The 142,771-nt window shown below is 40.3% G+C and overlaps 12 protein-coding genes across 13 annotated transcripts in view; 9 read left to right on the top strand and 3 right to left on the bottom strand.

The window, feature by feature from the left end:
- LOC108605329 (AF4/FMR2 family member 4) overlaps positions 1-46,076 on the top strand; it is a 77,589-nt gene extending 31,513 nt beyond the window's left edge. Inside the window, exons 3-17 of the mRNA XM_033294404.1 lie at positions 23,290-23,336; positions 36,729-36,882; positions 36,973-38,455; positions 39,430-39,630; positions 39,692-39,993; positions 40,247-40,549; positions 40,619-40,822; positions 40,889-41,429; positions 41,490-42,041; positions 42,103-43,323; positions 44,283-44,413; positions 44,634-44,639; positions 44,801-45,568; positions 45,632-45,772; positions 45,837-46,076. Coding sequence (XP_033150295.1) covers positions 36,745-36,882; positions 36,973-38,455; positions 39,430-39,630; positions 39,692-39,993; positions 40,247-40,549; positions 40,619-40,822; positions 40,889-41,429; positions 41,490-42,041; positions 42,103-43,323; positions 44,283-44,413; positions 44,634-44,639; positions 44,801-45,568; positions 45,632-45,772; positions 45,837-45,908 — 6,063 coding nt within the window. The 5' untranslated portion in view covers positions 23,290-23,336; positions 36,729-36,744 and the 3' untranslated portion in view covers positions 45,909-46,076. The remainder of the gene's footprint in view (positions 1-23,289; positions 23,337-36,728; positions 36,883-36,972; positions 38,456-39,429; positions 39,631-39,691; positions 39,994-40,246; positions 40,550-40,618; positions 40,823-40,888; positions 41,430-41,489; positions 42,042-42,102; positions 43,324-44,282; positions 44,414-44,633; positions 44,640-44,800; positions 45,569-45,631; positions 45,773-45,836) is intronic.
- LOC108606855 lies at positions 17,358-18,323 on the bottom strand. Its single transcript, XM_017997352.2, has one exon. The coding sequence runs from the start codon at positions 18,246-18,248 to the stop codon at positions 17,445-17,447; it is 804 nt and encodes a 267-aa protein (XP_017852841.1). The 5' UTR covers positions 18,249-18,323; the 3' UTR covers positions 17,358-17,444.
- Positions 46,077-56,517: 10,441 nt separating the features above from the next.
- LOC108606476 (midnolin homolog) lies at positions 56,518-83,862 on the bottom strand. Its single transcript, XM_017996603.2, has 4 exons — positions 82,152-83,862; positions 68,870-68,957; positions 57,525-59,399; positions 56,518-57,464 (listed from the first exon to the last, which is right to left on the bottom strand). The coding sequence occupies exons 1-4, from the start codon at positions 82,796-82,798 to the stop codon at positions 56,727-56,729; spliced, it is 3,348 nt and encodes a 1,115-aa protein (XP_017852092.1). The 5' UTR covers positions 82,799-83,862; the 3' UTR covers positions 56,518-56,726.
- A 1,032-nt stretch (positions 83,863-84,894) lies between these two features.
- On the bottom strand, positions 84,895-89,105 carry LOC108606477 (SH3 domain-binding protein 5). 2 transcript variants are annotated; one of them, XM_017996604.1, is made up of 6 exons: positions 88,890-89,105; positions 88,739-88,801; positions 88,220-88,638; positions 87,666-87,740; positions 86,353-87,543; positions 84,895-85,566 (listed from the first exon to the last, which is right to left on the bottom strand). In XM_017996604.1, the coding sequence occupies exons 1-6, from the start codon at positions 88,929-88,931 to the stop codon at positions 85,326-85,328; spliced, it is 2,031 nt and encodes a 676-aa protein (XP_017852093.1). In that variant the 5' UTR covers positions 88,932-89,105; the 3' UTR covers positions 84,895-85,325. The 2 variants fall into 2 exon arrangements, with proteins under 2 accessions (XP_017852093.1, XP_017852094.1); XM_017996605.1 differs by lacking the exon at positions 87,666-87,740.
- Positions 89,106-89,588: 483 nt separating this feature from the next.
- LOC108606377 (Ca(2+)/calmodulin-responsive adenylate cyclase) lies at positions 89,589-111,840 on the top strand. Its single transcript, XM_033294403.1, has 5 exons — positions 89,589-89,899; positions 90,580-90,689; positions 100,023-100,060; positions 111,164-111,477; positions 111,544-111,840. The coding sequence occupies exons 4-5, from the start codon at positions 111,277-111,279 to the stop codon at positions 111,838-111,840; spliced, it is 498 nt and encodes a 165-aa protein (XP_033150294.1). The 5' UTR covers positions 89,589-89,899; positions 90,580-90,689; positions 100,023-100,060; positions 111,164-111,276.
- Positions 111,841-111,906: 66 nt separating this feature from the next.
- LOC117134920 (Ca(2+)/calmodulin-responsive adenylate cyclase) lies at positions 111,907-114,935 on the top strand (the record flags this gene model as incomplete). The annotated part of the gene is made up of 3 exons (XM_033294422.1): positions 111,907-113,174; positions 113,343-114,013; positions 114,068-114,935. Coding segments are annotated over 3 exons (2,322 nt in total), but the record flags the coding sequence as incomplete, so codon positions are not given.
- Positions 114,936-117,230: 2,295 nt separating this feature from the next.
- LOC108605330 (antigen 5 like allergen Cul n 1-like) lies at positions 117,231-118,118 on the top strand. Its single transcript, XM_017995000.2, has 3 exons — positions 117,231-117,350; positions 117,415-117,824; positions 117,884-118,118. The coding sequence occupies exons 1-3, from the start codon at positions 117,231-117,233 to the stop codon at positions 118,116-118,118; spliced, it is 765 nt and encodes a 254-aa protein (XP_017850489.2).
- Positions 118,119-118,962: 844 nt separating this feature from the next.
- On the top strand, positions 118,963-119,948 carry LOC108606087 (antigen 5 like allergen Cul n 1). The gene is made up of 3 exons (XM_017995933.2): positions 118,963-119,086; positions 119,166-119,583; positions 119,646-119,948. Exons 2-3 carry the CDS (start codon positions 119,255-119,257, stop codon positions 119,887-119,889), a joined length of 573 nt encoding a protein of 190 aa, XP_017851422.2. The 5' UTR covers positions 118,963-119,086; positions 119,166-119,254; the 3' UTR covers positions 119,890-119,948.
- A 2,350-nt stretch (positions 119,949-122,298) lies between these two features.
- LOC108606083 (antigen 5 like allergen Cul n 1) lies at positions 122,299-123,211 on the top strand. The gene is made up of 2 exons (XM_017995930.1): positions 122,299-122,860; positions 122,919-123,211. Exons 1-2 carry the CDS (start codon positions 122,328-122,330, stop codon positions 123,151-123,153), a joined length of 768 nt encoding a protein of 255 aa, XP_017851419.1. The 5' UTR covers positions 122,299-122,327; the 3' UTR covers positions 123,154-123,211.
- Positions 123,212-123,545: 334 nt separating this feature from the next.
- LOC108605331 (antigen 5 like allergen Cul n 1-like) lies at positions 123,546-124,394 on the top strand. The gene is made up of 2 exons (XM_017995001.1): positions 123,546-123,683; positions 123,747-124,394. Exons 1-2 carry the CDS (start codon positions 123,546-123,548, stop codon positions 124,392-124,394), a joined length of 786 nt encoding a protein of 261 aa, XP_017850490.1.
- A 901-nt stretch (positions 124,395-125,295) lies between these two features.
- Positions 125,296-126,202, top strand: LOC108605767 (antigen 5 like allergen Cul n 1). Its single transcript, XM_017995570.1, has 2 exons — positions 125,296-125,436; positions 125,509-126,202. The coding sequence occupies exons 1-2, from the start codon at positions 125,314-125,316 to the stop codon at positions 126,160-126,162; spliced, it is 777 nt and encodes a 258-aa protein (XP_017851059.1). The 5' UTR covers positions 125,296-125,313; the 3' UTR covers positions 126,163-126,202.
- A 9,253-nt stretch (positions 126,203-135,455) lies between these two features.
- Positions 135,456-141,837, top strand: LOC108605618 (solute carrier family 46 member 3). The gene is made up of 5 exons (XM_017995399.2): positions 135,456-135,677; positions 139,532-139,910; positions 139,972-140,373; positions 140,439-141,179; positions 141,246-141,837. The coding sequence occupies exons 2-5, from the start codon at positions 139,546-139,548 to the stop codon at positions 141,556-141,558; spliced, it is 1,821 nt and encodes a 606-aa protein (XP_017850888.1). The 5' UTR covers positions 135,456-135,677; positions 139,532-139,545; the 3' UTR covers positions 141,559-141,837.
- Positions 141,838-142,771: the final 934 nt, after the last annotated feature.

Below are 142,771 nucleotides of genomic sequence, written 5' to 3'. Positions count from 1 at the left end.
ACAATAGTTTGGGCATTAATGGCGATGCCTAGTGATCTGATACGTCTCACTCGAGCGTAGCGAGTTGTGAACAACTAGTCAGTAAGTGCAGAAGATCGTAGGTTAGCAGCACTGCTGAGTGCTCCAAGACGACTTTTCCAATGTGTTTTTAGCTCTCAGAAGATCATTGCCTGCGTTTGCTGCCAGTAAGCATAATATTCTTTAGCTGACAGTGTGTTTATGGCACAGCAGTTAAGGGTCAGCAGCACGGCGTGACGAGCATAGCCGACCGGCGAGACCGTATATATATATATAGACGGTGTGGCGATGTTAGCTGCCTGTCTGTAGCTAATTTTTGTTGTGATTTGATCACTCATATGACACACATCACCACAGAAATATCTAGCCATGGTACCACAAATCAAAACAGCAGTCCTCAATTATTTCCGTTGTTCGTCTCTGTTGAATCAGCTCGTCGATTTACCTATATATCCTATCTGTGTGACTTGCGCTATAATTGCTTGTACCATCTTTCGCACTAGCATGTGCTTCTCTTAGTTCTTAGCCATAGCAGATGCTGGACAGCCGTCATATGGACCTAATGACGTTTCCAGAACTTTTCTGATATGCGATTGCCTTGTCTGTCTTATAGCTGAGTCCATTAGTGTCAATTTTGTCGCGTTGTAATTTCATTCTGTGTAGGAATAGTATTCTCTTGGCTCTGATATCGCCATTTTCCACTTGCACGCTCTGTTGAAAATGACGCTGTATATCCACTGTCTATACGCAGCGCATATAGCCTGTGTTAGAGAGAGGATACACACACACAACACACGCACAACGCACCATGCAATGCGAAAATTAATCAAACAGCAGTGCACTTGGCTTAAATATTTTGTGTCAGCTGCTCAAAAGCTGAGCGCGCCACACACTTTGCCTTTAAGACTACAACGAGCTTGCCCCCAAATTGTTGCAAGCAGCAGCAGCAGCAGCAGCTGAGCGTGTGTTCTAAGAACTTTCACCATACACATTAGCAACTGGGCTAGCTGCCAGGCAACCAGTAAATCCAAAGTACACTTGATACGCTCGTATTAAAAGAAATGTTGTAGGGCAAATCAGTTTGCAGCCAGCGCTGAAATTTGTTAATTGCGCCATTTTGGCAAGACACATATACACATATGCAAATGTAGCAAGCATAAAGCTTTATGCAACACGCGTTGTTGGTGTTGCTGCTGCTGCTGCTGCTGTTGCTTGAGCTGTTTCATTAGATCATTTGAAATTCTATGCCAAGCAGCGACGCTTTTTGCTTATTTGCATACTGAGTCATAGACGCTGAGTCAGAGAGAGAGAGAGCAGCACATGCATGGCATGCATAAGCGAGTAGTTGTCATATGTGTGTGTGTTTGTGTGTGTGTGTGTGTGCAGTCCACAACAATACAGAACAGAATAGAACAGAACAGTTGAGTTGAGTTGAGTTGCTGGCGCCCCAAATAGTAGGCAATGAAAATTTTGCTACACAGTCACTTGGCCACATAAACGTCGCCCCTCCCGCCCCCCTCTCCTACCACAAAATGCAACATCAAGTGCGGCATTTTAAAAGCCGCTCCAAGCAGCAGCAGCAGCAGCAGCATCGCAACGGCATTCGCCATAAACTTTCAGACTTCCCTGGCAGCCTTTTTATGATGCGGTCCGCTCGGCACGTTTAAACAATTGCCAACTTTTATGACTTGCTTGCTACACACACATGCCACGCCGCCGCCACCACCGCCGCTCTATAGTTTATTATAAATTCTGCTTAAAATTTAGTACTAGTTGCTAAAAATAAATATAAATTGCTTGCTGCACAGCTGCAACTTAATTGAAGAAATCAATTATAGTCGCAACCGCAAATTGAGTTTTCTGTCGATGTCGATTTCGATTTCGATTTGTGTTGCTTTTTTGTATATTTTTAGCTTGGCTTGGGTTTCATTTCATAAATTATAAATCATTACAATTGCAATTAAGTGCGGGCCGCGGGCTCAGCCCCGACGACTGCCTAAATTTTATGGCGTGCGCATTTACCGCAATTGTAGCAATTATTTGTTAGTTGATATTAATTATGTACATTTGCTGTTTACGCCTAATGAAATTTGCGGGCAACGTAACGTGAAAATCATTTGATTCGCAATATGAAACTTGATAAGCGACACACACACACACACACACACACAAAGCAGACAAAGACAATGCCCCAAGGCGCAGCATTTAAGTGTCCAAAGAGTGCCGAGAGAGTGAGACAGCATGAGAGATAAGGTACATGCACATTTACATTTACAACTGTTGCCTGTTATCGCCCAGCGGGAGCAAATATTAATTTTTATGACAGCCCAAGCATAAAAACTAACTAACGACGGTCACAGGCACAAACTAAAGTCACTGCGCCAACTCGCTCTGACTTTTGATATACCCTAGCAACAGATTCAGAAATGTGATGAGTTATGTGTGATTTATAAACAAACTTTTGGCTTCGCTATATCTTTAGCTAATATATTTACGCGTTTTAGCAATTTAGAGTAGAGTTGTTAATCGTTATGCTTGATATATTTTGATGAGCAAAATTCACATCTGAATAAATTGGAATTTTGTAATTTTATAACATAAAAAAAATTGATATATTTTCAAAAGTAATATGTATTTTAAAATTTAACAAATAACTGAGCACAATTGCAGAGTCTGAAGCTTAAAATAAACTAATTAATTAATGATTACGAATTGATTGTAATATTATTTGCTGTGAGCTGTGCTGACAATTTGCATTTCGCTAGTTTATTTGTTAAGTTTTTAGAGCTGAACATTGAAAGCATCTGCGCATGGAGTCTAGAAACTAAGTTTAGTTTAGTTTATTTGCGTATGCTATTGAACATTTGATTGCATTATTTACAGATCATAAATATATATAAGGATATCTGGCAAGTCGCTATCGCATAGTTCGCAATTGTCGTAGCAACTGCCCATTTATTATTGACAGCATTAAGCCATGCAATGAAATACAAATAATAAAGACAGACAGAGACAGAGAGCGAAAAATAAAATACGCAAAGAGGTGGTGGCAGCAAAGAAAAAGAAAAACTTTGCGTTTTTTCTGCTCCTTTTTGCGTTTGGCATCTGTCAAAATGGCAGCCAAGCGTTTGGATGTGGCATTTTATTGTTGCCCAGAGGGGGGTGCCCAAAGGGGTGGCAAGGGGTAGGGGGATTGTCACACGCAAATGCTTGAGAGCGAAGCAAATGACATTGTCGTTGGCATTGTGTATAAACGAGTTTTGCATTAAAATTTACAACATCAACAACAATAAGCGAAGCACAGCAACAACAACAACAACAACAAAATGTTGACATTTATGTCACCTGCGTGTGTCTGCGTCTGTCTGTGTGTGCCTGTGTGTGTGTGTGTGTGTTTCAGGTGAATGTACTTTGGCAAGCTAACACTGACAGCTTAACCAACTGGCTCGCTCACACACACACACACGCGTAGCTGAACCGCAGTCGAGTCAATTGTGCGCAGATTTGTCAACGCTAAACTCACTGTTGCATACTTTTTGGGGCAAGCAACAGCAGCAGCCCAATTAATTGCGCTACATGACAGCCAAACCGATTGGGGCATGACGCATGTAATGTGGGCGTATGGGCGTGTACACCAATTGGTCATATGAAACGCATTGGCAAATAACAGTTACCGTAACCGTAACCGTAACCACAACTCAAACAATCTCAATCTCCAATGCACGCGTGAGTGCCTCGCTGCGTGCCTTGGTACTTGGCTTTAGCTTTGGCCATAGCTTTGGCATCGGCTTTCGAGCTGGGCCAAGTGCGTGCCAGCACAGCCACAAGTGCGACTAACGAACTCAATAATACTTACTAAGTTCACGGCCATAGCGCGCAGCATTAAATGAATGATGTATGTGTGAGCTCAAACTATAAAGTTTGCATATAGCGTCGATACATAAGCTAGCTACATATATATTAAATTTGCTTTTAACTAAGCTCGATTACAACAATTCTCTATATATTTATTTTTAGTTATTAAACAACAAACAAGGGCGCAATGCAGCGTTAATTGGCATTGAGTTCTTGTTGCTGCTGAGCAAACTTAATTAATACACTTTTTAATTATTGTAATTTATTATGCTATTTATATTAAGCACAAAATTTATTTATACTACTTATTTGCTGCAAAGTTACACAATATACTAAATATATAAGTTGCTTGCATTCAATTTGTAACGTAACTGACTCCTGAGCTATGTACAAATTCACACAGCTCAGAGTACATTTTGTTGTTCCTAGAATACATAGCAATGCAAGATTTCTCTACTGACGCCTTTGCTCTCAATTTCTTAGCTGGCAAATTTCCATTGCTGCACTTACCAATTTCAGTTGGCTGTTAATTCATGGAATTTGAAAACCGCAAATTGGAAGCTGATTTTCAATTACGTTGAAATTTATCAATCAGTTCGACAGAAAGCTGCTGCATATGCTTATTTAGGATTATAGGCAACTAATTGTGCTGCAAGTTTGCTCAAATGTAAAATTATATACCACAAATCGGGGCAAATTGCTCAGCCAGTTGCTCTTGGTAAATTGCAATTAATTGAACATTTATATTTCATTAAGCGCTAAACAATAGCAGCTGCCAATTTAGAATTATATAAGCAACTAATTGGGCTATTGTTACTATTTTAGCTAAGCAAGCAGCTAAATTTCAATGCTGATTTGCCTTTGCCAAATTGTTCATATCTTTTCAATTTATATTGTTAGTTGTGCGTTGCTGCTTTAAAATTCTTTGGAAATTGTAAATTACGTGTTCAGCTCATAATTGGGCAATCGATATAGCAGTTAGTTTGATAGCTTTAGGTTTCATTTATAATTATTTTTGTCTCGCAAATGCGCAGTTGATTTTTATGAGATATCAATTTCCAATGAGCGACAGTCGCTCGCTCGCTCACTCGCTCATACGCTGCTGCACTTAAGTAAAGTGTTGCATTAATTGGCTTATGAACTTTGCGCTCTAATAAGCCCTAAACCATCATGCTCAATCATCATTTATGCCACAGGCGCTGCCGCTTGCGCTTGTTTCGCTCTCTTACGTAAAACTGCAATAAATTTCCAATTTTCGCACAATTTTCGCGCAGCGCCCATTGGGGCTTGGGCTAAAGTCTGCGCTCATAAATACATTGACCAATAACATAATTTTGTTTACCAGTGTGACCTCGTTACACATATGGGGGAATAAAATCAGAGGACAGCAGCAGAAAAAAAAAAACATAAGCGACAAGAGCGTGCAGCATATGCTAAGCGGCGGGGCTGAAATTGCATGAAGCAAATGAGGCATGCCGCATGCCAAAATAAAAAAGAGACAAAACGGGCAGTTAGGCTAAGCGAGTGAGCGGGACAGAGCGAATGCTGCTGCTGCTGCTGCGGCAGTATAATTAATGGGCATGCTGGGGCATGTGGCAGATGCGGCAGCCAGCAGCCGAAAAGTCCAAAAACCAAACTCGAAGCCATTGCATTGCGATTTGTGCGGATATTAAATGTAACAATGCAAAAGGCCGAAGCGACCAAAGCGACCAAAGCGGCCAAAGCGACGAGCGCCCAGAGAAGTTCGCTCCCAACTTCCGTTGCGCCCATGAATATGTCATGAGCAATGTGACGAATCAACCAAAATAGCGTTACGTATACGTTATAAACGACCCATAGTGCATTGCTATTATACCGCAATACAATAGCAATTTTCAAATAAATGATTTATGACTTTGGGGCCATGCACTGCTGTTGGCTGCCAACAACTGCTGCAGACAGCCAGAGAGCGCCATAAAATATAGGCATAGCTAGAAAGAGAGAGAGAGATAGAAAGAGAGAGAGAGCGGAAAGTGAGGGAGAGAGCAGTTAAAATATATGTGCAGTCAGTTCAAATGTTGCTGGTCAACAGGTTCATTTTTATATTTCTTTTTAGTACGCACACAATTGTTTAATATTAAAGTAAGCTGAGCAAACAGACTTGAGATTAGCAAAAATTACTTGCGCATCAGATATATATCAAACTGAATGGTAGCCACAATTAGACAAATGTAGAAAATTCGCTTGTTTATAGTTTTAAGTTTTCATGTTTCATATTTTCAAGTTTTCATATATTTAAATATAAGACAGGCTGCGACTTGCTGAGCAATATGAGTATAAAAAATAATATTGTTATTAATAAAAAAAAAGATTTTATTGCTTGTATAAGTAAAATGAGCAAAAAGTCAATGCAAGCTATAAAATAATGTTAAGCTTACTTAACTAGTGTAATTGGAAATTCTTTTTGGTGATAGTTTGAAAGCTTAAAACAGTTATCAACTTACTTCGAGAACTTAGTTATCATATAAAACTATTTTCAAGCATTAGCAACAATTCTTTATATGCAAACTTTGCTTCAAACTTATAGAGAAAGAAGAAGAATATCAATATCAATAATAACTAAATAGTAAGCGCAGTTTAATATTTTAAAGCTTGAGCTTGGTCTAAAATATTTTATTTATTTATATAACTGTAAGCCCAACTCTAGGGAATGTGTGAATGGGAGCAATGCGCTTAAATAGTTGAAGGCTTTAGTTGGAAATTGATTAAATAATAAAAAGAAATTATTGCATTAGTTTGAAATATGCAAAACATGCAACGCAGCATGATAAACAAAATTGAATTAAACTAATTGGAGCTAGAAAACTTGCAGCTTTTGTGTGTTGCTTCGAATGTTGCATGCACATGAAATTAAATTAAAGCTCAACAAGCAGTTGCAGTTTGCAAGGCAAACTTGACAGTTCAGATATCTTAATATGCAGCTTGACAATTAAATATTTAGCAAGCATTGGCTGCTGCTGCTGCTGCTGCTGTTGACACTGATATCTTGGGCAACCAAAAAAGGCAACGCTTGACTGCTGAAGCGGGTGCTGAGGCGGGTGCGGGTGGTCGCAGTTTAAAGCAATTAGCAGGCGGCTATCTGGCAGTTGCCAGTTTGACAGTTGGCAGCTGCACACAACTTGCATCATTCAAATGCGCATCAGTGCAAATGAACATTAGCAGGCCACACACACACACACAGAGACACACACACACACACAGTTACAACAAAGCTGCTGCTGCTGCTGCTGCTGCTGCTGCTGCCAAGTTGACAACAGACAATTGACAACTGACAGCTGACGAGTGAGTGAAAGCCTTGCAAACATAGTTAGAGATAGTAGAGCCGCTGTGGGCGCGCAATCAGCTGCTGAGCTTGCCACACACACACGCACACTAACACACTGGGGCACACACACACACACACTTAAGGCGCTTATTAGAGCAAACGAATATTTTGAAGCTGCGGGCGTCGCTTATCAAAATGTTGCACAATTTCCAAAGCATTTCTAACGTTTCCTTTGCACTCTAACCTGCTCGCTCTCTCTCTCTCACTCTCTGTGCGTGTGTGTGTGTGTGTGCTTTTGCATAATACATTGCTTGCATAACACGATAAGGTTTGAGCATTGCTACAGCTAAAGCCTTTGAGCTCACAATTTTCGAGCATCAATCACATTTGTGACTGCAACCACACACACATTTGCATAGCCATGTGTGTGTGTGTGTTGGTGTGTGTGTATCTTGTGGGCATGGTCAAAGCGCCCACTTAGCTGTTTATTGTTGTTGTTTACAGCGCGTGTTGCGGTTAAAACGTTTTTCAACGCACCGCAACGAGCATGAAAATCATCAACACAAATATACAAACAACAAGCTGTCGCATCTGTATTGCATGTGTGTGTGTGTGTGTGTGTGTGTGTGTGTGTGTGTGTGTACTTATTGTTTAATCAAATAAAACAAATACGACGCCACTTGCTCGCCTCGCATTGTTTGTGTTACGTTTGCATGGCTTGATTGACTGCATGATTGACTTGCTTTGCTGATTGACTCACACACATTTAGCCAAAGCAGCCCCAGCCACTGCCAATGAATACATTATTTGCATTATTTATGTGTAGCCCAGCAAACTTGACTGAATTTAGCGTATGGCTTGCCCTTTTTTTTGTTTTTGATTTTCTGCCCCGTCATTTTTATTAATGGCCCCAATGGCAGCTTGGCGCAAATTCTTAGTCAATTTTTTGTTTAAGTAATTGAATCATTTATAAACGAATGCGCGACATGTATAAAGCAATTTCAGCATAAAATTTAAAGCGAAATCAGAAATCAGAGAATACATTTGTTATTCGTAAACTTACTCTAACTAATACCAACACTAATATAAAGCATACAATTTAATGTGTACACTATTTAAATCCTGAGCACTCCTCTTGAGTGGGAGCTAAGCTATTTATTCTTTTAATTTGTCATGATTGTTAAACTTTGCTTCAGCTTAATTCTTTTCCAAACTTTGTATATCAAAGTCAGACTACAGACTACAGTCTACACAACTGCTATGAACTCAATAGATTGCTATATACAATACTATGAACAATCAAGTTATTGAAATCCAAAACATAATTGTGCAGTTTAACTCGAACTTTATGCATTGCACACTCAAGTCTGGCCACACAAACTGTCTGCATTGTGCTAATTATAGTTGAGTATTTAATTTATAACTATAGCCAATGATGCATAATATAATTGCAATGGAAGTGAAATTGACGAAACAGCCCAATTAAAGTTTTTGCATTTGATTCAACGTAAGTTGCCAATTGTTTTGTTTGCATTTATAGTAAAATTGCAATTATTCAATTTGTCACAGCAATTTCCAGTGCAATAAAGTTTGTTAATTGAAACTGAAGCTGAAGCTGCTGCTTACGTCACTTTGCTTGGTGGCGAGCTTAAGCATAAGCTACAATTTTATAAATACATTTGAGACGAGGGAGCGAGAGCATGAAAGCGAAGCTCTATAATTTCAAAAGCATTATTTGCTGAGCTGAGCGACAAGCTTTAATCAAAATGTCACAGAGACTAGCTTATGTGTATTCCAGGAATTGCCTGGACCTGCTGCCTGCGTCTGTGTGTGCCCTGAGTCTGTCATGCAATAGTAGCAAAGGCAGCTGAATCTTTTCAAAGCGAGCGCTTGAGCCTTGCACGTCGTGTCTCTAATTAGCTCAACTTTGATTACAGTTAATATGGGCAAAGGCAAAGCTCTGTTTATGTTGTTATAAGAAATTGTCCTAGGCAATGCATTTATTCATGAGAATGCAGCAGCAGCAGGATGATGACAATGGAAGAATCTTGGGGCAAATTCAATGCCTCGCTCTGACCGCAATGACAAACAATGAGGATTTTGTTGTAGGGATGTTGCCTTGATATTTACATGTTGTTGATTTTAAGTAACTTCCTTCCTTGCGGACTGCGGACTGCTTGACTTTGCTTCCGTCGCTGGCTATTTATGTTTTGCTTTTTGTTTACTGTACTTTTGTTTAAGCATTTTCATTATTTAAATGCAATTTGTACACACAGTGCCCAAAGTTCAACTTGTGGCTTCTCATTTACACACATATATGTGTGTGTGTGTGTGTGTGTGTATTCAACTCTTGTCTAGCTGCTTATCCTTAAGCCTGCAGTCTGTTCTTTTTTAGTTGCTGCAGTCGATGTTATACGATATGTGGGCCTAAGCCCAAACGCCTACGAACGAAGCCAGCAAAAGTACAACTGCCCACTTGCCACTCGCTCTCGCTACCGCTCTGTAGCACGTTTTGGCCAAAAGTGTTATTTACATTCCAGCCCGTAGCCAGCCAGAGTGCAATTGCTGCTGCAGTAGAGTTTGCTAACTGGCCTGGGCTGGCCTGCAAAATTGCATAAATGAATTGTTGGGGCTGCATAATTTAACAGCCCAGTGTAACTCAATTGAATTCCTATCAAACCGCAACATAAAATTCTTGATTGCATTGAAATGTTGCGCAGAAGCAAGCCAAAAGGCCATCAATTAAAGCCAGAGCTGCTGCCAGGCTCCTGCCCATATGCATGTTAACTTGTTTGCCTCTCAATCACACAATCAATCTAAGCTGCATTCAAATTGCTTTATTGAAGTTTGCAGCAGCAGCAGCAGCAGCTCCTGCCAAGCCTGTAAATTCCCAAGCAGCTTTCAGACAGAAATCAGCAGCTGATGCTGCTATTGATTATTTATTTATATAGCTAAAGCTGCAGTTATTGTGTTTACTTTCATTATTACATTTATCTTTTGCTTGAAGAGCTAAACAAAATACACAACAGGCTCATAATATTACAATTTACGCTTATGGCCAACAAAACGCTTTCGCTCTTACTACGTTTAGTATTTGATTAATTTTTGCTTTTCAATTAAAAGTTAAACAGCTGCGTAGCAAAGACTGGCTCAATTTAGAATCGGGCCTGGACATAGCAATTAATTGAACTTATCTATTTCATTCAAAGTTAAGCAATTGCTGTTTAAGTATGCCCAATGGTCAATATGCTAAAACTGTTTATATAGCTAACTTATAATAGTTGCAGTCAACAAAGATCAGTTGCTCATATAAGGAATATAGAATATATAACTTATTTATAGCTTAGTTAGTCTCGCTCTCTGTTTGTCTCTCGTAAGTCTCAGCCATAGCCTCATAGCTGTTGAATTTGAATTATGTTTACTAATTAATTAATTATATAGCAAAGAAACTACAGCGAGTTTTTAAGGCTTAAATCTCTCCAAATATTAAGTTACAGACATGAGCGCATGCTTTCGAATTTACTTTCAATTTGATAGTCTCAAATATTGTTGAAAACAAAGTAACTAAGCCATGCCCCCAATTCAATCGAAGCGTAAATTGAAACGAAATAGTAATGATAACAATTATTACTAATCATTTGATAGCTCTGCTAATTTTAGGCTTAAGCTATAATACTCTCACCTCTGTCTGTGTGTGTGTGTGATGCTCTCTAAGAGCTCTCAACCTCAACCTCAGCGCATTTTAAGGTTGCGCAACATATTTGACTGCATTCTGCAGATGCCACGCGAAATCGTTTGCAATTACAAAAGACAATTGAGTTTAGCTTAAGCAGCAGCCAGCTGATGTGTTGTGTGTGCGTGTGTGTGTTGAGTTTTTTCTTAATACACTTGGGCTGCTTAATTGATTGCGACAACAAGTATACGCAGTGTGGCGCAATTAGAAACTAATTGTCTGCAATCAGAAATTAAAAATCATTGTCAACTTATGGCAACAAAAACTGCAACTCCGAAACTCAAACTAAAACTAAATTGCACACAGACACAAAAAAAAATAGAAGGAATTTAAAACAAACACACATATCGCCGAGTTGATTGCGAACTTCATAAGCAGCCAAAACAAGTTGGCAATTAATTCATTACAGTACAACTGGCGACTGGCGACTGGCAAAAGGCAAAAGTTTATTTTCGCCCCGTTTGTCCAGCAAATTCAGTCGTTTCACCCCTTATCGCTTGCTCTCTATGTCTGTGTGTGTGTGTGTGGCGACAATAACTCGTTGCCAGGCTGCTGCCCCCAGTGTATGGGGCGCATCCTTTTCCTGTTTGCTTTGCTGATTATCACTGCATATTTTGTATATTGTCGGTTTTTGCTTTTTTTTTTTTTTGCATTGTTTTCTGCACAGGTTTGTTAGCCCATGTTTGGCTCTTGTGGTTGGCATTTTTATGAACTCGATTTGTTTTTTAATTTTTGCTGTAAAATATTTGCAAAAATATTATTTTTATTTTGTTGTTAATATTGTCTGTCTGGCTGGCTGGCTGGCTTTTTGCAAACTAAGGCGCTTAACTTATGTGTGTGTGTGTGTGTGTGTGTGTGCTGCATGCAATTGCCTTTTAATATTTATTAATTTACTTTTTTGGGTTGCACTCAAGCGTGCGGCAATTGCGTTCATTGATTTGTGGCCTGGCCAATGACAACAAAAGAGACTTGCATATATATATAGAAATAAATGCAAAATTGTCATAAAAAACGCACAGAAAATCCATTAAAATGTTTATGTATTTTATGTTCGACGTGTGTGTGTGTGTGTGTGGCCAAACGGAAATTGCTGGTTAGTCTTGTAAACACTTTTGTTTAACATTTATTATGCAGTTTTCAATTAAAATAGCAAACTTTTTATTCGCCAGCAGCTGCTGCTTCACTCGTTTTGCCAGTTTGTGTTGTTGGCTGTGCTACCAAATAAAAATATTTGTGGGCTTAATGTTTGCATTTATCAAATAGCCAGCAAAACACCGAGTAATAGTATTTTAAATATTTAGAATGCCAAAAACTATTGAAGCAAGAAAATGTTTGTTAGTAATCCAAAAGCTTTGACTGTCTGTCTGTCTGTTCGTTCGTCCAGCTAAGCCTAAAGTAATTTAATTATGACAAATTGGATTAATGCATGCGGCCAACAGTAAAATATAAAAAGTGCTGGCTGGCTGGCTCGCTCGTGTTTGTTTGTTGCTAACACTATTATTATAGTTATTGTTATTTATTTTATGTATGCACTTAAATGCATTTGATTAAAAGTTCTCTGTCTCGCTGTGTTCCGTGTCGCTGGCATTAAAAACAATTTTTAATGCATTTTAATGGACAGTGTCCTGTCATCGTCACACTGTGGCCTCAGCTCAGCTTTTAACAGCACTATTGTCTTTTAATTTATGGCATTTTAAATGCAATTTACTGCCTCCTGCAGTTCCCCTCTTCGCCCAGCTCAGAGCACAATGCTCGAAAGAAAATAAGCTTTTGCCTCAGCGCAATCAAAATGAAATGAAAATATATATTTTATATATTTGTGTGATGTGTTCGCTGCTGCAGCAAGTAAAAGGCAGAATAATAATAAATAAGCTGCAAGCCGCTCAACTTGAAGTTGAAGTTAAAGTTAAAGTTGATGAGGTTTTCGGTCAGGTCAATGTTAAACAGCCAGCAGTAGTCCCTAGTTAGAAACGGTGAGTGCCTGGTCATGTTCTCGGCTGGCTGGCAGCTTTGACAGCTTCCTTTGTGTGTTTTTGTTTGCTCAGCCACTTGAAATGTACGCATTGCCTTTTGTTTAACTTCTCCGCCCTCTTCACACCGCCCCGCTTAGCTGGGCGTGCAACAGCAACAACAATAGCAATAACAACAGCAAAGTTTGTTTGTTTACTTGACTTGCCTTACTGCTCGCTTGGGTTTGCCTTTGCCTTTGCCTTTGCCTGGGCTCAATGCCGACGAAAACCTCAGCTCAGCTCCAGCTCAGCCTCTCACCTCGGCGAGCTCTGAGCTCTCTCTCTCTCTATTGGCTTGAGCCAACTTTAATTGTTAATTTGGCTTATGGCTTCTCTTCATTGTCGCCTCTGTTGCTTTTAGCCACAAATCATATTTGCTGCTGGCTCCCACAGCCAACAGTTTCCCGAGGCTGCTGTGGCTTCCAGTCGCATCTAATGAAATCAAATTGCTCGAAATTATTATTTAATTAATATTGACGCTATACTCGCCGCTCTCTCTTTCTCTCGATGTGTGTGTATGTGTGTGTTGTTAATATGGCTTGCATTCCCCAGTGGCATTAGTCCTACTCTGCCTGCTGTGTATAAAAGCCAATATTCGACTGCGGTTATTTTAATTGCCCGCTGCTAATTACAATATTTTCAAAATTCCATTGTTGCTGCTGCTGCTGCTTCTGTTCCTGTGTGTGTGTGTGTGTGTAATTGCGGCAGAGTTCTCTGATTGCTGCTGTCAGATTAGTGGCCTGTGGACTATTGCTTGGCTGCTCAAACAGTTGTATAATTGTTCATTAGTTAATTAAATGCATTAAGTGTTGCATAATCGGCTTTAAATTAAAGTATAACAGTTGTATATTGGTCTGAAACTCATAGTTATGTGTGTAGCAAACGTGTAGAGCAGCTATATGACAGATTGTTCATGTATAACAGTTTTATCACAGTTGTATAACACTTTAACAGCAATTGTATTACCCAAGCAACGTTTAGCTGCACATATATAACAGTTTGTTAATGTATAACAGTTGTATGATCGTTGTATAACACTTTCGCAGCAATTGTTTAACCTAAACAATGTTTACCTGCACATATATAACAGTTTGTTAATGTATAACAGTTTTATGACAGTCTGTTCTACCATTGCGCGCAGCATTAAGCTTTTTAATCAGCCGCTTACTGAATTGTATAACAGTTTCGATTGTTTGCGCTCACAGCAATTACTTAATGTTAAAGCTATCAAAATATATATATATATATTTATATAGAGTGTGTATTTGCACACAAAATTAACGACAAGCATCGTTCAACTGCTGAAGCTCTTGGCTGCAGGCTAAGTTGCCATGTAAATTACTTTAGTTTATTGAGTGTCCTTTGCAATACGCCCAAGGGGCGGCGGCGGCGGAGTGGGAGGCTAACAGATCGCTCTTGTGAAGCGTTAAATAAAAAATTGCAGCAGGCGGACTAGAAGCGCGGCAAGTCTGGTAATAACTCAATGACTAAATCAATTGACGCTCGAGCGAGCGAACGGTGAACGAGATGGGCGTCGACGCTTGGGGGCGACTGCTCCGACACTTGATGCCCAAAAGTTGGCCAGGCAACAGAATTAAACTTGTGCAGCAGCAGCAGCAGCAACTATTGTTGTTGTTGTTGCTGTTGTTGTGCTCCCTCAACGGCAGCGAAAACAAAAAGTCAAATTGAATTAGTTTTGCAACATGGGCGATGGCAACGTCAGTGGCGGCTGTGACAGACAACCAGCCAGGCAGCCAGCCAGTAAGCGCATTGTTGCCGCTATTAAACATTGCTGCAGTGTTGCTGCCCATCATGCAACAGTGGCAGCAACAACACCTGCCTCGCCTCTGTCGCTGCCGCTGCCAAGAGCTTGCGCTTGTTACACATCCTTGTTGCCGCTGGCTTGGCCAACTGAAAAGCTATTGAAACACACACAGACAGACTGACACACACAAGTGGCGAATGAGCATCAAGTGCGGCATGCGCGTTGTGGCAAGCGACATATAACCAGAGTACACTGGACTTGTCGAGCAGTTTGAGCCAGCAACCTGCTGCTGCTGCTGCCGATGCTGTTGCTATCTTCAATGTGCATTCAGCGCATTTTTAAAAATCATCATTTTTTATTTTCTGTATTTTTTTTTTTTTTTTGTATTTGCTGTGCCGCTATTCTACGCTTTGTAGCCGCTAAGTGCAGTGCAGTGCAGTGAAAGCCAAGCCCAGTCGACAGCAGCCAACAAAACTCAACGCAGCGCAGCAAAATTTTGTTGCATAAGTACAGGCGCCGACTCAAACTCAGCCTCAGCCGCTGTCGGCGTCGCCGCCTTTGTCTGCCACAGCAAACATAATTTTCAAAGCCAAGCAGCAAACAGCTGGCCACCAAAGGACTCTAGCTCTAGCTGTTGTTGTTGTTGCTGTTTCCTGTCAATCAGCAGCAACAGCCCCAACACCTAACCAAGTGCTCAGCAGCCTGGTAAACTGAGACTCGCTTTGTTTACCCGCCGACAATAAGCACAATCTGCATTTTTTTTACTCGCATCCGCTTCTACTTTAATTCTTTCTGTGTGCTTTTTCTCTTTTTTTTTTCTGTGTATGCCGTTGTAATTGTCATAGTTGGTTGCCTGTGGGGCTTTTCAGCGGTTAAGCGCACAATTGACTGCAAACTATATAAAAAAAAAAGAAAAATAAAACTATGAGTAGCGTATAGAAAACTGCAAAGTTGCTTAACAAGTTAAGCTGAAGCTATAAAGTTGCCAGATAAGTTTATAACACGGATTTCAAATACGAATTATGAGCTTAGCATAAATGAAAGAATTAAATAAATGCAAATTTACAACTAAATGTTTCGATAAAAAACTGTTTTCAGTTTTATATAACTATGCACAGTAAGAATAACAGTTTTGCATTGAAGATTCAATTGATAAATATCAATCAATGATTACATAATGTTTATATCAAAGCTTTGACAGCAGCTCGAGCATAATATCAATAGCAGCATAATATAATATATACAGTATTGACGTCATTATAGCATGTGCGCTGCCTACCGCATGACCTTAAACTCTTGTTAATTCTCTACGTTGCAGCAGGCACGCAATTTACATCAAAACAATTTATTTATCATATATGAAAAGCAGCTGTGCCAAGCCACCCAGACACCCACCCAGCCAGCCTGCCAGCAAGTGCAACTTATACATGCAGATTGTTATATTGTAAGCCAGATTTAATCTTGATTGTTTGCAACTGGGCGTATACTTGATGGTGGCCCACAACGATTGGCATTTCTCTCTCTCGCTCAAGGCACAAGCGCCAAAGATGGCGTAAGATGCAACAAAAAGAAACTGAAATCGGGTCATTGCATGGACGATGTATCAACTAGGTCAACTGGCTGAGCTGAGCAGCGGCGCAACAGCCTCTAAATAAATAATAAATATTGTTGCCAGAGCGCGCGTCAGCTCTCGAGGCAAGCGGCTGCATTAAAAGGCCACTTGGTGTGGCGCCTACAAAGCGTCATTGGAGTGTGGGCGCTGTAGTGGGTGGCTGGCCAAAAAACAAAAGCTGCCACACACACACACGCGCGCACAAATCAAAATGCAAAAACTTTTTGGCGCACATAGGCGGCAGTGGGGGAGGCAGCGGCGTCTAAAGTTGCAACAAATGATGAAATGCTAAAAAGCATGAAAGCGCGGTACACACACACACTGGCACACATGCACACACGCATATGAAACAAGAGCGCCTGCTGCTGGCTCTGGGCTGATGAAGTGGGCGCTTGATTACAGCAAAATGCACTCAAAAGTGGCGAGAAAAAAAACTAATACAAGAGAAATGTTGACTAGTGGCGCCGCCGCCATCGCAATGCAATCGAACAAGCAGCAAACACACACACACATACATACATACATACATAATACATACATACACACACACAAGGCTACGCCAAAAAGTTCACAAATTACATTTAAGTGTTGCCAAAGTTAAGTGAAACTCATTGCGAAAATCACAGCTCGTCGTTTGCATGTGTGTGTGTGTGTGACGCTTTGGCAGTTTTAGTTATTTGCTAAGCACACTGCGAGAAATGAAATTAGACGAAGCTATACATTTAACAATTTTCTTTTAATGAATGTTTAATTTTATCTTTCTAAATTAATTATTTATTAAACTTTTATGCATATTTTTATATTATTTAATATTAATTAATAATTCTAAGCCTAACATTATTTATTTATTTTTTTAGATAACATTTTATCTATGCAATTTATTTATTTAGCATTTTTATTGCAACTTTGTTGCCACACTTAACAAATTTTTCACAGTGTGCGTGGGCGTGGGCGTGTGTGTGTGCAGCAGAAATCAGAAAACATGATAAATAGGCTAAGTGCTTTTGACAGCCAGAATTAGAGGCGCTTGAGCCATATATTTTGTTTTCTAGCCATTGTTGCAGCTATAATTTGAGCCAAGCCATAAACAATTTTCAAGCCGGCACTTCATATGTGTGTGTGTGTGTGTGTGTGTGTGTGTGTTGAACTCATTCTTGTTGCTCTGTTGCAGTTTTCTTCAGCGAGACAGTCGAAGTTTTGGGCGGCGTTGGCGGCGCTGGCAGCAAAAGCAGCGCAGGGTAAACAATAATTTTGGGTATCTCATTGTCGAGCAGCAGCACCTCGTAGTGAAAATTATTTTCAATCAGCGCCACTGTTTGCTTTGCTTCATACTGGGCGAGCACTGGGGCCAGCGAGATGGCCGCACAGTTGATGTAAATCACTGGCAGCTTCAGTTTCATTGCGATTTCATAGGCTGCCGCCATTTTGGGCGACCAGATGGCAGCGCTGACAAAGGGCAACTTCTCCAGCGCCGTCAGCTCGCTCAGCTCCTGCAGATTGCGAAATGTATGCAGCGTGACCACCGTGCTGGGATGCTGGCTGCTGAAGAAGCTTTGCGGGAAATCGCAAACAACCAGCGGCGAGCCCTCGACCATGCTAAAGCGAAAGCCAATGTCGTCCGGCTGCTGCATCGATACCAGCTCGGCCTGCAGGCAATCCACGCGGCGCAGCGCCTGCTTATAATGCGCATGAGTCTTCACCTTGCGATGCACCACGCTCATCGCATTGCGCACCCTCTCGATCAGCCGCTCGCGCATTGTTTCGTGCACAAACACGCTCGCGACCGGTCCAATCCCAATGGGCTCATGCAGCGTCCGCATCAGCGGCTCCACCGACTGCTCGATGTCGGCGTCTTGGCAAAATATAATCATGGTCGGCTCAATCCAGCGATGCTCGCTGCCATCGCCGGGATAGTCCGGCTGGCGCCATGTGTAAGGTACTTTCGGTGGCATGCGTTAACTTATAGCAGTAACTGTAGCGATTGCTGCTCGTATTTGAACCAAAAGTGTTGACAAGTTTTGTTATAAATTGAAGCTGCTGACAATGAATTCAAATTAAGTTTGCTTTCAATCATTTTGACGCTCTACTTTTCACATAACTCTACTCTGCCGTCTACTCTACACTCTAGCGGAGTTTTACTCTATAGTGTTCTCTACTCTACGCTCTGCTCTACACTACTCTAATCTTCACAAGATTCTATTCTACACTCCACTCTACTCTCATCTGTACGCTTTACTCTACAATCTTCTCTACGTAAGCGTCTACTCTACGCTCTACTCTTCTCTACTCTACTCTACTCTACGCTCTACTCTTCTCTACTCTACTCTACTCTACGCTCTACTCTTCTCTACTCTACTCTTCTCTACGCTCTACTCTTCTCTATTCTACTACTTTTTAGTTTATTGTACAGTCTATTTTAAAGTCCCCCATACAGTCGTTTACTCTATATCTTATTCTACAGAGTCGTCTACTTCACTTTAATCTACACACTGCTCTACACTCTATCAACTCTAGCTCTCTTTACTCTACAATTACTCAACTCTACACTCTACTATACACACTCTTCTATAGTTCACTCTTGCCCATACTGCACTCATTTCTATTCCACTCTGCTGCTCACTTTCTTCTACCTAAAGTCCGCTCTATCTTCACTCCCATTTCTACTCTAATTATTAGGCCTCAGTTGAGAATTTGAAGAAAGATTATGTCTATCTACAGTTGTTTGCTTTATAGATTATTCTATAGAGTCGTCTACTCTACACTCAACTCTACTCTAGTGTCTACTCTTCACTTTAATCTACACACTTTCAACTTTCAGCTCTATTATTCTACAATTACTCAACTCTACACTTTTCTCCACACACTAATCTACACACTCTTTTATAATCCACTCTTGCCCAATTCTATTCCACTCCTCAGTTTCTTCTGTCTACTTTAGTCTCTCTCTCTCTCTCTCTCTCTCACTCTTCATTCTCTTTTCTACTCTAATTATAATGCTTGAGTTGAGAATTTGAAAAGAGATTATCTCTTTGTTTATCCATAAGGCTATATAGCAACTGAGTTTGATTGTCGTGCGTCAGTTTAGTGAGTTGTGTTTGAAGAACTGTAATGAAATCCATTTGGGGCATTGCTCACTTATCTATGCCGGGCCATATGTTTGGGTGTGGAGTCCTGTAGTAGGAGCTGCAAGGCTGTTGCTCTGTTCCTCAGTGCTGGCAGTTAAAACACGATTTCTCTTCATTAAATCAGCAAACAGTGCAAGGCGGCGGGTGGCAAAGAAGCAAAAGAAGCTGCAAGCTTTGCAATTTAGCTGCCAACACACAGACGAGATGAGAGAGATGAGACGAGAGAAGAGAAGAGGCAAAGAAGCGGCAGCAAAAGAAATAAGACAACAAGAGGACGTTTGGCAATTTGCGCTACATTCTGTGTAGCTGGGGGAACGCAACGCGACGCGACGCATGTGTGGCATGCGGCATGTGGCAAGCAGCACATAGATGACTAACAGACTGACTGGCTGGCTGGTTTGGCTGGCAGCTCCCACGAGCTCAAGCGAACTGGAGCGCAACAAAAACATTAGAGCCACATGCGTTGCGCTCGTTCATTTGTTGCTGCCACTGTTGTTGTTGTTGTTGTTTTTTTTGTTGTGGCTGCAGCAGCGACATGAGCGAGCGAGCGAGAGAATGCATCATTAGAGCAGGCGAGGCGACAAGCGGCAACGCGACACTAGGATAACCAAAGTGGGAATAGCACTCAGCCAGGCAAACAGACGTCCGTCCGTCCGTTCGTTCATCCGTCCATCGGCAGCACACACAATGCAATCCACAGACCATGCGACCACCAACACACACGAGCTGGGAAAAGACGGGGGCAGCGGTGGCGTGGCGGGATTACAGGCAACGACAAGCGAGACCATGTGGCAAATGAGGCTAAAACACAAGTGTCGCCATCATTGCCAAAGCAGCAGCAACAGCAACAACAACAACAGCAACAAAAGCAGCTAAAGCATCAACGCTAACGCTAACGCAGACTGGCAGTGATGAATGAAGCCAGTCCAGTGGCAGTGGCAGTCAAACAGTCAAGTCAACCAAAACCAAAAGAGTCAACTGAGGAAATGCCAAAAGCCAAGCCCAGCCCAGCCCACACCCCACCCCACGCTATCAAATGATCAACTCATTAAACTGTCCAATGCAATTTGCAGTTCCAGTTCAGCATAGAGAACTATTTAGTAAATGTTTTCAATTTCAACTATGTATATATATATATATATATTCATATATATGTTTATAGCAATTTGTGCTGCGAGCGCTGCTTTCTTTAATCTTTTATGCCAACAACAAATATTACAATTGCTCAACAGCCGCTGGGCAAGCATTGAGAATTTGCTTTGTCTTCCTCTCTCTCTCTCTCTCTCTCGCTTTTGTTTATGTCAAAAGCCAGCCATAAGCTTAAAATTTATGCTGCGACTGTGTTGGCCGCAAGCGCAGATTTTATAAATTTTGCTTGTGTCAATTGAATTTATTATAAATAATATTATGACTATGATACAGCTGCAGCTGCTGCTGTTATCAACTATAGAGTCAATCTGAGTGTTGCAACTTGCAACGTTTGGCTGCAATCATCAAGTTTTTAATTTATGGCCAAAGCGGATAAGCTTAGAGCTGTTGCTCTGGCAAAAGTCAATTTGGCAGAAATTTGCCAAGGCCTTGGCAAAGCAAAAACGGCAAACGGCAAACGGCAACGTTGTTGGCTCGTAAATCTTTGGCTAAATCTTTGGCACTGTCAACCAGAGCAGACCAGTGGCCAAGGCAACCCGAAAGCCAAAGCCAAAGCAAAAGTCGAAGCCAAAGCAAGTCGAGTATCGAGCCTAGAGCGCAATTGATGGTCAGTGCTTTTGGTATTAAATATTCATTTGCACAAATTTGTAAAACTTGAAAAATTGCCAGGCGATACGAAAGTAGAAGAAGCAGCAGCAGCAGCAGCAGCTCGAATATATGCGCTGCTGACAGCTTCAAGTAATCGCTGCCATCGATTGCTGCTGCTGCTGCTGCTGCTGCTGTTGAAGCCTAATTTATAATGCGTGTTGTAGCAGCAGCAGCAGCAGCAACAACTGTTGCATGCAACACAATTTAGAAACATAATCAATTCAGCGAAATTCAATTAACATAAGCTGCTGTGTTAGCTTTAATGCCTGAATTGTTTGCCAAATTTAATTGCCTGCCAAAACGAAAAAACAACAACAAAAGAACAAGAGCGACGAAACAAAAGCGTTACATAAATTACATGAGAAATGATTTTGTTGAAATGCTTTGCATATTTTTGTTACGCACACACACACACAGCATCGAAATTTCGAGGCCGTAACGGCAGCTGTGCACCGAAAGAAAAACTTCATTAAAGTATGTAACAATAACAGCAGCCAACCCAACCCAACCACCCACTGCACAACCCACACGCAGCCATAAGATTTATAAACATTTTACACCTGTGGCGCTTTACATTTTACTCATCAAAAGTGCTGACGGAAACTGCTGCGTTGGCAGATACGCCCACACCCCCACCCACCACCCCAAACTGCACAACCCGCTTATATATATATATATATATATATATATATGTGTGTGTTTTGTGTATGTGTGTGTGTGCAAACAAGCTAAAAGTTCATTAAACACAAGCAATAAATTCATTTAATTGTTTTACTTGACGCGTTAGCAGCAGCTACACCCACCACCCACCCCCCCTCAGTTACATAATGTGCATAATATTTGTACCTGTCATGCCGCAACTAATCAGCAACTAACTAACGTTAACTAATTGCTTGCCATAGCTTAAAACATTTCAAATTAAAAGTTCAACAGTGCAAATATAAAATTTAACGTTTTCCTTTAAAATTTATTTTGTTTGCACTTTTTTTTTATACACTTTGACATTTTTGTAAAAAATGAAAAAGGGTATTAGAGAGCTGATGAAGTTGTGTAACAGGGAGAAGGAGGCGTGGCAGACCCTATAAAGCTCGACGAGCTGAGTCGATATAGCCATGTCCATCTGTCCGTCTGTCCGTTCGTCCGTCCGTCTGTATGAGTGCGTGTTCCTCAGCAACCATAAGGCTAGAGCAAACAAATTTGGTATGTAGGTGCTCCTAAATCCAGGCACTAACGCTTTTTATTTTATTTTTTTTTTTATTTTTCTCCCCCTCCCCGCAAAATTCGAAAAAAAAGAATAATATAAGGCAGTAAAAAAAACTTTAAAAAATCGGAAATAAATTCACAAAATGCCCTAGTATGTTTTAGACGATTAATGAAATTTCAAAACGATCGATTAAATAATTAGGAATTATTGACATTGCAATTTTCAATATAGACAGCGGGGTGCATGTGTTTGTGTGTATGTGTTTGTGAGTGCATGTGTGTGTTTGCTGCGAATGCCCTAGTCAGTGTTTTAAAAGTTGGTGGCGCCCAACTTTAACCTGTCCACTTGTTTAATATTTTAATTTAACTTGAAATAATAATTAAGCATAGCTTACATGCAGCCAAAAGCTGACTGCTATGCCACGCCTACGTTTGCTCATTTCATTTTGTGTGCGCACTTTGTTTTCATTTTCATTTTTTTGTAATCTTTGGCTTAGTCTGGCTGCAACGAATGTAACTGTAAACGTTGGAAATGCTTTTTTAACCGCTTGCCTACGCTTTCATTTCAATTGTTGGTTGTTGGTTGTTCTTGTTGCTGCTGCTGCTGTTGCGTTGGCAACATTTTTTAATGTTCTACGTGTGGTGGTTGGCGCCTTTGACGTGGTCTTGCCATTAATTGTTTGGCAGTGTAGCTTGGCTTAATTAGTGGCAGGTGGAGCAGCAACTCGGCAGCAAACTTTGACAGTTGCATCATTAATAGTAAATAGCTGGCAGTACTTTGTACACCAAGGCGTATACTTTACTTTTTCGCTCTATCTTTACAAAACTTATACCAACGCATCTCTCTCTCTCTCTCTTTCTTCTGCAGGTGTCTACGCCATCGATTTGTTTCATGTTGTAATTCGAGTGCTTTTGGTAAGTAGTTCAAACTAAATATAAAACCAAAGCCCAACGAAGTTTCGGCGCCAGCAACTTTGGCTGACAAACAAAGTTGCTGCAAATATGAAATATGCACAAAATCGCACGCAAATCGAAAAGCCATTCAACTATCGGCCATATACTCTATATATATACATATATATATATATATGTGTGCATGTTTGCTAACGGAATTTCGAATTTGTTGGCTCAAACAAAAATGATGAACAAAATATGCAGCAAATTTGCATTTGCTGCTGCGCAATTTGTGTGTGTGCAACAGAATTTTGCCAAGTTTTAAGTGGCAAGCAGTTGCCGTTGCAGTTGCAGTTACCTCTGCAACTTCCTATATATATATATATATATCTACTTGTGTTGCATGCTGATAACCACAACAGCAACAAAAATGCACAACAAACAATCTAGAAGTAACGTCGTTGGTTGCCTTCGCTATAGTCTGTAAGCTGAGACTGTCCAGGCAAAACTTTTTACTCAACTATCGAGGTCAGGCAAACTGACCCCACAACGAGGCCAGTCAGTCCAGTGCTAGCAGTTCACAATCAGATTGTAATGCTCTTAAACCTTAAGTGCTAGTGCAACATTTTGATGTTAGAATTAAGCAGAAACTTCAATTCACAAATTATTTGCATTTCGAGTTTGAATCAGTGTAAAAATTCCATTTGTACAAACGATTTTAAGCTTTTTGGGAATTCAATTCAAAGCATATGCTACATTTTTTTAAGCTTTGACTTTTTAATACAAAATGCAAGCATGATAAGTCGATTTAGCACTTTGTGTGTCTGTATGAGCAAGTAGAACTCAGAGATTGGTAGAGCTAGCGCAACCAAATTTGGCATAAGCATAGCTACTGCTATTTTCAAAGTGCTGGCAAGCTTAGATTTCCACCCACTCACACTTTTAGCAGAAAAACTGCTAAAGTTTATACAAAAGTTGGTTGCAACTCTTTTGCTGTTCGAGTTCGAGCTTGGCAACCGAACTGCCAAAATGTTGTCAACTCTAATTATAGCAGCAGTCTAATTAGACGAGATTTATGAATTGCAAGTGTCCGCATGCTGTCATACTTATGTCTATTTATAACGTAGCTGAGCCACAGTCAACTTTGACCTTTGGGACATGCAAAAGAGAGAGAGAGAGAGAAAGAGAGAGCGCGATAGTGAATATAAAATGCTGTGACGCAAGCTCTTAGCATTGACAGCTTAATCAGCGCTGTGTGTGTGTGTGTGTAGCTTGGTATCAGTTACCGTTAGCATTACCGTTGCATTACCTTTTAAACGCGACCCGACCCTTGGCTGCCACATGTGGCAGCAGCAACGTGCCGCTCTGCTGCTGCTGCTGCTGCTGCTCGACGTGTTGATGTCAGTCTTAATGCCTCGACATGGTCCATTACCATTTTGGCATATGAAAAGACGTTGAGCCATGCATGCAGCATGTGGCATGCTGCTGCCTCAAGTCTACATCAATATAAGTGCAACATAAAGTTATTATAGTCAGAGTGGCTCAGTTCGCAGTTCAGTTCATTGTCCAGGCTGCGCTTCCGTTAGTGCCATTTGACATTTAACAGTTGTTGCAACACACACACACACACACACACACACACACACACACACACACAGAGAGTAAGTCAGCCAGAAAGCAGACACACTTGCCACGTTTTTTCTCGCCGTGTAGCCGCCATACGCTTCGCTTGATTTCTGTGTCAGGCTCGCGCTCTGGACTTACTTTGACTTTTCCGTTGTCCTTGTTCATTTACAGGAAATGCATTTCGTCAGCGTTGAATGAAAACGAAATTGCCAATTCCAGCGTAGCATAATCTCTGAGTGCCACATGCCACAGTTGCAAGCAGCTTTAGCATGCTGCCACTCAGCTAATCCAAAGATTTGCCGAGTAGTTTTTCATTTCTTTCATTTTTTTTTGGCGCTTTTAAAATTCAACAGCTTGTTTCGAGGCCAAAACATTGGTCAACTTCCTGTTGCACAACACGGCCATAAAACCAACACACACAAACACACACACACACACGTACGTGTTTGGGGTGGCGCGCAAGTCAACGCGATACTTTGAGTGTAGCAGTTATGAAAAACACGCAGTCAAAACACGTTAGGCAGCTTGCTCAAGGAAATGAAAGCCAAACAAAAATGGCAGCAGTAATGAAAACGGTTTTATTTTACACACACCCCAAGCACACACACACACACATACACATGCATATGCTGTATAGCAGCGCTCGCAAACCCAAACAAAAGCCAATGCAAAATTATGTCAATGACGTCGTTGTCCTGTTTGTTGCTGTTGCTGTTGCTGTTGCTGTTGCTGTTGTTGAGCCGCCATTATTGCCAGCTATTTTCACGTACCAAAAGCAGTCAGTAGTCAGACAGAGATAGCGCGCCAGCGATAGAGAGAGAGAGAGAGAGAGACAGTTGATGCGCTCGTTGCCTATCAAAACCAAAATTGAATACAAAAATCTCATCAAAAATCGATTAGAGCCATACACAGTGGAGAAAGCGGCAGCCATGAGCGAAGTAGTTTATATCGACTGCTGTGTGTGTGTGTGTGTGTGTGTGTGTTAATAAACGACTGCCACGCCCACGCTACAACACAAGTTTTGGAGCAACAACTGTCGCCAAATTCATTTGCTGCGACTTTGGCAAAGTTTTGTATGTTGCAAGTTGGAATAAATAATACCTGGTGCCGACTGCAATTTGGGAAATTAAAATCAAAAGAGTAGTGGGGCCATCCCCCCCCCCCCCCCCTCCCTGCCACAAAAACATGCCACAGCCGGCAGCTTGTGGGGTCGCATTGTTAGTCCGTCGCATTATCAGTGACTGAATCATATTTGCGGCTTGCCTTGTGGTCTCCGCTGCCTTTGGTGAAACTTTGTCCTGCCACAAACATAATGATGATGATGCTGCTGCTGCTCCTTGGAAGTTTAGTGTGCCAGCAAATTAATAAAAATAAAATGGGCGCTTCGCTAGCTTGAGGAATATTTGAGAGCAGCAACTAAAGTCGGTTTGTTGCTTCAGTTTATGCTGGTTGTGGCTACCAAAATGAATTAAACTTTTGTGTTTTACGACATACATGCCACGCCCACTCACACACACATACACAAGTGTCGCTGTAAGTGTAAAAGGAATTGTCATCTTTGGGGCTTTTGAGCTTTGCCAGCAATTTGTATGTAAAGTGCAAAGGGCTGCGCTGCAGCTCACACACACACACACACACACACAGGCACATATTTATTGTAAATAAGCCTGGCAACCCTGTCGCTCAATTAACCATCAAAATGCTGCTGCTTTGTGTGTGTCTCTGTGACATGAAATATCAACTAAAGCATTGCCTGGACATTGAGTCCATAAAGGACACATATGTGCGATTAAAAGAGTTTGAGCGCCCCAGGACCAGCAGCAGCAGCTTTACGATAAGCTCTTTGCCATATTCATGCGAGAAAGGGAAAGAGAGAGAGAGCGAACTCGTGTGAGGGCCACAAGTCAATTAAGCATGCAGAATGCACATGTCGAAAATTCAACTTGTATGTTGTATGTTGTGTGCCACGCCTCCTTTCTATCAACTCTGACATGCTCACAGCACTTGGGGAAAATTTGAATGTCTGCTGCAGTGCCCAGAGTGTCGTCAAATAGCATTGCGCGCCAGCAAACAAACAAACAAACAAAGCACAAGCAATGCTAAAAATATCGCAAGTGCAAGAAAAAGCTTTTATTGATTTTTCTTTTTATACACTTTGACATTTGCGCTAAAGCGTAACATTAAGTTGGTCAAATGTATGCCACGCAGGCTACAGAGTCGATTGTTCGACTGTATGAGCAGCAAGAACTCAAGGACTGCAAGAGCTAGAGACTTCAAAGTTGTTATGTAGCTAGTTCTATGCACACTCTAGATGACTTGCAGTTTTAAAAATGTAATTTCGAACTCTCTCAGCGCCCAAAATTGTAGAACAAGCAACAGCAAGTTAAAAGCTTTCGAACGTTGCATACATTTTAGCGCAAGCTAAGCATAAATTTGAAATTAATCAATCAAACAGTTGAATTATAAATGCTCTAGTGAAAGTGTATCAAAAAGTTGGCGCTGCGCAACTTTTGTTTGTTTTATTTATAGCTAGCTAGAACCTTAATGCGAACTATAGCGTATATATAGTTTATAGCTTCAGTTACAACAACAACAACAACAACAACAACATTGTTCAATTTGCTGTTTTGTTGTTTCAATTCAATTAAAAATGCGCTACAATCAAGCTCAGCATTGTTCTATATGCTCCATGAGCATCATTTTTAGTGCGCTGCTGTTGTTATTTTTATCTTTATTATCTTTGTACGCCAACTAAAAAGAAGATGGGAATAGCCTACGAAGAAAAAAAAGCAATTGCATTATTTACATTGATTTTGCTTAAATTACAATTTCAATTTTCTTGCTTTGCCTTTTTTATTGACTTAACGGGGCAGCGAGCGCCGAAAATATTTGACCTTTAGCCATGTTTTAGTTCATTTCTTCTTTTTTTTGTTGTTTCGTTTCGTTAGTAGAAAGCAGGGGGCATGCCCTTTCGGCTAGGCCAAAGACCCTGGCGCATAATCAATCAATGAAAATCGATTTGTTGTTGAGCGTAATCAACATTAAGGGGCGCTGCCAGATGTATGGGGCGTCATACACACACACACACACACACACACATTTATATACATGTGTGGGTGTGAGTGGGTGGAATTGCCACCCTCTTAACACTTAAGTAGGCAGCGTCATTGTCAGCAAGAGCGTCTCGTCCCTGTTCATTGAACTGACTGCCTGAGTCTCGAGTCTCGGCTCGTCTTTTGCTCTTAATTTGGGGGTGGCTGCTTACAAGAAAAACGTACGAACGCCCAACGAGGCGTACCTTAGGCATATGTTGCTGCTAAATAAAACTTTAGTCAGCCTTTGTCTTAAGCGCAGCTAATTCGCACGACATGAGAGCAGAACCCAAAGTCTGACTCATCGTTGAGACTGTACCCGGGCAGCAGCAGCAGCAGCAGCAGCAGCAAGAACGGTCAGTCTATTAAGGTGACCAGACAAGGAAAACAATCAATGTTGCTGCTGTTGTTGTTGTTGTTGTTGCTGGCTTAGCGCTAAACGTTTTGTGGTTTGCTGTCATGTCATCAAATGCCCCCAAAGGCAACTCGCCTGCCTCGCTTGGTTGGACCAACTGTTGCTATGACAAAAATCCTATGTCTGCCTACATATGCATGTGTGTGTGTGTGTGTGTGTGTGTGTGTCACCTTAATGACCATAATCTCAGCTCATAAAGTATGCAATGCCTCATTTTAGCCTCTTGGCAGCATATTGTACAACTATTTTTGTTATGCCAGCCAGTCAGCCAGGCAGCGTCTATAAATTATGAAACTGCATGCACATTGGCCAAATTGTTTAACATGTGGCCCACACATAGACAAAGCGACAGCCAGGCCAGCCACTTAAGCTGGCCAGCTGGCGTTAAGCTGCGCTTAATTAAACTACAACAATTTGTAATTATGCATAAAGTTTTCTCTCTCTCTCTCTCTCTCTCTCGCTCGAAAACTTTGCGTCGCTTGTGATGGCAAAATAAATCGATTCATAGCTTAACTGTAGCGATTGATTGATAAATAAAAGTTTGCTTAGACTAAAGCAACTAAAAGCAAAAGCTAAGCTAATTATCTATTGCATAATTTCTTTATTCATTAATTGTGGCATCCAAAAGTATGAAAATATATTTGCAAACTGTCATAGTCAATTAAAATATTTATTTATTTTAATTGTAGCCTAGAATTAAATTCTATGGTACAATTGGTATAGCCAGAGCAACAAAGGCCATCAGGCATATATTAAAATATATTAAAAGCTACTCTTCCAATAAGCATTGCTTATAATATATTAAAATTTCCCTATTTCTATTCAATTATTTGATGCTTCGCTCAATGCGCTGATTTTGCCATCACTAAGTTTGCAACATAATTAGATTAAAGCTGTTGAGTAACCGAATCGCTGCTTACCTGCAATTCATAAATTTAATTAAAAACTGTTGCTGCTAAAAATAGTTTAGTGCTATTGGATAGCTGCGACCACAGCGCAGAGTGGAGCAGAGTTCAAGCAGCAAAATTTGGATATTTGTTGCTGCTTGGGCTTGGGGCTTGGGCTTGGACTTCGACTTCGACTTCGACTTCGACTTGGGCTATTGGCCTGAGTGAGAGACTGTTGCTTACTTATGCAGCGCGTGTAACAATGAGCATATATCTTGGCGCCGCTACGCTGAGCTTAGCCCCATGCAGCGCATAAATAAAAATTGCGTATACGCCTGCTATGCGAAGTGGAGTCGAGTCAAGTGAGAACGAGACTGCGAGCAAAGCTTTTGGCCGTTGTATGTCGAGTGTTGGAGCATTCTCTTGCTGCTGCTGACATCTCAAGTGTCATATGTGTGTGTGTGTGTGTGTGTGTGTCTTGGCTTTGACTTGAAGGCGCTTCTCGTTTGCTTTTGTTTTTTCGTATTTCGTACTTTGGCTTTTTTGCATTGCTTTGGCACGCACGCTGCTGACGCCTACAACGACTTTGCCACATTTTGTGGCAAGCGGAAACACATTACATACTCGGCAGCTTGACAACAGTAGCAAAAGGCAATATTAGCAACAGCAGCAGCAGCAACAACAAGTCGAAAGCCTGGCGACGACAACAGCCGGAAACGGAAATAGAATAAAGTGGCTTTCTGTTGACTCTCTCTCTAACTCACTAGCGAGCTCCTCCCACAACTCGTTGGCTAAGAAGCTTCTTCTTTTTACTTTCATTGTTGGCATGCAATTTATAGAGCAATTCTCAGTTTATGTCGTCGTCGTCGTCGTCGTCGTCGTTCAACATTTCATTAACTTTGAGTTATAGTTTGATGCTTTTAGTTAATTGCTATGCTGCAAGCCTTTAACTAGGTCACTAAACTAAACTAAGCGCACACAAAAAAATAACAAAATACAGTTAGCCTTAAATACTGTTATGTGGTTTTACAAAATGGCGCTTAAACTAGAGCAGAACAGCAGGCGCTTAATTTATTGAGAGCGACGTACAACGAGTTTGAGGTTTGTAAACTTTTAATGCTCGCGGGCAGCAGCAACAACATGAAAGACAACAATTGGCCTAACACTAATACACACACACACACAGACACACACACACATATACAACAGATACAACAAACATGCCGAAACGTGACTCGAATAGCATGCGAATGATTGAACGACAGCAATGAAAGCAAATTAAAACTGGCATAAAGTATGGCAAATCGCTCTTGCTCGCACATATATATGTGTGTGTGTGTGTGTGTGTGTGTGTGTGTCAGCGGCTGCTGAATTGCTGGACTTGAAAACACATTAGTCTTGGTCGCTCGCTCGCTCGCTCGCTTGCAAAACTAAAGCGAAACTTGCAGCGTATAAAAAGTTTATGGATTGCATGCGCTTTAGTTGAGCTGCAGCTGCAATGCCGCTGATAATGGCCACACCCAACGCCCCCAACGCTCAGGCAACTTAAAGCAGTGAAAGCTGCGCTTGAGCTTAAGCTACGCCAATTTTTAAATATTAAATGCAAGCAACTTATGAACGCCACGTTTGGCTGCGATCTCAAGTGGCAAGCACAAGTGGCACGCACACAGCTATGTTGTGTGCATGTGTGTGTGTACATGTGTGTGTGTGTAGCTGATAGCAAAGGCACTTTATCGTGTACACGCACAAAGTCTCTTAAGCAGCAGCGCGAGCGAGCGAGACAAGCTCGACAAGCTCGACAAGCAGCAAATAATATTAACATTCAGGCAAATTGGCAACCACCTTAATAAGTATGCATATGCGTGTGTGTGTGTGTGTGTGTGTGTGTAACTGTATTCCCCAGTGGCAAACGCCGGCATTCACTTCATTCGATTCGAGTCCACAGCAATCGATACTGAAATACAATAAAACCTGTCACAGCTTCACACGCCGCACAGCAAAAAAGAAAAAAAAATAAATTTGTGCGCCTCGCCGCTCTCTTTTAATAGTATTATATATCTTTTAATATATATACTACAATGGCATTTATTTTGTGAGCAGACACACACACAACAGTTTCATTAATAAATAACATTGAAGCGTATCAACATTTCATTCAATTTGTGTGTGCGCAACCACACAAAATCCTTAATATTTTAATTACTTAAAAAAAAATTTAAATCCTATTGCCATTCTTTTGCAGTCTCCATTTAAAACAGCTCACAACTTATGTTTACTTTATTTTTCATTTAAATTTCTTTTTTCATTTTTGCTGCTGCAAAAGTCTTAGCTAAACTACTTACGAGGGTACAACGCATTGGGGCACCCTTTTCAAAATTTATCCAAAGCTCCTTTTTGTGTGTTGCTTTGCTTGCTGCTTTCTTAACTTTGCTGCTGCTGCTGCTTGTCCTTTAGACGTTTAGGGTAGCGCTAAGCCGCTTACAGTTTTTGAGCAATTGTGCGTGCGCGTATGTGTGTGTCTGTGTGTGTACCTGGCAGCGTCGTAAACATTTATTTTTGAATTGATTAAAGAAAGTTGTTAGCTGGCTGGGCTGGGCTGGCTGCCCGGGCTACAGGATTTGGCGTTCTCAACCTTTGCAAGTTGAAAGTTCTTTAGCCGTTTTGCACTTGTTATTTATGTGAAATTGATTTTATTAATGGCTGCACACACACACACACACACACAATAGCAGAGCTAAGCTGGCATATTATAAGCTTAAGCCTTTTTACTTTGCTGTTTTGATTGTTTTAACTGAGCGAATTGTCAACGAACTTGCTATATTTTTAATATGAAAATGCAGCAAATATTTTTAAAAATTAAGCTCAACATTTTATAATTTATTCAAAGATTTGCTTAGTTTGTTTAATTTATTACATTGAATAGTTTTTTTAAAGCGTTTCAAGCAGCATAAACAGAATTCAGCTTTGTTTTTCAACGCTTAAAGTTTGTTGCCATATTCAGTTGCATGTGTGTGTGTGTTTTAAATCTTTTAACCGATTTGTCGTAACTTTAGTGCAAAAAACACGCATTCATTGCTCGCGTGTTTTGTTGCTCATGCTGTCTCGCTCTCTCTCACACTCTGCTATACTTACATTCATTTTGTATACAATTTTCTGTGTTTTTTTTTTTCGCAGCGTTTAGCGCTTGTCATGTTGGGGCGTCGTCGTTATTATTTCTTTTGCTCAGGCAACAGCAACAACAACAACAGCAACAAATGATGGCCGCCATTTTTGCGTGTTGCTGTATTTCATTTGACAAACGTTACATTTGCTGCTGTTATTGCTGTTGTCGTTTGCCTTTCAGTTGTTGTTGTTGTTGCTGTCGCACGTTATGCATACGTCAGCAGCAGCAGCAGCAGCAGCAACAGCGTCATTCTCATGCTGAACATCATCATCATCATTAGCAACAACATCTTAGTCACTTTCGCTTAATGCCACATGCGGCTTGTTGCGCTGCTGCTACGACTTGGGCCAAAATGCTTTTTAACCCAAATTTCGGGCACATTGCAACATTTGCTGGGGCAGACAAATTATGTGCACACACACAATATTGTTATGACTATTAAACTCATTAAGTGCGCACTCAGCCAACAGCCTGCCATAAAATGTTGTCCGGACGGACAGACATCGTGTGTGCATAAATCTGTTTATATATAAAATATAATTCGTAGGCAGGCTGCTGTTGTTTGTGTGTGTGTGTGTGTGTTGCATGCAGCATTCCATTTGCCTTAATTGCAGAATACAACGAAACGAGCGAATGAACGAAAAAAGAATTTAGGTTAAAATAAATTGCATGTTGCATTCAGCAGCATGTGGCATGTGGCAGTCGTCACGATAGCCCCCCCAAACAAAGCTCATGCAGCAGCAGCAGCAGTCTCTAGTCGCTCTATCTCGCTCGCACACACCCGCGCTGCTGGCCCTTTGCACACGCTTTTAAGCCTGACGCCTTCTTTTGCATAATTAATGTCATCATTGGCGACCGTAATTGCGTCTGCCTCCGCCCACACTGCACCAATGCCGTATCCTGCCGCATATTGCGGCCGTAATGACGCCAACGTCATATATGTGCCACCCCAGCTCGCCACTTGCCACCTGCTAGCAACACGCATCTAACGCTTGCTGCTGCTGCTGCTGGTTGCAATTGATTTTGATTCATTGCCTTGACCGTAGACGCAGCCAACTGCTGCATGCAGTTGGTAACAATTTATATAAAGCCAGTGCGCTCTATATAGCGTATACAATATCAATTCAGAGACTTGTAACTGTAGCAGCAGCAGCAGCTGAGCAAATTCCAATTATTGTGCATGCATTTTAATTATAACTATCCATAGCATACTTTTCAGCAGCTACATTTTTCTAAGAATTGCGCATTGATAGCAAATGCTGACTGAAATATATAAAATTTTCAAATTCTGCAGAATTTATATAACTCACTAAATTGCAAATGAATTAGCTGTTAGCTTTCAATTAATTACATTTTAACATTTAAAGTACAAAAGTTCATTTATTTCAAGTGCAACTCAAATTTTTTCAATCAATTCACTTGCACGCTAAGCTAAATTAGCTGCCGTATTATTATAGCTATATTCTGATAGCTCTAATAAATGAAACGAGCTCAGAAAAGATTAATTGGCCTTGCTTTGGCGGCTACAACACACAAACGGTTAGAGTATCAGAGTGGCGAGCGGTCAGTTCGGCTCGCTCAGCTTGTGCAATTGGTCGGTCAATTTGGAATTGTGCATTTAAGTGGGCTTAAGTGAAATGAATTTTAAATATTTAAAGAGCCCGCACAATGCGTCATTTAAACAGGCATTAAGTTAATAAAACTCCAAGGACATCAGCCTGGGGTCAGGGAGCGCAGCTGCTGCACACAACGAGGCGACGCGACGCGACGCGACGGGCGCGTGTTGAAATTGTAACTTAATTATGCAGCCATGGAGGGGCACGAAGCGCATGTGTCTGTGCGAATTTATGAAATTTTCATGATTAGCACTTCATATCAAAAGAGCGAGAGAAAGAGAGAGAGAGCGAGAGAGAGAGCGAATGCGAATGCGAGTGCGTGTTTTTTATGATATTTTTCGTAGGTGAAAGTTTTTTTTATATTTTTGCTTGCTGCGCTTAAGAGCTGATGCGGCTTCAAGTTAGACAGCGAGCGACAGCGCGTGTGAATGAAGCTGCGGGGGTGGTGGGTGCGAGGTGCGGGGTGTAGTCAAAGCTAAGCACACAAAAACATGACAGAGTACAATGGCTGGCTGTGCAAAATATCCTGGCAACAGGCTGAGCTGCTGTTAAGCGTTCAGAGCGACATTGAGCACAAAACAGCAAACGGATTTCGAAAGCGACAGATTGATGTTGCTGCTGTTGCTGTTGCTGTTGCTGTTGCAAGTTGTTGAAAATGTTGAAGATGAATGGAGTGGCAGATAGATGGCCAACAGCTTATACGCTAAACAACAATACACAGAGCAAACGACTGTGTTAGACAGTCATACGGCTAGAAAGAGATAGCGAGAGCGAACGAGTGAGCGAGAGCAAACGTAAGCACATAAATGTCAAGCAATGAAAATGTTTGCCCAGCTAGCCGTGCAGCGACGTGTTGTCATGCCTCAACCTCATGCCAGCACCACCCACCCCCTCACAGCTCCACAGCTCTGCTTGTTATACCTTGTTAGCTGCTGTGTAGATTTTCGGGCAAACCCAAACTCAAGCCAAACTCTCGCTCTCACTCTCTGCATCTAATGCCAAGCGAAGCGTGCGCCGCACACGAACACGAACACTCCTTTCAGCAGCAGCACCCCCCTCCTTAACCCTTTGCCACGCCTCTGCCATTGCCATTGCGCCTTTTAGCAGACAAAAATCCCAACTGCCTGCCTGGCATTCCAGCAACGAAAACATATTTTCCATATGAGTGCACAAAGCGTTGCAAAACGCACAACAGCAACAGTAGCAACAACAACAACAGCAGCAGCAGTAGCAGCAACAGCAACAGCAACATAGCGACTAAGTCGTTGTCGGCTCACATATCTCAAACGGCTTACCTGCCCCTTGGCTGTCACCCCCCCCCCCCCCCCCCCCCCCCCCCACCCACTGCCGCTTCAGTTTTTTTGTGTGTGATTTCCGTTTTTGTTAATCCTTTTTGAGAAATTTTAAGTTTGATTGTTGTTCAAGCTTCAGTCTGTCAGTAGGCGTGGCAGCTGCTGCGCCCATAAATATTTCAGACAGCTTTAACGAGCTGCTGTGGCAGCTTAAAGCGCTCAAGTTGCACAGAAATATATTTTATGCATTTTTAGCTAAGCCCTGCATAAATTGAATGCCAATGCAGCAATTTGCCAATAAAATGTATTCGCTCTCTCTCTGTCTCTCTCTCTCACTCGCTCTGTTATGCAAGTTATCAAATTTCAGTGCTATGCAAACAAAACATTTGTTTCAATAAATTTTGTTGTCGCACGTGCCGCGCAACAAACAACAAACCAACTGACAATTACCAATCGACCGTTCGTTCGCTCGCTCTCTCTCTCTCTCTCTTGCTCTCTCTTCCCTCTCGCTCTTCGATATCCATTGACATTGATTGCAAGTTATTTTGTTTTTAATATTTTATTTTTGCAATTTCGCTTTTGTTTGTATTGGAGTTTTTGGGGTTTTCTTTTATACACTTTGATATTTTTATCAGGGTATCAGCAACTTGTGCAAATTGTTTGCATAATAATGCATAGGGCTTAAACAGCAGCACAAACTAAGTTGATTTGCCTGTTCGTTCGACTGTATGAGCAGCAAGAACTCATAGACTACAGTAGCTAGAGCAATCAAACTTGCTATACAGCTGCTGCTATTGTTGCCGCATATTTTTGCACAATTGCACAACAATTTGAGCATAGCAAGCTGTTAATTTTTTTAACAAAGTGTATCAAAGCGTTGACTATGCTCATATTTAATGCATTCTGCATTGGGCGCTACATGGCTATGCCAACAATTAAATTTCACCGAGTCTTACAGCTGCCATTTGTGTTGTCTCAGCAGCCAATATGTGCAACGTGCTGGCCGCAGAGGCAGCAGCAGCAGCGGCGGCGGCGGCGGCAGAGCTCGTTACTGTCACGCCCTGTTGGCGCTTGGACATGACAAAGGTTGACATTGTGCCTGCATTTATTAAAACAACTGCCAGCAGGATGTGAAGCGTGTAAACAAAATAACGAAAGCACAACAACAGCAGCGAGAAATGCAAACAGCCAAAAGAGTGAAAGAGTAAAAAGAAAGTGAGCCCGGCATTCACTTGGTCAGCGGCTGCTTTGTGTGCCATCAATTTTTTCATATCGAATTTATTTTTAAAGCTTTTCGTGGCCTTTGCTCTCTCTCGTTTCAGTTTATTGGCAACAATTATGGTCAGCACAACATTGACAACATTGGCTGCCGGACAAACAACTAGTGGCAGTACCCATCATCATCATCATCACATACATCATCAACAGCAGCAGCAGCAGCAGCTACAGCAGCAGCAGCAGCAGCAGCAACCACACGTCAGTAGCAGCGGCAGCAGCAGCAGCAGCACAAGCTATCATCGCTTGCAATCAGCAGCTGCAGCAGCGTCCACAATTGCTGGTGCACAGCAGCAGCAGCAGCGCAATTATTACGCATTAAACGGCTTGGAGCAGCACGACTGCGACAGCAACAGCTATCAGCAACACCAGCAACAGCAGCAGCAGCCTTTGAATTTATCGCAAGCATTGCTTTCAGCTTCGCCGCCGCTTAACGATCAGATCAACTTGCTGTTTCCCAAGTGTCGTCCCAAGCAGCAGCAGCAGCAGCTACAACAACAGCAGCAGCAACAGCAGCAGCAGCAGTCAGCGCACAGCAGCAGCAATCGACCACAGCAGCAGCAGCAACATGAGAGCAGCAACAGCCACGAACTGAACAGCGTTGGCCCAAACGCCGCATCTGGGCGCAGTTCACCCATTGCTGCCACGCCCATTAGCAACAGCCAGCACAGTTACTATAAAAGCGTCAACATCATAACACAATCGCCGCCACCGCATTCGGTCTCATCGCACTCATCCGAATCGCTGTCTTCAGTCACGCCGCGCATTTCGACGAATCCGTTTCTCTGCGCTCCACTGACGCCGCCCACACCGCCGACGCCACCACCGCTGGCCAGTGCAGATAACGAGCTGGACGCAGCCGACGAGCAGCAGCAACAACAGCAGCAGCCAGCCGAGCACTTTGACGAGTCGGTGCCCTCAAGCGCCTATCCGGCTTCATTTTATTATCAAACGGGCGACAGCAGTCGTCGTGGTCATAGTCACACGGATATGCCGCGTAAGCGCAGCAATCTGCTGCCCACGGCGCGCCAGCAGCAGCAACATGTGCTGCTCAATGGCAATGCCAGCAATGGCAGCGGCAACAACAGTCAGAATCCTTTTATTAAGGAAAACTATTGGGAGACTACGCCACGTGCCAGCGCGCTGCTGCACTCGCCCACTGAATATCCCGATGAGCAGCAGCAGCAACAGCAGCAGCAGCAGCAGCAACATCTGCAAGCTTCAGCGCGTCGCGCTTTTCATCAGCAGCGTGAGCAACATTATAGAATAGCTCAGCGTCCGCCAGCGCATGCGCCGCCTCATGTGCTGCGCGTTGGTCGCAGTCCCATAAATCGCAACTATGCAGCGCCACAGCAGCAACAGCAGCCAACACTTATTGCTAGCAATGCCTGTGCCGAGGGTTTGACTCCTTTGGCCAGTCACTATCTTTATGGCAGCAAGACTTCGCTGGAACAGCAGCCAAGCGATTGGGAGCCACGCGAGCAGCGCAAGCAGCGCATACGCGAAGAGCGTGAGCGCGAGCGAGACAGAGAGCATTTGTTGATGCAGCAGCAACAGTTGCAGCTGCAGGATGTGCATGCTGTGCGTGAAAATCAGCTTGGCCAGCTAACAGCAGCAGCAGCATCAGCAGCTCAACAGCAGCAGCAGCAGCAACGCAAGCGATACATTAACTTGGATGAATATCGTGAGCGTGATCAGCGTTTGGTCAATGGCAGTCCCAGTGAGACAACTATGGCTATATATGAAGCTAATGATGCAACCGAGAGCTGGCAGCGTAAGTATAAATTTCATTGCAGTTAATAAAACAAGTTAGCGCTATAGATTGTTAAGATTTCTATTTCACTTAAAGCAGTGAAAGTTGCATAATTAATTGCGAATCGCTGCTTACGGCAGGGCACTCACTAATACATATGAACAAAAACACACACATATGTATATAGTTGTCAACTTTTGCTCTGAAGAAAATTATTGTCAGTTGGGGATCTCTAATGCATAGGCAAACAAAAGAAAAACCCTAGCAAGCCTTGGAAATCACACACACCATTAAAAATGTTATGCTTGTGTGTGTTCCATATGGAAGGGCACTGTGTGTGTGAGCCCCATACACAAGTGTAAAACAAAAACAAATGGGCATGAAGTGTATATGAGCTGGGCACCAAAGTTCTGTGCGCTCAAAGGCTGTCAATTAATTTTATATAAGTTAGACGCTCGCTTTAAATTTCATTTATCTGTCTGACTGGCTGACAGGCATCAATATAGTTTAATTGCCTGCGAAATTATAAAGCTCATTACCTGCGCTATTCTATTCACACCGACATCGACGCATGTGTGGATTATTTTTATGCAACGAGCGCAATGAGATAATTAAATTAGACAAATGCCGAATGCCGAATGCCGATGCCGTTGGCCTGGGCAAACAATGGCAAGTGATTAGCAATGCGGGCGCTGCAGCAACCAGAGAGCAGACATAAGTACGCTAGACTGTTATGAATGGGCAGGAGCCAGAGCTTCGGGTTCGGGTAATTGAATTGCAAATCATGCGTAATCAAGTGTACTGCAAATATAAATGCGCATTAAACAGGCAGCAGCAGCAGCAGCAACAGCAGCAGCAGCAGCAGCAACAAAGCTCAATGCTCTGAATACAGGAAACAGAGCTAAAGTGGAATTTAATTGATTGCAATTAATTGGCAGCTGGACAACAGGCCGAGGCGCAAATAGAAAGACACTTAACTCACATTCACTTTGCAGATCTGCGCGTAACGACCGAGCAACAGCAACAGCAGCAGCAACAGCAATTAAACATAGACAAGCCGCAGTCGCAACTGCTGCTGGACACACATACGCGACGCTTGCTGGATGAGGCTGCTGTTTATCGCGAGCATAAGCTGGACGCCTGGCAGCTCGATCGCAACTACACGCTGGCCGTGGAGTCGCGACATGGCATCATTGGTAAGTCCCAACAGCAGCAGCAACTTACACTCCAAGCTGAGCTTAACAATATTAATTGCAGAGTATGAAGGCTCGCCACGACGCATTGGAGTTGCTGCCAACAACAACAACAGCAACAGCAACATGACTGCAGCAACACCAACAGCAGCAGCAGCGGACGAAAGCGAACCACCAACAGCAGCAGCAGCAGCAGCAGCAACAGTTGCGCCCACAGTCACGCCCATGGCTGCTGTGCCGCCCAGCTCGCTGCAAAAGTCAGCAGCACGCGCTGCTTTGGCTGCATTGGCTCAATGTCAAGTGAATCAGCAGCAGCAGCAGCAGCAGTTGCCACAGGCTTATCCAGTGCGTCCAGGATTTCCACAGGTAAGTTGAGTCGCTGCTCAGCATTGCAAAGTTTCTTTTTATTTATTTGCTTATTCATTTATTTCTTAAATGTCAACTAGGCAGTGTCAATGGTAAATTAATTAATTCAAATTAAAAAAGTTTCATATATATATAATGTATTGGAAGAGTTAAGCCAAACCTATATCAGAACTGGTACAACGAGAAGTTGGAGGGCCGCCTGCCATGGCCTTAATTATAATTAATAATTTTGCTTACACTTTTTGCTTCACAGCGCATTTTATCGCCGCCACGTGAGCTACGCAGCAACTCGCCAGTGCAGCAGCAACAGCAGCAGCAGCAGCCACTTTACAACAACAGCAGCAATCATAGCAATAACAAGCAGCACAAGCAGCAGCAGCAGCAGCAACACGCTGCCGCCATCAGCAGCGACAACAATGCTGAAGATACAAGCAACGATGTCTCCGAAATTGGCACCATATCCGATCTGACCACGCCCGAGGCACCGCTGGCAGCCAATTTGACTGAATTGAGAGCAGCAGCCGCAACGCCGCCGCCGCCGCCGTCACCGCAGCTACCAGCAGCAGTAGCAGCAGCCACCATCACAACAGCAGCAACAGCAGCAGCAGCAGCAACAACAGCAACTGCTGCCGCTTGTGTTGCTGGCAGCAGCAGCGCTGGCAACGGCGGCCAGGCCATGGCCATGCCATTGAGCTTGCATACAAAATCGTCGACCTTTGACTATCTGTACGAGTTCTCGGAGACGCGCAAGGTGCTCGAGGAGTTCTTCAAGTGCCCCTCAAACGATGAGCAGCCCATCATGGAGAATGGCAGCGATGTTGACAGCATTGTGAGTAAAACTAAATGAACTTTTGACTGAAGGTCGAGCTGAATGTGTGTGTCCTTTTGCTTGCAGGATATACAGTACGAGTTCCACAGCAACTTTGAGCGCGATGAGGAGGAGCTCGACGAGGAGGAGCAAGAGGAGGAGGAGGAGGAGGACGAAGCAGCAGAAGAAGACGATGAGCACGATGAAGTGGACGATGAGGATGAGCACATTGAGCTGGAGTATCGCCAGCAGCAACAGCAGCCAGCGCCTGCAGCAGCAGCAGCCGCCACCAGCAGCAGCTCAGTCGAGCGTCATGTCTATGGCGCCTACGCTCAGTCGCAGTCGCAGTCACAGGCGCAGTCACAGGCGCAGTCACAGCCACGTGCGCGTCACTACGCTGGGAGTCCACTGATGCGCGACTTTGACTTCTTCCTGGACTCGGCCAGTCGCAGCAGCGGCGAGCGCGATGGCGAGCAGGATGGACTCAATCACAATCAGCTGCTGAGCACGGGCAGCGGCGGCAGCGCCTTGGGCCAGAGCGTGGGCATTGGGCTGCCCGGCGGGCACAACAATTATCGCTACTCGCCCGAGACCACCGACTATGATTCCAACTGCGGCGATTTGGACAGTAAGTTGCGCTCAGAGCGGGTTTCGGCGCACACTTGATAAACTTTTTGTTGCTTTGCAGGTCTTTCGGGTGAAATGAATGGAGGCAACGGCGGTGGCAACGCTGGTGGCGTTAGCAGTGGAGGAGGAGGCGGCGTTTCCACTTCCTGTTCTAACTATGCCAAGTACTATGCCTCGGCCATGCCTGTGCTGGAGGATGGTCTCTCCTCTGGCCACACCAGCGACACTGAGAACAACAACAACAACAATAAATTGCTGCAGCAGTCGCAGCTGCCCGCCAGCCTCAGCGGCAGCACCAGCATCGGCGGCAGCGGCGGCATCTCCATGCTGATGGACATGAAGCGCATCTCGACCAACAACAGCTTGAACAGCATGCACAATCTCACTGCCACCTCCAACACCACGGACAGCAATGTCGCTCATCTGCACACTCATCCTAGTCCCAGCAGCAATGGCTTACAGCAGCAGCAGCAGCAGCCACAACAGCAGCAACAGCAGCCGCAACAACAACGCGAGCTATTGGGTCAGAGTCCCACCAACAACAGCAACAGCAACAGCAACAGCAAAGTGTTCAAGAACATTGATCCGGAGCTGGACTCGCTCTATTCCATTAGTAAGTCGCTAAAGTCTGAAATTGTTTTTGATTGCTTAATTTTCATTTTCTGCTCCCTCAGGCGTTTTCCATCGGCCGGACATGGTGCAAATGACGCCACCGCCGCCAGCGCCTGCACCACATCGCAAGCCCAACGATCTGGACTTGCTGCAAACTGTGACGCAGCTGGCCAAGCACACGCCGCTGGCCGCCGCCATCAGCAACACGCTGCAGCGCAGCTCACCCACCGGTCTGGGCATGAGCATGGGCATGAACATGGGCATGGGCGTGGGCGCGGGCATCTTGGGCAAGCCGCGCAGCGCTGGCAGCAACTGCAGCAGCAACGGACTGAACGGTCCACCGCCGCCCATACCCGAGCGCAGCAACTTGCCGTCCCAACAGCAGCAGCAGCAGCAGCAGCAGCGTTCGCCCTCGCCTGTCATGAGCTCACCCGTCTGGCTGTCGCGTCATTTGGATGGCAGCGGCGGCGGCGGCGCTGGCAAAGCGCTGCTCGAGTCCAGCTCGGATAATCATTCGAAGAACCACAGCGCGGACGAGGAAGATGTGGATACAGATCTGGAAACAGATCGCCTGCTGGGCCATCAGCGTCTGGACGATCAGGGCTACTACGATGAAAACAAAAGCTGGGAGCGCAAGCCGCGCAGCTCGCTGCTCTCGAAGATCTCGCCCAAGCAGCAGCAGCTGCCCAGCACCAAGACGCGCAACGGCTACAATGCGCTGCTCAGCTCCACGCCCGAGTTGCCGCCGCCCATACCGCCCAAGAGCAACGCCAACAGCTTGAGCGGCAGCGGCAAGTTGCTCGACTTGGTTGCTGGCAATGCGCAGCGCTGCAATTCGCGCAGCAGCTCCGAGCACAGCCACAAATCGCCGCGCGGCAAATCGCCCAATGCGGCGCTGCATGAGGCGGTGGCCAATGCGGTGGATGTGGTGGTCAATGCGGTGGCCAATGCAGCGGCGCTGCAGCCGCCGCTCAACAGTCCGGTGCAGGCCGATGGCTCGGAGCGTTCGCTGGCCAAACTGGGTGTGGATGTGGAGAATGGCACGCTCAATGGCGGTGGCGTGGTCAGCGCTGTGGCAAATGCAGTTGCCACCAGCATTAACAACAACATGAACAACGGCGGCGTCGGCGGCGGCGGCAGCATCATCAATGGCAATAACAACAACAACAGCAACAGTAACAACAACAATAATAATGTTGCTGTCGGCAGCAACAACAGCAGTGCCAGCGTCGCTGGCAGCAACAGCGGCGAGAAAAAAGTGAAAAAGAGTAAGAGCAAAGAAGGTAAATGCATTGGGTTTAACCTTCGTTCAATTGTTGGCAATTTTAGTGTGCGTAACAAAACAAAAAAAAAAAAGAAAGTAAATTGTCTAAGACCTGCACAAGCAGCAAACTGTTGTTGCAACAACAGTTGCTGCTTGGCTAACACATTTCTATATGCCCAAGAGTCGCCAATTGTGGCTTATATAATATATGCGCTCAAATGTATGCTACGTTTTATAAGCTGCGAACTCGATGCATATAGAAAGAGATAGCAATAGCGAGCATAAGCGCAGGCTTTTGTAGCATAACTATATCTATATTATATATATTAACTTGTGAAAATTGCTAATCGTAATCTATATATTTTATATATATATTTTTTCTATATATTCTTTTTTGTGGCAATCATCGATTGCAAAAAAAAATCAACAAAATTTGCGTTTTTTGCATGCGTCGTTCGTTCGTTCGTTCATTTTACTGTGTCTATGTGTGTGTACCATACTTTGTAAGATACAATTTTGTTTATATGTAGTGTGTGGCCACCAAAAGCAGAGCTGTCAATGAAAATAGTTGGCAAACTGAATAGACAAGTAACTAGTAGAAAAAATAAAACAATTGCTAAATGATTTATTATAACAAATTGCAGTATTAACAATTAACAATTAAATATTATTTTTATTTGTAGCCGTAATTTAATATATATAAAATAACAAACGAACTAGCAAGGGCTTTAAATTTATTAAACTTGTGTTTAGTTTGTACCAAATTGTGCCGTAGCTTTTGTTATTCATTGCCAGCTCTGTTGGCTATAAACTTAATACAGCAACAACAATACAAATATACACAACAACAACAACTAACTACTAACTACAGCAACTACAAATAACAATGCAACTCTTATTCACACGCACACTCAACAAATACTTGCTGCCCCCTCTCGTGACCAAAATTTACTTAACACATCTGTGTGCATTTTTTAGGCGGCGCAGTGCTCATCGAGGGCGTTCTATTCCGTGCTAAATACTTGGGATCCACGCAGCTGGTCTGCGAGGGTCAGCCCACCAAATCCACACGCATGATGCAGGCCGAGGAGGCGGTGTCGCGCATAAAGGTAAAAGTCAAGCAGCCTAAACTAGAATTTTAGCCGCTACGCTAATAAAAAAAAACTGAAGCTTGTTTTGCACTCTTATGATTTTGATATAAAAAGTATACATAAAATTGATTGACTACAAATATTTTCATGCATTGCGCTGTCTCTCTGTCTCGCTCGCTCACACCATCCACACTGAACTGCTCTGCGTATACGTAATCTCTCACCCCCCCACCAATAGGCTCTGGTAAGTGTTTGTGCTAGTCCCAAGCGCTAATTTGCATTTCTAAATTGTTAACGAAAATTAATGAATTGGTCCAAGCTATAGCCGCCAAGTATTAATTTTGAATTGAAACTAGTTAGTTGAGATTATATACGTTTGACCTTTGTGTTGTGACCTCTTTGCAGGCTCCGGACGGCGATGTGCAGCCCAGCACCGAAGTGGACTTGTTCATATCAACGGAGAAGATAATGGTGCTGAATACCGATCTCAAGGAGATAATGATGGATCATGCCTTGCGCACCATATCCTATATAGCCGACATCGGGGATCTGGTGGTGCTAATGGCGCGTCGTCGCTTTGTGCCCCAGGACATCGATGATGCGCCCAAGCCGAATCGCACGCCCAAAATGATTTGCCACGTGTTCGAGAGCGATGAGGCGCAGTTTATAGCGCAGTCCATTGGGCAGGCGTTCCAGGTGGCCTACATGGAGTTTCTCAAGGCGAACGGCATTGAGGACCATCGCTTTGTCAAGGAGATGGACTACCAGGAGGTGCTCAACAGCCAGGAGATATTCGGCGACGAGCTGGAGATCTTTGCCAAGAAGGAGCTGCAAAAGGAGGTCGTGGTGCCCAAGGCCAAGGGCGAAATACTGGGCGTGGTGATTGTCGAAAGCGGCTGGGGCTCCATGCTGCCCACCGTGGTGATTGCCAATCTGATGAGCTCTGGGGCGGCAGCGCGTTGCGGTCAGCTGAACATTGGCGACCAGCTGATTGCCATCAATGGGCTCAGCCTGGTCGGCCTGCCGCTCTCCACCTGCCAGACATACATCAAGAATACCAAGAACCAAACTGTCGTCAAGTTCACAGTCGTGCCCTGTGCGCCCGTCGTCGAGGTGAAGATCAAGCGGCCCGAGACCAAATATCAATTGGGTTTCAGTGTGCAGAACGGCGTGGTGAGTGCCACGAATGAGAAATTTCAATTATATATGCATGCTATATGTTTGTCGATTTAACAGATCTGCAGTCTGCTGCGTGGCGGAATCGCGGAGCGTGGCGGCGTGCGCGTTGGTCATCGCATCATTGAGATAAACAATCAGAGCGTTGTGGCTGTGCCGCATGAGAAGATTGTCAATTTGCTGGCGACATCAGTGGGCGAGGTAAGCGAATCGAAAACGAATAACAAACTTGTGTCGCTCACTCTCGCTTCTGCTTCTGTTGCAGATACTCATGAAAACGATGCCCACCTCAATGTTCCGCCTGCTTACAGGCCAGGAGAATCCCATATATATTTAAGCTAAGCAACTTAGTCATATACACATAAAGCAAATAGAAATAGCGATCGAGCGATTGAGCGAGCGATTGAGCGAGCGAAATTAGGCAAACAATTATTGTTAACTAACACACTGAGCGTGTGTGTATATGCATGGATATAATGATTATAGTATTATATATGTATGTGTGTTCGTTGGATTATATATATATTTATATATATATAAATACATGTGCTGCTATTTAAACATAATCGCGCTGCATAGGCAAACTTTATAATTTACTTAGCTAACAATGAGAGACACACACATATATACAGATAAACGTGTTGTCTTTGTTTTTGTTTTTTTTTTATTTAGATAAAACTATAAAAAGCTATGACAAATAACAAGTGTTAAACTTTTGTTCCACATCAAAAATTGCACGCTCGGCATTTTTTGCAAACGGCTTAGTACTAATAGTTAATTAAGCGATCAGTAGATCCTTGCATATAACGATTATATATGCATATATACAAACATATAACTGTACAACACGATGACCTATTTGCGAAAACGTCCTTAGCTTAGTTCGAACAGACACAAGACACAGAACATAGCGAATATACCTAAAAACTAGTTACAGTTGCCAATGCCAATCTAGTCCCAACACACACACACACACACACGTATACACGTATACACGTATACACACATGTATACTATTGATAACTAAATCATACAACTATGCAGCAACTTGAGTGTTTCTTTTCCAACTAACCTAACAAGTTTTTTTAATCAATTGATGTGTACTTATAACAAAATATACAGCGCAACTTCTATAACTATATTATATATGTATATATAGAAAAAGGAAAAACCAAAAGGAAATTAAACAAAATGCTGCTGCTGCTGTTCATTTGTTTAGCAACAAACTGAATTGTTTTTGTGCTAAATGTTTCCAAAATTATTTCAATTGCTTCCAACAGTTTGGCATCTTTTGTATATAAACATCAGTTTACAACAAATAACACGCATAGTATTAAACAAAGCATTGTTGCTAATCAAATTAACAGCGCTGCATTTGTTTTGTTTAACACCCAGCAGTGTAATAATTTCTCTTCTATGTTAGGCAAAGAGTTTCTTTATTTACACAAAAACACTTGTATGTGTGCTTTAGCTAAGCTTACTAGAACTACACACACACACACACACACACAGACACACATTTATATACTTAGACGCTTCGATTTCAACAAACCATCTTCGTCCAAAAATTGTGCTACTACTCGTTAAATATATATGTTAAAAATGAAATGCTAAAATTAATATAACTATTAGCAACTATAATAAAGTCCAGCGTAAATTCATAAATATAACAAACAAAATATATGCATATATATAAAAATATAAACAGACACATACACACACACACACACACACACACACATATGCGCTCAATGCATTTTATTGTAAAAATACTCGCTTGAGAATTATTAAACAATAAGTATAATTGTTACACACACACACACACACACATACACAGATAAACATTGTGCTTATAACGAGTATAGACCGAATAGAATTTATGTAAAACGTTTGCATTTTGGCTTGATCCGGTAGGCGGGGCTTGCCACTGGCCACGCCCTTGCCCGCGCCCACCAAATTGATTAAATATTAATAATTAAATTACATACATGCATATGCATTAAGATTAACATTTAAATGAACGTAACGGAACAGCTTCAGCCGCCCAAGGCACACACAGCCCACTCCCACTCCCTCCCTCCCTCCCTTCATCCACTCAGCAACCACTCACATTGGATCAGCACCAAAGCCCATGCTAAGCGCATAAAGTTTAAACAAATTAACAAACAACTGTTATAAATATTATATACAAGAAACATAATAATTAATTACAAAGCCCAAGCGCAGCAAAAGCAAACTGCATGAAACATATATACATAAGTATATAAATAAAAGAAATTGTTTTTTTTTTTTTTGAGTGGTGTAAATTATTTATATATACATGCGTACATGTGCATGTGTGTGCATGAACACTAATGAGTATATGAAATATTTATTAAATAAATTGCATAGAAATTATGTAAAGTACCGTCGATGTGCGATCTTTAATTGTAAAGCAACAATTGAACAACAACAACAAGAAGTAAGAAAAAAAATATATATATAAATATATATAACCACAATGCGTAACAAATTTAAAAAAAATATATATATACAAAGAGAAACCAAAAATTGATCATAATAAACAAAAAGAAAAACTATGCAAAGTATTTTTATTGTAATGTTACTAAGAGAGAGCGAGAGAGAGAAGTCTTGATAACATTTTGTATAGCATATTAATAGAGTTTCGTCCTGCGTGTGTCGCAAACGAAAAATTTTGAAAATGCGCCAGGATTTGGCTGAGTTAGAGCTTACCAAAGCTTGAAATTTTGCAGAAAGTTGTCGTGTTTGTTTACACTTTTGCTTATAACTTTACCAAATAATATTTTAATTATATACACACATATACACATTTGAATTATGCTTGCACCACCATACATAAAATGGTATAAAACATTGCAATCGAACATCCTTACGCTGAGTTATAGCTTCGCAAAGTTCAAAATTAAAGAAAATACCAGTTTGCGGAATTGGTCATAGCTTGAACAGTAATCACCCGATGGTGCAACTGTTTACTGTTTTATGCTCGTATTGATGCTAGAAACAAAGTTGCATCATTACATTTTTGGATTTTTCTCCATTTTTAACAAAATTCGTGATGATTCATGAATTTTTTCAAAAAATCGAATCTCTTGGATTTTTAAGATTTTAATGCAGATTGATAGAGTTTCGTCCTGCGAGTGTGGCAAACCAAAAATTTTGGAAATGTGACCTAATCCTGGCGAGATATGGCCACTTTTCACTAGCGGATGGCCAGCGCTTGGCAGCCCTGTATATGCAACACTTTTCACAAACCTATTGCGATGCAATAAAACAGTTGCATACTTTTAAGATGAAATATTAGCGGAGACAACAATCAAAACATGTACAATAACATGCACCCAATGAAGAAATCCATTGCATACCCCAAAGGGCTGCCAAGCACCGACAATCCTCTACAGAAAAGTGGCTATATCTCGGCAGGATCTGGTCGCATTGCCAACATTTTCTGTTTGCGATACTCACAGGACGAAACTCTAGCGATTTGCATCAAAAAAATATGGGTTCATCTAATTGTCCATCAACTTAGAAAATTTTCACCTCAGGGCCGCGAGCAAAGTAGCCAAAAACACAAAATCCGTGTTTCCTGCGGAACTACAAGGACAATCCGAATGTCCTTTACCCAGCTGATAGTCCTTTCAAAAAGGAATCGTTTGGCACTAATTTCGTCCTGATCCTGGCAAGGATTTGGGAGATATAGCGTATTTTCAGTATACGGAAAAAGCTGTTTTACTCGGCTCCTGTAAGGACTTTCGTCCTTTGAGTGGTATATTCTGAAAGCTCTTAAGGAGCACTACTTGTACACCAAAGGACATCTTTGTAGTCCTTGCATTTTCCGAGAAAAAGGACATTTTGTGTTTTTGGGCCACTTTTTGCGACTATCCCCCTGTAAATTTTTTCAGAAAATTTTTTTGTGCAATCTTGGCCATCCTGGTATGCAGTTCGATAGAGTCCATGCCCAGGAGCACAAAAATGCAAGTCCTTTTTTGATCGGAAGGATAAGGTAGGAGCAGGAGCTAAAAAACGACCATTTTTCAAAGAAATTTTCCATACATACATACATATAATAAACATAAATGTTATTATGACAAATAATATTAGGGGCTAAATACAAATAAATACAATCTATTGCATTACTTTAAATAAAAGTAATTAATTCAGCATCCGTTCAAGCAGGATATTGATATTGCCGCTGAAACTGGATGTTGTAGTCCTTAGTCCAGTTAACTCTGGTAACTCTCCAGGATGCAGATCTGACTGAACAATGTTTACTACGACAGCACCACAGACTCTGGTAAGATGTTCTTCAAGAAGTGCAGCTGGAAACTTTTCAAGGACGTCATGAAGCTGTCGCGCAATACCAGCAAGTTGCTTACCAAGCTACTAACACCAGCTCCTGCTACATAGGGGCGCCACCAACGAGGTCAAGTCCAGCCCAGCGTCAATATCTGTATGGATAATATGTAAAGATTAATAACGATCTTGATCTTAAGCACTTTGCTTTTTATACATTTTATAGAAATAATATAAGCACATTAAAAAAAATTCAAAGTATTTTTAAAAACATATAAGAAGGCTTATGCAATTATTATAATAAAACTCAACGAACGTTGCATTTTCAATCATTAAACATTGATCATTAGCGAGAACATTGATAACATTTGTTACTAACTTACTTGGTCAAACTAACTCCATTGTTTGTTTAAAGTAAGCATGTTGGAATTATTAATATGTTGTCGAGCAACTGCGATCGCTCGATCGCTCACCGCTGCTGCTGCTGCTGCTGCGGCTGAGCTTGAGCGTCGCCGTTTCATTGCTTAGAGAGCGCTGCTCTCTCTCTTTCGCTTTTCCTGCTCACGTCTTTCGTTCGCTCGCTTGCGCTGCTGCTGCGGCCGAACGAGAGCGTCAACGTTTCACTGCTTAGAGAGCGCACAGCTGAATCAATGCTGAGCTCAGCTAGTCTAAAAGCCTATAAAGTTCTCAGTGAGCCTCATGCAAGGAACAGTTAGTTGCAAAAGCATTGAGTGAAAATAGCGTAAGATAAGAAAAGGCAAAGACAAGCATGTGAATGAAAATTTCAAGCAGGCTGCTTAAACACAGCAAAAATAGCATTTTGAATAATTTAGGAATCTTCAATTGTTGGCAAGAGCATTGAGAATAACTGTTATAAACTTACTTGGTCAAAGCAGTTACATAGATTGCTTGTAAGTAAGCATATTGATTTTATTTATTATTATAACACCGGGAACTCGCGCACTGCTTGTTTAATCGCCGAGAGTTCAAACACAACTGACCCACGTGGACTACGTGCGTTCTTAATAAGAACTTCCTATTCTCTCAGCCTCCCACACAAATGTGAGCGTCGCTGCTTTGCTGCTCTTCGCTGCGCGCCCTACTTCGTCTGTCACGGTTTCGTTGCTTGGAGTGCGCCGCTCTCTCTCTCGCTTTTGCTTTCGTTCGTTCGCTTGCGCTGAGCGCTCCATCAGCGCTGCTGCTGTGGCCGAATGAGAGCTTCAACATTTCATTGCTTACAATAAGCGTGAGTAAGTTTTGCTGCTCGCGTCTTTCGTTCATAAGCGCTCAGCGCTGCGCTTGAGCGTCGCCGTTGCATTGCTTAGAGAACGCTCAGCTTACTGTTTCGCTCTCTCTCTCTTTCGCATTTGCTGCTCGCATCTTTCGTGGCTGAGCGTGCATTGGTAGTAGATTTTGCTTTGATTTTTGATGTATGCAGACTTGAGCTAAGCATCAGCTGAGTTTTTTTTCTTTAAAGCAAATATCTTCACAATGATAAAGCTTCGTTCCGTGATTGTCGGCCGTTTTATGTCATGTTGTTACCGACAACTGCTTGCTATAATAATTCGCAAATCGCTTGCAAAGCAGTCGCTATAAGTTTGCAGGCTCGCAAGGCTGCACTTGGGTTGTGTCTCGGCTCACAGCGCTGCTTTGAGCTTGTATCGATACCATTCCAGTACAACCCTCTGCGGTGCGAGTCCTGACTATTTAGGTCAATAGGTCAGTTACTTTCTGCTGATCTCTGTACGCCTGGTATGCCAAAATCTGAACGTCGCTCTAAAAGCGTAAATTACAACAACAAATCACTACAACAAGTGGCAAGAACAATATGAAAATAATAACTTGGAGCGAATATAGCCATAGCTCGCTCAAATGTGCTCCGATTTGGTTGCACTTTGGACAGTTGATAGTCCTTGCAGATGGGCAGCTCCGCTGCTTTTACATATTTTTATTCCACTTGAAGAGCTCTACCAACCAGCCAAAGAACATTGCAATTCTTCCCCCAGCAAGCATAACCTATGTTAGCCTTATATTTAAATAAATGTATAAAGTATTTATTTTGTTTGCATTTTCAAGTTCGCTGCTAGGTCACTTCTGTTTACATTTTTCATGGCCTGCATTTTTGGCCAATTGGACAATTGCAATTGATGCGCATCCTTTTTGCTGCGCCTGCACTTGCGCACAGTTAATTGCACTGCAATTTGTGTCCTGGCTAACTTTTGATTTGCTGTCTTATAGCAGCCGCCTGCTGATGATTTCTGTGCGCCTGGTACTCGAAAAACCAAAAGCTACTGCTTTAGCAAAGCGATTTGGGAATTACTACAGCAAACTTACGGACAACAAGAACAACCACATGAAAGGAACGGCCAGCATAACAAGCAGTGAATATAGCTATAGCTCAGTCAAATGTGGTCGGCTTGGGATGCGCTTTGGACAGTTGTTAATCCTTGGTCTAGAGCATCATTTGCCATTTGCCTGATTCTGATTCTGCAAAGCATCCCAAAGATATTCCATATGCAAATTGCTGCTTAACAAGAATCAGCCTGCATAGATTTTGGTCATAAGTCAGCCAAATTCTGCCTTCATTTTAAAAAATTTTAGTTGAAGACTCTATTGATTTGCATTCAAATTTGGAAAATCTAAGACATTCGATTTATTGACAATTCACGTTTTATAGCCAAAAATCGATAATTGTAAAATCCAAAATGTAATGATGCAACTTTGTTGCAAACATCAATGCAAGCATGCAACAGTAATTAGTTGCACAATCGCTTGATTATTGGCCAAGATATAGTGAAAAAGCCAGTGCCGCAAACTTGTCTTTTGTTTAATTTGAAGCTTTGACTAATCCGATTGAAATATTTTATATCATTCAATTCAAATAAGCAATGAAAGATAGTCAATTATTTTATGTTGAATAGCAATATTTTATTAAATAATTGTGCAACTTAACAGTCGAACAATAAAACTATTTATGTATTTTGCTGTAGGTTATAGCTCCCAGCCCAGATAGCTCCAGTGTCGCTCCAGGATGTTGATACGACTCCAGCTGCAGCTAAGTGGTGAATACTGTGTTAGCTCTAGTGCAATGGAAAAAGGATTGGATAGCCGGCGAAGGATATCGAGCAAACGAAACGCCAAACGTTATTGATTTTATTTACTTTTATTTCGTTTATGTTTATTGATGAATACGTTTATTTGCATTGTTGATGCCATTTTGCCATTCTAGTTAGTTTATTACTTATTGTTGTTTTGTTTTGTTTTGTGTTGCTTTTTGTTTTTACATGCAATCAATACGAATTGTTAGATGCGTTAGATCGCATATCATATAATTTTTCATTTATCATTTTACACACAACAGTCAAAACTAAGTGTTTTGAGATATTTAATGCATTTGAATATTAATACAAATGGGGGCAGCTAATTTGTTTGTTGTTTATTAATTTAATGAGTACTATATATTTTATGTATTTATGTTTGAGAAGCCTTCTTTATAAGTCTGTATATGTATATGTATTTGTATGTGTGTGTGCATTAGAAGAGTGCATAGAAGTCTGCGTGTGTGTGTGTGTTGGGTTGGGGGCCAGAGTTAATAAATCGATTACTTGATATGCATACATACAAATGTAATTGTATTTGTGTTTGTGTGTGCATATGTATTGGTAATTTAAATTTATTTTGCATTTGCCAAAAACACTTTATAAACTAATGAATCGTTTGTTGTGTTTTGTTTTTCTGTTTTCTTTTGCAATTGTTGCTAATAGTACATTTCATTGTCAGTTATTTATGTATACTATATATATAATATGATATATATTATGTAGAGCATGCGTCTGCATACCATAAAATTTAGCTAAGTGTCGTCAATCTTATATAAACGTATATCATTTATACATATATCGTATCGTATGCAAATATTTGTGGGCAACAATTTGAATTTTTTTCTTGTTTCTTTTTTTTAGCTTTAATTTTGTTGTTGTTGGCCAAGTTGCTACTTCCAAGGACTACTAAGAAATATTTAATTTTGCTAAACATATTTAATTTTTTCGTTTTGTTTCCAATAATTTGACCAATGAAACGTTCCGACTTAATTGTTTACTTAAGACTCAACAAAATAGACGCAAAATGTCAATTCAAAAAATATGCATTTCTTTTCTTTGCTTTTTCGTATTTGTTTTCAATTTTAAATTTAAGTGTATAAACCCATACACGATTTAGTGGCTGGGTGGAGGGGGGAGGGGGATGGGGTAGCTTTTCATAAATTTCAACTATTAAAAATAAATGCACGAAAAATTTAATTTAACATTTAAATTTCAATTTCAATTTCAATTTAAATTTCAGCAAAATGTTGCACATATGTTTACAAAAATGGGAGAGTTTGCAAAAATTGAGAATGTGCCGTTTGTTTGTTTGTTTGCTTAACTTTTTGTGTAAATATTTGAACTATATACGATAAATATATTTATATAATTACCATTAATAGATGTTAAATGTTTGTACTTTGTTAGAAATTCATGCAGATATGCCGAAATAATCCAACTGAGTCCTTGCTGTGTCCCTACGAAGAAACTAAACCAAACCAAATTCCCAACTCCTGCGCCAACTGCTCTGTGCCATTTTCATTATCGTTTCCTTTTGCCAAATTATCCAATTCTTATAGCCCGCTGTCCTCCTTTTAAACTTTTTTGACCCACATTGTATGCCTTACTAGCTTACTTAACTAATTTTACATATATAATTTCCAAGTGGCTACCGCTCTTGCCAATTCTAAATCTATACATTGTTATCGATTATTGTACATGCCCATTGTAGGTCTAAAGTTGCTTATTTTTGTTGTTCAGTGTTGACAAAAAAAAAATTGTTCTGCTTTTTCTTTTCTTAAGTTTTTGTCGTATAAATTGCACATGATTTAGACTTAGCGCTTATATAACTAAGATGACAATACAATATACACTCGAGAATATAGACGTCTGATTATACATATACATATATATATATCTGATGTATATATAGACATTTTGTTATTTAATTCGTTTGTTCTATAATAAAAAATGTACGTTTTGGTCGATACTTCATGCTTAAACCTTTGCTTTTGTTAATAACTATATATGACATTTATTTGTGTGTGTATGTGTGTGTGTGTGTGTTCGCGTTCTTACTTTACCTTAGTTACTTTAATTGTTTAAATGTATGTTGTATGTATGAATTTGCAATTGGCACATAAAGTACTACAAAGAGAAATAATAATATTTATATATATTGCACAAGTGCTTAACATTCGTTATGTTGTTAAATAAAAAATAAAACTCAAGTGGATTGAACTAAAGCATTAACTAAATATGTATTTATTTGTAGATATAAATTGTTTGTAATTGCATTTCATATATTCAAAATAAGGTAAATTAAGATAATAAAATTTAACTGAACAACTACAAACTAGTTGCATTTATTGCTGCTGCTGTAGTAGTGTTGGTAGTAGTAGTAGTAGTAGTGTTGGTAAACATAAAGAAACACACAAAAAATTTCATTTACGCTTTAATTTAGTTAAATGTGAAACTTAATTAGACCGAAAAAAAAAATAATAATAATAATTATATATTTATATAGATTTGTATGTTTGTAAGCTTACAATTAATTTAATAGTGTGAAGATTTGAAATGTATTCAGTGTTGAACATCTTCAAGCATAAATTTTTGTTTTTTCAGCCTAATTTCAGCTTGATATAGGGTATTAAAAAAATCAGTTTATCAGTTTATATAATTAGCATAATCGATAATGAAGAAACACAAGGTTGGTGATGGATTTTTTGCTTTTTTACACAATTATAATAAGGTTTATCAATAGTAATAATAATATTAATAATAATGACAAAAACGTTGCGCGCAAAGTAAACACAAAATTAAAAAAAAAAATTATATATATATATAAGCCGATTCGCTATTAAGGCAAATTAGAGTTCCAACAGCGCTGGCGATCGCAATAATCGAAAGCAGCGCTGCTAAAAAGGCAACTGTACCGTTGCTTAGAAGTTAACATAACATAAAGCTGCTAAAGTCGCACAAATTTTAACATAATGCGAGTGTTTTTCACTTGATTGCGTGTGTGTGTAAAAGTGTAAATGTGTGTGTGTGTTGGGATTGGTAAGTGTGTGTGTGTGTGTGTTTGTGTGTGCGTAAGCCTAAATTAATATACTATGCTATTTAGATTTTATAGTTAAACTAAACTTCTAGTTGCTAGCGCTACCAAAGTTGCCGCCGCTTTGGCTTACAAAACAAAAAAACTCTCTCTCTCTCTCTCTCTGTCTCTCTTTTAACTGTTGGCCTCTCTTCTCTTCTGTTGCTTTCCGTTTAAGATTTTAGCTAAATTAAGTTTAGAACGCGAAATGAGTTTAGAACACACTTAAACTCAAACTCTTGGCTTCAATAATTCATTCACACAATTGTTTCTGTTGTTATTTGTTTAAAGCTAAATTATATATGCAGCTGGCTGATAATTGTTATTGTTGTTAAGTAGCTTAGAATTAATTTAACAGCGCGCTCTAGCTCCTTCTCTGTTGTTTCAAACAATTGCGAGAGTGTGAGTAGCTTAACCAGCTCGAATGCCAAATAAAAATAATTAAATGACTGTAGAACGAATCAAAGTTATAGTTTATCCATTGTTTTAAATATCGCATAAGACCAATTGCATATTAAAATGTGTGCTGCTTCTGCGTCTGCTGCTGCTGCTGCTTCTTCTTGTTGTGCGGGAAGTGCGTTTTGAAAATTTCCATTGCTGTTGTTGTTTTAGTCTCTGCAGCTCTGCAACAATTTAGTAAATGCAACAAATAATGTTGAGCGCAGTCCATTTAAGCGGCTGTATCCACTTCCTCGACAATATGATTGGGCGATACTTCGTTTGCCTGTGTTGCAGTTGCAGCTGTAGCTGCTGCTGCTGCTGCAGCGGCTGCTGTTGCTGTTGTAGTTGCTGCTGTTGCAGTTGCTGCTGTTGCTGCTGCCGTCTCAGTGCTGCTCAGTGTGGGCTTGCTGGCCTGCAGCGGCGTGGCAACCAACGCACTAACCCCACTGTACTGCGAGCTGGACTCGGTAGCAGTAGCAGCAGCTCCAGTTGCTGCTGCGCCGCTTGCTTCGGCGGCGGCAGCGTAGGGCGAGCTCTTGAGCTTGCGCGCCTCGCGCTTTTGCTTGCGCTGCTGCATGACCAGACGAATTTGATCCAGCTTGGACTTGGTCTTCTGATTGGCCAGCTGAGCGACGCACTTGACGCAGGTGTGTTCGCGCTCGCGCTGCCCATCCTCGCCCAGCTTGGCGCCAAAGCGACAGCTGCAGCCAGCAACAGTTGCTGGCTTCGCGTCCTTGTTGTTGCTGGCATCGCTGCTGCTGTTGCTGCTGCTGTTGTTGCTGCTGCTGCAGCAGCTAAACGAGGATTTGCCAGCAGCGGCGGCGACGGCAGCGGCGGATTTGCTGACGTAGTGGCCATTGCATTCGCCATAGGCGCAGCTGCCGGCAGCGTAGGCGGCGGCAGCAGCAGCAGCCTGTTGCTGCTGCACGCGACTGTTGCACTTGGCGCAGTTGTGATGCTTGGTGTACTAATGAAAGAGAAAGAGTGTTAAGTATTGGATTTGAAATCGGTTGCTGTTTGGACTTACGAGCTTGCTGCGCGGCTCGGCTTGCAATGTTGCTGGCGTGCTGCTGGCAGCAGTGATGCTGTTGCTGCTGCTCGCTGGTGTTTCGAAGCTGATGCGGGCGCCACGACTGTACTGGGGCGTGGCACTTAGCAGATCGTTGAGTATGTGAATGACTGTGGAGATGTCGCGCTTGGGGCGTCCATAGCGATCCTGCAGCGCCGGATTGAGCGTGCCCGAGAATGTGCCCGAGTAGATGCCCTTGCCGTGATTCTTCATCGACTCAATGACGGCACCCGAGCCGCTCTTGCGTGGCGTCTCCTCGCCAGCGCCAATGCCGGAGCCAATGCCCAGACTGCCGCCGCTGCTGCTGCTGCCAGCAGCGCCGGACAGATCGATCTTGTTGGTGAACACCTCCTTCGAAAGTTTGCGCAGCGTTTGCGTCAAGTTGCGTGACGCCTCCGCCAGCGTGCGCGTATCGGAGACAGCGAGACCAGCTTCATCCAGCTCGCTGTTGCTGCCGCTGCTGCAGCCGCTGCTGTTGCTGTTAATGCTGTTGATGCTGCTGCTGCTGGTTTTGGCAACTGTTGTTACCGTTTCGAGCGACTTTTGTGCCATGGCAGCAGCTGCATGATGATAGTGATGATGGTGGTGATGATGATGATGATGATGACGATGCTTCGAACGCGTTTGCGCAATTGCATTGTTCACTGTCTTATGCAACGCACTGTTGTTGCTGCTGTTGGTTGCTGCTGCTGCTGCAGCGCGTGTGCTGCTGGCAACAAGCGCAACTGTATTGTTAGCATTTGCTGTTGCTTCTACCTTTGCCTTGGCTGCAGTCTGGGTCTGAGACTGGGACTGCGACTGAGTTTGGTTCAGCCGCGTGCAGAGACATGAAGTTAGCTTGGCCGATATGGGATCCTGTTGGCAGCCACCGCTGGGGCAGCTGCTGTTGCCACTGGCAGCCACTGGCTTTGCTGTTGTTTCTGCAGCAGCAGCAGCAGCCGCTGCGCTGGAGCTCGACGCAATGGGAATGTTCTTAATGGCTGTCGTCTTAATAGGACTCGAGACGAGATTCGATAGCGACTTGATGGGCGATTGCTCCGTTGCCACAGTCTGACTGCTGCTGCTGCCAGTTGTGTTGCTGTTGCTGCTGCTCGTGCGTGGCGCTTTGGTTAGCGCTATGCTCTTCACTATATTCTGCAGACTTTCATAGTCGCGCTTGCTTAGTATGGAGCTCAGATCGGGACGCTTTACACCTGTGGTTGCTGTTATGGCTGCTGCTGCTGCTGCTGGCGTCTTGTTGCTGCTGCTGGTGTTGCTACTGCCGGCTGTCAGCATGCGACGCTCCGGATCCTTGCTGCGTGTGCTCGAGCCGCCAGCGCTGCCCGCAGCCAAAGCGGAGGCATTGTGATGATGGTGATGATGATGATGATGATGGCTGTGGCTATGATGCCGATGCACCAGACTCGGATGCTGATGACTGTGCACATGGCCGCTGCCCAAACGTGCGGCCGAGTGCATGCGCTGGGCTATCGAACGCGCCTGCTGAGATCCATTGACCAATGCGCAACTGGAGCCATTGCTAGTGCAGATGCTATTGATGTGGTTATTATTGTTGTTGTTGTTGCTGGAGGAAGTGCTGCTGCTGCTGCTGTTGTTGTTGTTGTTGTTGTTGTGATTGCTGCTGCTTGTGGCTGCTGGCAGCGCTGCGCTGGTGGTTGCGGCCGTGGCCGCTCCAGTTGGATTAACAGTGCTCAGCTGCAGTTGGATGAGCATCATGTGATCGCCCAGGCGCATGCTCAGATTCAAAGGCGTCTTGCCGCTTAGAAAGTCGTTAACCTGCGAGTCGTTAAGCGATTCCAGCGCTTGCATAACTGTATTCTCCGGACGCTGTGCCTGTGTAAGAGAAGAGAAATTTCATAATTAATTTCATAATGCTAACAACAGTTTACATCAAAAGCTAAGGCGCGTTCAAATTGCTGCGACTTACATTGGTAAGTGGCTCATTGGTGAACGACGTTGGTGAACATTAGTATTGGTGAAATCTTATTAGCTCCAATTGGAAGCGACTACAACCACAATATCGCCTCAACTCATCCCAAAACGTTGGTGAAATTAGCATTGGCAGTCACCAATTCACACCACTTAGCAAGCACCAATGAGTTCACCAACGCATTAGCTTTGCTGCTTAATCTAGAATTCGAATATTTGATCGAAATGAAATTGCAATGATTTTCACCAACAATTGTTAGTTAGACTTTAGTACTGCAGCGAGTAATTAGCAAACATTGGTGTATTGAAATCAACAACAACAACAACGACAATCAACAATTGCTAGCAGTCGATTGCAAACGTTTCGATTGCTAATACACTGTTAGTTGTCTCTCTGAATTCTCGACATTCTTAAGCAGTGAATCGAGCGCAAATATTGTTATATAGTAATAAGTTATTGTTGTGCAAAATATGTGCAATGCAAACAATGCTGACTGATGTTGAATTGTTGCTCTTGTTGTTGATAACGAATCGCAATTCAATTCAAAAGTCAGAGCAACTAACAACAAAGTGACGCTTGCACCCACCACAAGCTCATGCCACAAGCAGCAGCAGCAGCAGCAGCAGCAACAACAACACCAATCAACAATCAAGCTCAACAACAAATATAACAACAATTTGTTGTCGCGTACGTGATTCAATGCGCCCCCTTTGTATTATGATAAAAAAAAAGCCCATCAAGAGCAGCAGCAGCAATAATATTAATAACAGCAGCAACTAGGAACAACAACAACATCAACAATAGGGAATTGCGTCACTAGCCAATCAATGTGCTTAGCATCTTGATAAGCAAGATTCCAATAGATACAAAGAGCGAGAGAGCGAGACAGGCGCAGGTGTAGCCAATTGCAGTCGAATGAATCCCAAAGCCAATTTCGAAATATATTTTGTCATCATGTGCGGCGGGGCTACACTCAGCGCTATTTATAATATTGACTATTTGAGATTTCACAGCGCTTGTTGCTAGTTGAGCATGATATAATCAATTAGAAGAGCTCACACACTGTGTCTAAACTAAATTCAAATTGGAATTTCAAGTTATGATACACACACACACACACACACACACACAACAAAGGAACAATAATAAAAACACGAGTCAGAGCAGCAGCAGCAACAACAAAAACTCTAAAGCTCGATTTTTACATATACTATATATATATATATATATTTTAAAGGTCTGGGTTAATTAATCATTTTCATTGCAATGTTCAACGCACTGCTCGCTCTCTTGTTTGCCTTTGCCTGGGTTGTGTTAATTTTTATTGTTGCTGTTGTTGTTGTTGTTGCTGCTGACACAGTGACCTAATAATATTTCAAATTTTCAACGCCTTTGGCACAGTCGTTGTCGTCGCTTTAGTTATGAGCACATTTCATTTCGCTGCAACTTTCCCTCAAAACTTATGCAAGCTTCAAACTAACAAAACTCGGCCTCTTAGCAACCAAAATTGTTATTAGTAAAAAGCCTATTGGGGGGGCCGGGCCGGGCCGCCTTTCCCCTCGTTTTGCAGTCGCAGCTTGTTTGTTCGCTTCGCTCGCTGTTAAGTGTACCAAGGTCAACTGACGTCGTCGTCGTCGCCGTCGCATTTTGTCGCACGCAACTTACGTCATTTAGCTTCGAAATCGAAAATTTTAATTTTAAGCAGCGGCAGCGGCAGCAGCAGCAGCAACAGCAGCAAACCAATGCTGTAATTTATTAGCTGCGTGTAAATTGCCGTTTGTGGCTTTAAATGTTTTTTTTTGTTCAGCTGAGCTTTGTCTGTTTGCTCATCCGCCCCCGCTCTGGCTGCATATCGCCCCACCACCCCCATTTAGTTTTGTTTTTTCGGCTTTAACCGGTTTTTACAACGGAAAAGCCGCTGCGCGTCCCACTAAACCCGTTAGCAACAGCAACAGCAGCAGCAACAGCAACAACAACATAACTATTTTTTGCTTTTAGCACGCGGTTTGCCATGCGGTCGAATCTATAGCGAGAGATCTCTTCATGCCCAGCTAACTCAGCTCAGCAACTCTCCTCGCCCTTCACTTCAGCTACAGCTTCAGCTTCAGTTGTTTGGCCCAAACTGTTGCAACATCTAAGGCCGGCAAATTATTTTATAGAATTTCTTTTTTAATTCATACAAAATGTATGTTGTCTCTATTTTTTTGCTTAATTAGGCAACATTTTTAATTTGTTGTTGCTTAATTTTTTAATTGCAATTAAATTTCATATTTTGCAGCTTGTTTGTTACTTTATTTGTTTATTTTCTATATTTGCTGATTGATGAATTTATACATTTTAATTTGTTTATAATTTGTTTGCATTTTATTTTATATTTTGCATGCAAAAATAAATCACATACTAAACATTTTTGATTTCTAAATTATTTACATTTGTTTAATTGATTGATTAGGCAAGATTTTAATTTATGCACACATATATATTTGTTTGTCTTAATTATTTATATTTTGTTTCAATTTATTGCTTCATATATTTTGGAAGAATTTTATATTTAACTCTTTTGTTTGCAACTAAAAGTATTTTGTTATTTTAGCTTGAAATTATATATTTAAATTAATGACCTAACTCTTTATTTTGCATGCATTAATTTCAATTAATTTCATGGGCTATAAATTAACACTTTTATTTGTTTTTGTGCAACAATAAATTAGTCACTACTTAAGGGGTTTTTGTGTTTTTTGTAGATTAATCTCAGCCAATCCTTGCTGCAGTCTTTGTGACTCATCGGACTCGGCAATATCTTTGCATAGTGTGCAGTGCGATAAGCTGATAGGGCCGACGCTTTAGTTTTATCATGTGGCAAGATTTGCGATATGTGCATAGCTAAATAATTACGTATACGCAACGTAAGGCAGCAATAGAGACAAGGCTAAAGATAAATTGGAAGTGGAATTGGCATGCAAATGCATGTGCTATACAAATTTGTGTGTGTGTTTACAGTTTGAGAGGCACAGCAAAGTGGCGCACGTGTGGGGCGACGGCTTTGTGTGTGGTTGGGTGGGGGGTGTTGGCTCGACCGCTGGGCACTTAACGCAAAGTCAGTCACATAACAAAGGCGCTAAATGTGTTTTCATTTTGGGTACAAAACAATTTGTTAGTTTTTTGTTCCACTATCAGCGGCGGCAGCGACGCCGGCAGCGCTTGTTTGACCATGAATTTATTTGCTTTGCTTTGCTTTGTTGTTGCGCCTTTTCTTTTTATTTTTTTTGCGTAGCTCACTTCAGTTGGCGCCACACATGGTTACAAATCGAATTGGCTACTGATAAGCGCAGCGCCGCGCCCGTCTCAACCTCATTGACCAACCAACCACCCACCCACCCACTCTGCGGCATTTATAGTGCGAAATAAATAAACATATGCGCTTAAATAAAAAACAAAAAAAAGAGTGAACAAGAACAAAGCAGTCTAGGCGCCAGCGACGTCGACAGCGACGCCAGCTGCAACTGCGACTGCGACTTGTTTGTCTACGTTATCTAAGCTGGCGACAGCGACGGCGACGCTGACGTTACGTCGTCGCTGTTTTGCTTCAACAGTTGCACTTGTTCAACCGACAAACAGTTTGAGAGCCACTGACCAACCGGCGCTGCTTGCTAACCGGTTTTTTGGATGCCATGACGCTTGCCTAATGACAGCGAAAAATTGTATCAATGCATGCAACAAGCTGCGCGAGGGGGGGGGGGGGGGGAGGACACCAGTCCCAAAGCTGTCTGGGTTGCGCAGATCTGTCAATATTTAAAGAATTTATATACATTGATATATGAGATAGTGTGATATGCCAACAGTTTGTTGCACAAATTTCACTTGCTTTAGTTTTGCTTTTTAGCAGCATATAAAAGATTTCATTATGAATCAGAGAGCAGAGCAGAGCAGCTCAGATAAGCAATTTACATGCCAAGTACATGGGGCCGACCCTTGAGTGTGGAATTTCCACGCTCAAGGGGGAAAAACTTTACGTTTTGCAGATAGACAGCGCCAGATTAAAGCCCAGAGAGCTTAACAATCGACTAAACAATAGCGCCAACTAAGCGCCGCTCACACACACACACACACACATGCATGCATAATAGACTTAACTCACTTTTTGCATGCACTTTGCAATTAAATATTGGTTAGGGGTAGACAAGAAGTGCAGTCGGCGTATGCAACAGGCAGCAGCAGCAGTCATAGAACACATAAAGTTTAATTAGCAGCACAAATTAATACAAATTAGACATGTTTGTCTGTATGAGCGTCAAGATCTCAAAAACTATAGCAGCTAGCAACACCAAATTTGCTATATAGCTAGTGCTATTAATGCAGCACAATGCTTTTAGTTTAAAAGTTAGAATTTCCTAGTACAAAGCGAAAAAAATGCACACAAACTTCCAATTCAGCGCGTAAGTTAAGCTCTCAACTTATGGCGCATAATTACACTACGATTGCTTATATAACTATATTTGCATATAGTACAGACTCAAAGCAGTGCAATTTGCTGCTCAAAGTGTATCAACAAGTTGTTTGCATGCAGCTTTAATGCACTGATTGCTTGCATGTTCGTTGTTGTTGCTGCTGCTGATTTGATTAGCGCAACAAACAACAGCAACATACCAATGGCAATTATTACTCATGCCGCATGCAATTAAAATAAACTAATAATAGCAATTTGTAAATGGCAAAATAGCGATTGACTTTCGCATTCACATTTGAAAAAAAGATATGAAGAGAATCTCAGCTGAGCGGCTGAGCGACTGAGACAACAAGTCAATGAATAATGCGCTTTATCAATGGACGTATAAGAGAAACGTGTTTAAGTATTTCCTTTATAGCATTGGCGAACTAGTTGGCGTGGTATATAAGGTTGCTGCAATTGATAAACCGGATTCACGGAAATTGATGAGCGAGCGTCGCGTCGCGTCTTGCGTTTCCGTTGACAGCGACGCCAGCGTCATGAGCACAACGGTTCGTTTGTTTGTTCCAACGGTTCTTTGGGCATTCTCATATTCAACAAATTACTTGAAGCATCAACTGCTGCTGCTGCAACAATTGGCAATTGACAATCGACAATCGGCAATTGGCCATTAACCTGTTTGCTTTGCAGACTTCCTTGCTGGCGGCTTCCGATTTGCAGCATTTCATATTTTTGTCTGTTGGCCAAGCTTACAAAGGACACATAAATTCATTTGGCCACTCCTATATATGTACGTAGTTGCTTTAGCTTATTTTATTATGACTTTTTCTTTCTCTCTCTGTGTGTGTGTGTGTGTGTGTGTGTCTTTCTTTTTTGGCATTTTATGATTGCTGCCGTTCGTTCGTCGACTGCAGCTCTTTTCTTTTTCTTTGTCTGCGCTGCAGCGTCAACATTTTCAACCTGCTGCTGCTGCTTGCCTTTCTCCTTCGATCAAGAACATCATTATCAGCAGCAGCAGCAGCAGCAGCCACCAGCAACAGCAGCAGCAATATTATTGTCAAAATTTTGTGCCCTTTGTCTTCGAGCTTTTGCTTTTGTCTTTTGTTGCACTTTCATAAATCTATGCAAAAGCATTAAGCGTAAATTACGCATACGCAGCGTTGCAGCAGCGCGTCTCAACTGCTTCGGCTTCAGCTTCAGCATACGCCAAAATTTAAAAAGCAAAAGTAATTAATTTGACAAGCGCTGCCAGCGCATCATTTAAATGACATAAATAATAAATGCGGACAGACAGACAAACGGACGGATGGACGGACGGACAGACTTTGTACATAAAGTACATGTGTTGTTACGATATTTTTAAACGGGGGGCGGCATCAATGATGGGGCGGTCGAGCCTCAAGCATTCGCAGTCGGTCATGGTGCATGACACGCTGACAACGCCCACCCACTTGATTGCCGACGTCGCTGCCGACTTCGCTGCTGCTGCTGCTGCAGTCAAACAATAACAGAAATCAAGTTGAAATGAAATTGAAATGATGACAAAACAAAGAGCGAACAGCAGCATTGCCAAATTAAGCAAAACAAACAGTCGAATGGGTGGGGAATCAGACGTTAGATCAGTTCAACTTACAGTCTATATAAGCTATAGATATATTCAACTTATAGTCTATATAATTTATAGATATGCTAAATAGGAAATGTGCTTGTTTCATTTCAATTGTTGCAGCTACACTAAGAGTGTTGATTGCAAATTCAAACATGTTTCAATTTACAAATGTTCCAAAATTATGTTTCATTTCATTCCATGTACTTCTTGTGCAATTGAGCACAATATAATAAATATGTTACATTATAAATATAAAAACGAATGTTCCATTTCCATGCGTTTCATTTTTTTTTGAATTAAGTTTCAAGTGTTTTCAAATGTTGTTTGCAAATCTAAACATGTTTCAATGCAACACTGTTCCAATTCCATTCGTTTCAGCACAACTTAAACACAATAAATCAAGTCTTATAGCATACTGCAAGTCTGTTTCATTATACCAACGTTCCACTCTTTGATTGCTCATACACTTGACATTATTCTTGACATAAAATTCGCGTCAACGTTGCCAAATATTTGCTTAACTTTGCTGGCTGCTGCTGCTGCGGCTGCTCGCTCATCATAAAATTTACAAAATATTATTACTTTTAATAGCAGCAATATATATATATATACATATATATTATGGTCGTCGTCGTCGTCGCATTTCATTCAAGTGACAAGTCGAGTGAGTAAGCGACGCTGCAGACACGACCACGAACCACGAAGATAAAATTGGAACAATATAAGCAAGCGGACAAATTAGTATAGTACTTGCCAAAATAAATACACAAATATATGTATTACATATAGATATAGACAGCGACTAGTGTTAACTAGCAGCACTTTTACTTTCAAGCAAAGTATTTAACACTTGTTCGCATCAGAGAGTGAGAGAGAGAGAGAGATGCAATCAGTTCAGTATTATATTAATAAATCAAATGAAGAGCAGTCAGTTGTCAGTTGTTAACACAGATTTCAAACTCGTCCGATCATTATGCATTATGCACCTGTCCAAAGATCTGTGTGTGCGAGTTGAGTGCTTGGACGCTAATTAGGAGCAACGGCTTATGACTCAGCGACGCGCTCTCGGGCTATCGCTCTCGAGTGTCCTCTGGGCTAAGACAAACGCCTTAGACGAATAACAACGAATTCTCACCTTTCTGTTCAACTGGCAATTGACACCCGAAAAAAACCAAAAGCAAACTCACTATTTACTGTTCTTATTACAGTCTTAATTATAGTACTTATATTAAAAGCTCTGACGTCACAGAGAATTTGTTGAATCAATAAAAATATAAAATATCATAGCAAACAGCGTGTAACTGCAAATAAATAATTTATATGCTTAATTAAACGTTAAAGAATGTTGCTGGCTGCCTGCTTTGAATTATTATTTATTTTGTCTCATTATTTACAGCAACGAAATTTCGAACAAAAGACGCAAATTGTTAATTGGCTATTTAAACATTTGCATATACTATATAGATTTTATTTATTTTTAATGACAAAGCGCACGGGTCACCTTAAAGATTGCCCACATTTTTTCCCTTCAAATACAATTTGCAAAACTTTTGAAATTTCAAACAATTGTTGCTAGTACTACAAATTGCTGGGGGCAACTAAAAAAGTTGCTGAGAAAAAAAATTTGTAGTCGAGCGCGTATGCAAATTGCGAGTGTGCGAAAGAGACAGCATGCAATCAAAATAATTGTTTGCTATTTTTTTTTTTTTGCGCTTTTGCTATTTGCTATTGTTGTCTATAGAAGTATTTATGAATTATTTTGCTTTGCACGCCAAAATATTTCTTTGTTCGCCACACGAACATTTTATGAAATTTTATATTGCGTTGTGTTTAGTTTAGAAACAAAACAAAAGATTGCAGCATTGTAGGTCAGAAACTATTTAAAACGCTTCGAATTCAATAATTAGAGGCGTTGGATAAATTGTGTCAACAGCTGTTGCTAATTTGGGGCGTGGCTGCAACTTGTTGCATGACACGCATAATTCTTCCAAGCGCCTAACGGTAAGTGCAGCAAACTGGAGCGCAAGCGCGTTGGAAAGAAATTGGCAAAGAATTAGGCCAAGTTAGTTGCTTGGCTTCAATTCAATTTTAATTACATTTTGTTAAATTCGTATTTTATATATTTAAAACTGGTTAAAGTTGTTGCTGCTTAAAATGCAGGCGGCTCCGCTTGGCATTAATTTATTTTATATATATATTTGGCACTTAATTTATGCAACATTTTTAAACGAAAATCGAAATGAATTTTTTTCGTTTTTTTTTTTTTTTTGGGTGGTTTTTGTATTTTATTGCTGTTGTTGATTGAACATTTGCCTGCTGCTTGGCATGACAATCAATCGGCTGTCCACTGATCAGCTGTCCCCCCCCCCCCCCCCCCCCCTTTATTCCCACACATCTATAGCAGCGCTGTTGCTCTCTCTCTCTCTCGCGAGTTTTGCATTGAACACACATTTCGACTTTTGGCTTTTCTCTGCTGCCTTTTGAAGGTTTCTGCGTTTTTTAATGAGAAAGTTTTGGTTGACTTAAAATTCACGGGGCGACAATACAAAGCCCCAGCCCCAGTCTCAGTCTCAGTCCCAGCTAAAGGTCAAGTTTGCATTTGTATGCGCCGCAAACGTAAAAAACAAAAAAATAAAAGAAACAAAGCATAAGCGCATAGGCCAAAGGCCAAGAATAAAAAAGCAGGAAGAGCAAAGAGCAAAACGCATAACAAATGCAGCAAAGTTAGCTAAGCTAAGAATCAGTGCACTATATATAACATTTTATATTATATTAATAAATTTTAAATTTTTTTTGGAATTATTTCAGTCATTGATTATTATATTAAATTAAATTAATGCACTTTTTCACTTTTAATAAATTTTAAATATTTTTTTGTCAATATTTTAGTCATTATAAATATAATAAAAACAAAACTGCTGCCTTTTTTGTAAATATCGCTTTGTCTAGCTTTGTTTGTTTGTTGAAAATGTTTTAATTAAACAACTTTCAATAAAAATTGTTGACCTTTAGTTTTAGTGTTAATTTGTTGATTTTCAATAATGTTTTGCATATTTTATTAGCTAATTACTATTGTTAGAGTTAAGTTAAGTGCCACAATGCTCAACTGTACTTTTTAAAATGTTGCTGATATTGTTTAAATTATTGTTGTTGTATGAATATACGCAATTTGCTTTTAGGGGCGAGCATTTGATCAGCAGCACAACTGACATTGAACCCATTTGAACTGAACGCGACACTTTATATGTATAACAGCAATTTAATCGCCACGCTAATAAGTTATGAGCTAAGCGGCATTCTCTGCTCCTCACACTTACCAATAAACCAGTTTCCACATTTGGTATTAAAATGATCTTGGAGCCATCCATGAGGTTGTGATCTCTCAGCGTGCCATCTTGCAGTTCCCTGAAAATAATAAAAAAAAGATGAGCAATAGTTTGCTAAATATTTTAAATAGTTTACATTTTTTCAAAATTTAAATAGTTTAAATTGAGCAACATTTAATTTGCCATCACATAAACAAACATAAGCAACAAACAGACAGACAAACAAAACAAACAGTTTTCAGTTTGTACAGTCATCATCAATACGCACGAACTGACTGAACGCATATTTATTTATTATTTTAAGTATATTTGTTTGCTTAACGTGATAATAAAAATTGTTGTTCCAAGCCACGCTTCAACAACAAATACTACAACAACAATTACAACAAAGTTGTTTCAACAGTCGCTTAATTGTTACATTTCTTTACCTGCGAGAGTTTTTTTACCTTTTGCCTGATTGTTGATTCGCCTTGTCAGCACTTTTTATGCGTAATGACATTTTTTGGCGACACTTTTTCTTTTTTTTTTTTACTTTTTCGCTCTCTGTCTGTTTTTTGGAATTTTGGTGACTTTTGTTAAATTTATGATAAATAAAAAGCCTGGCTAAAATCAACAATAAAAAGGCTGAACAATCAAAATCGATGCGTTTTTTGCCACTTCAGTCAACAAGCAGCAGCAACAATTCTTATTTAAAATTTTTACATTTTTGCATTCGCATGCAAAAGAAGCGAAGCCGCAACAAAAGCTTAAGACACAATAAAAATGCAATATAAAAATTGTAGACGCTATAAATGCGCAGTACAAAGGTCTTTTAGTTTAGTTTAAACACAACAAAAAATATTCATAATTATTTAAGACGCTGTAAATTGAAAAACAAACAAAATATATTAAATAAAAAACAGAGTCTTGCACTGTCTGTTGTGCTCGCTAGTTCTTAATGCTAACTAAAATATTTGCTGACCACACACGTGTCTTGCACTAAGGCGAGGGGTTTTGGGGGGGGCAGCGACTATTAATTGGCAATTTAAAAGCGCAATAAGTAACAAAATTAAATTAAAAAAATTAAAAGTTCAAGCACTTTACAGGTTTTAGCCCAAGTAACTTCCAACAATTGTTGCGCTGTTTCAATTGTTGTTGTTGTTCTTGTTGTTAACCAAATAATTTCCATTGCTGTGTATTTATTTAAACTTTGTTTTGTTTTGTTGCCAGCAGCAAAAAGTCAAAAGTTAAACGCTGTTGACACTTTTTTCGAGTTTAATTAAAAATATTATTGTTGTTTTTGTTGTAATTTGGGGTAGACTGCATTTTGCAGGTGTTAAATGCGACAACAACAAATTGTACATTGTTTATTTATTGTCTGTTGACTTAAGCAACGAGCGCGGCACAGACCAAAAGCTAAACAGCAACAACAACAACAAAAATATTAAAAATTATGTACATACAAATTGTGGCAACAATTAACAAAATCGAGCAAATTTAAATTTGCATGTCAGCCCCCCCTCCCCAGCAACCACATCCGAAAACAATTTGCATGTAGAATGAACTTTGGCAACGTTGCATTTGTCACTTGACAGCAGCAGTTTGAGTTAATAGCTGAAGCCACAACAAATGAAATGAAATGAAATGAAATGGCTGCCACTCAACTCTCAAAAACAAAAGCAAAAAAAAAAAAACAAAACAGTTTAAGGGGGGTCCGTGCGGTGGGGTCTCCAAATTAAGTACAGTTGCCACACAAAGAGACTCTCGAGGCTAAATTTATCGATAATGCATTTGTTTTGGCTAGCAACCCAAAAAGTCGCGGCGACCACAACACACAACACACAAGCTATAAAAATAGCATAAAAATACGAATAACAAATTGCAGCAGCAGCAGCAACAGCAACAGCAGCAGCAGCAATTGAAGCACGCATTAAACAATAGAGAAATCAATTGTTGCAACAAATTATCTAATATGCAACAAACTAAAGTATATAACATAATTTTTTCAATGCTTGCTCTGCTCATGGATGGGCTTGGCTTAAAACATGATTGCAAAAGGGTTGGGGTTTGGGTTGGGGGCAGGGGCAGGGGCAGGGGCATGGGCTGTGCAGAGAACAAAGAGTCAAGCTGAAAGCAGCGCTGCAGCAGCGCAGCGAAGCGTCACAACATAAATTACTTAACTTTATGTGCAGGCGTTGGCCAGAGCGGGCAGAGGGGAGCGCAGCAGAGAGTGAAGAGTTTAGACCGCGTGTGGCACGCAGACGACGACGACGACGATGAAGAGGAAAACACAATTCAAAAAACTCAACGCTGCAGTTGGCGTCGCTGTCGACGTCACCTTGATTGCATCAGTTCTGTGTTGGCTGCTTGGATTTTTATGTTGCGGCGAGAGCGAGAGCAAGAGAGTTGCGGCGAATTTGCGCTGCTGCTGCTGCTGCTGCTGCTGCTGCCGCTGCCGTCGATGCGGTAACCCAGGGCAACAACAAAAGCAACAACGTACGTTAAATGACTGCATGCATGATTGATGAATTGATAAGATTTCGTAGCTGCCGCACACATACACAAACACACGCGCGCAGACACGAGACTCGACGAGAGCTCTGGAAAAATTTCGGCTGTTGGTAACTAAAGCAGCAACGTCGTTTATTTGGGTCAGCCAAGGGGCGTGGCATGTGCTTTGCAGCAAAATGTTGCACGCACACGCAATGTAAAAGGCGAAGCTTACGTAAATGAACATGCAACACACACACACACACACACCAAAGTAAGGAGAAAGCAATAACGTAACGCATAACGTAAGCGCAAGCTGCGCTGCTTGGCATAGCAACAGACTAAAAAACATATGTACTGAAGTCAAGCCTAAGCAGCAGCAGCAGCAGCAGCAGCAGGTGCAAAAATTCACCACACACACACACACACATGCATGCATGTGCGGCTGCTGCTGCTGCAGAGTTTCAACGCCGACTTAAAGTGCGCTTAAAGCTAAATACATACATATATGTATGTGTATGAGATTAGCAAGGTGTGTGTGTGTGTGTGTGTGTGTGTGTTGCTTTCTAGTCTCGTCTGCTTTTGCTTTTGGGCTTTTTTTTTTTCTATTGTCTGCGGGGGTGTCTGCGTCGCTGCTTTTACGCAATAGGCAGACAACGGGCAGTGACTGCGACTGCGACTGCGACGCTTGAGAGCCGCCAACGACGAAGGCCAAACGAGTGGCCCAGGCCTAGGCCAGACGCTTGCTCTCTCGCTCTCACACGCGACGACAGACACACACGCCAAGAGCTGTGACTTTCAAACTGTATACTTGTCAGCTGGGCAAGCGAACTCTCAAACTGTATGTTGATCTCTTTCTCGCTCTCTTGCTCACGCTCACACTGCTGATCCTTTGTTTGCTGCTTTTTTGCCCAAAACATAAAATTCCACCACCTTACACACACATGTGTGTGCGTTTGTGTGCGTAAATTATCATGTTAAGTGCGTTGTCCAGGACCTAAGCACACACACACAGGCACACACAGGATATAAGCAATTGAAGTGAGAGAAATAGAAGCTGACAATGCCGCGCTAACGAAGCGCGCAGCAAACAAAAAGAAAAATTCCACCACCAAAAGCGGCGCTCAAGGAAAAACGCAAGTAGCAGATGAAAATAATAATAATAATAATAATAAACTCTGAAGCTGCTGAAGCAACCACCAAGAGCCTGCTGCACTGCCTGGACTCAGCCGCCGCCGTCGCCGCCTTGCTGTCCATGTGGGTCGGTTGGATAAGCGCAGCTCACGTGGCTGCTGCTGCTGCCGCCTTAAACAGTTAACAAATACAAACACAAATACAACAACAGGCGGCAGCAGCAATAAATGTTGAAAACGCAGTCAGCGGCAAGCAAAGCGACGTCTAAATGTCTGCAACACACTCTGATGTGGTTTTGGTTTAGGCTTTAACTTTTATTTTTGGGGCGGTTGGTTATATAAATGTCTGTGTGTCTGTGTGTGTGTGTGTGTTTGTTTGTGTCTGTGTGTGGAGCTTTGCTGTCAAAGCTGTCAAGGGCAACTGTACTTGGCAGCCAAGCTCGCTGGCACGCACGAGTGAAATCCACGTGAGCTTAGTCCACAGCCAAAGCCACAATTGAAATTTTCTATTTCCATTTTCAACTTTGTATTTTTGCCAATTGATTAATTGTAATTGTGAATTGAGTAAAACAAAACTCAATTGAAATTGAAATTTCAATTGCTCAACAAAACAAGCAAATAAAAGCTCAAACCAAAATCAAGTCTAAATCTAACTAGAAATTTTATTATTAAGTGCTATGAATTCGTTTCTTTCTATCGATAATATCGATAATTTACATATTTCATTTATTCAAAATTAACGACTAAAATATTTCGAATTGTTTTGAGCCAGCTCTGTTATAATTTTGATAACTAAAAATTGTTTTAATCAATAAGCTGATTGGCAACTTCAGTTAGTTTTAATTTCATATTTGTAAAAGCAAAACATTGTTAACATATTGAGCAACATTTTAACAATAATTGCGCACATTGTTGCCAAAATATTATCGCCGCACAATATTATCTACAACATTTGCTTAGCACTCACACACACATAAAGTACATCTAACTAATAAACACACTAACTAAAGCAAGCATAGATAATGTTTATGACGTAAATGTGAGAGAGTATTGCATAATGAAATTTTAGAATTCGTTGCTGCTGCTGCTTCACTCACACGGAAATGGCAAAAAATTTGTGTTGTTTTTTCTAATCTAATACGTTAACATTATATTAACTTTTATATGCACGCAATACAAAGACAGCTGAAACGAGAGAGCAAGAGAGCGAGAGAGAGATCTGGTTTAATTTTCTGTTTTTTTTTTTTTGTTGGCTAATTGAATTGTTGCCGCGTTTGTTATACACACAGACATTTCACCTCATTTTTTTTTTTTTGTTTCTTTGGCTTTGCTCTTTGCCTGCGTCTATGTGACAATAGAAAAATAGTGAGAGCAACACAAACTAACAAACTAATTGTTAGCTTGACAAGTGCCAAAGACAGAAACGGCAACAGCAAAGATAAAAGTTGCTGCCAACTGCAATTTAATTAATTATTCTAAGCATGTTGGAGCTGAGTTGCAATAACTTTTGGCTTGCGGGTCCTTTTAGGGGCCAGAGCTGGGGCGCTATAAAAACAAACTAGATAAGCAATTATTGATTGGAGAGAGAGAGAGAGAGAGCTGTATCTATATAGTGGCTGCTAGATAAAGCGATAAAATAGCTGCTGAGCTCACCTGCCCAACCCCAGCCTCAGCCCTTAAGTGTGATGTTGTTGCCAACCCTCGAGACTGTGCTTTAAAGTCAGTTAATGCCAACCTTGATTACAGCTTCAGTTCACACACACACACACACACCCATTTATGGCCAAAAGCAATGCTCATCAGCACCACCAAGCGAAGCAAGCAGCGACTGCCTGGCCTGCTGCCTCTCTGAGAGCCTAAAAACTCAACTGACTCGACTGGGCTTAGCTTTCGCCGTATGGCAAGAGCAGGGAGCAGTTGCAGAAGCTTTCCTTTGAGGGTTGCTCTTGCAGCAGCAGCAGCAGCAGCAGCAGCAACCAAGCCAAACCACCCGCCGTTAGTGTTGATGACTTTCCACATTAATATGGCTGCTGGCGCAGAAGAAGAAGCAGCAGCAGCAGCAGCAGCTTAACTTTCAAACATATGGTCAACTGTCTTGCCTCTGCCAGGTCGTGTGTATAGCAGTGACTGCGCCTTTCGGTCAGCTGCAGCAATATTTAATAAATGTTGGGCGCAGGTAGCAACAGCAGCGCACCCAACTTCAGTTCTAAGCAGAGGCAGCAGCAGCAGCAGCAGCAGCAACCACCAAGCAATGCAAAAAAGCTCTCGGCAAAGGGTTGCATAGAAAATCGATGGCGACATGCCATGAAAAAAGGAAGAAAAATAAAAGTGTAGAGAGCCCAAAGCCTGTGGCGATTTGCATCCAAGCTGAGCTGACTGACGGCTCTGCTGGGTGGTGGCTAACTGGGTGGTGTTGGCTTAGTCTAGCATCCACAGCAGCAGCAGCGCAGAAACAAAGACCGAAAATTAAACAAAGAAATAACAACAGACTGACAGCAGCAGCAACAAACAACAATGAGAAATCACAGAGGCAGCAGCAGCAGCGGCAGCAACTAAAAATAGCAAACACCTTCGTTGCTGCCACCCACACACACCGCCCACTGTCAATATACAGTTGGCAATATTGTTCCGTTCCCTGTGCCAAGGCAACGAAATGAAAAGAAAAAAAAAAACAGCAGCAACAACAGCAACATTAGCGATTGCTTCTAATTTCGAGCTATTGATTCAGCGAAGCAAACAGCGAGCGTCACACACAGTCGACGTTGCTATAATCAACAAATTGACAAGAGCAGCGGCAGCGGCAGCGGAGGCGGCAGCGCAGCAGCCACCGGAAGGCGTTTTGCAAAAGGGCAAACATTGAAATGCAAATAGACAGCGACAGCAGCGACTGCGACAGAAACGCGCGCGCGCATTCACACGCACACACATGCACGCGCAGCAGCAGCAGCAGCAGCAGCAGCAGCAAACAGCAACAGTCACAAAAAGCCCCCACACACTCACACACACACACACACGCGCGCGCAAGCTGGACAGAGCGTGAGCGCGAGAGTGGGAGAGCGGGAGAGCGAGAACTCGCACACATGCTGCGCTTTAGCTCATGCTCAATTGCCGGCCGGCCACGACGAGATCACAGTGGCGGCGCTAAGAAGGGGGCGCGCGTGTGTGTGGGGGGGGGCTGATGACGTTATTGATGCCGTAAGTTTTTGTTTTGCATTTGGAAAAACAAAATAAATAAATGGCAACAAAGGCAGCTCAATAAAAAAAAAAAACAAGCAGCAGCAATTGGCATTAGAAGCAAGTTCTATACACATATGTGTGTGCGTGTGTGTGTGTGTGTGGGCTGTATGTATACATTATGTTCGTTGCCCAGCACAGCTTGCAACTCCCACAACGTATTGAGAGCTCCCCCTATGGGAATTGCTGAATGAAACGCTCGCAAAATGTTTGAGACAAGTGAGAAATTAATGAATGAATGCAACTTTATGTAAATGCAAATTGTTATATATGTATATATACATATATACTCACTTGCAGGTCATTGCAAAATGTTATGTTTGATATACGCGTTGAGTGCATTTTGAATAAGTGAATGAATGAATGCAGCTCAACTGAATATGGCAACATATTAAATAGCTAAAATGCTAGATATTAATAGTTCAAATAGTAATTAAAAGTTTTGAAGGCTTAAGCATTGACGCTAATATAATTTGTTATTTAAACATAGTAATTTTCACAGATTTATATGTAAAATGTTAGAGACTCTCAACTTATATTAGCTAATAAAATTGCTAGTTAAAATGTAAGTCCAAGTCTAGAGTATAAATAATTATTTTAAATATTTTTATATATTGATTTGATTTTAATTATATAATTCAGTTGGGCTAGTCTAGTTAGTCTAGTGTATAATACTTTAATTTATTTTACAACACTGGCTGCTCCACATGCGTGTTGCATGCACAGTTCCATTCCCATTGCCCATTCCCATTGCATTTCATCATAGCTATAAGCGTAGCAATTTGCATCTTTCTTTCTTTGTTGCTGCTGCTGCCAAAATAAAAATTGCAAGTTGAATAACTTGGCTTCTTATATTTTAATTATCAACAGTTGTTGTAAACAACAGCAACAATGTTTACACATTTACACACACTCTATGCATGTGTGTGTGTATGTAAGGCAGTGAGATATAGGGAGCAACAGCTTTTGCATCTGTGGTGCATTGACACCTCCAGCAGCAGCAGCAGACACCGTCAATACAACCACCGAACACCGTTAAACAAAAACAAACCATTGCAGCAGCAGCAGCAGCAACAAAGAGTCGGCATCGGGTTTGGTTTACTCTATAAACATATGCACATATAAAAATAGCATATAAATAGATAAGTTGTCGTCGTTCGGATCGACTTGCCTGGCAATTTGGCATAATTAAAGAAAAGAGAGCGCAGCAGCAGCAGCGGCAGAAAAAAAATACCCCAAATGTATCTGCAAGATACAGATACAGCTACAGACGATGCCACAAAGCACAGACGACAGACACACAGAGCTAAAAACATGCAAACGTGCCGTTAGCAATTTAATTTGCAAATACATATGTATCTAGTAGTTTGTGTGTGTGTGTGTGTGTGCGTGTATCTTGCAGATACAAATACAAATCTTGTATCTCTCTATTAATGGCACGCGGTTGCAGTTTGCAGCTTTTTGTCTAGCTACAAACGAATTAAATTTGATGCGAAAAGGAAATACATAACATATGTTATGCAAATCGTCAGCACACAAAACAATTTCAATAATCTTAGAAGATTTCATCAAATACAATTCTGTTCTGTTTCAATTTGCAATCATTTATGCATATTTATTATCTTTTAATAAATGTTGTTATTTAAGTTAAGGCAGACAAATTGTTAAACAACACACACATATTACTTTCTGACTCTTTTGAGTATGAAATTCAATAGTTAATAATGTACATAAATTTATAAAATATACGCAGCATATATTTATTCAATTTATTTACTATTGTGTGCTTGTTTTTAAGTTTTAAGTTTATTTTTGCCATTACTGTAGTTCATATTTCACAAAATCCGTTTTAAATTTGCAATCATTTATTCATTGTAATGCAATAATTGAAGCGATTTTACAACAGACAAATTGTTAAACAATACACATTACCATTAATGGCGATTTTATGGAGTTTTTTTTTTATAACAAATGCCCCAATGCTGTATTTTACATTAACATACATTGCATTTATTTATGATTATTGAATGCGGCAGGCAGTAGAGTTAAAGCCATAAACATATGATGGATGGACATGGCTGGAGTCCTGGCAGAAAATTCTTATTGACTAAGGGTTGCTGCTGCAGCACAGAGGCGTTGGGCCAAAAGCTTTTTACGTGCAGGGGGGTTGAGGTTGGTGGGGCACTTGTGGGGCTTGGGAAAAAATGGTCAAGTAGACCGACCGACCAACCGACCGGGCGTAGCTGAAGCGGCACAAAGGCAGCTCAACTGAGCGAGAGAGCGAGCGCGAGAGAGAGAGAGAGAGAGAGAGAGAAGAGGGGGCACATGATAGGGTAGACAGCGGCACAGGTTGTGCTATAAACTTTCCAACTAAAAACGAGTTTTGCGCTCTCGCTTTCTCTCTCTCTCTCTCTCTCTCACTGTCTCTACCTCTCTCGCTTGCTTAGGGCGAACTCTTGCGCTGCGGCGCTGCGTGTTGTGCAAGAAGCCGCAGCAGCAGCGACGCTACGCCACAGCGCACAAAGGGCAGAGCACAGAGCAGCGAGTCGTATTTTTTGTAACCTGATCTACACACACACACACACAAAGAGAGCGAGAGAGACTAACAATAAGCGAGAACAACAAAGGCACGCTGTCCAATATTTCAAACAAGATCTTTCAGTCGAGACAGCCAGCCCAGCAGCCCTGCCTAATCAACAACAACAACAAAAGCTAAACAACAAAAGTTAAAACTGCGCAGCAATAGCAACAATACACGCACACACACACACATAAACACATTTAAATTTATTATATGCTTTGTTTGTTTGTATACGCTTTACCCTTCAACAAATGCAAATGTAATAACTAAATTTATTATTGTTATTAAATCAATAAAAAAAAATGTAGAAAAAAGCGAAAAAAAAAAGCATTTCAAGGCCCTGCAATTTAAATTGTTGCAATAATTCAATTAGTTACAGCAGCTGTTCCAATTCCAACATAAGCATTGCCAAATGCTGCTTCTTCTTCTTAAGTGAAATTTTTCATTTATATTTTTAGCCATAATCGATTGCGCAATTATTTGCGCTATTTTTAGCGCTAATTTATTTAATTCAATCTGTGCGCCTTTCCAATATAAATTTGTAGTAATATAATTTACAAGGTCGCCTAAAATGAAAACTATAACTACACGCTTCAACAGACAAACGGCACACACACACACATGCATAGGGAGCAGATAAGTAGACAAGCCCCGAAAAATATAAAAATAAAAATAATAATATAAATAAGCAGTCGCAGCATACAAAAAACATAACAATAATAGATAGCAAAAGAAAAAAGACAAAACTCAACATGCTCGCAATGCTGCCAAGCGAGAGCGACAGAGAGAGCGCGAAACTCAACACACGCAGCAAGCATGAAAATCAACACGACGGCATCTGGAACAAAAAATGAAACGAAAAAAAAAAAACACACGCGCTGGCTAGTTAATGACGTCGCTGCTGCTGCTGCGACCGCTGCTGAGCGTGACGCGCTGTCAAATGCTTTCTTTTGTTTCGAAAATTTCATATTTTAATAACTGCAGCAGCTAAAAATGTACGCAGCTTAAGCTATTGGTTAATCAATAGTGCAAAGTGTATATAGCAAAACTTCTTCCTACATTGTGTGTGCCTGGACATGCTCCAGATACAGATACACACGCTCCTCGGTACGAAACGACGTTCGCTCTCGCTCTCGCAATCGCCGCTCTCTCTGCTGCTGCTGCGGCTGCGACTGCTGCTGTTCAAAGAACCGAACCCTCAAAGTGTAAAACATGTGGGTCTTAGTCTTAGCTTATGTCATAGGCGTCAACGTCGCTGCGTCGCTGCCGGCGCTGACGCTGGCGCACAGCAGCAAACACCTTGGAGACTGCCCCCAGCCATTCCTGTGTGCTCACTGATATGAACGTTAATCGAAAAGAATACACTAGCAAACAAACTCTATGCACTAGTCAGAGTTAAAGACAAATATAATATATACATATATGTATGTATTAGCTATTGTGCAATTTACAGTTTGAATTAAATATGCCAAAGCTAAAGGCCAAGCGTTAGCCAAATAATTAGCAATTTAATTTAATAATCTAAGAGGCATTAACAGATTCTCTACACTACTTGTTTGATATACAAAATAAACTGAATTATCCAACTTATATAGCCTTTGGCTGCTCTGATGTATCAGTTATTATATTTTTTGGAATATTCCTATTCAGCAGCTATTTATGCTAAAGCGGCCAATTTAATTTTAATTAAACAAATAGTATGGAATTATTTAGGAAGGGTTGCATATCCAATTTTCAATGTGGCATCTCTTGGGGCACATTGCATGTTGGCATTTTGTGGTTTATGCTGGTGACGCCGCCGACGCCTACGGGAATGGTGTCAATGGTTATTTCTTTTGGTGGTGGTGGTCTCGCTTAGCTTTGCTCTTGGATGTTTGGACGGATGGATGGTTGGTTGAATGGTGTTGGTCTTGGTGGTGGGCTTTCAGTTTTGGTGGTGACTTTATAAGTGCCAGCAAAATATTCATTTATGCAACTTTGGCTGCCCAGTGTCTTAGTTTATGTGCAGGCATAGTAATGGCCCAATACACATGCATGTGTATATCTGTGTGTGTGTGTGTGTGTGGTTGTCTGTCTGTCTGTTTGGCTTTTGGCAAAAAGCTATTGCGGGTGGTGGATTGCAAAGCGTTATCAGTATACACAGAAAGAGAAAGAGCGAGCGAGCAAGCGAGAGCGAGAACGAGAGATGAGCTAGGAAGCAAGAGAGCGAGCGCATAAGCTTGGCTTTGGCTTTGGCCTGTGAAAAAAAACCGGACGAACAATTTTATGGCTTCGGCGGGTTAAACAACATCTGACAATTTGGGTGGTCGTAGAACTTTCACAACAAAGGAATAAAAAATATAATACTGGGCACAGTACGCTCCCCCAGGGTCCAGCCCTAGCGCCAACAACAAGAACAACGCTCAACGCATCTCATGAGCCAACCGATAAGCCAACAACAACAACAAAAATTGATTGCAGCCAACAGAACAAAGAGCAAAAGCAAAGCAGCGCACTAAGCTGAGCAGCAACGCCTCGAAAAAAAATGAAAAAAAAAAAACTTAAATGAAATCTCGGCAGGAAAGGAAAAAACGAAATCAAAATCAAAACACTGGCAAAGGCGCAGAGCCTCAAGTGGATACAAGAAATGAACTTTAGTGGAAAAAAGGAGAAATAAAATTAGTTGTTATTGTTGCTGTTGCAAAGTGTCAGGCGGCATAAAACAGATGTAACACGAGAGGAATGCAAGCAAAGCGAACAACAAACACAAAGAGCAGAGCAGGCAAAGGCGAAGCGCGCAACAAGCAAAACGAAAACAACAACGAAAAACGCAAAGCAAAGTCAAAGGCAAAGCGCGTTGCCGGTAAAAATTCTTATCAGTCAAGCAACAAAAAGAAAGAATTAAAAATTTGCAAACATATGCATACATATCAAAAAAAATGTATTGTACATACACAGATCGAAAAGATAATGCACACACTATATGTTTCTGCTTAAATCTTAAACAATGTGCTTAGAATATTTTGTTTTTTTCTTTGCATTTACCATTTACCATACGTACGAAGAAAAAGTAACGTTGCTGGCATGTTTACAGTTATAACCAGCATAACCAGCACACACACACACACACACACACAAACTAAAAGAGAACGAGTACTTTAGAAGTGAGAGAGCGCGCGCGCTGCAGCGCAGCAGCGAGAGAGCGTCGCAGCCAACACAAACTGCAAGGCCCAAGCCAAAGGCAGCAAAATTAGTATTTTTTTCTCGTTTCATTTTTTGTTGTTGTTCATTTTGTATAGTGTGTTGGTTGTTGTGTTTTTATTTCATTTCATTTGCTTTGTTTGCACACACACACACACACACACATATACAAGCAAACGCTGCACCGGCAATGCAACTAGTTGCAGCGACGCTGGCAGCGGCAGGGCAGCGCTGCTTGGCGTTTATTGCTTTTTTGTATTTTTGGTATTTTTAAGTTAAATTTAATTTGCTTCAACTAGATTTTGCGCACACATAACACAAACAAAGCAAACAGCAAAATGCCTAACAAAGGCAGCAGCAGCAGCAGCAGTCGTCATATACGATAAATATTTAACGATAATAATAGTTACTAAACAAAAGCTCAAATAATAAGCGTACTCATATATTTTTAGCTTTAGCCCACATAAAATGCCATTCAAATGGTAGTTTTCTCTCTTTTTTTGTGCTCATTAACACTTGTTGCCCACAAATTAACCCCTTATGGTCGACAAACAATACGTAGTTACGTCATTGTTTAACCCACAATTTTTTTTTAGGTTAGAGATAAAAAATTAAGCCAAAGCTGCGAGCACATGGCATAAGAAGTTAATTTGGTTGGTTTGGATTGGCTACTTACTTTTCACGATGCAGCAAACAGATGCGATCCTTGGCCACTTTCAATTTCTTGGCCACAATCTTTTTGAGGCTCTCGACGCTTATGTGCGGCTCAACGCTGACGCCAAAATTGCCACCGGTTGTGGTATTAATATTGAGGTTAATCATTGTGTTGTTGTTGTTGTTGTTATTGTTGCTGCCAGTAGTTCCAACAGTTTCAGTTAATGTGCTCATTCCCCTCATTACCATTCCCGTTCCATTTCCAGTTGTAGCTACTGCTGTCGACGTTGCTGCTGCTGCTGCTGCTGTTGTTGTTGTGGCAACGGTTGTGGAACTGTTACAGCTATTATTGTTATTGTTGTTGTTGTTGGTGAGACGAGCACTTGTTGTGGCTGCTGCTGCTACCATGGCCGCAGCTCGCGATAAACGTTGCAAGGCGTTGCTGCTGCCGTTTGCATTTCCATTGGTATTGTTGTTGTTATTAGTGCTGCTGCTATTGTTGCTGCTAACGTGGCTTCTGCTGTTGTTAGTGGCATTATTGCCACACCCAGCGCCATTTGCTGTTGTTGCTGCTGCTGCTGCCGCCGTTGATGCTGCTGCTGCCTCATTTTGGCCATTGGCATCCGTTGCGGCTTTGGCCGCGTTCGTTGCTGTTGATTTATCCATCATTGATGCAGTTGCACAAAATGTTCACTCACACACTCAACACCCACGCAACAACAAACAAAAAAAAATAAATAAGTATGAAGCAACAACTCTCTGTGCACTAGAAAAAAAATGCGTCGAAAATCGCGTAACGTCGTCGTCAACGTCAACGTTAACGTTAGCAGCGGCTGCGGCGGCGTTAGTTCAATCGATTTTGTATACACACCACACCTTATGCACACATACACGCGCGACTGCGACTGAACTGAACTGACTGACTGCCTGAGTGAGAGAGAGTAAGAGAGACACGCACGTACGTCAGCGTAGACGGCGACTGCGCTGCCTTCTTTTGCTATTTGCTTTGAATTTTCTTCTTCTTAGTTTTTATTCGTCTATTACTACGCGCGGCAACTGCTGCTGCGCTGCTTCTGCTACTGCCCAAAGCTTGACGCCAACGCCAACTTTAGTGGTGGAGTCTTTTGCGGGGGGAAGTTAGCTTAGCTTAGTTAGGCGGCGTGGAAGGGGAACACAGTTACGTTTACGGGCGGGCGCGTGTTTGGGCTTGCTTTTCCTTCCCGGGATTGCGAAACGAAACGATGTTGGTTTGGTTTGGTTTGGTTTACAGTTTCACACGCACTGTCTTTTGGCTTCTTCTCTTCGTCTCTGCTTCCGTCGGTCGTCTTGTTGGTTATGTTTGACTCTGTTGCTTTAACTGTTCCCTTTTAGGTACGCATGTATATTGTATGTGTTATTTATGTAGTATAAATGTAACCTTATGTTTAGGCCGTTTTAGTTGGCACACACACACACACGCGCAGCAGATACATGTATGTATATAATAATAGTTGTAAAAAAAATATATAATTTTAGCTTTTATAGTTTAGACTTTGTTTTCAAAACGACTCCGATGCCCGGTATGTTTGTAAATTTTTCGAATTTGTACTTGCTTAACAAACACACACACACACTCGACGATTTGTATTGGTACTATTTTATATTTATTAAGTCGAAGAGTCAAATTGCAAGCGCGGCGGCGGCCCCAACACACACACGTCCGTTCTCTTCCGACATAAAAATTACAACAGCGTCCAGCGTCGCACGCGTTCAACGGTTCATTTTCAATAAAACGAATACAAGCATATCGTGTTCGAGTTCGACTCAAACTCACTCCAATGCTCACATTCCACAGTGAGCAGCTCAATTTGTTGCGTGACTTGCATCTCGCTTGCACCTTTTCATCTCTATTGCTGCTCTGGTTTCTCTTATATTTTGCGGGCTTAGGTTCAAAATGTAAACAAAGTGGTGGATCTTGTATCGCGTTTTTGCCATGTGATATTTACTTATTGTAATATTTGGTTAAGTTGGCTAGATATGTTTTTTTCAATTTGCAGATTGATGCCATTGCTCCTTCAGCATATTCATATAATATATTTCATATATTTGAAAACTAGCCCTTACCGCCAACCGAATCCGATGTCGTGAGACTATCGCTATTTGTATTGGTAATCGAATCGTGTTCGAGCAGGTCTCAAATGCTTGAGCAATTGTACGAGCGAGAGATTCAATGTTCTCGCCATCTTTATCTGTCAAGCTTGTTGCAAAACACTGAAAAGAAAAGTCCACACATTCATTATGCTCTTCGTTACCTATGCATTTATTATTTGTTGTATTTCTGCACAATATGGAATTAAAAACCACAATAAATAATAATGTATAAGACATTTATTGAGTTCAAATATACTAGATTTGCAAATTTTATAAGCTATTCCATTTGTAAAAATCCTTGAACTAGTATGACCCAGTATTTATTCAAAAATAACGGCTCGGGAAAAGTCATTGGTGGCTGGAAGGCTCAGGGAAGGTGAGTTCGTGAACGATAACACAGCGATAAATTGTTGCCAACTACACAAAAGCAGTGGCAGCAAGGGCGCCAAAAGAATGAAATTCAAAATTGCATCAACTGATTGCAAATATGCCAAATGCAGAGTTTTAAATATTCGTTTTATTGTACAGCTAAATGTCAATATCAATATGTATATATAACGTATTTTGTATAATTTCTATAATTATTTTGTATGTTTTTAATATTCTGCTAACAAATTATTTTGTTTAATGCTTTTCGATTTCAACCATTTAACTGATTTTTTGTTTGACTTTTGACTAGCTTTAGTAAGTAAATTGCTTTTTGTGAACAGCATAAAGTGTAACTCTTTGTTTTGTTTTGTACGCTAAACAACATTATTGCACATGTTTGGTTAGGAAACAAACAAAAATTGTGCACAATGCGATAAAAATGCGTGCACAATTTTTGTTTGCTCTTTGTTTTTGTTTTTTTTTTTAATAGAGAACAAAATAGTTAACAAGACTTATGGGCCAGACTCAGCTGCGTCGGCCACGGTCTTTCCCATGTATGGTTACTTTATAAAATGATCAATGATATGTTCGCTAACCCTCCCCTCCCCGATCTGAAGCACGCAACGCCCCCGCCCCCCCCACCACCGTGTGTGTGTTTTGAAATGGTCTTTTGCGCTTTTTTGTTGGTTTGATTTGTTTAAAACATTAAAGCGGCACGCGCTGCACCCGCGACGCTCAGCGTATGATGTTGCTGCTGTTGTTGTTGTTGTTGCTGTAGCTGCTGCGGTGAATGTTGCATGCTTGTTGCTGTTGTTCGAGACGCTGCTGTTGGTGATTTGAGCTCCTCAACGATAATCACGCCATGCTCATCGACCATGTGGTTTAAAAGTAAATTCTCAACCTGCTCATCGGAGAGTAATTCTTTGGGCTCCGACGATCTGCAAAGTAATTTGTTGTAGTTGTTGTTGTTGTTGTAATTGTGTTGATATGCTACAGTGAAAGCAACAGACAAACTACGTATGGATATATGTTGTTGATATTTGATAAATGGTTAAGCAATGGGAATTAAATTAAAAAACAAGCAAGCAAAAAGAAAATAACAATTATTTACAATAAACAACGCATAGCGCTACTTAGCGAGCGTTTACTGTAGCTACAAGACAAACACACACACAGACAAATATAAAAATAATTGCAGTACATACAAAATTTTTTGAGCGAAAGATTTTGTTTTTGGAATTTTGTTTGCTTGTTTTTAGTTAAAAATTTTGTTTGATTTAGTAGAAGCGTGCGTTCGTGCAATGCTGTTAGTACTTGTTGTTGTTGTTGTAATTGTTGCTATTGTTGTTTTTGTTGTTGGGGTTTAGCTTATTGCTGCTGTTGTTGTTGTTGTTAATTGTGTTTCAAATAGCAAATAGACCAAATCAAAGCAGCCAATGGGTTGAGTTTTGTTTTTTTTTTGTAGCGAGAGCAAAATTTTGTTAGCGTTTCAAATTGCATAATTTTTTTTAGTATTGTTTTGTTGGTTTTTTTTCTTGTCTTAGGTGGGTGCAGTTGAAATTTGAAATTAGCAGATGATCGCTTAGCGCTTATCGTTTATCGATTAAATGAGCTTGGTCAGACGATTCTGCAGCGTGCAAAGCAGACGGCTGCTAACGCTGCCGTTGGCGTTGCTGCTGCTGCTGCCGCTGCTGCTGCTGCTGGCGTTGCTGCCATCTACTGACCTGCTAAATAGAAAGAAATCGCCGGCGCCACCGCCGCTGCTGCTGCTGCTGTTGTTGCTGCTCGAGCTGTTGGCAGCAACTGTTGCTGCCGTCACTGCTGCGCCCGCTGCGCTGCCAGTCAGCAATGCATCCGTTTCGTGACCATCGCTGGCCATCTCCGACTCGCTGTTGCGCCGCTCCAGACTGCGCCCGACCTTCTGAAATCCATAGCTGAACACATCCTTCACCTTGTCGCCGGCGTCGATCAGCAGATCGAGACTTTGACGTCGACCGCTGCTCTTGAAGCTGTTCGAGCGGCTGAGCCACTGGCTGAGGCTTTGCTTGCGGCTCATGGGGCCGCTCAGGCCCAGGCTGGCGCTGCTGTCGTCCTGAAAGATCGTCGTGCAGGTCACTTTGCGCTTGGGCTCGTCCGACGACGAGGTCGAGTGCTGCGATTGCACATCCGCATCCAAGCCGCTCATGCCGTAGCCCAAGCCCAAGCCGCCGCCAGCGCCGCACGAGCCGGCGCCGTCCAGTCCATGCTGCTCCAGCAGCGACTGATTAGAGTAGCTGGAGCTGGTGCTGTCCGAATGCGACAGTCGTATTTCCGTCCACTGATCAATGTCGTTATCCGCTGGCGGCGCTGCCGACGTCGACACTGACGCCGAGGCCGAGGCCAGCGAACTGGAGCCCGACTCGGAGCGCGGCTTCACCTCATACGGTCCATGCAGTCCCTGCGCCTGTGCAAACAGATTGTTGTCGCCATCCGTGGCGCTGGTGCTCGCCGACTTGTGCATGCCGCCCGCGAGTTTCTGTGGAAACGTCAGCACCGCCTCAAAGTCGTGCAACAGATGCGGGCAGTCGTGCGGATCGGCGTGGCGCTGGCGCGGCGAACTGGCGCCGCTGCTTAGACGATCCGGCATGCGCAGATACTCTTCCTCCGGCTCCGGCTCCGACTCCAGCGCCGCTTGCTGCTCCACGCTTGCGGTCAATGCATCCACTGCGTCCACTTGACGCAGCATCGCTTCGTAGTTCAACAGATTGTTGCGCTGCTGGCGCTGCCTGTGTATATCCTCGCTAATCTGCTCCAGATTCTTCAGCGCCTCATTGTAGGTCATCTTGGCGGCGCCCACTTTCGTCTCCAGCTCATTCACGCGCAGCTTTTGCGCCTTCAGCAGCCCATTGTAGTTGGCTCGCGTCTCGTAGTACGGTCTGCATGCAAATGGAAGCGAAAGAGACAGAAACAGAGAGAGGGAGAGGCACATTGTGGGGCCACATTTGGGGGTCACACATTAGTGGGCGTGGCAATGCAACAGCTGGTGAGGCATACTCACGAGCACAGGGAACAATACAAAGCGTGCATTAGGCTAAAGTATCTCAACAAAAGTAAATTGCGCCTGAGCTGCAATCTGGGAAAAACCCAAAGCAAAGAAAGGAAGAAAGAAAGAAAAGAAAAACAAAAAGAAAGTATATGAAAAACCGAAAAGATTCAAACTAAAAGCCACTCAAAACTAAAAGCAAACAGTTTCCATCCTGGCAGAATAGATTAAGTGCAGCCTCTAACTGAAATATTATAAACTAAATTAAGAGGCAGAGAAAGAAAAATTGTTTTCCCAACGATGCAAGAGTTGCAGGATACACAGAAAGTTCAATTAGCTGCTACATTAAGAAAGGAGAGAGAGTTCCTTTTAGGGTGCTAAACTCAAAATTCTCGGAATCGGGCAATAGCAAGTTAAAGGAAGGCCACAAACTTGTTAAAGGCTCCACCGAAATTCACAGAAAAGTAAATAGAAACTTTTTTGAATTAAAATCCAAGCTAAACTGAGTTCCTATTCTGCCAGGATACCTGGAGGCCGTTCTGGCATCAAAATCAAACTTCTGTGGGTACCTGGAGGCGCGCAGTGCCTGCTTGAGTTGTCCCTGCAGTTTGCCCACACGATTGTTGGCCACCTCGAGCTTTAGTTGGCACATTTTGAGGGCATTGCGCGTATCGCTGACCTCCAATTGGGATTGATTGACTTTGCTGGCAGCATGGCTGAGCATCTCCTGGCAGGCAGTGTCCAGCGTTGACTTCTCGCCCAGTCCCTGCTCGGCTAGGTAAACCATTTCCTTGGCGGCGGCATGTATGGACTTGGCCTTCTCATGATTGGCAGCTGCTTGTTGCGTCTCCTTCGCCAGCTGGGCGGCATAGATGCGCGACTCGTAGTAGGGCTTGGCGGCATCTATGGAATTGCCAAGCTTGTGGGCAGCGCTTTTGATGCGCACTACGCTCTCCGCCAGCAAGCGCTTGAACTCGCACTTGGACTCCTAAAGGGCGCGGGTGGGTTGGCGGTTATGTAAAGTGGTCAATGCAATTGAGTATTGAGGGCAACAAAGCAAATAACACAAAAAATCAATAATAACTCACATCGAGTTCCACTTCGTATTTGTTGATATTGTCCGTGGCCGAGTTCAGTTTTTCCAGCTCAATCTGCAACAGTTAAGCCATTATAATAATTTGCTATACATATGCATATACATATATATAATTGTACATAGGCATGCGTGACTTTACATACCTGGACACGCGGATCCACGGGCGTATTGCTTTCCATTGACATTGCTTGAATAATTTTGTAGTATTTCTGGCTGGGAACAGTCGTAGAAATTTTATATCAATTACAATCACTTGTCTGTCATTGCGTGTGCTTTGAGTGTCGTTGTTTTTCAACGAATTGTCACAAAACAAATTTTAACAACTTAAGATTTGCTAACGAATTAGAAAATTAAGCGCAGCGCAGCAGTTATTTAGTGGTGAAAAAAGCTTTTCTCTATTGACAACAACAATGCGTACACACCACAAAAACAAAACGATGACAACACAGTGCACACACACACAAGCTTTTTGCAGAAAAAGCGACACAGCTGATTGACACTGTTAGTGTATGGGCTACATTAACATTGTCATGCGGTTTGTTACACTGCACACATAACGTACTTGTTTAATAAGCAAACTGCAATCGTTTCACTAAAATTCATTTACGCGCTTAAGCATTTTATGTTAGCGCACACAATAGTCGATTACAAAATTTTAGCGCGCACATGTGGCGCGCTCTAGGGACAGCTTTGCTCAACAGTGAGTTAACAGCGTTGAAGAGCAGCACTTTTCGGCCGGCCGCCACACATATGTGCTGGTAATCGCTCACACTTGTGTTACAGCACTGCTAGCGCTTGATGACGATAACTACCGTTAAATAATTGTTGTTGTCAATGGTCGGAAGCGTACGGACGTGTGTGATGTTGTCTTAGCCGCAGTGCAAACAGAAACCAAAACCAAAACTCTATGAAATAATTAACATAATACAGCAGCTAAATAAATGCTGCAAATACGAAAATAAACTCGACTCGTTAAGGCTGGCCAGTGGCCCAAGTGTAATTTTAATTTTTGTTGTTTTTCTTCGAGTTACTGTTTGAGTGTGAAGTTTCATAGTAAAGTTTTATTTTTTTTTTTTGGTTTTTCTGTTGTCTTATTGTTGTTGGAAGATGCGCGCGCGCAACTGAAAAGAAGGCGACACAAAAATATTAAAACGTAAGCCTGGCCGAAAACATTAAAGTTAAACTAAATGTATAAACAAATAAATTAAACCAATAAGAATGCAACAGCAACAACAACTTCGCGCACAGCATTTGGTTGTTGCTACGTTCTTGTTGTTGACTTTTGAAACACAAGTCTCTGAGTGTGCAAGTGTGTGTGTGTGTGTCTGTGTGGTTGCAGCTTTATCTCTGCTTGCTTGCAGCAAGTGACGGCAGCAGCAGCAGCAGCAGCAGCGGCGGCAGCAGCATTGTCTTGTCTGGCATTTTAACTCGTTTTGCCGTCTGTCCGTCTGTCTGCCTTAGCCGTCTTCTATCGCTCTGTTGTGTGTGTGTGTCTCTCTGTTTGCCGCTTGCCGCCGCCACTGCTTGCCTTTTGTATTTCTATCTTACCTTCTTTAATTCTTTTTCTTTTTTGGTTTTGTTTTGTTTCGCTGCTTCTTGTATTTATTTTGTTTGGGAAAATTCGATTTCAACGCTGACGCAAGCGCAAACTTTCAAAGTCCGCCCTTGCGGCAGCAGCAGCTTCACACACACACACACACACACTCAGACACACGCACACACACACACTAACGTGCGTGTGCTGGCCAAAATATTTAGCATAATTTTGTGGCAATGTCTGCAATTTGCTGACGCTTCTTTATTGTTGTTGCTAACGCGCATTTCCTCTTGCAGTTAAAGCCTAAAAAATAAAACAATAAAACACATAAAATATAAAAAAAAAATAAAAACGCCGCTAACTTTCATTGCAACGTCTGTTTGAGCGCTGCTGCTTCTTCTTTTGGGTAAGTTACAATAACTTTAATGCATTTTGCCTTTATTTGTGGCACAGAGAAAAGCGCTTGAGTTTTTTTTTCATTTCGTAAATCACAGTTTCGATTTTTCAGTGTAAGCTGCTTAATTGGCTAAGATTAAAGTTCACACTAATTGGATTTATTACTGTTAAGCTGCCCGTGAGAATTTCGTTTCGTATCTTTTGTTAATGCACGTGTTGACAATTTTCTTGGTAACTTATTGGGCTATTTGGCTTTGATTTAAAGCTGCTCCCAGCTGCATATGTCTGGCTACATTCACAGGAAGTTGGCCTCAGTTCCAACGCATTATGTGCTCCCTTTTTTTTTTTTTTTTGTTATTTTTGAACTACTCTTGACGCAGAAGTTTCGCATTGCTGACGTCTTTCAGTTCGACTCGTTGCATATTTGTTGCCCCTTTCTCGAACTTATATTCATATGTGGGATGGATTGGCTTTCAACTAAAAATAGATCAAAGTGTCGACAACAGATTTTTGCTGCATTTGATTGAACAGGGAGTTTGGTATGTTGAGTTTGCGTAAGCAAAAAAGAATTTGCGTAAGCAGAGACATAAAAAAAATCAAAGAGAAAAATCTAAAAAAGTAAAGTAATAACTTTAATAATAGTAAAAAATCAAAGATATGAAGATTGAAGGGAGTTCTTCAATTTTAAGCATAATTAATTGAAAAATCTAGTTTTAATATTTAATAATAATAAAATCAAAGAGAGCTTGCCTTCAATTTTAAGCATAAATAATTGAAAAATATGAAAGAAAAGCAACAATAATTTAATATATAATAACAATGATTAAAAGTCAAACATAACTTGCTAGTCAGAAATAGTTAGAAAACCTCAAGTTTATAATTTTAATACATGAAATTTATTTTCTTTTTAATTTTTAGTCAGCACACAAATTAGCTTACGTTCTTTTTATAATAATCAAATAAATTATATTAATAAACAAGAGCTCTGCATAATGCAAGACAGAAATTATTAAAACATACGCAAGTTTTAATATGCATAGCAGTTTTATTTTTTAAAATTATGCACAATAAAAAATCAAAGCAAATTTGCTACAATTCAAAGCGGCGATTGAAAATAAACTGCAAAGTTTGCTTAGCAAATTTATTTCTAATACAATAGATTTGTTTTTTAAAAAACAAACAATTGTGCTGCTTGTTTATTATAATAAATAATTTATAATATTGACGGTAAAGCAAAGAAAATTTGCTGCTTTGGCTTTTCTTAAAGAAAAGTATATCACGATAAACTCTTTTGTGGCATTGAACTTTATGCAACATACACACACATGTGTGTGTGTGTGTGTGTGTGTGTGTGTGTGCATGTCACAAGCAGCAGCTCTGCACTGCTTGTGGCTGCTACTTATGGCTCTGGCTCTGGGCTCGGTGGTGGCTGCCACAACGTGTTGTATGCATGTGCGGCATCGACACTTGCGCCGCTGGAGGCAAGTTCTAGCTGAGTTTGGCAGTGCTGCTGCCTGCTGAAAAATCTCAGCATCATTATCATTTTTGCAGCAGCCACACAGCGTGGCATGCAACTTCATTATCTGCAGCAGCATCTACGTCATCAGGCATGAGCATGAGAAGATGATGAGCAGTTGCTGCTTGCTCTAGCTCTGGTTCAATGAACTGTGACCGCATTCTTGTTGTTGTTGCTGTTGTTGTTGTTGCTGTTGCTTATTGTCAATTGTTGTTGTACGCATTTTGCAAATTTACACAAAGCGCGCACGTTTAGCAGCGTCAACGTTGTCAACGCTGCTGCGGCAGCTGCGCTTAGCTTTATCACAATGCCACACAATAAACTAATTGCAACTTTTTTATCACAACACACGCCTCTGTGTCTCTCTGTGTGTGTCTCTGTGTGTGTGTGTGTGTTTCCATAAACAATTGGTTCACTGTTCATGCCACACGCAGCAGCAGCAGCAGCAGCAGCCACATATGTTAACAGCAAATCTTAAAATAAACTTAACATATCCAATATGTGCACAGGCTAGTATATTTATTTATTTAAATTTTTACTTGCTGTTGTTGCTTGTCAAGTCTTAAAGTCAAAGTCAAGGAACGTGACATGCATGCAAATTGTTTTCAAAATAACTGAATTGCAACATAAACTATAAAGCTCGAAAATGTTCCTCTAACCCATTAAAACACACACACACACACACACGCACACGCACGTGTATGTGTGTGTGTGTGCGTCAAGTTGAATCACAAAGGAATTACTTGCATTTTTACTCGATTATGCATTTTTTTTGCAAGTCGTATGTGTTATATACATGATATTTATATATATAAATATTTTTAGTTTGCTACTTGATATTTTGCACTACATAACAATTTCGATTCTATTTCATATACAAACAATGGCAATGTTTATAAACCTTAAGTTTGGCCATAAAGCTGCGTGCGCTAACAAATAAATAAATAAATAAATGTAATAAAATATTTGAGCTATGCGTATACAAATTATTTCGTATATTGGCTGTAGATTTTTAATAGTTTGAGTAGCGCGAAAAGATGATAAAAAATTTATTTATTCTATTTTAATTGTAACTTAGAATTAATTCTATATTACTGAGGCCTTCAGGCTGTAAAAAATAAAATATATTTATATAATATTTTATTAAATGCTCAACAAAAGAAATTCTTCTTAAAAAACTTATTAGATTATTATTAAATGTTATTTCAATTGCGTAATGAATAACATTTTATTATTATATTTAATGCAATATATAGCTGCATATTTTTAACAAATTATTTGATAAGCTTAAAAAATAATAAATCAAAAAATATTTATATTAAATATATTTGAAAAACGTATTTATTAAGCAATAACTAATGATTTTATACATATTTTTATCAAAAGCTTATAAAGTCAATAAGTATTAAACTTTAACTATTATTAAAAACTTATTTGTAAGAATAAATTTTAAAATTATTTCTATTATTTTAATATATTTATTATGCGCTTTAAGCTATAACTAAAGATTTCATGTATTTAATTAAAAGCTTTTAAAGTAAAAAACTATTAAAAAAGTGTATGATTTAACTATTATTAAATCATAACAAAATGCAAATATATTGCTTTACTAATTTATAGTAATTGCTGCTAACAATAAACAAAAAGCTGCAGCTAATAAGTAAACTACAACAGCAATAAAAATAAATTAATGCATTTTGTTGTTGAGTTATCTTTTTAAGCGGCTTAAAATGAAATTATAATTGCTGCTTGTAGCGCGCAGCTCATTAAGCTGACAGCTTAATGCTTAATGTTGCACGTGCCACATGCCACATGCCACTTGCCACTTACCACACGCCACACGCCAGAGATGCGTTCGCTCTTGCTGCTTACGGCTATCAATATATTTATGCAAGTCGAGCAATTAAGCATTTTTAAGATAGCCAAGCTGACACTGCCACTGCCACTGCAACAAGCGAGTCAAGTGAGCGAGACAGAGAGAGCGAGAGCGAGAACGCAGTAGTTCAGGCCAAACTGGTTCTAGTTGCATTTTGGGTTTGCATGCCACCCAAACGGCGCTCAAAGCGTTTTTTGTTTTTTTTTTTTTTTGCAATTGCAAACGTATTTGGGTCGCCAGAGCTTTGTTGTTGTTTTTGCAATTGTTGTTAGCAAATTACTTAGACATTTTGTATGCATTTTCAATTGATTTCTAATTAACCAAAAAACGAAAAAGAGACTACGAAGGCGCTGGCGCTGGCGCTGGCTTAGTTAAGCGCTCACCTTCGTGCCGCATGTTGCACGTGTGTTAGTGTGTGTGCACTTGATCCGCTTCCGTTGCAAGCGGGCGCCAGCGGCGTCGACTCACGTGGGCGTTGCGCTCTCTTTTCTCTTTTATTCATATACATATTGTATCTATATCTATGACAATTTGTAGGTCAAGCGGCGTTTTGTCGGCTTTCGTTTCTCGTGGCTCGTGGGCTCGTGGGTGGGGCCAAGATGCAGATAAATGTTGTTGTCGAGCTTCAGCTTCATTAATTCTCTGTGGCCGCAATTAAAAGACGAAGCGGAGCGGACGAAGCCCATTCAAGTCAATTAGCTTTATGTAGGCGCAAAAATTAATTTGTTTGCCGCCAAATGTGGCAAACTGCACAGCAAATAGGCAAACCAGCAGCAGCAGCAGCAGCAGCAGCAGCAGCAACAAATAAAAAACAAATACATAAAAAATGTAAAATAAAGCTACGCTAAGCAACAAAGTAAAGATAGAGGCAAGGCAAACGAAAAACAACAACAAATGCCACATAAATAAGTTAACTGCGCCTCAAAATCATTTAAAGCCACAACTTTAATTAATTTATTGCAACACACAACGAATTTTAAATGCGCTAAAAACATAAATAAATAATATTGCTAAGCAAAACTAGCAAATGTTGAATATGAATAGAATTTTAGAAATATTTGTAAATTCATTTTTGCGCTTAGTATAAAAAATACAAAAAAATAAATAAATAAAATCTAAATTAATTTGAAATTGCAGCATTTTATATTTAGATATCATATCAAAATCTTAATAATTAATTCTTTTATATGCTTAGTTTGCATAAAAAAAATACAAAAATTAATTATAAATTGCATCATTTCATATTTACATATGATTTGCTTAATAATTAATTAATTTTTATGCTTAGTTTGCATAAAAAAAATACAAAAATATTTAAAAAAAAAAATATTATTTAATTATAAATTGCTTCGTTTTATATTTAACTATGGTTTGCTCTATGATTGCTTTAAAAGAAAATTGCGCTTAATTTGAAAGTTTATAGAATCGGCTGGTTTTATGTCTATAGCTAGTATAGCCTCGCATTAGAATTTGCTGCGGCTCCTGGCCCCGCCTTATCGATTATCCATTGAGGCATATGCTACTAGTTTATTCAAATTGCAAGCCACGAAGCCTTCGCGTGTCTGTGGCCACTAAATGTTGCATAACCCCGTCGCATTTATCACACGAATCGCTTTCTTGCAACAAGACATCATCGTGAGTACAGTGAAAACAAACAGAGTGACAGGCGAAGAATTCAATTCAACTTACAGTCTTTCTTGTGTGGCAAACAGCTTGGCATGCTGCATATGCTGCAAGCTTCGAGCTTGGGCGACTCTCCACCGCTTACCAAATGGAATGTGTGCTTGGCAATTAAAATGAACTCACGCTGGCAACCCTGACAAAGACGTGCCGCCCCGCCAGATGGGACGACTGACTCTATTGCTCTCGACTCGACTCCAAATTCTTCAACACAATAACAACAACAACAACAAGCGACAATTGCTAAGCGTTTAGTTTGCGAATGCGAAACAATAATGTAATTCAAAATATCTGACTACGCTCAACAACAACAACAACAACAGCAGCAGAAAAAGCAACAACAACAGTATTATTATCAACAACAACAATTACGGCAACAACAATTACAACAACTGCGACTACAACAATTACTTCAACAGCAAAAGCAACAATTACAACAACTAAATGGACTACAACAATTACAACAACAGCTACAACAACAACAATTCCTACAACAACAACAATTCGTACAACAGCAATAACAACAATAGCAACAGCACCAATTATAACACCAAGAACGAAAAGAACTGCAGCAATTACAACAACAACTATAACAACAAGTACAACAAAAGCTTCAACTACACTTAGAACAATAACAACAATAACGAAAACTACTACAACAATTACAACAACAACAACAACAACAACAACAACAACAACAACAACACAACAACAACAACAACAACAACAACACAACAACAACAACAACAACAACATCAACAACAACAACAACAACAAGCTCAATTATTACAACAAAAGCTGCAACTACAATTACAACAACAGCAACAAAAGCTGCAACTACAATTACAATAACGAAAACTACTACAACAGTTGCAACAACAACAAGCACAGCAACAATTACAACAACAACACCAACGCTAACCACAACAACTAAAGCGCGCGCTTCGCTCAAATGTGCGTATGTGTGTGTGTGTTTGTCTGTGTGTGTGAACGCTGCGCACGCGTAACAAATTTGTTATGTTCGCACCGCGGCTGTAAAAATGCAACAATGCTTAAATATTTGTTGTTGCAGTTGCTGTTGTTGTATTTGCTGTTGTTGTTGTTGCTGCTGCTGTCAGTTGCAGCAATAGCTTTGCTTTTTATTAAGTATAGCTTTATTATTACATTACGTTTTAATTAAGGAGCTGTGAACTGAACTGAGCTAAAATTAATAAAAAGTATAAACTTTTTGTTGAAACAAAACGAAAGTCGCGATAGGCAGCGTAATGCTCTTAAAAAACTAAAAGTAGCAAGTTTTATGAGCAACTTCCATTTATTATAAATCAAAGTGCTAAAATTTTAGCTAAGCTGCGGCAAATTCAATTAAAACTGAGCTCGAGCTCATTAGTAAATCAGCTCACAACTCAAGCTCAACTTACAAATTTAAGGGCATGCACTTTGGGCTAACAAAGTGTATACTAAAGTCGATGCAAGTCAATTTTAAGCATAGACTCTAAACATTTAACCCATTGAATGTTACAACTTGCAATTGTTGCTAGCCAAAGTGTATATTGTAGTCGGCTTATGCTCTTAGCTCAGTCGAGTGAGAATCGTTTAAGAAATTGAATGCTAAGCATAATCGCTTGTAAGCTGAGGAAATCGCTTGAGCGTTTGTGCGTGGGGCTGTCAAAAGTTTAAAGTTTCGTTTTGAGCTTTGACAACTTAATTTACATATCAATTAATTGAATATCGAGGGGCCAGTTACCAATTGTAATTATCAATTACCCAATTGAGCGTGGCTAACAAGATTAACGTTAACGTCATGATCAGCTTCAGTTAGTCAGTCAGTCAATCAATCAGCCAAGCAATAGACGATCGATCAATAGATAAAGAGAGAGAGAGAGAGAGAGCGAAGTGTGCGTGGGCGTTTAGTTACGAGTGTTAAATTAGCAGTTGAGGCAACATTATGTCTATTGGCTAATGCCGCAATTAGCAGCAAGTCAGCAGCTTGCGTTGCTGCCACATGAAGTGGCAGCTACTTGAGCTTTCAACAGCAGCTTCAACTTTGCTGCTGCTTGGCTGTCGAACTCTGAAGCAGCAATTAACACGCAATTTACAGTGCTGTCCACATGTTTGCTGCCACTTCAGTTGGACACTCACTTGATGCCTCAGCGTTTGCTCCTTTTTGGATGCTGCGCTTTCACTTACTCACTCTATCTCTTTCTTACACTAAAGCGGCTTTGTCAACATTTTACAAATTGCTTGGCACTTGGCATTATATAGCATATATATAGTAATTTATCATGTGTGCACTTAAAAAAGTTCACTCTTGAGCTCATAAGCAGCTTAAGATGCGCCAGGTGCTGATTGATTGATTGATTGATGTATTGCTAAGAGTAAAAAGATGAGCTGCAAATTAAGCAACAAATAATGCGTCATATTTAAAATCAATAAAAAAATATCAAATAATATTTAAAAATGCTGCAAACTCTTTATAATTTGTTACAAGTCATCAACTATTTTATTTTGTATTAAACAAAAAGTTATTGAGTTAAAAGTTAAAAAAGCCGCAGCTTTTAATTAATTTATTAATTTTTCTATTAGTTTTTCCTCTAGTAACTCGACTGCGCTTCAATCATTTATTGTCTCAATAGTTTAGCTAACTGTTCGTTTGCTTAGTTACGTCAGTTTGTTAACAATTTTGGGCCGCTGACCGTTTGGCAACGCCGCTCGCCGTTTAAGCCCAGACAATTATGACAATTAAGCGATAACAGACAACGGGCCTGGCTAACAGGCGATCGTTAAGAATTTATTGCATTTTCATAAACATTTAATCAGCAAAAGCAACAACAACAACAACAACAACAGTAAAATAAACAAAGCATCTTCGTCACGTCCTCAGGCAGTTCAATACTCAATACTTAATGCCGCAAATACAAATTGATTAATTAAAATCAGTTTCGTTAGCTTTGCACATATTTTTTGTTAGATTTGATTGCTGTTGTTGTTATTGTTGTTGTTGCTGTTGTTTGTGGCTTCTAATGAATTCTCTGCGTAGGTGTAGAACGCCCGTCCCACCCCCCACCTCTGACTGTTTGCACATTAAATTAGCGAGCGCTGTTGACAAAAAGTATCGTTAAAGTCAATATTTTGATATCACAGTTTACATAGAGCTAACATCAAATTTGTCTAGTTATGTAGTTAGAATATAAAAGAATATTAAATAAAGAATTTACATGGAGTAGAGTGAAGTTCAGCGCTTGTGTTTGGGTGTGAAAATTTAATAGAATATAAAAGCAAAGCATAGAATAAATTTTAGTGTAAAAAGCTGCGGCTCGTTTTTTTAGTTTAAATGCCAAAGCATTTAAAAAATAATTTCTTATTGCAGGCGCTTATTTTTCTTATAATTATATAGCTTAATATATTTTTTATGCTTTTATTTAATTAATGTGAGGCGACTGTAAAATAAAATTCTTGCATTTATATATTTATTTTTAATTGTAACTTTAGTTATTTAAATTAGAATTAATTCTATATGTAGCCATAGCAACTGAGGCTTTCTCTATGACTTTTTTTTATGAGATTTATTATTAAATTTTTTTTGGTTATCCTCTGAGCGAAGTTCGCTGGGTGGAGGAATTAATTTTGCATTTAAAATGATTTAAGCTAAATATTGAATTCAAATATTTTTTTAAATGCATTAAATTACTTTTAAACATATTTAATTAAATATATATTTTTTAGCTAAAAATTGATTAAATTTAAGTAGCTAAAAAATTAAACAAAAAGCTTTGCTTTGACTTTATTAAGCGTTGGCTTAAATAGAAGTCGCTACGATGTCAATGAACTCATAGGCAATCATAGAAAAAAATACTAGCTATAAAAAATACGTAGAATAAAGCAATATGGCGGCTAGTTGATATGGCGGACTTAGTTACTTCCGGCTTTGGGGCTCCGTTTGCAATTGTCGCGGCAGGAACTTGCCACAATTGCAAATTGTGCAACACGACTCAGTGTCTGTGTCTGTCTGTGTGTGTGTGTGTCTCTGTGTGTGTAAAATAATAACACTGCATTGCAAATGGCGCAAAGTGGCCGACGCCGCGTCACTAGAGACTCGAGAGCGAAACTAGAGACACGGACTCAGTGCCGCATGCCGCATGCCACATGGCCCAATGCAAATTGGCAGCCAGGCTAATCAACATATTGCCATTAGCTTGTTTCTTTTTATGGCAAACATAAAAAATAGCATTAGATTTCTAATAAATTTGCTCTCTCGCTCTTTCTCTTTGCAGTTGACGTTATTTTTGCAGTGACAACACAAAACTTTTGGGTAAGCTTAACTTATTTGCATTATTTATAATAAATGTGCAGCCAGATAGGCGCTCAAGTGGGTGCTGGAATGCAATTTTATATAAAGCATATATATATTTATTGTTCAGATTTCATTATCAATGTCGCTGCTCTGATTTATTTACACAACTCTCTCTATTTTTGCTTCGCTTAGTTTTGATTGCTATTATTATTATTATTATTATTGTTATTAGCCACAACCCTTTATTGATTCTAGTCTAGCTGACATCAGATTTGTGCATAAAACTTAAGTGAGGGTCAGCCAAAGGTCAAGCGCTTGCCAAAATATATTGAAGAGCTCAGAACTATTTGGCTGGGGAGTAGCTCTAGACTAACTAAAAGCGGCAGCTAATCAATTCAATTTAATCGCACTGATTATGTAAAGTGCAGTTGAAATATTTTCAATTAGTAAGCCAAAAATAATTTATAAATATAATTTATACTATGTGCACAATATAAAAATATGCTACGGACTATTTTTAATTATTTTCATTAATTAAAAAAACTTTGCAATATTTTATTTATTTAATGTCAACTATGAACAGTCGATGGTTAAATGAAAATGGCTTCAAAAAATATTTAAAATTCAATTTAAAAGTATTGAAAAATTTAGTTTTTGTTTTGAATTTACAATAAATAAATTTATAAGTAATTGTAAATATCTATTTGCAATTTGTTTACCATTAAAAATGCTCTGCAGCATTTTCGATTAACACATTGTTATATTTCAATATAAACCGATTAATCAATCAATGAAAATTTATCATTCATTATTAAAAAAGCATTTTAACTATTTTCTACGCATTTTTTAGTAAAATATTTGCTATTGTTTATAATCTACGCAGCATTTTCAATTATTTAGCATAATCTGTGAAATGTTTTCCAACATTTATAGCTTGATTAATCGGCTTATTTTCAAATTTAATAATGTGTTAATTTCAAATGCTGCAGAGCTATAAACAAATAGAAATTTGGCATTGGTGCTAAATAAAAATAAACTTATTAGCAATTGTTAATAACTTTTTAAGCGGCACTATAATAAATATAACAAATGTGTTTCATTTGAGCAACAAATTTGCTATGATTTGTTCAAAAGTGTTGCCAACTAGGGCGCCTCTTTAGCCTCTGGCTCTTTGTTTGGGCCAAGCTGCTGCAGTCTTGGGGTCGCTGCACTTGCTGCTGCAATTGCAAATGCAATTCATTTGGCATATTTGGTTCAACAACCCGTTGTGCCGGACAGGACACACACACACACACACACATGCACACATAAGCAAACACAATCACCTGGTGACAGTTGTAGACGCCGTCGTCGGCCTTTTGTGGCAAAGTCATCTTGCTAAGTGGCAAGTGCCGCTGCCTGTGGTGCAAATAAAACTCGAGCAACATTTTTGCAACATTTGCAATGAATGCCGCTGTTTGTAAAATGATTCGGAATATTTGTTTTTGCTGCACTGGCTCTGGCTCTGGCTCTGGCTCTGGCTCTGGCGTCGCCTCTTATCAAGTTCACGGACCACGGACCGGTCCAAACATATCCAGCAAACTGTAAATCCTTTGCATGCGGCCTCAGCTCGTTGCCCGTTGCCATTGCTATGCAGCATGTCCTTGTCCTTGCCAAAGCGCCCACGCCCATGCCCACGCCCACGCTTATAACATTCGCTTAGCTCTATGTTTTTTTCATTATGATGACGTGGATATCTCTTTGGGGTTTTTTGCAGCTGCGCTTTTTAGTTTTTTTTTTTTTTTTTTGCTCTTCGCTGCTGTTGCCACGCGCACATTTTGCCAACGACAACAGAAATTTTCTAAGGACAAGTCAATTTCAATGGCAATGTGCGGTTTGCTTGGCTCTTGAAATATATTATTATTTTTTTTTCGCTTCGCTTTACGTTAACTATTGCCTATTTAAAATGCAGCACTTAAAGCGGCGTTTTAGTTTTTGTTTAAGCAAAGTTTTCAATGGAAAAGCTCAAATATATTTACAGTTTGACAGATTTAAGAGCAACTAAGTGAGGCATATATAACAAATATAGTTTGTATAAGCTATAAATATTATTTTCATTATTTATAAATATTTTCTTATATTTCTGCAAATATTTTTAAATTAATCAGCAGCAATTAAAAAAGCTTTTCGCCTAAATATGAATATTGCTTGGCTTAATAATTATATCAAAATTTATTAAAATAATAAAATTAATGTAGTTTTTCAACTGTAACGTAATTTCAATTTTAAATTTTAGTATTTGCATAAATATAAATATAAATATAATATAATGAGCAGCTATTAAAAATGTTTTTAGGCAATAGAGCAAAAGCTATTTGCCTAAATATGACTTAATAATTATATCAAAATTTATTAAAATTAAAATTAAAACGTAATTACAATTTAAAAATTTTTTTTTTCATATAATTGAAATAAATTTCCTTAACTAATCAACAGCGTCTAAAAATGTTTTAAAAAAGTTTTTTGGCTTAATTATAATATTGTTTGATTAAATAAATACATGCAAATTTATTAGTAAAACTATAATGTAGTAATTTTTTTATAGTTTTACAAATGTAACGTAATGTTTTTTATATAATTGCGCATAAGTATTTGCATAAATACAAATGTATGAAAATATATAAATATATTTTTTTTATCAGCTGGCAATGTTTGCATTAATTAAATAGTACAAAAGCAATTTGCATAAATTATTTTATGCTGCTGTCGCTTAAATATTTTATTAAACTCTTATATATTATTTTATATTTTCTTTGTGCACTTTAGCGAGTGTTTACTGCTGCGACATAAGCGCTTTTTATTTAGCACATGCTGTAGATTTATGTTTGGCTATATAAATTGTATTTTACAATGGGCAAACATAATGGCCCGGGCCCATGTGTCTGCGCACAGTGGGGCAAGGCATGGCGCACAGTGGGTAGGCTGCCTGCTTAAACATATTTGTTTGTGTAAATATAATTTATTTTGTGCTGTTTTTTTTTGCTGTTCGCCTCGTGCCTTTAATGTCATTTATCGCTTGTCAGCTGCCATTGAGTGTGTGTGTGTGTGTGTGTGTGTGTGTGTGTATTTTTTGGTTATTTGTTGTTGCCACTTGTTACGCGCTTCTTCGCATGCGTACAAATATTTGACATTCATAATGTTGGAACAGCGAGAAATATAAAATAAATGGTTTACCCATGGGCCACGAGCCTTGCTCACAATCTGGCTGGCAAATTGCGCTTTTTATATTTCGTGCCCTGCATATGACATTAGACAAGCAATATATATGCTATATATATAAATCAATGGGTGTTTGTGAGTGGGGGGGGGGTTCATTTCAAGGCAGGTCATGGCAGTCAAGTGCATTGCCCAAGGTGCGTGCGTGGGTTAAGTGATTGCCATTTAACTAGTCATTACATCAACATCGTCATCATCATCATCATCAACATCATCATCAGCTTTGCATCATTATCTGTCTCATTATTGTTATTATTATCTATAGACTAAACTACTAGTTGCAGCAACTACTTGGCACAGGCATTCTATGAGCTTAGTTCAAGTGCTGTTTAACACACACACACACACAGATTGTTATTATCATACACACACATGCAGCTTTCTTATACAATCAAAAATTATAAACATTTATAGTCGATTGTGCCCACTCACTCAATGTTGTTGTTATCTAATGCTTGAACTAGCATTTAGTTAGTTACAGCCACACCCACCACCCCCTAGAACAATTTGTCGCAACGCTTTGCATTCGCTATTGATCTTCAATTGCTCTGCTCTTGAACCTGCCCACAAGCCGCCAAGTCAAGTTAACTAGTCTAATTATATATAGTTAGTATACATAGTTCCTACTACTCAAAGCTTTTGAGCCTAGCTTAACCCATTGCTCGACTCAATGATTTAAACTCTATAGTTCGTCTTAAGCATAAAATATTTGTCTATGATCGGCCTGTTTGCTGGATTTGGCTTCAGTTCTTGCTTGATATACATATAATAAAATGACTAAGCAAGAATTGTTGTTAAATGTTTGAAAATAGATCTCGAAGCTTGAATTTGATATTTAAAACGATGAGTAGAATTTTATCGAAAGCAGCTTCGACTTGCTTGGAATTGAAAAACTCAAACAGCGGCCCTCAATGGGTTAAGCTTTCAGTTACTTTCTATTCGAGTTCAGAGCACAAAGTACGCGCTTACAACTATTAAATTTATTTATTTATCATGCGGCTTTAATTGTTAAGCTGTAATTTATTGAATTTCTCATTAAGCGCATCTTCAACTCTTGAATTAAATTAGTTGACAATTAGTTTGTTATTAAACATGACTAACTGCTGCACATTATACAATTATCTACAGCATTGAGCATGCCAGCAACCCCATTTCCACACCCACTTAGGGGGCGGGGGGCAGCAATGGGGGGTTGTAGTGATGCCCACTGACAGTTTCCATGAGCCTGTCTGAGTGACCAAGTCAGCAAGTCATCAACACTTTACTTTGTGCCATTGAGTGTTTTGGCCAAGTCAAGAACAAGAGCAACACACTTGTATGTGTGTGTGTGTGTGTTTGTGTGCGGGGGTGGGGGCGTGGCATTGTGAAATGCTTGCCGTCAATCTCTTGTCTAATTAGAAACGAACTGAGCAAGAAACGTGTGCGCTTTGCAATTCGCTTCGTTCGCTTGCCAAAAATAATCCAAAATAAATATAAATAAAAATCAAAATTAAATGTTCATTCAGCTGCGAGTGTATACAGAAATTGCTTTTGAAATAACATTTTGTCATTCAGGGCTACGTTACAGCATTTCATCAGCTTGGAGATAAATGAAGCAAACAAATTTTTAGCATCGTGTATGAAATTGGCCAAAACGTTGCATTGCTCAAATTAATATACAAAATGCATAAATATGCAAATAGTTTGTTTAGCAATTGCAGCTAAATTATAATAATTTAATGAATTATATATGCACTTAATTTATATTCGCTGACTAGCTTAGCTTATGTTAAAATAAACGTTATAGTATGCTAACTAAAAATATAAAGTTTTGTATTTTATTTGCTTAGTTTACATTTTGTATTTTATGTGAGTTTATTATATTTGTTTATTTTATGCTAAAGCAAATTTTTATTGTTTAGCTTTAAATTTATTTTTATATTATTTTTTATTTTAATTATTTTATTATTACAATGGAATTTCATTTATATTTCACTTGTTGATGACTAGCTTATTATATATAATATTATATATACAATATTATTATAGATTGTATTTAAATTATTTTTATTATAATTTTATTATTCCCTAAGTAGATTTAAAAGCTTGTAATTTATTTTTATTATTTAATTTTATTTAAATGCTATGACTGCTTATTTTATTTAAATTTTAATATATATTTTTATAAATTTTATTTTAATTATTTTATTATATTTTTTATTAACACATATTTATATGTTTTATTACTTTGTATTTTTTTTGCTTTAATTTGTTGACTAGCTTATTATATTTATATGAGATTATTTATACAATATTATTAAATATTTTATTTTAATTATTTTATTATATATTTTTATTATTTTTTCATATATTTTACTACTATGTATTTATTTTATTTATTTTTTTGCTTGATTATATATGAGATTATAGTCAAGTATTTGCATAACTCTTATCTTTGGCTGCTGCTGCTGCGGTTCATAACGGTATAGCTACTGCCTCCCCTCCCTTCTAACGCCCTTAAATGTTTTATTTTTATAAACCAAATGTATTTAAGCTTAGTGCAAGGTGTTTGGTGAGCAGCTCTCGTTTCACACATGATTTGGCGCCAGAGAGAGACTTGAGTGTGTTAAAAATAAAATTGGCTTTTATTGATTTTGATGGGGAGCTTGTTGCCCTTTTCTAGACTTGCCATTGGCTCGTTGCCGTTGCCGTTGCCGCTGGCGCTGCCGTTGCCGTTGCCGCTGCCTTGAGCGCAAGCCCGACTGAGTGCGTTGCATTTATTTAAACGCGGCCGTAAAACGCAAAATGCAAATGCAAATAAAAAATTGTGTAGAGCGCGAAAAATGGCAATTAACATTTTAACAATGGCACTAAGCACAGTGCGCGCAATAAGTATTTAAATGGCAATGCATTTGCTTATCGCCACGCCCCCCGCCCCCGCCCCTGCAGCACGCAATGCGCCCTTATCGCCAGCTTCGAGCGAATACGCTGGAGAAGCCTGCCACACATTTCTGCTGCTGCTTTGGCTCGGCATCTGTTTTTATATTTTATTTTTATTTTTAGTTGTATCAGCTGCTCCGGTGCATTGCACTACATTGCCCACGGCCAAGAGGGCGTGTAAATAAAAGTAGTAAATACATATAGCGCATATATCTATCTATATATGTTCATATATACATTGTGTACATAGCGCCAAAGCTAGGTTGAGCAAATACGCAGCAAGACAAGATATAAGACTCACCTTTATCTGCTTCCTACACTTTCTAAGTAGTAGCTAGCTCGCTCACTCGCTCATGCTCCCTCGCTTGCACACACTTGAAGAAAAACATGCGAGAGTTGCTGTTTGATAAGCGCGCTTCATTCAAGAACTAAATTGCGCTACACTGTGAATAAAATATGACTATTATTTATTTTAATTTAATAAACTATTTAATTTAAATTCTTATTATAATTGTATATTGTGAGCAGTTTATGCTTGTATTTGATTATTAATTATTAAATTATGTACATTTCATACTCAATTCATGGAAATGTAAATAAGTAAAAAATATTTTATTACATTTATTATTTTTAAGGTATTTTATTTAATAATAAATTGTCATAATTTTGAACTTGATTTTGTTACAATATTATTAGCAATTATTTATATTTTATTGTTTGCCTATTTGTTGCAGCAACAAAATATTAATTATCAATTTTTCTATTTAATTCGTTTAGTTTTTCTCACAGTGCAGTTATGTGTTATGCAGTTGTCTGAAAATATAAATATAGAGCAAAAGCAAACAGTTTATTTACTTAACGTACGTATATAAATTATTATAGTCATAGTAGTTTATGCTGCTTGCCAATTAAACAACAAATTGTTGATAAAATGCAAATGAAATCTCTAGTGTGTGTGTGTGTGTGTGGTTAAACATTTCCCGAGTGATTCATTAACAATTAAAAAAGACTGCAACTAAATAGCTTTCAAGTTTATCTGCCAAGAACATAAATAAAAGAGAGAATCCCAAACAGATGCTGACATCACAGAACAGAAGCTAAAGCCAGCAGCAGCTGAGAAAACCAATCGAGCGACAAACAAACACACACACACACACACACATGCGTATATAAAATTTAAAGTTTAACACATGCGAATATAAAATATGCAAACATTTTACTCAGAACTGAAAGCCGAGGCACTTAAACTTCAAGAGCTGCAGCAAATTCAATTACAAAACTTTAGCTATAAACAAATTAAGTTTGTACCAAACACACACACACACACATGCAACCCTTAACGCTTGTATGCATGTGTGTGTTTTATATAAAAGCCCATCAATAATCAAATTATTTGCTGTCGTTTGCTGCCCGCTAATTGATTTAAAATAAAATCCATCACGCTGGGCCTTGACAGTCACTAACTAAACTAAAGTAGCAGCTACTACGAAGCACCGCATATGCTGCACTAATTACATTTTTTTTGCTGTAATTAGTTTTTTGTGGAATTTTGGCAAAATTGCAATCGGAAGCAAATGTCTGTTTGGTTTTTGGAAAATTTCTTTGGCTGCCTTTCAATCTGGCATAGACTATAGCAAATATTTATGGCTGGCACACATGGCTCTGCACCGAGTTGAGTGTTCACTATATTAAGTAACTTTTGTTTATAGAAAAAAAGCGTATGAGTTAGTCAAGTTTGCTTCCATTTGCAATTTCCACTGTGCGCTGTGTGGTCAAAATAGATTTCCATATTTTCTGCTGCCCACCAGCCACTTGATCAATATTTGTTAAATGTGTTAAGCTTGCTAAAAAATCAAATTAGTGGCAAACTGTAATCACTGTAATTCAAATTGTGGGTTGCACTAATTGTCTGGGCGTGGCACTTAACTTGACGCTAAACGCTGCGCATTATTTTGGCACTAAATCAATTGCAAGTAGTTAACAACAGCTACAAATTTCAAAATATAAAAACAAAAATAAACTGAAATTACCAAATTTGTAATTGTTGCTGTTATTGTTGTTGTTGCTTGTTGTTGTGTGTGGGCGTTTAGCAAAGTCGTTGCCAAATTTTGTCAGCAAACTGCGCGTGTCTTTGGCATGCTCCAAACGCTGCTCAATGATAAGGTTCAGTTGTCCAATTTGGCAACAGCTGCCCCCACTATCTCACTCTCTCTCTGTCTCTCTCTCAGTCCCAATCTCAATCTGAATCGCTGTCTGTCAGCGCCAAAAAAGCAAAGCAGCCATGCATTGACGTCTTCTCATTCAAACATTTTCGCATTTCATATGCAGAGCTAGAGACAGGAGACCCTTCAACAGAGTTTCTGTCTGCAATTAAGCAGCGACTGCGACTGCGACTGCGACGGCGACTGCGACTCTTTCTCTCTTGCGTCAAGGGCTGACGTCAGCGAGTCAGTTCTCTCGAAAAAATGTAGCGCAATAAATTGAACAATTTCCTTAATGACATTGTTCAACTGTTCAAAAGCAAAAAAAGGAAAGAAGAAGACAATGTGGCACTGGCACTGGCAGCAAAGTTTGCAACAATTTTACAATGCTCAAGACACTTTTTGCTTGTTTCTTAGATTTGTTTCAATTTCTTATTTCAATTGCTGTTAAGTCATGTCTAAATTCATTCACTGTCGTTGCTACTCTTGTTCAATTAAGCTGCTCGTTGCTTGCTACTCGTTGTTTAGTTCCCTACTCGCTATTTTTATTTGATTTACAAACTAATTGCATTTATTTTTAATAAGCAAAGTGCATTTTATTTCAACTAAATTTATCTATTCGCTACTTACTACTCGCTACTTGCCACTTGCTTAACGCTGCTTGGCAATTCCCTACTCGCTACTTTTATTTGATTTACAAGTTAATTGCTTTTATTTTTAATTCAACTAAATTTATTTTCTACTCGCTACTAGCCTCACTCGTCACTTGCTTAACGCTGCTTTGCAACTTGCACTCGCTTTTCAATTCACTACTCGCTACTTTTATTTGATTTACAATTCTCTTGCATTTATTTCTAATTTAATTCAACTTAATTTAATCTACTTGCTACTTACTACTCGCTACTTGCTTAACGCTGCTTGGCAATTCCCTTTTTTTATTTGATTTACAAGTCAAGTGCGTATTTATTTTTAATAAGCTAAATGCTTTTAATTCAATTTTAACTCAAGGGGTTAAGCAACCCTCCAGCTTGCTAAATCGTTGAACTTTTATTTAGCAATTTATGCTGGTGCCCCGTATATTTATTATTTATAATTTTTCTGTCTTTCGTTCTTTTGCAAACAATTGGTTATTCCAGTGCTTAATTGCGACTATATTTGCTGCCCCCCATTGCTGTTGATATTTGCTCAGCTGTGCAGATCAGAACCGTCAGCCAAATTGATCGCAAACTGACGCACGCACAACCCACTGTCTAACCCCGCCCCCTCTTGCTACACCCATGTCATAATAATTGTGCGAATGTCTGTTCGACTCGCTGAATGTTTGGGCAGCCTGAATAAAAATTTTGAGCTATGCGCGCGCATTTTGCACAAATGTCAAATGTGCATAGTTTTTTACTTTTAATTTCTACGCGCACACATAATTAATGAATGTGACCCACAAAAAAAAAAACACACACACATGCACACAAATTAAAAAGTAGAAAAATGCGCTGAGCTTGTCCAAAATAATTCTAATTGCGGCGTTTGTCAAATTTGCCAAGTTATGCAAATGGCAAATAGTTTTGTCTAGACTCTAGAGCAAAGAAAGAGAGAGAGAGAGAGAGAGAGACAGAAGGATAATAATAATTGCTGTTGGACTTTAATGTTTTTAATTTATCACAAAATAAACATAGCGTGAAGTTTAAATAATTGATTATGCTTACAAAATGTTTGAAAAAGAATTTTAAATTATGCAAATAATTTCAAAATGTGCAAAAATTATTTCAAAAATTTCTGTTTGTAATAACTCGTGCGTATAAATCTTCAAAGCTTTCAATTTATACTAAAAATGTTTACAGCTTTCAGTGCCAAGCGGTCAAATGGGATGATGTTTGTCTAATTTGGGTATTTTTGCTTTGCTAAGTTTAATAATAATAGAGAGTGTATGTTAAATTTTATAATGAATAAAATGTATTGGAAATTTAATTAATTTATAGCTTGGCAAGCTTAACCAATTTGTAGTTTAATTTTGCATTAAAAAATTTAAGTTTGGCACACCCTAATTTATATATAGTATACTTTTGGGGCATTGCGCCTAGAAATATGTGAGTGCAAGTGCAAAATGAATTATACGCAAGCACTTGGAACTGAACTGAACTGAACAACTGACAATTCCATATAAGCAGCTGCTGTGCCCAGTTGATTGTGTTTTGTGTGAAAAGATTTTTGCTTTGAAATGGGCATGGGACATGCATAAAATGATTCATGATAAGACTGAAGCACTGAACTGTTTGCATTATATTTTAAATGAATTTTGTGTGTCCATTAATCTTCTGCCAGTTGAGCAAAGTGTCGCCAAGTTGGTGTGTGTGTGTGGGGTTGGTGGAGGGGCTTAACGTGAAGACACGGAAAACTGACCGAGTGAACATGAACATTGATTGATTTCACGCCAGCAGCAACCACAACCAACAAACAGTGGAACACACAGAACAGAACAGAGCTGAACTGTTTTATATTTAGCGTTTATTTTGAGAGAGAGCGAAGCGCACATCGAATGGACTTCCACTTGATGGGTACAGCAGCTAGCTACATGTGTTTTATTTATAAGCAGCGGCTAGCTAAAAGGGTGAGGGTGAGGGGGGTGGAGCTGAGGCATTTTCCTATTCACTGGTTGCGTGTCATTGTTGCCATTTTGTTGCTGCTGCCGCTCAAGGTCGCTTTAGCTTGTTTCTAATTCTATTTTTTTTTTTTTTTTTGTTGCTTGCAGTTACTTGAACTTGGAGTGGCTGGCTGGAGTAGCAGCCGCTGGCCGGCGGCAACGGCTACGACTACGACGCAGTCAACGTTGCTAGGCGGAACGGCAACGGCAACGGCAGCCGCATGGATCATGCCGTGAAAGCGACGCGCGGTCGGCCGCTGAACACGCTGCGCTTTGAGAACGATGAGCTCGAATGTCTCTATCAGCGCTACACGCTCAAGCTGCAGCGCTTCTCAGTGCTGGGCGTGGTCGCACTGGTCGTTGTGCTCTGCGGCGTCATGGCCGCGCTCTCGCTCTTCTTCAACAATGCCGCCACCTTTCATGTAAGTTCCATGTCCAAACATGCAGCCCAACTGCCACTCATTGCTCTTTGCTCTTTGTTTGCGCAGAACATTTTCAACTCGATTGTCTGCGTGCTGTTCGCCATTGTGCTGGTGCTGCTGCAATGCTCGGTCATCAAGGATCATCATCTGCCCACGCTCTGCTATACGATTCTGCTGTTCACTGCGAGCATTTGCGTTGTCTCGATGCCGACGCTGGGCAGCGTCTTTCCCGTCGACACCAAGGAGGTCATGGCCGAGGGCGTCTGGCAAATTGTGTTCGTTGTCTTTCTGGCCTATGCCATGATGCCGCTGCAGATCTGGGAGGCGGTTGCCTTTGGCACAAATGATTTTAATTTAAATTAATTTAGTATATTTATAATTTAAACGCACACACACACTTAACCCATAGCGCTAACGCTATATGTAAATTATGTATGTTTTTTTTTTTTGCTTTTGAAATATTTGTGTGTCTCTAACTGTGTCCACTCTTTGCATGCACACGACCACGCCCATGACAACGATCTCACGCCCACACACACAACTAACAAAATATCGAAATCGAATGAAAATAAAACAACAACAACAAAGCAGATAATGCCCATGCAGCATGCGCCAAAGTACGATCCACCACGTTACACCTGTCCCAACTCCATGTTGTCACTGCAGCAGCCGCAACCAGAGCAACAACAGCAGCGACAATATGCGCTCTACTCGCAGCAGCCGCCGCTGCCGCAGTTGCCGCCAAAGCCGGCGCTGCGCAGTTATCTGAAGCCGCTGCCCAAGCTGCCGACCGACCTGGAGGAGAGCCGCGAAATGTCCTCGACGGATGATCTGAGCTCGCGACCGCATTCGCCCTCGATGAGCAGCAGCGATGAAAGCTACTCCAAGACGACAGAGGGTGAAGGCGATGCCGATGAGGACTCGCCACGCATCAATGGCGGCCATCTGCAGCGTCCGGCGGGGCTGCCCAATGGCGTCGGCTTCAATGGGCATGTGGCGCGCGTCAATCCGCTGCAGTGGCTCTACCCATGCGACATCCAAGTGGATCCCAGCTCGCCGGACATGCAGCTGGACATGCAGCAGCTGCGCGACTTCGAGCTCAGCTCCACAACCGAAAGCCATGGCCAGCAGACCACCAGCAATACCACAAGCAACACCACGCAGCCCAAGAATGGAGGCGATAGCTGCAATAGCTTCGATTATCAGAAGGCGGCGGCTAGCCAAGCGGCGAATGGAGCGACGGCGGCGGCGGCTTTGGCCAGCAAGTCGCCATTCGAGAGGGAACTGCAAAGACTGCTTAACGAATCTTCGCGTGGACGCTGCCTCAACGCTGCCAACAGCACGGAGCATGCCAGCAGCAATGGCGGCGGCCGAAATCTGGAGCTAAGCTACTCGGCCAGCAACAGCAAGCTGAGCTCGCTGAATGGGCATCATGGCCAGCTCCCTGCTGCGACGACGGGCGGCAGCAATGGAAATCTCAGCGGTGGCAGCAACTCTAACAGCGGCAACAACAACAACAGCAGCAGCAGCAGCAGCCATCATCAGCAGCAGCAGCAGCAGCACAAGGAGCAGCTGGAGGCAGCGCTGGAGGGCAAGTTGCCAGTAAGCAACAGTTTCATGATATCCAAGCATCCAGTCGGCCTGGACGCCATCAAGGAGATAACGCGACACAAGAATCCCTCCGAGTCCAGCCAAATGTGAGTAAGACCCCGCACCCAATCCCAATCCCAAACCACACAGACAGCCGCCACAACATTTGTGTCTAACACTCAGCTGCGTGCCATCGAAAGCCTTTGCCCATTTATCAATTGAATATAATTTATAAATAAATAAATTGCTTATTAATTTAACATATTTATTGCCAGGCAAACATCGGACACGGAGTCCTGCGAGATACTGCACGAGACGCGGAATCAGCTGCATGCCCTGGCGCTGCTGGAGCTGAATGCAGCAGCCAAGGAGCAGCAGCAGCAGCAGCAGCAGCCACAGCGAGCGCATCGACAACGTCCGCGCTCTAAGGAGCTGCAGCAGAGCTACGAGAGTCTCGATGGACGCAGTCTGGATGGCGCTGAGACGCAGCAGCAGGCGCCGGCGCAGCGGCCACGTCATCATCATCATCATCATCACCACCATCACCAGCACCAGCACCAGCACCAGCAGCAGCAGCGACAGGAGAAGCAACAACAACAGCAGCAGCAACGTTTCAATCATGTGGAGCAGGATGAGCACGATGATACCGAAGATAATCTGGCTGATGAGGAGTTTGAGGATGATGAGGTGGGTCGCGATGTGCGCCAGAAGCAGCTCAAGACGCACGAGCAGAGCGATAAGCAGGCCGAACAGCAGCTGGAGCAGCAGTCAGAGCTGAGCAAGGAGAACGAATCGCTGGCCAATGGCCGCCTGCGCTTGGAGTCGAATGTGATAAACGATGAGCTCAAGTATGGCGCGGCGCATCATAACCATCAGTCCATGGACTCTAATCCACTGGAGAGCCAATCGGAGTGGTCGGACGACGATTGCCGCGAGGAGGCGACAGGTGAGTTTTCAAACTTTGAATACATAGCGCTATCTCACTCTAACTCATGCACAGGTGGCGCCGAGTCAACTGGCTATATAACCGATGAGCCAGGGCTGGAGAATATATCGCTGCTGAACGAGGCGGGACTCACCGATGCCGAGGGCGCCTTGTCCGACGTCAATTCGCTGTACAATGCGCCAGATGTGGACGACACTTCGGTCTCCAGTCGCGCCAGTTCGCGTCTGCTCAGTCTCGACTCGCTGAGCGGCCTCTACGATTGTGATCTGGACTCCAAGCATGAGCTGGCCATAGTGAATGCCTCGCACAAAATCACCAAATCCTTTGGCCCGCCCTCATCGCCAGCGTCAACAGCAACAGCCCAACAGTCGCCACAGCATCAGCAGCAGCAGCAGCAGCAGCAGAAGCAACCAGAGCAGCAGCAGCAACAAGGCTAAGGCCATGAATTGTGTACTTAAGCAAATTGTTGTTAATTGTATTTTCTTTGTTAATGGTGTGTCTATTATTAAGCTAAACAATTGTACAGGAACAAGTGCAACATTTAGCGCTTTCCACAACTTACTGTAGTCTCTATGTATGGCACTCTCTTTGTATAGGTTTAAGCGCTTTTTTTTTAATAATTAAAACATATACATAGTATATATTACGTATAATACAGTTTATCAAGTAGTTATAGCTATATAGTCATTGGTTATCTTAATGCAAATTGGCCCAGTTGAAACGTTCCAGTTGCACGAAAAAATTAATTACAATTTGCACTACTTATATATTAAATATATAGCAACTATATGTTTAGCTTAAGCAACACACACACATACACACATGCACACGACAAATATTATTATGTTAACTGTTTGTGCGCTTAGCCACTTTAAGACTTTGATTTGCTCATTTTATAATTACATATATAGTTATATAATATATAATATGTATACCCGTATGCCTATATATTATTTAATAATCGAATAAGTATAACTATATGTATGTTTAACAATTAAACAAAATGCATGACACACTCACAAACACAAACGCGTTGTAAATAAAGCGAAATATTATAAATATTTAACTAAACTTAAATTGTACTTACACTTTTGCACAGCAGCTACTACTATAAATAAAAAATTATAATCGAGTAACAGTTTAAACTAATTGCTGAGCAGCAATTAGTTGTTAATGTTTGGTCGCCTAAAAGTAGACAGCTAATTTATTATTTCTTTGCCTCAATCACATGTGGATTGTTTTTATTTGAAAGCTTAAAGGCCTTAAAGTCAACAATTTCGAATTTCATTTGTAAGACACAAGAATTGTAATCCTAATAAGCATAATCAAGGACTGGCGAGCAGAGTCCTTGATAGCAATTAAATAAGAAGCATAACAGTTTGATTATACTAAGTTAGCGAGCATTGTGTATAATCAAAGACTAGCTAGTCTTTGATGTAATGAAACAAGAGGCAAAACTATAAAATATTTAGAATTTAGACAATTTAATTTTGCATTATTATAGGTAAGAGACAAGAATTGTATATAGCCAGACTATAGAATTTTATATTCTATAGTCTGCAGTCTTTGCAAGTGGTGTGAAATTTACAACAACAGTAGCATGTATATAATCAAAGACTACTTGAACATAGTCTTTGATATAAATTAGCATAAACTCCATATATAATATATAGAATTTAAGCAGTTTGATTTGGATTATTTCTAGCTAGTAGATAAACATTGTATATAATCAAAGACTCTATAGTCTTTGATATAAATGAAGCAGCAGCAGAATATGTATTAGTTATATATAGAATGTAAGACAATTTGATTTGGCATTATCCTACGTAAGAGACAAGAATTGTAATTCAAATAAGCTTTGTATATAATCGAAGATAAAGCTCTTTGATCTAAGGTAAGAGACAAGAATTGTAATCAAAATAGCATTGTTTATAATCAAAGACTATAACTCCTATATAGTCTTTGATATAACCTTAAATCTACAACATATAAATAATTTAGACTTAAGAATTGTAATCCAAATAAGCATTGTACATAATCAAGGACTATCGAATATAGACTTCGATATAACTTGGAAGCCTGACCGTAAGAGACGTGAATTGTAATCAAATTAACATTGTATATATAGGCAAAGACTATAACTCTGTAGTCTTTGATATAACAACTGGAGAAATGTGTTAAATCTACAATATATTGAGAATTTAGAGTTAAGAGTCATGAATTGTAGTCCAAATAAGCATTGTACATAATCGAAGCTATGTCTTTGATATTATTTGGCAGTCATGACATTTTGATTTTGCATTATCCTAGGTAAGAGACATGAATTGTAATCAAAATAGTATTGTATATAAGCAAAGTCGATGGAATATTCTATAGACTACAGTCTGGACAGACGGTGTGAACTTAAATCTACAACATAACTGTAGTATCAATTACTAGACAGAGCTAAGTATATATATTATATATTATATGTGGCTAGAACAACAAAAACAAAAGAGCAAATAATTATACAAGCCGACAACTAAATAAACAATTTGGCAGACAAACAAAGGCAGATAACAAATAAGAATATATATTATACAATTATAGAAACATATTTTGTGTGTACAATTTATGAAGCATATATATTATGTAAACTTTTAATTGCAATTAGCAACAAAATTCAACTAACAACAAAACAAACAAACAGCCCACAGATGAACTTATGCAGACCACAATTAAATGCGTAACTCTCAGCATATAAATAATCGAAATTATAAATGATTATACAAGAAATATATAATGATTACCTATATATACATATATATATATATATACACTGAACCAGGGAGCGTCTACAGAAGCAAGGCTAAAGAATTGATATTTATTTTTGTGTACCGATCAGAGATAACTATGTAAGCGTCTCTTTCAAATGCAAGCAGAGCAAATTATAAGCAACAACAATTAAACTAGACCCAGCATAAAAATTAATTTACAATTAAATAAAAATGGCAGCATATCAAATATGTCACAAAAACATGTGTGTTTGACTTGAATTGAATTGAATTGATTACAGCGTCTGGGCAATTCCATAAATTTGCAGACGCTGCTGAAGAGCAAGTAAATACAGCTGGGCTAAGTTACACGCGCGTGTAAATAAACCGCAACTAGTGATAGTAATGCTCACTAGCATATATAAGCGCCAAGGCTGTGCTTAGTGTCAGTCAGTTAATACAAAATGTTCAAACTAACTTTGGCTTTAATCGCAGTCAGCTTGGCCGCTTTGGTCGATGCGCAAAACTATTGCAATCCCAATCTGTGTGGCCAACTTAAGCATATTGGCTGCAATCATAATGGCGTAAGTAGCACATCACTAGCGCATTAGGCCAACGCTTTAAAATATTTATTTTTGGTCTGTGCAGGGCTGGTCTGCTGCTTGTCCTGCGAGTCCTGCGCCCTTTATCATCCAAATGAATGACACGCTATCCACGCATATTGTGCGCATGCATAACATACGCCGAGATCGCTTGGCTCGTGGTCTGATCACGGGCTACAGCACCGCCAGACGCATGGGCACAATGCGCTGGAACGCTGAGCTCGCCTCGCTGGCGCGCCTCAATGTGCTGCAGTGCCAGGCCAAGGAGGATGCTTGCCACAATACTGTGAACTTCAGAAACAGCGGCCAGAATCTGTTCCACTTCACCTACGAGGGTCCATGGACTGAGCGCACAAATGAGATGCTCATCACACGCGCCATCAACACCTGGTGGTTTGAGCATGAGAACGCCAACATGGCTGTCATCAATAGCTATCCAGCCAGCTGGACAGGCTCGTAAGTTACATTAGCATATCAAATCATTTAGTTTATTTGCTCAATCCCATTTGCTTTAGTCCCATCAGACACTTTGCCTTGATGGCGCAGCAGGCGAACATTGCTGTCGGCTGTGCTGCCTCGCGCTTCGTCACGGATGGGCTCAACAACTTCCTGCTGGCCTGCAACTATGCCGTCTCGAATGTCGCTGGACAGCGCGTTTATGCCGCCGGCGTTGTTGGCAGCCAGTGCCAGTTGGGCACCAATGTCAACTTTGATGGTCTCTGCAAATTCGCTGAGATCTACAATGTTTAAACATTTGAATTGAATAAAAAAAAACACTGAACATAAATAACAATCGCATATACTTGGAACAGTTGCAAAAGACAGTTCAAGCTCAACTTGTGTAAACTTCTCTAGTGTCTCAGCACTTGGCTTAGGCCGCTGGAGATGATTTTGTTTATACAGCTGGCATTAGGTTTTTTTTTTGTGATAGTTAAAAATAAATTTGGCAACAAGTTCTGCTTAATTCTCTTTTAAATAATTACTAAAGTTTTTTAAAGAGAAAACAAATTGTATATATTTATTCTTTTATTGTTAACAAGCACTTAGAGCTATTGAAAATTAAGTATACGTACAAATTTTAAAAGAAAAAGTTTTGGAAAGTAACTAAATGTGTATTTATTTATTATTTATTTAAGACTGACAACACGCAATGCAAATTTATGCAATATTAAGTATACGTAAATATTATAAGTTGAACGTTTCAAAGAATGTATATTTATTAATTTATTTAATGCTGAAAAAATGCATAATATTTGAAAATTATGCACAAATAATTTAAAACTAAGCAGCATTTTTTTAAGTAAAAAGGAATTGATATTAAGGATACGCAAGCAGCGATAATTGCTCATACCTAAATATAGCTAACTAAATCTGAACTTTAAATTTGTTTGCAAACACAGTTGGTTGGAATTTTTTTTATATCATTTCTTTTATATTATTTTTGCAAAAAATTTGGCATGTGTTCCGTGCAAATAAACTGTTGGACATTATTTTTTGTTGTTTAATAAGCAGCACAATGGAAGTCTAAATAATGTTGTCGGCTCTAATTGCTATATAAACGTGGATGCGCCAGAGTAACGGCAGTTCAAAAAATTTACTGAATAATGTTGCGACTTGCTTTAGCGTTCTGCCTGCTCTCCGTGGCTTTGGGCAATATGAACTACTGTTCGCCCGCCGTCTGCCAAACGGGCACGCATATTGCCTGTGACCATGATGGGGTAAGCAGTTGGCCAGCAAAGTAACCAAGCATTAATATTTTTATTGTGTGTGTGTGTTTTTTTTTGTTTTTTGCTGTAGAGCTGGTCTGAGGACTGTCCCTGTGAGCAATAATCCGTCGCCCTTTATGGTCAACATGAACGCTGATCTGAGATCGCAAATTATTACCAATGCACAATACGAAACGCAATCAGATCGCTCTGGGTGAAATGTCGCGCTATCGTCCTGCCGAGCGCATGGCCACCGTGCGCTGGAGCCCCGACCTGGCCACGCTGGCCGAGTACAATGTGAAGCAGTGCAAGCTGGCCGAAGATCCTTGCCACAGCACCAGCAAGTTCAAGTACAGCGGACAGAACTTGCGCCTGATTCAGTACAGCGGTCTGCGCACCAGTCGCACCAACTCGGAGCTCATCAGCACTGTCATCAATGGCTGGTGGAATCAGCACCAGCACGCCAACCAGATTGTCATCAATAGCTATCCAGCCAGCTGGGGCGGCAAGTAAGTTTACGAGTAGCTCCATTAACAATTGCGCCCACTCACTCACTCATTTATCATTTTAGCAAAATGAGCGACTTCACCACCATGGTCCAGGAGTACACCTGGGCCGTTGGCTGCGCCATTGCCAGATACCAGTCCCCCGATGGCACCAACAACTTCCTCATGAACTGCTACTATGCGCACATGAACAGGGTGAACAAGCCAGTCTACAAGCGCGGCACCACCGCCAGTGGCTGCAAAACGGGCAAGAATGTCAACTATCCGGGTCTCTGCAAGGTCGCCGAGGTCTACGATCTATCTGTCTAGATCAATCAGCCATATACTGTTGTATATAATTTCGAATAAAAAGCACATACCTAAATGAATTAAGCTGCGCATTTATTGCCCTGTTAAGATGAGAATGATTTTGGTACGCCTAGTAGCTTGCTAACATTTTCTAGCCTTAGCTATGTTTCAAAAAATAACGTAACATACTTTGAATTTAAGCTCATTTGCAATAAATTCCTAAAAGTATGTACGGCAATATGAGTTCGTGTATTGTCTTGGCTTCAAAATGATTTATTATATATATATATATTTTTTTTTTATAAAATTATAAAATTCCAATTTATACAGATGTGCATTTTGCTGTTAAATTAGTTTGCTATTACCTATGTGGCAACTTTACCTAAATATATTTTACTAAATTATAAAAACTTAATAGCCAGTAATATACTACAAACAAAATATACTATAATGAAGATATAAGAATGGCTAGGTTATAAACCTAGTTGACAGGTCTTGGGGGTGTTGCCTTTTAAGTCATCTTCGACCCACGTAGCATGTGAGACTTTGTGCAAGTGCATTGGGACCAATTTATAATAATAATTTTTGGCCTGTAGTTGCAGCATTTATTATAATATATTTATTTATTTTAACTTAGCGAGCTACAAAAGTATGCTTAATCAAATATTTTTAATTAATTGCTCAACATTTAAAATCTCTTATGTATAAATATAGCATAGCATTAAATTGAGCATTAAACTAAGTAAAATTCTAAGAGCAACTCTCAATTTGCTGCTCATTGCCTATTAAAATATCAATTTATTTATATAACTCATGTCGGCATTCATTAAATTAAGTATACTTATTGATTTTAAATTAAACTCTTTTAATAGAGCAAAAATAAATCTATATATATTATATTTATTTATTCTTTTTAATGTTGAGTCTAAAAGAAAAATTGTACATTATTGTATATTAAGTATACGTAAGTATTGTATGAAAAATGCTTAGAAAGCCATCAAATTTATAAGAATTTATTACAAATATTTGAAATTAAGCTTGCAATGTAATATTTGTACTATTCTATTTTTCAGTTTATTTTTTTATTATGTTTAATGCTGCAGAAGCTTCATGACTTTGACTTGTCTAGCTATGAGCTTAATGCTAAGGTCATTGTTACTATATTTATTACATTTAATTATTACTAAAATCTTTGTGTAAGCCCTTAAGCTGCCAAGGCAAGTTCTTATGTTTATGTTAGTCTGATGGCGTCTTAGTATACGCTCTGTTTAAATATTTTGTTGCTTATGTTTTGGTTTTTATTTTTATGTGCAAGTTTGTTTATTTGCTCTGAGTTTTGTTTATTTGCTCAGCCAAAGGTTTCACAATAAACAGAGATAAAGGGAATTGGCGAGACATTACATTATCTTGCATATAAATTACTCTCTTTCTCTCTCTCTCTCTCTCTCGCTCTCTCGCTCAGTGTTTGCGCATGTGGATGGTTTAGACAATAGATGTTTTTACCAAAATTTCACAAATATTTGCATAACGCAAATAAATGAAAATAGAATTGGCAATAGTTGAACCCTGAGTAAAGTTAGCAGATAGCCTAAAGACAAAGGCCTAATAAAGCTTGACGCAGATCATCAGATATATATTGCCAGCTGTTATGCGTACTTGATTCAATATTAATTGTTAATATAAAATGTATTTTGTATTCTAACAATTGCTTTCTAATTAGTTGTGTATTTGGTTTTAAGCTTGAACTTGATATCAGCTAAACCTGAGGCAATATTTCAATAGTTTTAACTTTTTCTAACAAATTATTTAAAATTTAATTTCAAGCATTGTTATATATAGAATTTTAGTTGTTTAAGCTTGAGTTGCGCTTGAACATTTAATGCACGATCAGTTGCAAAAACTTAAGCGACAATTAATTAATTAATAATAATGACTTATGCTAGAGTATATATGCTATATATAATATGCTATATTTATAGCCATAAGCGCTTTGAAAATCTTATAAGCTATTTCACATATTAGCGCTAAAAGTTTATTAATGCAACAAAGCAAATTTTGTTGTAAAGCGATTCAAATTTATTTGTAAGCAGTTGCAGCTTTATAACTACTGGAATTATATATATAAAACTTGCTGTTGCTGCTGGCAATCTGGCAAGTTTAGCTGCCAAAAAAAAAATACTAAATTAAAACTGAAATTTGCAAAAGAAAAGAATTGGCAAACACAGTTGGAAGATGTTTTTACTTTATTTGCAGCTATGCGTCTGTTCCACACACACACTTTGGCCTTAATACTTAATTCTTTATGTTTTTTTTTGAAACAATTTCTATTGCTATTTGCTTAAATGAAAGTTAAATAATAGGCTCAGCTTGTGGCTTGGTATATAAATGCGAATGCGCAGCTTAGTTGACAGCAAAGTGCGCAGTGTGGTTTGTTTTTTTTTTTTTGTGGCTGTGTCTAAATGTTGCGACTTGGGTTAGCGATTTGCGCGCTGGCGGCGACGCTGACGGCCGCTTGGGGCAACTACTGTGCGGCAAGTTTGTGTGGCGAGTCCAAGCACATTGCCTGCAACAACAATGGCGCCTGGGCGAGCAGCTGCCCCAAGAAGGACTATGCACCCATCATGATCACCATGGACATCGATAAGCGCAGCATTATGGTGCGTGCGCATAATTCGCGGCGCAATTACTTGGCGCGTGGCAAGCTGCCAGGCTTTGCGGCAGCCAAGCGCATGGCCACCATGCGCTGGAGCTCCGAGCTGGCCAAGATTGCGGCCTACAATGTGCGCCAGTGCGCGATGAAGCACGACGCCTGCCGCAACACGAAGCAGTTCAAGAGCAGCGGCCAGAACTTGGCCATTATGTCGTACACGGGCAATCGCAACGCTCGCACCGACGAGGAGATGCTCGCCCAGAGCGTCACCATGTGGTGGAACGAGTACAAGGACACCACCATGGCGCAGATGAGGAAGTATCCCAGCAACTACAAGGGACCGTAAGTAGTGCGCCCCATGCCCAGCAACTTAGCTCATTGCTTCTCTTTCAACTTTCAGCGCCATTGGTCACTTCACCGCCATGATGCAGCAAACCAACATGGCCTTGGGCTGTGCTGCTGCCAGATATAAGGACGCCACATACCATAATTTCCTCGTGGCCTGCAACTATGCCACCACCAATATCATTGGACGCGCTGTCTACACAGATGGCGCCACAGCTTCCGGTTGCACCAAGGGCAAGAATCCCAACTATGCGGGTCTCTGCCATGTCGACGAGGTCTTCAGCGTTTAAATGCATACAAACATTTCCATTTGCAAATAAATTTCAAAAGCTCAAGCTTAACAAAGAATTCAATTTCAGTTCTAAGACAAAGTTTACAGTGGCTTGAATATGAGAAAACTTTGTTTGCTTTGTATATAAAGTATATATTTATTATATTTAACACAAGTAATTTAGTGTTGCGGTTATCTGCCAAGTTAATTAACTTGCAAGCTATTTGTTAAAGTGTCCGCAATAATTTTAGCATTGTTTACTTTGCCCCAAAATAATGTGCTAAGCTGATAATTATAATTGAATGCAAACGCAAATAAGCAAAAGTCATACAAACCTTTCCCATTTCCGCTGCACTGCTTAAAAGCAACTAGAATGGAATGCAGGCTCAGCAATTGATCTTTGGAATAGCAATGCGTAACATACTAACTCCAAGTCTAAGCCTAATCTTGGCTCTGCTGCTGCGCAGCTGCAGCGCCACCGACTATTGCGCCAAGAAATGTTTCAATGGTCACGGCTATGATGAGCACATTGGCTGCAACAACAAAGGCGTAAGTTGCAGCAACAAGGATTAGCGCTTAGGATATATTAATCTCTCGATTATTTGCTTACAGGCCTGGGCTAGCTACTGTCCAAGTGACAAGCAGCTGCTGCCGCTGACGTCGGTGCAGAAGGCTGCGATTGTCGACAGGCACAATCAGCATCGCAACTTTATTGCTGGTGGTGGTGCCAGCCATTTGAGCGGTGCCTGCCGCATGGCCACCATGCGCTGGAACGATGAGCTGGCCTATCTGGCCTCCCTAAATGTGCGCAGCTGCCAAATGAAGCACGACAAGTGCCGCAAGACCGACGACTTTGAGCTCGCTGGCCAGAGCCTGTACACGATGTGTCGTAGTGGATCCTTCAATGACACACTGGAGCTTATTACGGCTGTTGACGCTTGCTATGGCGAGGTCAAGCACGTCAAGCAGTCGCACATCGATGCCTTTAAAGAAATTGCTGGTCCTCCATTCATTGCTCGCTTCGCCGCTTTGGTTGCCGATCGCAACATCGCTGTTGGCTGTGCCGTCTCCACCTTCTCATGGGGCAATATGTTCAAGACCTTCCTTATGGCCTGCAATTATGCCACCAGCATCTTGCCTGAGCACAAAGTGTACAACTCCTGCGCCAAGCCCGCCAGCAAGTGCAGCACGGGCGTCAATCCCAGCTACAAGTTTCTCTGCAACTCCAACGAAGAAATCAATCCCAACAATGTGAACTAAATCCAACTAAAGCAGAAATAGTGATTGCAATTTATATAAAATTGTTTCTCTTTCTTTTGTTTAACATATTTATTTAATAAGCTTATGTACAGTCGACGCTTCATTTAATAAATCAATAAACTTCAGTAAAGTGCTAGCAAAACAAAATTGCAGGCTATGTTTAAACTTTATAAATATGCACTTAGCTCTAGATACTTGTATAAATATTGACTGCATTTTATATGTTTCTATATAATTAAGCAACTATAAGTCGCTTCATAAGAATTCTTCAAGACATTTCTTCTATAGAAATCAAGAAGTCAATATTTATAAAAGACATAACTTCTTGATGGATTCTTATGAATCGACCCTATATCTGATTAGAACAAAGGGTCTTGACTTCACTTTTGGACTAGCAATAATTTGTATAAAAATGTCAAAGATTGTTGAAAAGAATTGTTTATTAACAATGCCTAACCTAGTTGCTGGTTTATGTTTATTTATTTTTGAATTTATTACAAGCCCATTTGGCTGCTTATTTGGTTTGATAAGATTAGCAGATTAACTGTTATGCCATAGCATATATGCTATATAGCAATTATATAATGCTGCTGCTTATCGATAATCGATGTGGCTGGCTTGTGGTCAACATTTGCTTGGGGTAAGCACAAATGGTCAAGACACGTGTTCGCCATCCGCTTCCGCAGCTCAGAATAGTCTAAGCTCTCTCTCTCTCCATCTCTTGCTCTCTCTTGCTCTCTGTTATCAGTTTTGCTCTCAGGGCTGCGAAGGGAGTGACGCGCGCCGCGCTGAAGCAAACAACAAGTTGTAAGCAAATATTTGAGCAAATGTTATAGATAAAATCGAGTGAGCGTCTCGGCGGCTGCATAAAAGCAACTAGCGCCAACTGCTGGGCCAACAATCGAGTTTTGTAACAGCAATGCGTAACATACTAACTGGAAGTCTAACCATCTTGGCCCTGCTGCTGAGCAGCTGCAGCGCCACCAACTACTGCGCCAAGAGCTGCGGCACCAATCAGAATATTGGCTGCAACAACAACGGCGTAAGTAGTGGCAGCAGCAGCAACAAGGATTAGCGCTAAGGATATAATAATTTATCGCTTATTTGCTTACAGGCCTGGGCCAGCAGCTGCCCAAGTGACAAGCAGCTGCTGACGCTGACGTCGGCGCAGAAGGCTGCGATTGTCGACAGGCACAATCAGCATCGCAACTTTATTGCCGGCGGTGGTGCCAGCCATTTGAGTCGCGCCTGCCGCATGGCCACCATGCGCTGGAACGATGAGCTGGCCTATCTGGCCTCCCTAAATGTGCGCAGCTGCGAAATGAAGCACGACAAGTGCCGCAAGACCGACGCCTTTGACTACGCTGGACAGAATCTCGCGTGGATGGGCTGGTTTGCGCCACTGAATGCCACCGCTGAGGTCATTCGCGGCGTGGACATGTGGTACGCCGAGGTCAAGGACACAAAGCAGTCGCACATCGATGCCTATCCCAACAATTACAATGGTCCTGCCATTGGCCACTTCACCGTTATGGTCGCTGATCGCAACACTGCCGTCGGCTGTGCCGTCTCCACCTACTCGGTGAAGAATCAGAGCTACAAGGCCTTCCTCATGGCCTGCAATTATGCCACCACCAACATGATCGGCACCAAGATGTACAACTCCTGCTCCTCGGCCGCCAGCAAGTGCACCACGGGCGTCAATCCCAGCTACAAGTTCCTCTGCAGCGCCAGCGAGAACATCAATCCCAACAATCTGAACTATTAAAGCGTAAAGTCCAATAAAGTCCCAAGCAAGCCACAGCGCATTTATTCGTCACTCTCTGGTAGCAAAACAAAAGCGATAAAGCGTCGTGTGTAACGCAACGGGAAGTACTCTAGATAAGATAATGATCTATATCTTGCACATCTTGCCGGCAGCAGCTGAGCCAGCTGCGTCTTCGATAAGCGCAGACATTTGATGCCCACTAAAGTGCTAATGTCAAAGATTAATTTTGATTTGATAATTATTTACATTGCGATTAAAAAAAATATATTTGGCCTTAGCAAAACATATAAAATTTATAAAGCAGAAATTATAGCTTTCTGATTTGCAAGTAAATTGATTTTGAATTCAGTTAAAGCTTAAATCTAACAAATTCTTTAGGCAAATATAAATTATTTGTTAATAAATTTTAAATAGAAGAATCGACTTAATTGCTTTGAGCTGAGATAAATCATACAATAAAATTAAAAAGAAACAAGCGAGTACTAGATGCTTCATATAAAAGTATATTAAATTTAAATGAAATTTAAATTCACAACTATTTATTTATTGAGACTGAAGACAGTTTAAGATAAAACAATACACAAAATATTTGAAATGAGTTAAGCAAAGGCAATTAAATACAAAATAGATAAAGCTGTGTAAGGTTTGATTTGTTATTAAATATATAATATTAAAATTAAAAGTAATATTCTCTTTTTTATTTAAAAATAAATACAATCTAAATGATGATGCATAAATGAATTCCACAAATGAAAGAGCAGAACAAATCAAATATAAAATAACCTATGCACAAGTATTTGATATTAAATTTTTGTTACTCTTTTATATATATATTGCAAGCCAACATTTGTCGCAAGGCTTGCATAAAAAAATTTACGTAAAGTGCAGCGTAAATAAAAAGCAGTAAAATTTACAAGCTGGTTGGGCAATTTTCAGCTGCATTAAGCACGTCAACAATAATAACAAGCGTTAATATATTAAGTGCTGCAAGCGAAATTAAAGATTGCAATAATGAATATAGTACAATGGGCATTGAGCAATATTTGGAGTAGACTTGATGACGATAAGTGATAAGCGACTATCGATGAAGCTAAAATAAAAACTGTTGCATGCTTTTGAGTGCGGCAATTAAATTGCAAGACCAACGTTCGCCCCCTGGGGCAGCCAATTTCGATTGCTGATTGCGATGCAGGCAACAGTTGGCGCTAACCGCAAGGCACGAGCAATGGCTCGTAGACAAATTTTGCAGCTGAAAATCACTTCCCGTTAGCATGCCGCAGCACCACCCAAACCACCCACTGCTGGCTGCTTCATCTGCGTTTGTCAGTTTTTGTGCGCTGTCATTGTTGTTACATGCCGAATTTGTCGTGAAATGTTTTGGTAATCAATTTATGTGTTCCGTCTGCACAGCAACCCAACCACCCACCCAACCACCCAACCAGCATACGCAGCGTTAGACTGTGTGTCTGCCTTATAGCCACGATGCAAGGCACTGCTTTGCCAGCTTTAGTTTTGTGGTCTAACCGCAGCCAGAGACGCGTGCTGCCAGCGCTTCCGTATGCCGTTGCCACAAAATGTTAACTGACTGAAATTCACCTGCAATATTCTCTGAGTGAATAGTCCCCACCCCACCCCCACCCCCAAGCCAGCGAAACGCCGCTGGGCAGACTTGCTGCTGAGCTCTACAGCTTTAGCTTGGGCCGTACGTGAAAATGAAGCATTTTCCATTTGATGATAACAAAACATGTTTGGCATATTGATGAATGTCTCTCGCTTGCTCTTCTTTGCGTCAGACGCTGTGTATTTTTTTTGGGCAAAAGCTTCTTGCCACAGGCTGTGGCAAGGATTGGAATTAGGTGGCGACGCGTTCGCTTTTAATGATGTGACTGACGGACGAGCGCTCACGCCTCTTCCTACCCCAAAATTAGTTGTCTGTCTTTCGCTTTTGTTGCACACACACACACACACACACATACACACACATACACATATTTTATTTTCTTTTTTGCTTTATTCTTCCGTTATCATATTTCTGCCTTGCTGTTTATTTATGCGTACGCCGGAGTTTGTTTGCTTTGTGAATACGTGATGCGCCCCACGGACAGCTGTGGCAAGCTCTGTGTGTGTGCGTGTGTGTGTGTGTGTGTGTTTGTGGCAAGCAGCATTTGCTTATGCCAGCAAAAAGTGCTGCGAAAATATAATAATAATAATAAAAATAATAATGATAATAATAATTTCTCACTTCATTTGTTGCACAAATCGAAACGCTGCTGGGGCCGCCTGCCTGACTTTGGGTATTGAATTTCAATGAGGCCACGCTGCGTATGCGCAATTTGTGCAGACTTTGTCATTGATTACAGCTCAGATCAGTTTTCGCCCGTCGCAAAATATATATTAGAAATATAATTTTTTACTTGCTGCCGCAGCAAATCGTTGAAATTCAATTACAGCAAATTACAGACGCCAAGCAGTTCGACGGCTCAATTTAAATTACCTAGCCCTGGCGCTGGCACTGTCGTTGGCTAACGGTATGTGTATCTATTTAAGCGACGCGCAGGAAGCCATAAAAATTGTTGCTGCCAGGAAGCGCAAGCGGCGCCAACAACAATTTTTTTTGCAGCTTGCTTTAGATAGCAGCTCAAACTCAAGCGTTTAAGTTCAAGGGGTTGGGGGTGGGGGCTGCGCTATGTGTTGGCATTTCACTTGAGCGAAAGCTTATCGAAAGGCAATCATAAGGCAATTTATTAAAACGGACATGCAAAAGTTTGCGGCTAAAAGTTCAAGCGGCCCAAGGAGTGCGAGAGCTGCAACTTGGCAAATTGATAAGTCATTTCAGTTGAGCAGAGAGAGAGAGAGAGAGAGAGAGAGAGAGAGAGGGACAGATAGCTGTAGGTTAAAGGGCTAAAAATTTCAATTTCAATTTAAATTTAAATTTTCGTTTATTTAACTGTATTATTAGTTTCTTCAAGTGTAGCTTTTTTTCTTTAAACTGCGACAGTTGCTGCCTGTACATTGAGTTGGCTGGTTGAGCAGCCGAAAGGTTATTGCTACATATGCATAGCAGGCAGCTAGCGACATAATCAAATTAAATTAGCACTGACAACTTGCAAGCCCAAAAATTTGCAGGCGAGAGTGAGTGAGAGAGAGAGATGTTTGAGCAAGAGAGCGCGCTAATGTGTCGTTGACATGTCAAGTGTGTATGTATGTGTGTGTGTGTGTAGCATACTTTTCAGCGTTGCCATTCATTAATCAAGTTCAGAGCACTTTAAAGTGGCAGCGACGCGCTCGACGAGGCGTCATTGTCAACACACACACACACACACACACACATACACATAAAGCATGCCACATAATGCTGCAATAATAAAGCCACACAGCAGAGCAGAGCAGAGCAGTAGCTGCAAGCAAATCCTTGGGGACGCCTGCCAGCCACGTTCGTCTAACGGCCACGCCTCCCAAGTGTAACGCACGCCCATAAACGCAACGCTGATAAAGTCATAAAAAATACACACACACATAGCAATGGAAAAGTAGCAGCAAGTTTCTTATACAACAAAGGCTTAGCCACAGTCTTAACTGTAGCCCCAGCATATGCGTTGGGGCCAGAGCCAGCGCCAATTGCCACATTAACAGTAACAATAACGCATTTGGCCAAGCTGCTTATCAGCAGCAGGAGAAATGATGATGGCAACCCAACTATATCCCTGGGGCTCCACTCGCAGCCATAATTGAACGCACGCATGCAACTGGAGGCCAACTAGCGCCATAAATTTATATAAAATACATGAAACGCACTTATCTTGGACTCGATATATATAGCTTGAAATAAACTAGCGTTGAATATTTCTGGAGACTACAATCAATCAATTGTTAGGCAACTTCAGCTGCTTGCACTTGTTGCGGTTTGTGGGCTGCAGCGTAATTAAACTAGCTTAGCTTTGCTTTGGGCAGCAGCACACGCTGCGTATGCGTATTGCAAATTGAGCTTAATCCACACAACAAATTATTATTTACACTAAATTGCACACAAGCAAAACAAAGTTGGTCAACTCATGGCATTTAAATAGTTTAAAATTATTGTGTGACGTCACAGCAGCTGAGCTAAGATTTTTGTGCTTTATTTTAGTCATATAAAAAATTTGGCATATTTATAAAGCGTAACCAACGTATTTTTGTCGGCTCAGTTAATAGTTTAATTTTGCGTGCTTGAATTTATTAAAAAATTTGACTGGCCCGAGACTGAATTAATAATAAATACAAATTAATTTATATGTGTACTGCTTATGGCATGACAGACACTATAATTTGTTCAATCAGCAAGCGACTAACGTATTGCGAGTGATGACAACAGTCGCCAGTCTGGACTGTCAAGCAAAGTCGCCAGCAGCATTGGAATTGTTATTGTAATTGTTTTCTCTATTGTTTGGCCAAGTTGTAATGCTAGAACAAAAGAGCAACTGCGAACAGCCAGCAAGTTGGCCAACAACTTGGCTATAACTTGTTAACTTGCCAGCAGCAACTATTGCTGCCGCTGCTGCTGGTGCCGTCGATTAATTGTTTATTGCGCTGCGCTGTCTGCGCCACAAAGTTTTGACACCTGAGCAAGAGAGCCGCATGTACACCGCTGGGCATTTGGTCATGGGATTGGTTTGATTTTCCCATTTTAACTGCTTAGCATTGAGGCGGCAGCGGCGTAATAATTATTGAAAATTATTGTTTTGTTGTTGTTAGTCGTTTGCACAATTCATCAATTGGCCAATAGAAAGTACAGCATTTGGCTTTTTGCTTTGACACGCTGATTACCCAAATTGTTTTTAATAATAAATCGTAAACTTACGTAGAGAAAGTTAACAATTGTTCGCATATATAATTATTGCGAGCACTCGACTTTGAAATATAGTTCAGCTTGGCTATTTTATATATTTTATAGCTGATATCGCATGTCTGTCGACTGTTATGGCAGCCACTGTAGTCTGTTATTTATTATAGTTAGTAGCTGTAGTAAACGTTTGATAGGCTGTCAGTCAATTAAGTGACGCTCATTCGATTGTTTAATCTTTTAACTAAAGATTAGAATGCATGTCATTAGTTCTTAAAGCTTTCAATGGCTTTAAGCAATTAATCAATGGAAATGCTGTCAACATAAGCAAATTAAATCTAATAAAAATTTTATATTGATTATAAATCTTTACAAAAAAACAGTTGGCAATTTGCAAATTTCAATTCAAATTGTGACAAATAAATAAAATTTTAAAATGCTGCATTATATATTTTTGTGTAAGTTTATTTTATTAATTTTTTAAATTTTAATTGACTGCATTTAAGCTTAAAAATTAAATTATATCTAGCAGCTTAATTTTTATAATATTTTATTTGATTTTAATAGTTTATAAGTTGTTTTGTATATTAAAAATGTTTCACTTTTAAATTTAAAATATTTTTATTTATTTTTATTTTTATAAATGTATATGTATTTATTTTAAACAAGCTTGCTGTTACCGCTGGGGCAACTTAATCTAGTTATGTATAAGGGAAAATAATAACAAAGGATCACATGGGTCCATACATATGCTAACTAGACAATATCCTACAATTTACTATATACATATTCAATTATTTACATTTAAGTGATGACCCTTTTAGGGAGGTCAACTGGGTGGCATAATTTAAGATATAAAAATAAATAGTTCGAACATAGAGCTAAAGGCAACGCTGCTAATGCTCAGCAGCATAATTATTATAATATTTTGTGTATGCCAATACTTTTTGCACACACTGCTGGCATATTTAGCTAGCTAATTTATATAGTCATTCGATAAGACAAGTGAATGGCTTGAAAGTAAGTTCATTGCTTTAATTTTTGGCTACTGCATTTCTTGATTTTGATTTTAATTTCAATCGATTTTGTTGTGCTAATTGTTTGCTTATATTAATTGTTACTTTTTGCTTGCTAAGTCAGACGCAGCTGTGTGTGGCTTGTTAAGTTTCTAATTTGATTTTTTATATATAATTGGCTTGCCAGCTTTATGACATGTCTATGCATGTCAACAGCAAACAGCTGAACACACTTTGGCTTGCATTTAAATTGAGTGAAGACAACTCAGCTGCAAAGCATAATTACAATTGAAAATTAATCAACAGTAGCCACAGTCTGTCCGTCCGTCCGTCCGTCCGTCAAACAATTGCATTTGCCAACGCGACTCAAGCGTTAACTACAGCGCAGATCTCGCTACTATATATGTTTGTATATATATTTGAGAACTGCTTGCTGTTTTTATAGTCTTAATAATTTGCATCGAATTACCAAATGTTTAATAGCTGCAAATGTTTATGTACGCTGGCATTCATAATAAGCTACTAACTACTTATGACTGGCACTGTGGCGATTGTTATAGCCAAGAGCTTGACGCGCTGCAGGGCTGCAGCGCAGGCGGCGGAGGGCTGCGCGCTCGTTACAGCTGAGCGACGATGAAACGCGGCTTGGCATCCATTTGGCTGCCAGCAGCAGCAGCTTCGAGAGCTTCGAGCTCGAGCTCGAGCTCGACTCTTTGCGCCGCTGCAGCTTTGTAAGTCAAGGGCGGTGGGCGTGGCGCAAGCACTTGCAATATAATTACAATTACAAGCAAATCAAGCGACGGCGCTAAACTGGTCAGCGAGTTGAGTGAGGTCTATGAACCAGCAAAGGCCAAACAGCTGTTGCCACTTGCCACTTGTTGTGGCACCAAGTCAAGGGTGTCGCTAACTCTGACCCAAGCCAGTTCCACCAGCCAGCAGTGAAAGCAGCTCCACCTGCTCGATGCTCATCCCAAGCTCACTTGGCAACTAAATTGCGTGTTGGGCGCTAACAACTTGAATAAAGTAACGTTACTTATTTATTATCAAATTGTGTGTTTTTTTTTATTATTAGTGTAATTGTTGTGCCAAAATAATAATAAAATTGCCATTGCCATGTGAGAGATCCAAAATGCACTAAGCAAATGAACAGCAAAATAAATACACACACACACACACACACACACACATATATATATGTATAGAGGTAGATTTCTAAAATGACAAAGCATAAAATGATTGAAAAATAAAGTATGTAAATAAAATTAGACTTGCATTGACGTGCGCACAATTAATTGACAAAGCCAACCAATTCACAATTGTTAACACACACACACACATACATATAAGTATGTACATATAAGTAGCTTGCGAAAGTGCAAATTGATGTATGGCAGCATGCCCTGTAAACAGAAGAAGTTGGAGTAGAAAGTAAAAGTAGAAGAAGTAGTAGAAGTATTAGATGTAGTAGAAGTAGTAGTAGCAAAAGTCGAAGTAGTAATAATAGTAGTATAAGTAGTATAAGTAGTAGTAATAAAAGTAGAAGTAGTAATTGTGGTAGTAGTAATAGTAGCAGTAGAACTAGTAATAGTAGTAGTAGAAGTAGTAATTGTAGTAGTAGTAATAGTAGCAGTAAAAGTAGTAATAGTAGTAGTAAAAGTAGTAATTGTAGTGGCAGTAAAATTGAAGTAGTAATAGTAGTAGTAGTAGAAGTAGTAGTAGAAGTAGTAGTAGAAGTAGTAGTAGAAGTAGTAGTAGAAGTAATAGTATTAGAAGAAGTAGTAGTAGAAGTAATAGTATTAGTAGAAGTAGTAGTAGTAAAAGTAGAAGTAATAGTAGTAAAAGTAGAAGTAGTTGGAGTAAAAGTGGAAGTCGTAGAAGTAGTAGTAGTAAAACTAGAAGTAGTGAAAGTAGTAGAAGTAGTAGATGTAGTACTAAAAGTAGTTATAGTAGAAGTAGTAAAAGTAGTAGTAGAAGTAGTAGATGTAGTGGATGTAGTGGATGAAGTTACTAACAAGAAGTTATAGTACATAGTAGTAGTAGAAGTAGTAGAATAGGTAGTATGGAAATAAACGTAGTATTAAGAGTAAAAGTTGTTATGAAAATAGTAGAAGTGCTACAAGTATAAATAATTGTAGTAGATAAAGATTTTTTACAAATAATTGTAGCCTAATTGTAGTATATAAATAAAATAGGTGTTAAAATTAATAAAATATAACAAAGTATAATTTATTTATTTATTAAACGAAGAAATAATAATACTAATATTTATATGCTAGTCTAATACGATTACTAGAGTCTAGTAGTATTAGTTGTTAAAGTAGTAGAGATCGAAATAGCAGAAGTTTTGATAAGTAGAAGTATGTGTAGTATTAAGTTCTATTAATTGTTAGTACTTAAGGTAGTAGCCCTTGAATGAAAGTAGTAATCGTAGTAGACGACTAAGTAGTAGAACAAGTTTTTTAAGTAGACATATTCATTTGTATTATTAGCACTAAAATAAATAAACAATAAATTAATTAAATGAGAGTCAAAATGAGGTGTAGATTAATTTTTATTGCATTAAGAATTTGAAGTACTCATCGAAGTATTTTTAGTATTACAAAGTATTGAGACTAAAATTAGTAGCTTTAACTATAACTAGTAGCTGGCGCTTGTGGGAGCGACGTCGGCGGATCGGATTAGTTGAGCAGAGATCAGTTGCACACCCTTGTGGTTACTATGAATTAGTTGCTAGCATTGATAATTAATCGGAGTAGTTAGTGGCTCTGCAAAGCCAAGTTGAACGACCTGCTGCTGCTGCTGGAATTGACCAAAAACATGCGTTGGCCAATGTCAATGTGTTGGCCAAATTGGTGCCAACAGAACTTGGCTTTGAATAAAAAGTGGTTTGAATGCAGCAGCTTGAAGCCTAAACGAGTTGGGCAATGTGCGCAATTTATTTGCGCATTGTAGGGTAACTGACTGTCGCATAAGACTGCAGTTTGCAAATTTTTTGGGTCATAAGCGCTGTCGTGCAAAATATTTCGCAATAGGGCAAGAGAGTGAGAGAGAGAAATTGAAGCTGCAATGGGTGAATGTTTGTTTGGCTGCCACACACACACACTTGTGAATCAAGGCTTATAGGTAATTATGCGTGTGTGTATGTGTGTGTGCAGTTATGTTTACAACATTGGCATTGCCGTTGGCGCTTATCAGACGACGCACTCAAGTTTGCCTAAAGCTCGAAGCTGTGCGATCGTCGCAAGCCGCCCTCAACAGCAGCAACAACAACAACAACAACAGCAACAATGACAACAACAACAACAACAACAACAACAACAATAGCCACACACAGCAGTGGCACGTTGACAGCGACGTCGACGTCGCCAGCCAGCCGCTAGCAGCGGCGTTTTACCGTGTGGCGAGTCAACGCCACTCATCAAATTCAATACGAATTTTAGTCGCTGAGTTCAGCTCATTGTCGCTGGTTTAGGGTACACTCTACCTACTCAAATAAAGCTATATATATATACATATATATAGGTAAACCCTATAATACGGCAGCTCGTTAACTCTTATAATAAACATAATCATAATAATGCTTTTGTTTTTCTGAATTCGAACAATTGAATCGAAAGCTTAAAATTCAAAGTAATCGCATCCTGGCGAAACGATCTAGCGCAGCATAAAACTAAATTAAAGTGAGTTTACCGTTAGTTTACAATGTGTGTGCCCCGCTCTTTTGTGCTCATGTGTGTGTGTGTGTGCTGTGTGTGCTGTGCGTGTATTAGTGCTAATAACATTAAAGATTTGTATGTAAATTAAATCAAATTTGCGCTGCTTGTCGTAAAGTTTGGTTTGCGCTCGTTTATTGCAGCTTGCTGTCTCTTTCTAATATCTTAACTAAGTGCACATGTCTCTGTGTGTGTGTGTAGCTCGTTTGTATGTTTGACAATATGATATTAAACTTATGGCTATTGTGCTTATTATAGTATTTATACTAATACTTGGACTTTGTCGCAATTGCACGCCAACAAAATATCAAAACAAATCATTTATTATAATAATAATCTCCACAGCAGCCCCAAATTTGTTGTTTGTTTTTTTTTTACTATTTATTTTTATAACTGCTATGTATGTCAACATTATGGCAAATCATGTTTTGCAATTTGTGTTTGCCTAATGAGTTGCAGTTAATAGTTTTTTGTTTTTTATTTATTTTTTGTTTTTGGGTATTTTGCATGGTTTGTTTTGTGGCTGTTTTGAGCTGAAAACTATTTCGAGAGCTGAGCTTTATGATTGAATTGCGCATATATAAAAAGCTAAAGATACTTGAGTGTTGTTGTTTTTTTTTCTTTTTTATTTTTTTCACTAATTGTGCTTAATTATTTTCAATTTAGACTTGAACTAAAGCACAGTTTAATCTCGTATGTTGTCATTTGTCACACACACACACACACACACACACGTGCATGTCTGTGTGTGTAGACATGCAATCAATAAGTTAACGGACAATTCGGAGCGCACACAATTGTTTCACATATATCTAGTTGCAGCTGTAGGTGTGTGAACTGTTTTGTTAGCAAGCGGAAATGTTTAAAAAATATATGATTAGCACTCTGATAGCAGCAGCAGCAACAGTCAAATCAAACAAATAATGTAAAACCATCGAATTATAAACTCGAAAACGTGTCACAAGCCAAAGACAGAAAAATAAAAAACAAAAAGTAGTTACAATAATTGCAGCAAATTTCTCACAAATTGAATTTGTTTGATTAACGTTAACGTCTGTTGTTTTGTTTAATAATTTAATTGTCATAACGGTACAGACAGACAGATAGACAGACAGACTGTAGTTTCAGCTGCACAATTGTTTTGTAAAGTAAACTAAACAAAAGACAAGCGGCTCTAATTATTTGCCAACACGTCGTATACGTCGTATACTTAATAAGTTGAAATAAGTTTTAAATTTGCTGCTATAAATAAATTGATATTTGCATATGCGCATAAGCTTGATAGATTAGCAGTTTATTAATTATAAACAAATAATTATGCAGCAACAAACGAAATCAGCGATAAGTTTTGTGTGTTTTTTGCCAGCATAAATGCATAAATTTTAGTAACTTGACACGACTTCCTGGTGTGTGTGTGTATTAGTTAACAGTTAGTTATGGCTTTAGCCTTAGCTTGGCCAAAAAAATAAATTAAACAGCTGCATGCAGCCGACGTCGCAGACGTGCCATGCATAGATATGCGGCTTAAGCTTGACCTCAAGCCAAATTGAAAATCACTTCCCCCCTATGCATTGCATAGAGTTCAATGCACGTTGCTTACGACTTGATGTGCCATGCACACTATTAAAAAAAAACACACACACAATGCATGTCAATTAATATTATATTCTATATGGTGTGCTGCACTTGAAGTGGGTCAGCAATATATTTCCATTCTATATAATGATTAAACTTTTACATTTCTTATTTGAGAGTCGAGCACAAAGTACGCGATAGATTAGCTCTCTATATAGAGAGAGAATCAGACGCGCTATCTCGCGCAGCACATGGAAATTTTCTAAGAAGTTCTAGCAGCTGCTGCATAAGTTTTAATTGCAATTGCTTAATTTAGTTTATGGCGCATCTGCATAATTTGTTGTAATGCAAATCTCGGCAAATTTGTAATTGACCGAAATTCAGACAAAAACTTTGCTTTTGTTGCAATTAAAAGCAATTGAAAAGACTCGACTACGACTAATGATATTTTTAGAATACATGATAATGAACTTTAGCGTATATATATGTGTGTGTGTGTGTGTAATTAACTCAAGCTTGGCACTAAGTTTGTCTTTAGGCAACAGCGAAGCTGCTGCTGCTGCTGCTGCTGTGGCAGCAACGTTGACGGAAATTGAAGATTAAAACAGCCAGCGTTGCACTTTATGGGTCGCTATAGGTGTGCGTGTGTGTGTGTGACTGTCAAGGTCAATTAGCTTTTGCTTAATTTCTGTCACTTTTAATGAGTAAATGCGCCAGACGTTAACAAAAAGGTTTTTTATTTTATTATATACAAAACATATATATTTGTTATTATTGCTACAGTGAAGCTTCGAGCTAAAAATAAATATTTTATTGTAATAGTCGCAACGCTTTGATTTCATGTGAATTCGCAGCCAGTTCTAGGGGGAATTCCATAAGCGGATGCAAAAAGGGCACAAAATTCCACTCAAATGTTGCCAACTGTAAAATTTGCAATTAATTGTAATTTACAATTTACAATTGTTGTTAAATAATTTTGAGTACAGCGAGAGACTTTTGTGCGTAACATAATAATGATAAATGATAATGATAAAAACGACGCCGCCTCACACATGAGGCAACGTTGCTGCTGGCGGCGTCGACTGCGCTGCTGGCGTTGCGCTTGATTGACACTTGCGCTTACACTAGAGTAGGAGCAGCCCAAAACAAAAGCGATATGCAAAATGCGAAGCACGTAAAACGTAACGTAACATAAGAGAGCAGAAAAAAAAAACACACACACACACACACACAGACAACAGTGTGAATGCTGTGTGTGTGTGTGGTTGGGTGGGCGGTGGGGGGAATACACAAACGAAATATAAATGAAATACTTTCGCTGACGATTGTCAACTGGCAAATAATCCAATCAGAATAAGTGGCAGCTGAGCTGGACAAAAATAGAATTACAACAACAACAATAGCAAAAGTAACAGTAACAGTAACAGCAACAGCAACAAAAACTGTGACTAGCGGAAAGTGAAGCTTCAATGCTCAAATGACCACGATTAATACACAGCCGAAACTAACTACAAACAAATCAAATCAAATCAAATTTAGCAAATGAACGTAGAATGTGTTTTCATTTTTTTTTGTCTGTTCTTATTGCAATGTGAAATGCAAAAACACGTAGCCGTGCCGTTAGCCCAGCTGCTAATAATTTTTTAAGTTGCGGCTGTTTTGACATTTGCAATGATGAACAGTTTGTCAACGTTAAAAATTGACATTATAAAATATGAATGTCTAACTGACTGACTGACGGACTGTCTGACGGACTGATCGGCAGCAACAGCATATATCACTATATATAACTAGATTTAGTTGCCCCAGCGGTAACAGTATCAGCTTGTTTGAATTAAATATATAATCAAAAAATATACAAAAATAATTTCTACATTTTGCTACAAAAAAATGTAACTCACATTTAATAATTTTGTTACGTTTCTATTCATAATTAATGCAAATTTAACTTGCAGTTTTATTTACGTCAGCAACGCTTTGTTTATTATGATTTATTGCAAACAGTAAAATTTTGTTGCTAATTCATAATTTTTATTTCATTGTATTTAGATAATGTCAACTATGAATAGTCGACGATAAAAGAAAATGAAAAAATTTCCAATTCGCTTATTAGAAAACTAATTTTTGTAGCTTTATATAACAATAATAACAAATAGCAGTTAAAATGCATATTTTGTTAACTGCTATTTGCCAGCCCTGGTTTTGCACTGATACTTAATGCTGGCTGCTTTACAATTCGCTTACAGTCGCGCCAGTCAAGATGTCACCCAAAGACGGTGGCGGCATCGATTTGTCCAAGCATGCGAACAAGTATACGCTCAGTACGCCCACAGTGCCGGCCATACAGCTGAGCACGGAGAAGCAAACGGAGACGCGCACAACGGACACTGGAGCAGCAGACACTGGCACGTCAACGGGCATGCCGCGCACATGGCGCGAGAAGCTGCGTCTGGTGGCCAACAATATAACAGTGGAGCCCATACTGGCGGCCTATATAATGCCCAGCGTGCTATCGAATCTGGCAACGCAGAATCTGAATCTGGAGAAGGCGTGTCGCGTGAACATGGCGTATGGCGATGAGATTTGCGATGCGTTGACGCGCAGACAGACGGCGAACTATACGCTGTGAGTAGTGCGCGGTAACTAGTGCGCGTGGAGCAGTCATAACATTTATTTGTGTTCGTAGCGAGGAGGAGACAGTGCAGCAAATGGTGGCGCGCATGGCTGCTTGGAAGACAGTGATACAGTCGCTGTTTCCTTGTCTGCTGATTTTGTTCTGGGGCAGCTGGAGCGATCGCCATCGTCGTCGCAAGCCCTGCATATTGATACCAGTGGTGGGTGAGTTCCTGGGCGTTGTCGGTCTGATGCTCTGCGTTTACTTTGAGAATGCGCCCATGGAGGCGGCGGCGCTAACGGAGGCAATCTTTCCATCGCTAAGCGGCGGCTGGTTCACCATGCTCATGGGCGTCTTCAGCTATATAGCGGACATCACCACCGAGGAGGAGCGCACATTGCGCATCGGCATACTCAACGTTTGCTTCTCGGTGGGCGTGCCCATTGGCATGGCCTTCAGCGGCGTGCTGCTCAAGTGAGTGCGCCTAGAGAGGCAGCAATTCCAAACTCCAAATTCAAAGTTTCTATTTCGATTGGCAGGCAAATTGGCTTCTATGGCGTGTTCAGCATCTCTGCCGCTTTCTATGTGCTGGCCTTTGTCTATGGCTTCTTCTTTCTGGACGAGCCAGTGGCGCGGCCGGAGAAGACTGCGCCGCAGCGCAGCTTGCTGGCGGATTTCTTTGACAAGGAGCATGTGGTGCAAACGTTTCGCGTGGCCTTCAAAAAGGGCGAGAATCAGCGCAGGCAGCGCGTCATTCTGCTCATGATTGTCGTCATGGTCATCATTGGTCCGCTCCATGGCGAAATGGCAGTGACTTATTTATTTACGCGCTTTCGCTTCAACTGGTCGGAGGTGGAGTTCAGTTTCTTCTCCACTTATGCCATGTTTACGGGCCTGATTGGCGTCATCTTTTGCGTGGGCATATTGTCGCATAAGCTGGACATTGATGATGCGCTGGTGGGCGTGCTCTCGAGCACTTCGAAGATTCTCTCCTCATTTGTTTATGCGTTCGCCACGCTGCCCTGGCACATGTATCTGGGCGGACTGGTGGAGATCTTCAATGGCACCGCGTTCATTGCCATGCGCTCGATTGCCACCAAGCTGGTGTCCAAGGACGAGCTGGGCAAGGTCAACTCGCTGTTTGGCGTTGCCGAGGCGCTCATGCCCATGGTCTTTGCCCCCATGTACACCACGCTCTACGCCGCCACGCTGCGTGTCCTGCCGGGCGCGTTCTTTCTGCTCGGCGGCGGCCTCACCATGTTCTCTGTGATTATATTTCTGTAAGTCCCGACACATCACATCACATGATTAGTGTTTGCTTAACTTATCGTTATCGTTGCTTGCAGCTGGATGTATCGCTTCCAGGTGCGCATGCGTCGCCAGGCTGGGCCACGCTCCGATGCGGAGCGCGCTTCGTTTCGCGAGGCCAATGGCAACATCAATGCGATTGAGGCTTTGGCGCTTGCCAGCGAGGCCAAGGGCCAGCTGAATGGCATTATATCCAATGTGATACACGAGTCCCTGGAGCATGCCGAGGCGCCACCACCACCACCAGCGGCAGTTGTGGCAGCGGAGCCGCAGCAGCTGACGCGGCAAAATGGAATTGAGAATCGCGCATTTGTGCAGGATGCGCTCGAAAATAAAATGAAGGATGCCTAGGCCAATCTATTTCCACCCCTACCCCACCCAACTCTTAGCCCTACCTCTTTAGCCACGCCCACTTGTTGTTGGTCCTGTGTGTGTTTATATGTATTATTATGCTTATTATATAGAATTTGTTACACGATCAGCAGATCGATCTATCTATACGATTTGTAAATTGCTTAGCTCGTAAGTTTTCCAGCCCAGAGAACACATTCACACATTCTTTCTCTCTCTCTCTCTCACTCTCTCTCTCTATATGCTATATATGATTTTTTTTTGGCTTTTTTTTTGTCATACGCCTAGTACAATAATAATTTTTGTTGTTTTAGCTTTTAAGACTGTAAAAGTATTGAATAAATTTAATAACGTCCAATAACGCTGCTTGACCCCTTTTTTCTCTGTTGCGGTCCTGGCCGCAGGACAATCGCGTACAATCGAGAGCACTGTAATCAGTTTTTGTTGCACCGGCGCCCCTTGTTTGCATTCCCCACCCCCCACTCGCTGGTGGGTGCGCAATTGACCAGCCAGGCAATGCTAGGCGGCGTGTCCTGATTGTCCGCAATGTCCTGGCTGGCCTATCGCACACATCCTGCCAGCAGGACAAACGGACATACGCACAACGAACAGCCGCACAATTGGCTTGCCTCATGTCGCTGATAATTGTCGTTTTGCTTCTGCCACAAAACGGATGCGTGCTGTTCCCCCAGCTCCCAGCTTCCACTCCCAGCTCCAGCTATTCATCCAACTATAGCAGCATATCAGCTGAGCTATGCTATTTGCCTAAGCTATGCATTTGTTATATATCAAAAAATTGTTAAGCGAGCTACAAATTGAAATTTTTACAAAGAATTTGCAGCTTTTTATTAACTCAACTTTGATTTAACATCAATCAATTGAATAAATTTATATGCACTTACTTTCTATAAAGTCAAAGCTTAATTGAATAAAATAAATGCTTTTAGTTTTTAATTATCGTCATCTTTGCTGAACAATTATAAAAATATAAAATTAATATTAAAGATTGTGAAAATATAAATGAGTTAGCAGTTATTTTCTTGCTTAACAATTAGTTTAAATGCATAAATACTAATTTAAATAATATGCTAAATTAAAGCTTAAATTAATAAATACTTATGCATTTATTTTTTGGTTTTAATATTTAAATTCAATTACTAAATTATTAAATAATTACTGCCCAACAGCAATAGCTTTTACATAAATATCATAA

This window comes from Drosophila busckii, chromosome X, assembly GCF_011750605.1.
Source record: "Drosophila busckii strain San Diego stock center, stock number 13000-0081.31 chromosome X, ASM1175060v1, whole genome shotgun sequence".
NCBI classification, from domain to species: Eukaryota; Metazoa; Arthropoda; class Insecta; order Diptera; family Drosophilidae; genus Drosophila; species Drosophila busckii.
Note: the sequence above shows the minus strand (reverse complement) of the source record. Positions and strands in the feature narration are given on the sequence as shown.

Coding starts and splice junctions, on each gene's coding strand:
- LOC108606855 (XM_017997352.2), bottom strand. CDS start 18,248: ATGCCACCGAAAGTACCTTACACATGGCGCCAGCCGGACTATCCCGGC.
- LOC108606476 (XM_017996603.2), bottom strand. CDS start 82,798: ATGATGGATAAATCAACAGCAACGAACGCGGCCAAAGCCGCAACGGAT. Junction 68,958..82,151: donor TGTTTGCTGCATCGTGAAAA/GTAAGTAGCCAA, acceptor TATTATTTTCAG/GGAACTGCAAGATGGCACGC. Junction 57,465..57,524: donor CCGAGCCGCGCAGCAAGCTC/GTAAGTCCAAAC, acceptor CTCTTTCATTAG/TACACCAAGCATCACAACTG.
- LOC108606477 (XM_017996604.1), bottom strand. CDS start 88,931: ATGTCAATGGAAAGCAATACGCCCGTGGATCCGCGTGTCCAG. Junction 88,802..88,889: donor CCGTGGATCCGCGTGTCCAG/GTATGTAAAGTC, acceptor TAACTGTTGCAG/ATTGAGCTGGAAAAACTGAA. Junction 88,639..88,738: donor AATACGAAGTGGAACTCGAT/GTGAGTTATTAT, acceptor CGCGCCCTTTAG/GAGTCCAAGTGCGAGTTCAA.
- LOC108606377 (XM_033294403.1), top strand. CDS start 111,277: ATGGATCATGCCGTGAAAGCGACGCGCGGTCGGCCGCTGAACACGCTG. Junction 111,478..111,543: donor ACAATGCCGCCACCTTTCAT/GTAAGTTCCATG, acceptor TTGTTTGCGCAG/AACATTTTCAACTCGATTGT.
- LOC108605330 (XM_017995000.2), top strand. CDS start 117,231: ATGTTCAAACTAACTTTGGCTTTAATCGCAGTCAGCTTGGCCGCTTTG. Junction 117,351..117,414: donor TTGGCTGCAATCATAATGGC/GTAAGTAGCACA, acceptor TGGTCTGTGCAG/GGCTGGTCTGCTGCTTGTCC. Junction 117,825..117,883: donor CCAGCCAGCTGGACAGGCTC/GTAAGTTACATT, acceptor CATTTGCTTTAG/TCCCATCAGACACTTTGCCT.
- LOC108606087 (XM_017995933.2), top strand. CDS start 119,255: ATGCACAATACGAAACGCAATCAGATCGCTCTGGGTGAAATGTCGCGC. Junction 119,584..119,645: donor CCAGCCAGCTGGGGCGGCAA/GTAAGTTTACGA, acceptor TTATCATTTTAG/CAAAATGAGCGACTTCACCA.
- LOC108606083 (XM_017995930.1), top strand. CDS start 122,328: ATGTTGCGACTTGGGTTAGCGATTTGCGCGCTGGCGGCGACGCTGACG. Junction 122,861..122,918: donor CCCAGCAACTACAAGGGACC/GTAAGTAGTGCG, acceptor TTCAACTTTCAG/CGCCATTGGTCACTTCACCG.
- LOC108605331 (XM_017995001.1), top strand. CDS start 123,546: ATGCGTAACATACTAACTCCAAGTCTAAGCCTAATCTTGGCTCTGCTG. Junction 123,684..123,746: donor TTGGCTGCAACAACAAAGGC/GTAAGTTGCAGC, acceptor ATTTGCTTACAG/GCCTGGGCTAGCTACTGTCC.
- LOC108605767 (XM_017995570.1), top strand. CDS start 125,314: ATGCGTAACATACTAACTGGAAGTCTAACCATCTTGGCCCTGCTGCTG. Junction 125,437..125,508: donor TTGGCTGCAACAACAACGGC/GTAAGTAGTGGC, acceptor ATTTGCTTACAG/GCCTGGGCCAGCAGCTGCCC.
- LOC108605618 (XM_017995399.2), top strand. CDS start 139,546: ATGTCACCCAAAGACGGTGGCGGCATCGATTTGTCCAAGCATGCGAAC. Junction 139,911..139,971: donor CAGACGGCGAACTATACGCT/GTGAGTAGTGCG, acceptor TTGTGTTCGTAG/CGAGGAGGAGACAGTGCAGC. Junction 140,374..140,438: donor TTCAGCGGCGTGCTGCTCAA/GTGAGTGCGCCT, acceptor TTCGATTGGCAG/GCAAATTGGCTTCTATGGCG.